General features: G+C 44.0%; 1 protein-coding gene and 1 non-coding gene across 2 annotated transcripts; one reads left to right on the forward strand and one right to left on the reverse strand.

The window, feature by feature from the left end:
• Positions 1-930: 930 nt before the first annotated feature.
• On the reverse strand, positions 931-92,181 carry STT3B (STT3 oligosaccharyltransferase complex catalytic subunit B). The gene is made up of 16 exons (XM_043966272.1): positions 91,850-92,181; positions 54,803-54,911; positions 49,771-50,058; positions 37,678-37,743; positions 34,271-34,370; positions 21,006-21,104; positions 18,622-18,768; positions 16,268-16,316; positions 13,586-13,740; positions 11,395-11,606; positions 10,298-10,485; positions 9,973-10,144; positions 9,221-9,394; positions 7,259-7,372; positions 5,324-5,536; positions 931-2,494 (listed from the first exon to the last, which is right to left on the reverse strand). The coding sequence occupies exons 1-16, from the start codon at positions 92,095-92,097 to the stop codon at positions 2,414-2,416; spliced, it is 2,415 nt and encodes an 804-aa protein (XP_043822207.1). The 5' UTR covers positions 92,098-92,181; the 3' UTR covers positions 931-2,413.
• Positions 92,182-121,080: 28,899 nt separating this feature from the next.
• On the forward strand, positions 121,081-121,187 carry LOC122730233. The gene has a single exon (XR_006353430.1). It is a non-coding gene; the product is annotated as a U6 spliceosomal RNA (small nuclear RNA).
• Positions 121,188-144,179: the final 22,992 nt, after the last annotated feature.

Below are 144,179 nucleotides of genomic sequence, written 5' to 3' on the forward strand. Positions count from 1 at the left end.
TCGCTCCTGCTTCGGAATCCCACTCAAGCTCATTGCTGCCTACATGGGGCTCCCGTCGCAGGACAAGGCAGCCCCAAATGCTGCCCCGATTTGGGGCCTTGCTCAGCATGAAGGCGGCTGTGCTGCCTTACCTGTATGTAGCAGACACCATGATTCCCACTTGGAAAGCTGCCAGGTCAGCAGAGGTGCCTCTGAGCTCCAGGGGCATTTCTGCCTAACTGGCAGCTCCCGAGCAGGGCCTCATGACTGCTCAGAGGTACCCCAGGGGCACCCCTTTGTCCTGAAGAAAGGATCCCAGGACAAACCATTCAGGCCTGGCCTCTTTTGCAGGTAGTGACGGGCTTGGCCACAGCCCAATGAACCGTGACACTGTGGTCCTTCATGAACGCTTCTAGGCCGGCTCAGAACGTTTAGCCACGCACGCTAATAGCACGTGGTAAGAAAGGCAGTCAGAAACAACCAGGTGCAGAGCCTACCTCGGATCCATGTTGGCCGGAGGGCCCTGGGCAGGTTAATTGAGCCTAGATGCCTCCTTTCACTCTCAAAGTCCAGGAGCTAAGTAGCAGGGGGTCACCAAGGGCAGAAGGAGCTTCCCACAATCGACATCAAAGTCCAGGACGTGAGGTACAAAACCAGCCTCCCCCCGGGGAGTGAATCATGGTCACTGCACTAGACAGGCCAGGATTCAAATCCCACTCTTACTGGCTATGTTAGCACAGCCTAGAGTAAAGCTGAGGAAGAAGTAACGATGCACGCTCCTGTGAGCTCATCCCGGGAGGAGGAAGGCCAACTGGAGACACCACAAAGCCTTCAGAACTGGCAAGCTAGAGTGGTCCACCAAGTCTGACTTTCCCTTCCTCTCACAATAGAATTCTGAACATTACTTTAGTTCCTTTTGAGCTTAAAAGAGGTACAGAAAAACACAGACACTTAACACAAAACTTGAATGAACTTTATTTCCCCTCATCACAACGTGTCTGCATTGAGCTTCAAAGTAACCCAGTAAAACCAAATCTCCAAATGACAAAACAAGGTGTCAGAAATCCAGATCTATGTGTTTTATTTTGTGAAAATGTTACAGCCATTCTTGCTGGTCTGTAAAAGAACCATCATCAGGGTCAAAAATTAGTTTTTATAAATCATAAAACAAAACAAAAAAACCAAAACAAACCATTCTACACTTTGGGAAGGAAAATCAGCAGTAACATTCTCACTGAAGGTTGTAAATGGCATTTTTCTTCATAAAAGGTACAGACTATTCCGCGTGTTCCACCAAAAGCAGTGGCGTAAGTTATAATTTCTTTTAATATAGATATGTATAAAACCCCCCCACGGGGGCAGCTTGTGGCAGGAAGCTCTGTCCCACAAGGGCTGCAGAACATTCCCCCTCTTCCTCCTCAAGCTGCCGGGAGCAGGCATGGGTGCGTGTCCCATGCCTGCCAGGTGTGAGCACGTGTCGTTGGACAGACCTGTCACAATTTTTAAATGACATAGGAGCACCTCGCTAACGCCAGAGTGTTTCATCAAATGTTGGGAGCATCCAAGGGAGGGACGTTCACCCTCGGCCAGTCGTGGGGGCAGAGTTGTACGTACAAAGGGAAGACGTGTCCATCGGGCAATTTTTAGAATAGGTTTTCCCTAAGTCGCCTTGCTGAATAAGGTTATTTTGTACAGCGTCCTTGGTGCAGTGTGTAGAACTGACCAAGGATACAAATTTAGCCCTTGAATGAACAGCATGCACAGGAACTGCCTTGTTGGGACCCCACGAAGAAAGCTCTGCCACCAACTGCCTGGACATCCATGTAAAAACACCGCGTGTGGCGGTAACGGCAGCAGCTTCTTTGTGGGCTGTGAAACAGACTGCACATTTGATGAAACATTCTATCGAGAAACATGGAAATAAATATTATTATTCAAGGAAGGGCATTCCAGTTTCTCCTGGCTGTTTCCAGATCTGTGACTCATTTCCTAATTGTTTAAAAAGCTCACCACAATTTACAATTTGCATTTTACATATTGCTGTTCAGGTATCTCAAAGGAAGTGCAGGTCTTGTAAAAGAATTAAAAAAGAAAAACCGACAAATTTGCATGTGCCAGGGACCAGATTCGAGGATTCTTTGGTGCCGTGAAGTCCAAATTCTTGGCGTGGAAAGAGAATATGTACCAATAAAAAAATCAGATCTGCTGCTAGACATTCCCAGCAGTGCTTGCTCTCGGTTCACATTACAAATGGAAAACAGCTGTTCTCAATAAGCCAATATTTGTAAATCAGACATTGCCTGAAAATTTTGTACATGAATCTGGACCAGTGATGGTTCTGTACCCTCATGTTGTGAAACATGACTGGAGCTAAAGGCAAAGACTGGTTCTCTCAAGGACAACTGCTCGCAATCGGCGCTCGCAACAGTCTCATCTAAACAGTCTTCTTGTTGGGCCTCTTGCCTTTCTTTAAAAGGAGTTTGTTTTTAATGTAGCCGCGCTTCCTCTTGGTCGTCTGAAAAGAAACAACAGGGCAATTAGTATGCGCTGCTCACACTCCTCCCGAGAACGCAGCTAATGCTGTCTTCTCCCCCGTTGGAGAGCGCATCAAGGAGCACGCAGATGTTACAATCCTGGGGCTGTTAACCAGGTGGCCTCTTGGGTGACGGGACTCTGCTTTTTCAGAAACCATGATTGGCATGCACACTCACACAACTCATCAAAGCGCCTGAAGCAGGCGGGTAATGCCAAAGCCCGATGCAGGGCTTGTGGAAGCAGCTGCGTTTCTGGGGTGCGCACTGTGTGCCCGGCCCTGTGCTAACCCCCCCCCCCCACCCAAGCTGAGATTCTTCTATGGCCTTGGACACCGGCAGAGCCTCCAGCTCTCATTCTGGTCCCACTCTTTCCCTGCCATGTGAGTAAGTAAGAATCATTCAGGGCTTTGGTGGTGCTTGGTCAGATGGGGATACCCACCAGGCCCAATTAATTATTGGGTGAATGCCCCCCAAAACAAAGGGCTACACCAGCTGTGAACGAGGCAGTTGTTTGTAGAAATGCGGGGGTTGGCCTAGATGACTTCTGAGGCCCGGACCCCCCCCCCCTTAAGTCTTGCCTTGCAAAGTTAGGCCTTGAAAGCCAGTCCTTTCTCTTAGGCGTGCTAGGGGTACCACATTCCCACTGTAGTTATAGCATAAGGAAGCGTGTGCTGCATAGCCCTCCTTGGGGGGCTCCCAGAGACGTGCAGTCCTCTCCCAGGGGTCACTGTCAGGCCTGGGGCTCCCATGAAACACAACCCTCCTCGGGGCACGAATTACACATGCTGCCCTGAAGTCAATGTTGCTTCAAAATTCACACCCCTCAGAACCTCTCTCTACACTGGTGTCCCCCAGAGGACAGGCACAGCACTTCACAGGCCCCGTAGCAGTGGTCAGTCTTAAACTAGCAAACACTCCAGTACTTCAACAGACTTGATGGAACGGACAGGCCATCTTGTGGGGAAGCCGGTTTATCCTTTGTTCCCTTGATGCCACTGACAAACTGGCTTCAGGTGGGATCCCTGAGGTCCCGGGGTCATCAGCCACTGGCTGCCCGGCCCTTCTCTCGGGCAGGAAGGCCCGCCTTTACCTTCTTCCATAGTTGGGGTGGGGGGCACCAGACATCAGCCATTATTGCTGCCCCTGTGGCTGGACCGCAAAGTCATTGGTTCATGAACGGCACCTTTGGTCGTTTGACCCCCTTCTCCTTTAACTGTTAGGAAGATGCCAGAGGAGCCTAGGAAGGGCACTGTTCAATGTCAGCCCCTCAACAAGGCCAAGCCCCACTTGGAATTGTTTTCCATTTTATAAGTAGTTCTGAGTAAAGGGGCTCACTTTTTTTTTTTTAATAGGGAAGGCTTTGGATTATTGACTCTTTATTAAACAAAGGTCATCAGAACCTCTGGTCCTGACAGCTTCTTTCCCTTTGAAAAAGCAGATGAATGAGCTCGAGGTTGGACACTGTGTCTAGACACCTCCCCCCGCCGCCCCCTGCCCCATGGGGTGAGAAGCCGTATCCTCCTCCTCCTCCTCTGTCACAGGCTTTCCAGCTGGGAGGGGCCCAAGGGCAATGGAAGCTTCCAGAGAGGAGGGGTTTATCTGGTTGGTGCTCCCACCCCCAGCATCCAGCACTTAGAAGGTGCTTACTGAATGCCTGCTGATGGACTAATAAGGAGACTGCTAATGCCCAGAGATAGCAAGTGATTTGCACCAGGAGAGCTGGAACACTGAACCTACCGCACCAACTACATGGAAACTTTGAGGAAGACCCGAGTTCAAATCCGGCATAGGACCATGGGCAGGTCACTTAACCCTAAAAGAGGGATACAGGCACCCACCTCCCAGGAGAGGCAGAGGATCAAAGGAGACAGCACTGTTAAGGCGCTCTAGAACAGTGCCTGGCGCACACACTAGGTGCTACATAAACGGTCCCTATAATTGTGAGCCTAAGGATGTTTAAAAACAATTAAGGGGGGCAGCTAGATGGCGCAGTGGATAGAACACCGGCGCTGGAGTCAGGAGGACCTGAGTTCAAATCCGGCCTCAGATACTTACTAGCTATGTGACCCTGGGCAAGTCACTTAACCCCAGTTGCCTCACTAAAAACAAACAAACAAGGACCCACACTAGACCCTGTGGCTCTCCCATCCCAGGAGGCTCAGAGACCGCTCCCCGGGGTCTGGGCTGAGCTGGGGGAGGGCCCACTTGTGAAGGAGCAGGCCTTGGAGTCCTAAGCCTGCGGCTTCTCGGCATGCCTGCCCCACCACCCTGAAATAACTCATCAAGATCATAGAAGGACCCCCCCCCCCCCAACGGGCATGATCTCAGCAATGACATCGCTGCGCTTTATTCATCTCATCGTTCACACCCCTCCCAGGCATAAGGGCGTTTTTCCGTCATGAAGGTTCTAGAAGAAGGTCCAGCCTGATCTTCACGAGGGACAAGACAGGAAGGCCGTGCATCACAAGGAAGTGGAGATTTACGTTTATTTCACAATGGAGGAAGAAGTCCGACACCAAAGGAAAATTCAGGCTGAATTCCCTCTTTCATACAAAATGTCACCTTTTCAATAAACGGTTTGGCATTTTACCTTTAGAACAGATTCTGCAGGAGAGCGCCATGGGGAAGGTGTGGGGCCAACCAGAGCTCCTGACAGGAGACTGCCCCAGGAGGGCCCTCGGGCTGGCACACTCTGGGGAACATGGAGGCTGACACTAAACAGGGATGTGTGGCATGGGGAAAGGGGCCACCTACCAGTGACCAGACAGGCCGAGCTGCCCCCTTGGAGGAGAAGCTCCCTGGGCACCCACCTTCTTTGACAAATACTTCTGTTTGGAGAGAATGTTGGTGACTCGAGGCTTGTGGTCGAGGGTCTCCCTGTTCTCCAACTGCTTCACCTTGTATATCCTCACAAGCCAGTGCTCGGAGGTAAAGGCTTCTTCCAGGTGTTTGAATTTAATGTCCTTGTTGCCAATCTCAGCGTTACGTGTCCGGTCAAAACCCGGGGGTGTCCGAAAATCTAGCTGTAAGACAGGGTGTTCACATCAGTAACTATGGTGGGACAAGTGCGCATGCTGCGCTGGCCTCTATCAACATCAATACATGCTCGTCGACTAGAAGAAAACCAGGGCAAACACCCAGAAGATTGAGCCTCCACAAAACGTCCAACAGGTGACTGCTCTTCCTGGTTCAGACTCCTGCAAAGACAATGATTCTGCTCTGGGTAAAGCAGAAGTAGGTCCAGAAGCCGAAGGAGTCTCCCAGGTGGGGCAGCAACAACAAAACAAGATCTAGGCCAGTCCAGAAGGGGGCGGTGTGTGTGTGTGTGTGTGTGTGTGTGTGTGTGTGTGTGTGTGTGAGAGAGAGAGAGAGGGAGGGGGGGGGGGGCACAGACGCCTGTCGCAGGCTGCAGAAACCCATCTCCCTGCAGTAAAGGTACAGCTAAGAGATGAAATGTTTTCTATATAGAAACCGGTCTGAGGGAATTTAAAGACAACCCCCCAATGATACGACCCCAAGCCAACTGTTTTATTTTGAACCACACCGCAACAAGTAGAAGGCAGGTCTGTGGGCAGAGTGGGCTGACGTGGTCAGTGACGTGCATGGGCTAAGTGTCGCCTCACGAGTGGCCTGGGGCTGGCTCAGGAGAGTTAGAAACTCAAAGATAAAATGATGACTCTCTTTACCTGCTAACTTTAATTGTTCCCCATGAGATCTCAGGAGGAACATCTAAGGGCACCTGAAGAACAGACTTTCAAAGCCAAAAGAATGTGGAGAGCAAAATGCACACCCACCTGAAGGCCCAGGTGTGTTCTAACCTTACCCTAATGACACCATTTTGAAAATGGATGAAATTAGCTTTCCAAGTGAGATGGAAATCACCCCTTTATTCTAACAATAGCACTAAACGAAGGCCTAACATGTTAGTTAAGTCTAATTCCTGATAAAACTAAAACATCCCACAAGAGATCTCTGTAGGGATTCTTCTCATCTTGGCTCAGAGATGTGTGCCCGGGGTATGGGGGGATAGTAGGGGAGGAGCAAACCCCTGCTTGTTTAGAGTCCAAAATGAGCTTGAGAAATGATCTGCTCTCCCTCCCTCCCCTGACAGCTGAAGCAGCGACCAGCCCTGGGTCCTCAAGTGGGCCCGGCCTGCCAGGGTCCCAAGAGTCCTTCGCAGAGGAAGGCCTTGAGCCCGAGCCTTCCTGCTCCCACTCCCTCCCCATGACGGCCCTGTCTGCTGGAGCCGTCTGCAGAAACACACCAGCCAGGCTGGCTTTCCCAGGACAGTTCCTAGTCTAGCCCATTCTGCACCGTCCAGGGCCCCTGGGGGACGGAGATCGGAAACACACCTAGGCCCAAGGTAGGCCGAGCCCCCTCTGCCACGGCAAATGCCAGGTCTCTGCTCCTTTCCAATGGCCTCTAAAAGCCAACACCAACAGGAAGATCCTGGACGACAGGTGTGACTAAGTGAGCTCTGGCTGGCCAGGGAAACGTGCACCACCTGGCAGTCTGCCTTCTGCCATTCCAGAACTCAGACCCAGACCCAGAATTCTAGCGCTGATCTGGGGCATGTCTGCGGCCTCCCAAGAAAACAAAAGTCCCCCCACAGGAGTCTCTGCCAGGGCCCTACAGTGATAGGAAAGCAATGGATCGATGTATTCGGCAGCGGGGCAGAGTTCATCTCACCAACATTCAGTCTTGAAAACAAGGTCCTCCCACAACTGGAGATCGCCCCCACTCACCTGCATTTCTCCAAATCTGTAATACGACATTTTATACATGAGGCAGTTCAGCAAGGTGGGAGACCCTGCCTTGTCTACTCGAAACTCTCCCTGGGGGGTGAAGTAGTCACTTTCCTGTAAGGAAGAATAAAGAGATTTCCTGCTCAGCACAGTTCAAGAAATTAAGAGACCTCTTCATAAGGGTTAGCTTTGAGAGCTATCCACGGATCCCTTTAAATAATGTCTCTTCAAATAACCCAATCCAGCAAGATAACATGTGCAAGACGCTGGGGGGACACAAGTCAGTACGCACATGTGCTCTCTCCCCCCAATCCGAGGAGAGCAGCCACTCCCAAGGATGGATTCAGGACAGGCTGTACCCGAGTGTAGGATGTCTTCCCTCTTCATTTTTGTTATTGGTGCTTCCGGGGGAGTAACTTATTAATCTTGATTTTGGCTGTGGTTTTGTCCCAGTCAATACAAAGCCTTTTTCTCATGTGTCTGATGCTAGAGCTCAAGGCCCAGCTTGACAGATGTTGTACCTTCCCATTTAGGGATAGGGACCCAACCTGCACACTCCCTCTACCAATGAGAAAGACGCTCAAAGGTAAGTGACTTGTCCAGGGTCACACAGGTGCCTGCTCACCAAGTTAGCACTAAAACTTCTCTCACTCTTGGAATAAAGGAGGGGGGTGACACCTTGACGGCTCTGACCAGTCTCCTTCAGGGAGCTTGTGGCTCCTCACTCACAGGCAAGACCCCTGAAGGCGACCACACCACCTCCTTTCTGAAAAGCCGACCCAAATGTCAACTGAGGCTAATTGAGGTGGATGCCTCAAGCATCACTCTCATCCCGCACACTCCAAACCACCCCGCAGCAGGTTTGCTGCCACAGAGAAAGGGGGGAGGAGCACAGGTGTCACAGCTCCTTCACCAGCATTAGCAAGTCTAGAGAAGGTCAGGGAACAGCCCAGAACCAGCCGTTTTGAGCAGGGCTTGGTGTATCTTCATTCCAAAGCCTTATGGGATAGACTTTTTGAATGAGCACCTCACATCTCTCTCCTGTTCTTTATTAATGTAGATGAGAATCAACTGGGCTCCTGACTAACTAAAAAGGAGACCAAGCCTGGGAATATGACAAGACCAAGCCATCCATACAAACAGACTGAAGAGAAATCCTCCCGCCTGCCCAAGGAATGCAGGGCACGGTAAGGGACGGAGAGATGGACAAGACCAGAGCTGCACCTCCACAGCTTACCATGGAGTAGGGAAGGCAGAGACATAGGCACAAGTCACTAGAATGCAGGATCATCAGTCAAGAGAACAGAGAGGATGGTGATGGGGAAGTCAGAGGAAAGATAGACCACTCCCCAGCGAGGGATCAGGAATGGCTTCCTGGAGAAGCCAGGCTCACGGCCAGGGGAGAAATCCTGCCTGCGCCACGGCAGGGAAACAAGGCCTAGTAAGCAGACAGTGAAGAAATCCGTTTGGCCTCTGGAGTAAGAGAACCAGGTTCAGGAAGTCGACACGGCCAGAATTGTGTGGAGCTTAAAGACCCGGCCCAATTCTGTGAGCGATGAGAAGTCAGTCGGGGGTTTTAGTGCAGGAAAGGGGTCTGACTATAACCTGGCAGCCCTATGATGGACAGACGAGAACAGGAAGTGGGAGGAAATGGGGAGACACGAGGGCAAGGGGCCGAAAGGCAGACAAGGCCTTAGAGGACCATCTCGGCGAGGGCCCCCCAATGTTAGAGAAGTCAGAGGACTGAGGCTGCACACCTGGGTACAGGGAACCACATCTTCCCCTCGCTCCCAGGTTTTCTATCTGTTGGGTGGCTACTTACTTTGATGCGCTGCGAGGGCCTGCTTCCTCATTCTGCTCTCAAACGCTGAGCTTTGGCCCAGGGCAGGTGCTTAATGAAAGTTTGCTGACAGATCCACCCGCAGGGGTACCACCCTTTCCTATTTCTAATTGGTTTCTTACCCGAATGTCTTTCGGATGCTCTCCTTCTGCTATCCTGACCATCCAGAGAAACTTATTGATGTCGTCACCAGAATAGCCAATGACTCCTCCAAAAATAATCAAGACGTAATCTACATCCAGGCTCCTCATGATTTCATAGGCTGCCGTTTCGTTTGAAGACATGGCTTTCCCGACCTAGATCATGTGTTTAAAAACAAGACATTTAAATGGTTTCTTTGGGCTCAACCCCTACATGTTAAGTTGGGCAGAAATCAAGGTGCAGGCTGAGAAACCATGCCGCTGTCAACAGACTCAGACGTTCATGTTAGGTGTCCTCATACACCACAGACTGCCCCAGCTCAGACCCTTCTCATTTGGTTTTGAAGATGGGGGAGTGGGGTGGAGGGGTGGGGTTCATGGCCCTCCATGTTCTCTCCCTGCCCGGGCTGAGTGGACCTTGGCCCTAAGGCCACCATACTGGGCACCTGTCCAGAGGTTTGCAGCCCCAGTGTAATGGTGAGTTTCTCTGCTACATTGTGTAGTAAAAACCCAACTTCCTGACTCAGGATAATGCAGCTAGTTCACACACATTCAAATAATTGTCGAAGCTGGTTGTCTAAGGAAAGCAGCTTTCGATGGGATTGTAAACATGTGCGTCCCGTCGGCTCCTGTATAAAGGGTCTGCCCTTCATGGCAATGGGCAGAGAAACATCAGGAGTCAGAGGAGATGAGGGGACTTTCCCCCAGGCTTCCGTGGCATAGAAAACCCTTACCAGTGCAATGTGGCTATTGTTCCACGTGTTGTTGTCGACGAGTGTCGTCCTATTGGCCATCCCGGCGATCTGATAGCCATAATCCCACCAAGACATGACGCGGGCATGTTCGTCAGTGTTCTGCCTTAGCCAATAGTAGGCCTCTCGGAAATCATCCAGTATATTCCTGGTGCTGAAATAAAATGGTCGTGCACTTTCAGACAAAGCAGTCAGAATGGGACAGGCACAACTGCCCCACCAGGGACCAAGGAGCTGGGTACTCCTCAGGACCACAAACCAAGGACCAGTGGGGCACCCGCACCCCCCAGGGGCCTGGTAGCCTCACCCATCATGGTTGTAGGAGGCCAGGACGATGCTGGGGCTGGAGTAGGCGTTGCTCGTTACCCAGGTACAATGAACTGCAAACATCATTAACAACATAAGCATCAGCATGGTAACGATGCTTTTGATGTTGGGCCCCAAGCCTTCTTCGGTTTTCTCCTGCTCAGATACATGTTTCCTCACTTTACCTGCCTGGGGATATAAAAAGGTGCTTATGCCAACGGATTCTTTTGCCTTCTCTTTGGTTCTCTCAGAAACATTATGTCAAAACAAGGTAGCTCATCGCCTCATTTCTACCCAAATCTTTTCTACCCCCTGGCCCCCTACTCACAGGGTTCCACAGAAAAGCAGCTGCCCCAAAGCAACATTTTACCCCGTGCTGTCTCCATGCCCCTGAGCAGCCACCTCACGGGGGGCTCGTTTCAGGAACAAGAGCAGTGCAGTTCATCCTCTTGAGGAAAGAGGCAGCTGTTCAGCATATTAACAGTGACCACCAAGGGGAAGTGGCCCAAGCTTTACACACACAAAAACTGACATGTGGCCTTGGTGTTGATGGGGGATTGTCTACCAAGGAAATGAGGAGCCTGGACTTGGAGGTTCAACCTGAACAGTGCAGCATCAATGACCAAGAAGAGAAATGCTCCTGCCCCAGCCCGTCCCACTTGATACTGATGTGCTATTGGGAAGGGAGGCCCTCACTTGGCAGGAGTGAGGTAATTCACTCCAGTCAACAGATGCCTGTGCTCCATGCGGGTCCCCCAAGACAAACTCCTATAAACCAGGGGGCACTCTCCTTTCCTTCACAAAGATAAAGCCAAGCTGCCAGCCCAGGGGCAATGTGGGTCAGGCTTGAGTTACAATACAGCTGACAACTGTCTTGATGATACATTGGACTGAAAGCAAATAGCAACAATCTTTAATAAAACCCCACTCAGGACATGTTATCATCTATCTATCAAACAGTATCTTTAACACTGAATACAATAACACTTGGTCAATTGCCCTACAAGGGGCTCCCTGTGCCATCCCTGGTGTTCTCTCCACAGATGCCTTACAGACAGGCCCCGTCTATAAGAATCAGCTTCGTTTTAGATGGCTTACCTTGTCATACAAGTTTCCTGGGTTTCTCTTGTCGTCCTCGTCGCTGCTGTCTTCCACAGGTGGGTTTTCCCTTTTGAGGTCATCCCCCAGATAGTGCTCAAAGACATTGGAGAAGGCGATTGCAGAGAGCATGCAGACCACTGGGGTCAAAGTCAACATCAGGCGCACCATCACCCCCGCAAAGTAGACGGCGCTGATGGCGTACAGAGCCACTGGGACGAGACAGGTCCATTTTTAATCATTAGAAAGTAGGAAACTCAGCTTTTAGACATTAACTAAAAGATCAAAAATTTCTCCAAAGAATTATTTGTTTTTTAATTGCCGATCCTAGCTCATACTTAATAGCCATAACTTGTTATAAACTTCAATAATTAATAAGACCAGGCCAGGTTTCAGATTTCAGTGTGGTTACCAGGGAAATGGGGATTCCTTTCATTCACATTTATCAATAGCCATGGATTTTCTAAGGCTGTTAGAGGAAAATGCACTTATGTAAGACATCAGAAGGCCCAGCAAGTAAATGCACAATCCCCTACAAATCCCCCACGGCAAACCTCTGGAGGAAAGCCTTTCTGAGAGCAATAAACCAAGTGGAAACAATGCCATTTGTTAAGTGAAAGATTTGGAGGTTTTAAACACATTCCAGCAGGTCACAAACACCTGGATGCTACATGAAACCACAGAAAAGTGGCTTTCATGGCCCAAGGGAGATGGTCCAGAGATCTGATGCCATCTTCTCCAGAGCCACTAGTGGAACTCCACAAGGGGAGACTTTTTACCCCTTGGTTTAGACTCAGGCATGATCGCAATTCTGAGCTCCAAGAAGCCACCCAAGTCCTATTCCTCCCCTCTCCCCATCAGTGGATGAGGAGACAGGCCTGGGGAATTAAAGTGGCTTAGCCTAAGGTTCCCCACATCTCGGGTTTTCCCCATCACCTTTATTTCCAAATATGTCCCCCTCTCCCCTCCTAGCCAAGGGGAGGCCCAAGGTCCTCTATCTTGTCTTTCTGGTGAGGCCCATTCTCAGCTGGGTCAGCTCTGTGTGCCTTTAGCTTCCTCTTCCGGTCTCGCTACCTTCTAGCATAGGCCCTGATCAAAGGCCTGTGGACAGTGAGCCCCACCTCCACACCCCTCCCCGCCACAGGCTGTGCTATCTTTACAAGGGGCTGCCTAGATTCTGCCGACTTTCTCTGATGCCAATGCCTTGGCTTTCAACATTCTATGCTGTACTCGTTACTCTTGTTGGCTAAACAGGCCTATGTGCCTGTCGCCCCATTTTCTGGTCCTATGACCCACAGAGCGCTTTGCTTTTCTCCAACAAGATATTACAAGGGACGTGCTACAGCCTTGTTTCGCAAAGTGCCTGGTGGTGGCTATTATGGTCATCTTCAAGTGGGTATATTTTAAGTAGTGGACAAAGGCCTGGACATTTACAATCTCAGGCACAGAGCAAAGTCCTCAAATATCTAACACTGTTACGTAATTAAATGAAAATCTGCCATGAGCCAAAAATGAAATAAAAAGCAGGCAAATGAGACAACACTAGAAAAATGGTTAATACGTGAAGCACATGCTGACAAAGCACAGCCATTATCAGTATCATGAAGCTACTTTTAAACCACATTAAAGTCATTCTCAACTGAAGATCATCTGAAATTGGCTTGAATTTTATCACTGAGATGAGAGCAACCTGGCCACTTTATACTTTTAGTACTCACAGGTGGTAATAAATTATTAAGCGCCACCATTTGTTAAAATATTATAGAATTTACTTTGTGCTCTCAAGAAGGGCTGAGTTATGATATTAACTTTCATATCAGTGCTTAGCGATAACATAATTATAAAAATATAACTACTTCTTGTTTTTCATTTTGTTTTTTTAGTGAGGCAATTAGGGTTAAGTGACTTGCCCAGGGTCACACAGCGAGAAAGGGTCAAGTGTCTGAGGCTGGATTTAAACTCGGGTCCTCCTGAATCCAGGGCCGGTGCTCTATCCACTGCACCACCTAGTTGCCCCCAAAACAACTACTTTTGACATTGTATTTTTAATCTAAAATACCAAAAATATAAACTCTAAAACAAAGGAGAATTTTGCCTAACTGCAGGAGATAAGATTTACAAATATGAGCTTCATCAAGAAAAAACCCTGCTGATTATTTCAAATCAAAGTATTTTTGAACATTTCTCTTACCAAATACTCTTTCATCGTTGATGTTTTTGATACAGAACCACAGGCCTGCTGGGAAGGTGCACACAAGAATATGGAGATCAAAGAAGAAGGACACCCATGTTGTAGGCTGATGTTCGGACACTGAGGCAATGATTGGAATGTGTATTTTTGCATACCTAGTTTAAAAAACAAAAACAGCATGGTTTTGAAACACCCCAAATGACTTTCCTTCTAGATTAAAGCATTTCTTTTCATGGTCTTAGTGACTTTTTCTCCCCTAACTTGCAGCTGAAACAATGCTCAATACAATGCCAAGAGCTGGCCTTTGAGCAAGGTCCCCTGTCCCTGCCCCGCTGGCCACCTGACCTTGGCCAAGGTCAGCACCTTGTGCTGCCAACAAGGAGCTAAGCTGCCTCAGCCGAGTGTGTCCCTCCCTGGGAGCTTCTGGAACTCCTGACCTTATGGGTTCTCTTCCCATGATGTACTAGTGAGGGACCTTGCTACAGATGGACCTACTGCGAGCTCAGCCCAAACTCAGGAAAACCATGGAAGGCCATTCAGGAACACCCACAGTGACCAGTCCGAGTTAAGCTACAAATTCTGCTCCCTCTGCCTTTGAAATAAAACCTCTGCCCCTTATTAAGCGCCTGCCAATGGGTTCAGTGACCTTCCTGTACTTTTTAAAGTGGATATTAAAAGGGATGTAACGTAGCCACAGAGAAAAAAAAGATTAAGTAAAGCGGGACTTAAGTTGACAGCACTACCCAAAAAAGATGGTGCAACATGAACTGAACATGAAATGAATTAGAATTATTAGAATAATTTCTCTACAAAAATACTAAACCATGGCCTGATATCTTGTGGATCACTACACAAAACATCAGGTCAACAGTCACATATGTGACACTTCTAGTTCGATAATTCCACTTCAGTTATTAATGGGGAGGAACCATGAGGTTATCATGTCAGATGTAGTTCAGTTAGCTTAAGAAATAGTTACTTAAAAAACCAATTAACCAAAGGTTGCATCATCTCTTACAAGTATGTATCCTATTCCTGTAAGGTTAGCACTGAAAATACAAATGTCATGTGCTATTCCTATTAACTTAATTCTTCATCTAAGGCCCATCTGTTTACAGGCAAAAGAGGAAAGCCATTTTACCCATCACTCAGATAGGAGTTGTCCATTCATGACGGAAAATAACATGCCAAAAAAAGGAAATACCAATTTCATCAGGAAACCAGACCTGACAGCACAGTCTGGTAGAAGAGGCACTGCACATGAAACCTGAGGACTAAGTTTCTAATCTTGGTTCTCGTCCTCACTCCCAACATGTGTTCCAGCATAGGCCATCCCCCTGCCGCTAGGCCTCAGTTTCCTCATTTGTAGAATGAGGTTGAGCCTAATGTCCCTGACACCAGGAGACCCTATGGATCACTGAAAGGGTTCTCCAATGGTTACCAGTCACCAAAGAGGACCAATGACATCATGGGGTAATGGCTTGACTCATTCATGAACTGGATTTAAGCGAGGCAGAGTTAAACAAAGTCAGGACAACTGGCGATGGCCAGGGATGGCTGTGGGCAACCTTGGTCTCCTGGGTGTCTGACCAAGCTCCAAGCGCCCCACAGTGCCTGCTGCAGCTAGCTTCATGGCCAATGGAACAAACTTTTCATCTGCCCATTGTACATGCTTGGGCTAGTCTACACCCCACTAACACCATCCAGGGATGAGGCCAATGGGTCATCCCCAACTTGATTTAGCCCATCTGCTGAGATGGTTTTACTGGGATAAACTGCTGCCCACGTGACAGCTTCTGACAGCCACAGGGGAGAACTGGGTCAGTCAGATGGAAGAGCAGCCCTCGTGCCACTGGTGCTGGTCCTCCATGAACGCTTCATGCACAAGGGTCACTTAGGGACTCTCGGTACACGTCTGAACAGCATCAAAACCTGCGTCTCCCCTGTCCAATAACACTGTGTCACAAGTTCTCTTCTGGAAGGCACTGGGTGGGCAGCAATGAAGGGGCAAGTAGAAAAGGCTGGAGTTGTTCCATCAGGTCTTTTGTTGAGATCAGTATTATTTGGATCAAGAGTTTGGGAAGGACTTGTCTACAAGGTTTCTACTGTATCCAAACCCTGCAAGATGTGCAATCACAGGGCCATGTTATCCAAATTGATGAATAAACCAAAAAAAGGTTTGTTCAACAAACACTAGTAACTGCAACCCCCCGCTACTACTGTCTGTCTTCTGATATAATTTACTTTGCGTTTACAATCCACTTAAAGAAAAGTGGTAGAGAGATGGTCAAGAATGGAAAAATGCCAAGGAATAACTAAGTTCACAAGGAAACTAAAAGCAGGTGTCCTGAGTGGAAGTTTGCTTAGCTTCTTTTTAACTTTCCACACAAGTTTTCACTACTAGAGAATTTTTGAGAGTCTTGGGAACTGCACCAACATTCCCCAAGCTGTGTGGTTGGTGGGTGTCCATGTCAGGCAGGTAGGCCCGGCAGCTCTTCAGAGCACGGCCATGACCTCACATGTTGCCCAGTTACTCAGGGACAATGTTGCCCACCTCCCTGGAGGTGGTGAATGCAGCTAAGATAAATTTTCAGTCCCTCCTTCTCTTGAGATAGTAATAACCTTTTTGAATTTCTTTGTAAATTCAACACTTTAACATAATTTCCCTTCATCTTTACTTACCCAGTGTCCCACAGTGAATAAAACCTGCCACTCCATGGTGCAATATAACCTAGAAAAGTTAAAAAAAAAAAAAAAAAAAGGAAAGTTAGTTTAAAAAAGAAACAAGAACATCAATAATTTTAAAAAACTTAATTATTAATGGCAGCGGGTCTCCTTTCTCAATGAGAACCCAGTGAAGGAGACTGAGGAGAAGTGGTCAGATCGGTTAGAGGAGAACCAGGAGAGAGAAGAGGGGATCATCAGTGTCCAAGACTGTAGAGACGTCAAGGAAAAAGAGGATGGAGAAAAGGCTACTGAAAGCACTGGTACCTGCAGAGCCACCCTGGTGCAGTGTTAATGCTGAAAGGGTCTAAGAAGGAGAGGAGAAGAGAGGCACCTCTTGTGTGCAGAGAAGGGAAGCCACCAAGGGCAGAAGAGACACAGGACCATGGTTCCTGGGGATGGAAGGACGGTCATGGGGGAGAGGCGGGCATGTTTGTAGGCAGGAGGCAAAGAGGTGCTAAGGGGGAAGCGATCTTCTCTAGTCCCAACCACCCTCTGCCAGTTGACAAGATGCTCGAGAATTGCTCGAGTCACACCTTCTAGTTCTCAAGGCCCTTCACACAACGTGGCCCCAAAGGCTCCCTGTCATCCCACCGGCTCTGCCGCTCCTGGCACCTGTCCAGCTCCGTCTCCCGGCTCCTTCCCTCTCAGTAGCCAGAATAGACCTCCTCCACCTCAGCCTCCTACCTGAAGACTTTCCTGCCCTCCCTAGATATCTGTGTCCTCTTTCCAGGAAAAACACTGCACGGAATCCACCATGCCCGTATTCTGTGCATCCCTATTTACGTCCTCATCAGCAGGCACCGACGCATTCAATGATCCAGGGGTAGCGTTCTCTGTCCTATTTCCCTTGAGGTTCAACTCCTGGAAGCCAACTGGCATCCTCTCTTCGATCCTGACAAAGTACAGGTCAAACAAGGGGCGAGGTTCTGTCTTCTCCCCGTGTCCTTCTGTATCCCAGAAGGCCCCCCCCCTGAGCCTGACACGCCTTGAAAATGACATCATATGCCTACATTTGCTAAGAACTGACTCAATTTCAATGAGACTTTTGATCTGAATCCAACTGGATCCTAGAGTTTTCTTCTACCCTTTCACAGAGATAATCTAAGACTCATTCTCTAGCTGCTCACAGGTTAGTGAGGACCACCGAAGCTACAGAGATGTACCCCACAGCGAGAATACACAAAGTGAGGAGATAAATGGGAGAGGGGCGGCACTCCCAATGGGGCCTCCACAGATGGTCAGGACCAAACAGTCAAAGAGAGAGCAAGCCTAGGAGATCTGGACTGGTAACATGAGAAGGTGGGAGAGGATACATGCACCCCAACTTCTGCTGGATCTGCAGGGGGGCTGCACAGCCTAAAAGAGGGAAATGGATCAGCATCGGAGAGCCAGGAGCCCAGCCATGCTTCCCCTCACTCTCTGGCCCTCACCCCCTCTCCCGTCCTGCCTCTTTGGAGGCCTGCCCCCGGGCCCGTCCTTTCCTCATTGGTGTAGAACTAGGACAAGCATCCTAGGAAGCAACCAGCCATGCTTTGCACCTCCCCCTTACTTGTAAACTGCCCCCTCTCCACTCCCCACCCCCCAGATTAGCTTCCCAGCATCCCTGTATGTGTTGTCTTCCCCCATTAAAAAAGCAGCTCTCTGAGGGTAAGGACTGTCTGAATGGCTTCTGTTAGTATGAACAGTCTCTGACACACAGAAAGCACCCAATGTTTCCTTTGACTCTCCCCCATTTCTCCATGGACTCTGAATCATGAGGACTCTACATGTTCATGGAAAATGGGGGGCTCAGACACTCAATGCTCTCTGGAAAAGAAAAGATACATTTCCTGATTAGGAAAGAGCCTGGTTATAAGCAAGCCCTTTCTTAAGTAAAACCTTTTCTACAACCTCCTAGCTCCTCAACACAAAAACTTCTGGGGATAAAGAGGGGCTGGCACTGCTGGAAGTGGCCTGCTGAGACTACACCGGGCAGGGTGTGTTTACTTCTGAGACCCACATTTTAGGAGGGCCCCCAGATGCTGAAGGCCTTCCAGTTTATAGCAAAGGGCAGCTCTTCCAGGATCTAAAGGGACCATCACCTGAACGACAGATTAGAGCTGTTCTGTTCTACTAGTAGTGAATGGGTACAAGTTTCAAAGACTCCAACTGAGGTTTCATGTCAGCTAAACCTTTTCGTACTCGCAGCTGTCCACGAGAGGACAGCAGGGGGCAAGCAGAGGCTGTGCTCATTCACTGAGTGTGCCATATAGATGGGATTCTTTTCCAAGGAAGGTAGGAACACACGGTCCAGCACTGATGCCACTCACCAGTGTAAGTCAAGTAGATCACGCTCAAGAACACAGCACCCGCAGCAAGGGACACTCCCAGGAAAAAAAGGGTCTGAAACTCCTGCTTTGTCAGTCTGTCTCTGAGATACTGGAGGAAGGCATATGCCTGGATCAGTGCAAAGACACCTAAAAAAAAAGGGAAAACGTGTTTAGGTGCTGGGACCATCTCAAAGGCTGAGCAGTTTCCCGGAGCCATTTAAAAATACTTTTCCACTGAGTTTGTGTGTTTTAAAAAATATCAGACACTTATTCTGACCAAAATGAAGAGTGCCTTTGGAACCTGTTAACAACTCCAGCTTTACCAGCTAAAGGTAGCTAAGAGAAGGAGACCTCTCACCTGCTCACTTTGACCCTCTCTCCAGATAATCTGCTAGGAGCCTCGCATGTTCTCTTTGCTCCCAACATTAATCTCAAACTCCTCTCTGAATGTAGAGAGGCTGCCATCATTTGAAAGCCAGTCAAGAGAAATCGTGCTTTGAACGCACCAATCCCACCCCCACATTAAAAAATGCTTTCCCTCTACAACCTTCAGTGAGAGGCTAGTTAAGAAAACGGACATTTCAGAAGGACCTGAGTTCAAATCCGGCCTCAGACACTTGACACTTACTAGCTGTGTGACCCTGGGCAAGTCACTTAACCCTCATTGCCCCGCAAAATAAAATAAAAATAATTAAGAAAACGGACATCAAAAAGCAAAGCCCCTTAGACTCGCTTTGTTTCAGCAGAAAAGATAGACCTTTAACGATATGGAGAATCTAAAGGATTGATATATGGTTAATATTTGTAGAACAAGGGAATAGTATATTTAGATTGATTACTCTTCTTTTTTTTACTGGAAATACCTGCTCTGGAAGCTAAAGCAATAAACAAAGTTGACTAGAATGATTTAAAATAAGGGGCAGGGCAATAAATAGCTATATAAATTCTCTTAAAGAATTAATGTCTCAAATTGCATAAAATAAAAGAGCTGGCATGAAAGCATCTCACCAAATAAAAAATGAACCTTATTGCCCTAGTTATTCTGTATATTTTGTAAAATCTAGGTTGTCAAAGATCTAGAAAAAGGAAAAATTAGAACCAAAGTAAATGCAGCTATGATCACACACAGACAACACTCATTTTACTTGAAATCCTGTTTGTATATTAACAAAAAGTGTCACAAAATCACTATGTGGCCAACTGGTTAGAAGATATTCTTCCCACCAAAGTGATAGTGACCAATTGAATAAATTACTGTGGGGATGGGGGTGGGTACTTGACATATTGTTTACAAGATCACTTAATACTGAAAGAAGAATTCTTTTAATGAGACCAACAAAACTTAAATTACAGTTAAATGCTGGTCAACCCATTAAAAATGGAAATGTTTATCAACACTTAATAAACAGGCTACTGTGTGCAGAATGTGTATTTGTGACCTTGAAGCTGATGCTAGGTATACACTGGGCAAACCTTGGGTGAGGCTTCTTACCATGCTTTGCTGTCTTTTTTTTGAAGGTGGCACACTCATTATTGATCAAGGGTTCACAATGCAATTGGACTTAATTTCCAAGAGGACATCACACTCATTTTAATGCAATGGTAGCTCTATGGGCCAGGCAGGAGTTTCTTGTGTCTCAACGGAATGTTTTTAAGTGAGGAGAGGTACCTTTTTTGTCATTTTAGTGTTTCTGAAAATGTCATGTTTTAAACATCTCAACAACAGTGAGGTTTAGAATTGTAGATGGGTTTAACTGGGAAAGACAGTGGGAACCATACAATGACAAGGGGCTTCACTGTCTGCGATGGGTGGAGATGTTCCCTTCCCTAGGCTAGACTGTCTACATGAGCTTATCACACAGTGTCTCGGGGGTCAATCTGGGGATGGCAGGGGCACTAATCTAGAGAGTGCTCAGAAAATGCCCTATGCTATTTCCACTCTTTCTTCTATAGTATCAACCAACTTCAGCAACAACTGAAAATCAGTCAAAAGCAAGTAAAAAGCCAATTATTAGAATCACCAACTGCCAGCCAACAGTCTTGGGAAATATGTATTTGAAGCTGTTGAGATATTTGGCACAACTATCCCAAAGAACTGTTTCTGTTAAACATCCAGAGATTTGTTTCTGATTATTATATGGGATAGACATGCAATATATATCGCATGAAATTCAAGAAAATGGGTTGGTCTGTCTGGGCTACTGGTGAGGACATGCCAACTGCAGTTCATAGAGAGTTAGATGATACAAAGGTACCTGGTATATGGGAGCTTACCTGCCCTAGAAGCCAGGATGACAAAAGGTGTCAGATAATAATAATTTCCCCATTGACTAATTTTACCCTTTTTTTTAAATTAAGAGGAAAAATGAACCTCCTTTGCATACCTGCGGCAGCCATGTGTTCACTTGTCCTGATTGGCTGGAATCCCACAAAAGGAATCTGCATGGACAGTATCAGACCCACAATGTAGAAAGTGCTATATGCTACAAAGACAAAATGGGAAGCAAATTCAGTTGTGCTTAGTGAGCGCCAGCAGACTTTTATGTAGACAGACACTTGTGTCTTGTCTTGTAATTCTGAGTCGATAGCTTAGTTTGTCAAGAGGACTTGTTTACGATACTATTTTACGTGAGTGGGAGTTGCTAAATAGTTATTCAATACTGGTAGAGTTTTCTTCCCTATACCAATGATGTTACAGGTCTGGTAAGGAAGAAAAATTCTCCTTGACAGATACTTTGTGATTAACGCTATATCCCACACAAGAAGATTCCTTTTCCCAAGCACATTACTTTAGCTCTGAATTCTTTTTTTTTTTTTTAGTGAGGCAATTGGGGTTAAGTGACTTGCCCACGGTCACACAGCTAGTAAGTGTTAAGTGTCTGAGGCCGGATTTGAACTCAGGAACTCCTGACTCCAGGGCAGGTGCTCTATCCACTATGCCATCTAGCTGCCCCAGCTCTGAATTCTTTATAGTATTGTTGGTTGTCCCGAGAGGCTGTGAGACCCAGGTTCAGTCTTAGCTTGTCTGATCTCTCTCTACCTTAATGGTCTGCAGTTCTACCACAAGAAGAGACAGACATTGGCTTTGAGTCACCAACATCTTAGACACTATGGTGTCTGCAGGTAAAGAACATGATTCCTGAGGGGGCACATTATTCTTATCCTTCAGAAGCTTAAAGTGACAGCATTATCAATCCTAAATTGATGTGTTTGACACCAACTGCTCACATCAATATGAAGAGCTGCTCGATTCCTCAAATCCCAGAATACCCTCTATCATTTTAAACAACGAGTTATCAGCACAGCATTATTTCTAAGTAGAGGAATGTCGACAAGATGTTTAACAAAAATCAGGGCAGGACACTTACCAATGGCCCAATTGGTGGCTCCAATCAGCATCTTAATTTGTACACTTAAAACCAAACGAAGGTTACGGGGCAGCTAGGCTGTGCAGCAGATAGGGCACTCCAACCAATGCCTTTTCTCTATCCTCATCCTTCCCAACCTCCCGGCAGCCTTTAGCACTCCTCTCTCTAGGCTTCTTTCTCCACTCTCCTACCTGCTCCTTCTCAGCCTCATTTACTGAATCTTCATTAAGATCATGCCCATCAGTGCCAGGTGGGGCCCAGGACTCCACCCCAAGCCTCCTTCTCTTCACCCTGATCAATTCTATGCAGATGCTTCTCAGATTTATTTGTCCAGTCCCGACCTCTCGCCTGACTCCCAGGGTCACATCACAAACTGGAAGTCCCATAGACACTTTAAACTCGACAAGTCCAACACTGAACCCGCATCTTCCCAAACCCTCCCCTCTAGTGCTGGGATCACCCAGACTCAGACTTTCCAAATCCAATCACTGGCCAAGCCTTGTTTCTCCCTTCCTGACACTGCTCAGACAAGCCTCTTCTCTAACCCCGCTTCTGCCACTGCCGTGCTTCTGGCCCTCACCGAGCCAAGCATGGACTCTGTGAAAGTGCGCTGGTCTCCCCATTGCTGTCCATCACCCAACGCGGCTGTCAGGTGACGATCCTAAAAACGCGAAACTGACCATCCTCCCCTCATCCAATCAACTCCCAGAGCCCCTGTTGCCTCTGTAACCTGGCCTTTTCCTACCCTCCTCCATGTTGTTATAGAGGCGTCCGCCAATAAAAACCATTCATTAATGTCCATTGCATCTAACCATTTCTTTAACACTTCCCTCCCCGATTTCCTAAACTCTGTGTATCCCATCAAGCCAGCCTATACACACTGGATGCCTGTTATGTGGCTAGTAAAGCGAGGGACACAAAGGAACTGAAATATCTCCCAGGCCTGAAGCCTAACGGGCAGCAGGTGCTGAGAGCCATGAAGGAGCAGGAAGAAGTGGGCCATGGGAGATCCCAATGATCTATCGCTTTCCCTTCACCCCACCCCCCCAAACAGGGAGTTAACACTATGACTCTCTCTTGTTGCAAAAGGTCTGACCCCACACCAGCCCATCCAGACTCCTTGTCATCAATACTCCTCCTCTGGGCTCCTTTTCAACAAGAGTTGCTCTTGTTGCTGGACTATCTCTTCTTTTCCTTCAAATCAAAGTAACAGGGGCTTGCTACGAGTTGTGAACTTTATGAAAATTCACTATGACTTTGTTGTAAATCATCCATTCTATCATGAAAATGTTCCAACACTGCCATCCTGTGGAACTAGAGTAATTGGCATTCGTCACTGTATTTCTATTTAGTATTGATTGAATGCATTCTACACAAAGCACCACAAGGAAAATGCCGGGGAGTCACATGCTAGTCTTAAGTTTTGTCTAATTCTTAAACGACATTTCTGCAATTGAGCACAACTAAGTGCTTGCTAGGAAATTGCCACAAATATTTGTAAACACAAACAATAATGATGAAAATAATTAAAAAAATAAACACCCCCCTCCCCAAACAGCAACCCACCCCCTAAACTCCCTTTATTCCTTATCAGGAGAAAAAAGGAAGGGAAAGGGGAAAAGCCCCGCTCGATGGGGCTACCGTGGAACCAGCTATTTACAGCCGCAAGAGAGCTTAACGGTCACCTACTCTGGGAAGGAAGGAGGGATAGAGGGAAGCAAAGACAAAGGAGGAGAGCAGGAGAGGAGAGCCACTGCTCTGGGATGGGATACAATGGCTCCTTCACCAAAGAATGAGGGGGGAGCCGAGGGGGGAGCCCAGAGGTCGCCAACCCAAGTCAAACTCTGTGCTCTTGGTAGCAGAAGAGAAACGGTTTGCCAAGGATCAGAAACTCTTCCGGGATAACGTTCACCTTAATGGCCTCTGGTCCATGAACACGGCTGGGCTAAGAATCCACACAGTGGAGGCCTGGGGCAGACACCACTTCCCATCAAGCCCGAAAAGGGCATCCTGGACCTTCAGGGGCTGCCTCTGCCTCTGCCTCGCTCCTCCCTCTCAGTCTCTCTCTTGCACATTTCAAAATCACAGACAAATTTTAAAAGTAAAATAAACTAATTAAAGAAATTTACCAAATGGTTTGCTACATGTAGGAGGACTGTACTACTGTTATGTACATAAAAATGTTAAGAGCTCATAGTTCCCCAAGGGAATATAAAGCAGCAAGATTCAAATGAATGGTGCACAAAATAAACTGTCTGGGCCCCTGAAGGAGACAGAGAAGGGTTGCACTGATCTGGGCAGCAAAGGGAAAACTCCAATGAAGGGAAGAGCATGAATGGGCGTCATCCGGACAACAAGAACAGCTGAAGTCAACTCAAGGGGAGCCCTTCCGGGAGGAGTAGGGAAGCTGAAGTCACTGCAGAAGGGCTCAAGTATCAGCCTAAAGAGCAGGAATTTGAGCCTGTGAGCGAGAGGAAAACGTGAGGTTTTGGAGGGGAAGGTAATGTGATCAAAGCTGTGTTTTAGGCAGATTAATCTGCCATTGGAGGGGGGGGGGGCAGAGAAGGCAGTGGGAGCAGAGAGAAGACTTCACTAGGTGTACACTCAGGGACTGAGGGACATAAGACTCATCTAAAGTCAACAGAGCCACAGCCTTAACTGGCCTCTGCAGCACAGCTCCCTGAAGGTGGGGAGGTGAGCTTTGTGAGAGCAGAGACAGCCTTCTTATTCTAGCTGCTATTATTATTTGTATCCACAATACTGAGCACAGCACTTGGAATACAGTAAACACCGAAGAAATGCTTTTTCATTTATCCATCATTAACTATGAATGGTACCATACATTATAGGAGGCAGCTAGGTGGCTCAGTGGATAGAGCATTGGGCCTGGAGTCAGGAAGACCTGAGTTCAAATCCAGTCTCATCCACTTACAAGCTTCAACACTTCAGTGTTTGTTTAAGCCCAACAAGACTGAAGCCAGAGATCATGGATTTAAAAAAAAATCACCTTTAAGGAAGTATTCTACCATTATGCATCTGAAGAAGGAGGGGCAATTCAGATCTCTTTAATCTCCATGGGAAAAAAAGCACAAGATTTTGTTAATCTAATGTATTTGTGGGACAACGAGCAGATGGGGCATTCTGCTGTGCTCTGACGGTCCCTAATAGGCAGCAGAGGAGGAAGAGACTCCAAATGTCTCCCCCAAGGCATTAGGCTGTAATGAGAGGCCCCTCCATTAAAACTGCTCAGTCTGAAAAGAGGTGTGGAGTCCTACAATCTGTCTCGGTGAATGCCATTATGATAAGACTGGCAGTTCCTCCATGCTGTTTATTTCCTCAAGTTTTCCTGTAGTTTGCTGTAAATTGTTTTTCCCACTGCAGTTCCTTAAGTACGTGAGGTCACAGTAGTTCTCTGTGTTTTGGGCCTCCTGAAAGTTACCACAGAGAAGAGAAGCCTCTCCTTGCTGGGTAAGCACCCGTTCCCTTTGACTCTTAGTATCTGCTTTCATGACAAATGCCTTCCTTGTGTGTAGTACTCTACAATTAATTAACAGAGGCCTTTCCCCTCCACGGTTCCCTTTGATACAGTAACCCTGTGGGAAAGACTCAGGACATTCTCCAAGAATGAGAGCTAGGAAGGGGATCACCAGGCAAACTGTCAGACGGGTGGGAAGGATCCCAGACAGGAAGAATGAGATTCAGGGAAGCAAAGGAACAGGCAGAGTTGGGCTGGGGCTGGAGACAGCAGGGAGAAAACGGAGGGGGGGTTTGCTTTTAAGTTTTATGGACCCACAAAATACCTGCCAGGCTTGAAGTCAAGCCCCAAGATTCTCTTGTTCTATTATTCCCACTGTACAAATAAGGAAACGTTATTTGTCAATATCACATGGGTGGCAAAGGGAGTGTCAGATCTGACCAGACCATGATCTCACCTTCAGAAAATTCAAAATTCTGAATACCCATTAAAACAATTAAAAAAAAAAAAACGCCAGGTCTGAATCTTATCACTGAATGTCTAAAATTTTCTAAAGAATTCACCAAAATAATGATCAGTCTCCGTTTCCTTGTCTATAAAATGATGGCCAGAATGCTAGCTGGCATTAACACCTGAGTTCAGATTCTGTTTCAGGCCCACTTATTAGCTGTATCAAATGAGATAACACATGTGAAGTGCTCTTCAGATCTGAATGTGCCATGTAAATGCTAGCTATGATTATTATGAAGATGAGTCTAAGCTGCATTGTGGATTTAAAGATTATGAGTAAAAACCACTTGGTAATAAAAAGGGCCATACAACTTTCAGGTAAAGACAAAGTGTTCAGGGCTGCTTCTCTCTCAGAAGATAGAGGGGTGGGATTACTGCTAATCCGGGATGGAAGAAAGGACCATATCCTTTAATAACAATACTGGAGAAAGAAAACCCAAGGCATGTTCTCAAAAAGCTGATTCCAAACAATGGGGAAGCATAAAAGACAAAGCTGCCACAGTTGTTTACTGTCTCCTGAGCACCTGTATTATAAGCGCAGAGTAGCAAACACTACGAATGCCAGCACCTGCACTGGGGAAGTTAGCTTCGATTGTGCATGCTAATTCCCATCTCTGCACTAAAAATGGTCATGTGTTCACAATGGTGACACGTCTGCAAGTGGAAATCTTCAGTCTTAAGTTTTCGCTTTAAAAGGAATCAACGAGTCAGTCAACAAACATTTACTTTGACTAAATCCTTGCTAAGCTGTGGCCCGATGCAGCCGCCCATCAAAGTACTGCAGAAGCAATCTCTGCACTGGGTTACAAGCTTGGAAAGGAGCCATCTGCAGCTTACATGATTCCATATGGAGATACTAAGGTCTGTAGTCTTCATTTCAATTCTACAAAGATGGAAATTTTAGGGGCAGGTCCCTCAGGTGTGTGGCTATTAAAAAAAATCTAAAATACTTAAAAAATCTCGGGCTAAAATGCTTTCTGCCTGTAAGGAAACTATTTAGGGAGGATATTCTGTCAACCATCGACACTTCAAACCTAACTTCTGTTCAGGTTGAGAGAGAAGCAAAGGCTCTCTGTGAAACAAGATTGATGGCACCCATAAAACAACAACAATTATCTATCTAATTGGCTAATGAAGGACACTGAATCTTTATGCAAACAACAGAGCTAAAAATTTCATCTTCATATTTTTAACTGCTGCAAAACGTAAACTCTGCCTTGAAATCCATCAAAAATGTTATGTTGATGACATCTTGTATCAAGGAGGGAGGTATCACATCACTGCACAACAGAGAAGTGGTCAGAGGATTTGATCTAAGAGTAAGAAAAATTGCAAGCTACGAACAAGCCTGTGAAAGAAGGTTCCAAATCAATAACAACATGAGGAGTGCACATCCAAGCCCACAGCCTGCACCTTATCAAAGACAACGAGACAGGAAGAGCCAATGGGGGAGGGCTTGGGCAGGTGGGCACACTGGGCGTCACCGATGGGGCTGGGCACCGGCCCAACCATTTGGGGAAGTGACCTGGAGTTAGGTAGTTCAAGGGACCAAACGCTCCTTATCCTAAGAACCCAACACACCCAAATATCAACAGCAACACTTTCAGGACAGTGAAGAATTACAAACGAGACACCGACTCATGGAGGAAATCATGGATCTAAGCGGAGGATTCCTGTGCTGTGAAACACGGTGACTGGGATTAGGACAGAGACACGAAGAGATGCAGTGACGACAGCCGTGGGCAGCCAGACCACACACCTTAGAAGCAAAGGCTGCACGATCACGGAGCATAAACAAGGTCTGAAACAAGAGGTGGGAAAAGACGCTCTCATCCCAGCCGGGGCAGAGATGGGAGATTGCTTTCTATGTGTGTACTGACCAGTTAGGCTGATTTGTTATTTTGCTATGTGATGGCTCTGGGAGGGGGAGGGATATGGGGAGAAATGATGGTGATATAAAAAAGGTATTAAAAAAAAATAAAATAAAACCCTTTTCTGGGTGTGAGGACAGAGGGCCTGGAATTTCCCCAAAGCCTTTTTGGGGGGCTAAAATTTGGGACAATATCTGCAGATAATGCAGAGTAATTCTTGTTTTTTACTCACAATCCCTTTACAAACCTGGAATAGTTGGAAAGAACACTTGATATGCAGCTGAGAGAGCTAGGGTCAAGTCACTAGGACGATTCCTTACAGAAAAGGACCATGACACATAGATGACCCAGCAGGGAGCTTGGTAAAAGCAGCAGCCCAAAGACCACTATTAAGGATCATCTGCCAAACTCCTAGAACAGTTTAATTCCATAGACATTTTGTACTTGCCTTTCTCCTACAGAATAGTTTCCTTACAGTAATTACAAGTCAACATTACCTATAATTCTTTGTGTGTGTGCACGTGCAGGCAATGAGGGTTAAGTGACTTGCCCAAGGTCACACAGCTAGTCAGTGTCAAATGTCTGAGGCAGCGGCAGCTAGATGGCGCAGTGGATAGAGCACCGGCCCTGGAGTCAGGAGGACCTGAGTTCAAATCTGGCCTCAGACACTTAACACTTACTAGCTGTGTGACCCTGGGCAAGTCACTTAACCCCAATTGCCTTACTAAAAAAACAAAAATAAATGTCTGAGGCAGGATTTGAACTCAAGTCCTCCTGAGTCCTGCACCACCTGGCTGCCCCGTGCCTACAGTTCTTAAATAACAAAAATATGTACTAGCTTATCCTACTGGAACCCTAAGTGGCTCCATGGAGATAATGCTTTCCATAGGAGTCAGAAGACCTGAACCCAAATCCAGCCTCAGAAAGTTACTGGCTGTGTGACCCTGGGCAAGTCATTTAATTTCTGTTTGTCTTAATCCACTGGAGAAGGAAATGACAAACCACTCCAGTATCTCTGCCAGGAAAACCCCATGGACAGTGTGGTCCACAGGGTCACAAAGAGTCTGACATGACTGAATGACCACCACCAACAAAAACTGGCTGGGTCCCTGGCACCTAGCTTTCAGACTTACGCATAATACACACTTAATGTTGATGAAATGGATTACAAACTGGTAAACTCATATGTATTTTAACAATTGTGGAATCATGAATAAAGCTAGCATACTTGTGGGAAGCTTCTAATCTTAATCATCAAAACATAATCCAGGTTACCAGAGTGATCTTACCAAAACACAACTTTTTATTTCTTTTAACCAATAAAATTACATTTCCCCCAATTCTTAGAATGGAGACTGGCAATAAAATCTGACGGGAAAACCGAAGAACTCCCCATGGGCTTGGCTCTACTGTCAATTCTGTAAGGTCTCCACTGGCGGCCATGCGTGAGGCACAAATGTCTTGGCAAGCTCCTCTGCTGGGCTCAGAGACAGAGCCTTCAAAGCCCTCTGTTGGGGGCAGCTAGGTGGCGCAGTGGATAAAGCACCGGCCCTGGATTCAGGAGTACCTGAGTTCAAATCTGGCCTCAGACACTTACTAGCTGTGTGACCCTGGGCAGGTCACTTAGCCCCCATTGCCCCGCAAAAAAACAAAAAAAAACAAAAAACAAAGCCCTCTGTCCCGGTCACACTGTGGCAAAAGCGATACAGGTGAGTCAGGAGATGGCAAGAGAGCACCTGCTCAAGCAAGGGGGGCTGGAAGTCCACTGTCGGGTCCCGATGGTCACAAATGGAAGTAGACGAAGCACAGGAAGACGGGTACGGGGTGGTCAGAGAACATGCCAACGATGAGGCAGTGACTGCAGAGGGAGGTCAGGCCCGGCTCAAGGTGTGGTGAAACTTGTTCATGTCTCTCGGCCTCCCAGGCTTGACTGCTCCTGTCATTCCTGCGCTAGAAAGTCTCTGACACCGCCCAGAGGAATACACAGCGCTCGGCCTTCCAACGATCGGCCGTGCGGAATTGTTAGAGACGCACTCCCTTTCCCTTTGTCATGGTCTAGACCAGTGATTTTTACTGAGCGGAGGGAACTTGGGCGGAGGTCCCCTGTACCGACAGCGAGCAACTTGTCTGAGGCACTGAGGAATCATGAGCCCTGTTCATGGCTGGGGGGGCCCACCTTCTACCCCCTACCCCACCCAATCTCTCTTCTTGATTGCTGTGAGCTCCCACGGACTCACACCGTATACTCTTCTGTGTCTTCCCCAAAGGGCCCAACATACCGCCATGTCCATAATGAATGCCCAACAAACATTTGTTTGAGATGTAAAAAAAATCAAACAAGTAGCATAACTGTGATCCCACCAAGAAAGGCGGGATGAGGACACTGGTCATGGGAGGAAGAGCAGAAACAAATGAAAGGGAGCACGCTGGATCCTTGCAACAATAAAACCTGACTGAACCCTACTCTAGACAAGTTCTTTGAGCCTTAAAATAATCAGCTCCCTAGAACCAAAGAATGTTATGCTGAACATTCAGCTTAGGTTATTTTGCTACATTTCTCCCATAAATAAATTCTGATTTGATGGGGATTCAGAACCTATGTGTGACTTCTTAGTCCCTGATTCTGTCTTAGACAGAACTGCTGCTCCATCTGTAACGTGTCAAATTCATCTCTAGTTTCTTATAATATGCTTTGCAGTTATCTTATTTCATGACAATTTGGCTTAGTAGAATGCAAGACACAGCAAGCTGGAAATAACCCCTCCAAAGAGGAAGCCAGGGGTGGAATGGCAGGGTGTGGAGGGAGGTGGAGAACCCAGCCTGGGTTCATGTCCTGTCTCTGATCTGTTTTGCTGCATGACCCCATACAAGTCCCTTCATCTTAAATCCAAGACCAGATGAGACACGATAGTTATCACATCACACACCAACAGGCAAGCACGACTTCCATATTGCTGACATTTCCTATTCACTCACTAAGGGACTTTTTATAGGCAATATAGCCCAACAAATGTAATCATGATGTATCAGCATGGAGTGAGGGCTGTTCTTTAGGGTGGTGATGATGTCTAACGTTTATATAGTGCTTACAATCTGTAAAGCACTGAGTCCCTTACAAATGTAATCTCATTTGAGCCTCACATCAACCCTGGGAGGTAAATGTTATTATTATCCTCACTTTACAGATGAGAAAACTAAGGCAGAAGTTAAGTGACTTGCCCAGGGTCACACAGCTACTAAGTGTTTGAGGTTAGATTTGAACATAGGTCCTCTTAATTCCAGGCCCAGGACTCTACCCACTGTGTCACCTACCTGCCCCATTAGGAAATGTCATTCTAGACAATAAATAGAATCTATGCTGTAGGGATCTTGGTATTAAAAATCAGTTATTACTGGTGTATTTTTCAGAATTAACAAAATGGAGGAGAAAAATTGAGGCTATCTCACAAAGAATTTCAAGATCCTGGAAATAGCTCCTATGAAGCAAGAATGAACAAATGGGCCTTCAGAAGATTACTATAGTAGGCCTGTGGAGGACACAGTGGAAGCAGAAGACTGATTAGGAAACTATTTCAATAGTTCAGGCAAGAGCTGCTAAGGGCTTCATGGCGAGTGGGGCTTGTTCAAGTGTAGAGGAGAGGTTCTCCCAGGTCCTGGCAGCCAATGTGGAGGGGCACAGGAGCGGAGATGGTCTGGGGCAGGGGTAGGCTGCCATGGGAATGATGAATCAGAGGGAGAGGAGGGGAGGAGCTTCTAATCAGAAGCCATGTAAGCTGACGGAGAACTGGAAGGAAATGACATTCCCTGAGGCTGACTGGGAACTGAAGAGAATGAGAAATGGGGGAGGGAAGGCTAAGGTGTTTGAGGGTCATTAACACACATGATGAGAAGGTAAAAAGGATTCCTGGAGCAGAGGACAGCAAAAGGAGCAGCCTTCAAGGTAGCAGAGGTGATGAGAGGGACCCCCGGAGAAGCGGATGAGTGTGACCAAGGAGGGCCCTCAGAGGGCAGGAGAAGGCGCCTCCCCCGCAGACTGTGGACTCCACCCAGCTCCTGGGCTCGGGCATTCCACGGTTATGGGAGAGTGAAGGGTTGTTGCTGTGCTCTAGCAGCACAGAAGGCAGTAATCAGGAGGTCTCCGGGCTCAGGGATGGAGAGTGTCCTTAGGAATAACAGACTGGGGCAGGCACGGGGTGTAAGCAAGGGCCCCCCAGAGGAACAAACAGATTCTGCCTCTGGCACTCCTGGTGTGCATGGCCTCGGCCACTTCACTTCCACTCCTGCTTGGACTTTACTTTCCCCAATGGAGACCCCCATCCAGCTCGACATCCATGATCACCAGGACCCAGGCACTTGGGATGATGCGGAACTAAGGCCTTGCTGTGTTTGGGGGTTGGTGCCGACATTCCCTCCACTGGTGGTAGTAGGCTCCAGGGTAGGGAGAGCCACGGAGTCACAGCTATGACGAACGGAGGAGAAACAGGTGCGACGCTAGGAGGGTGCTGTGATGCTGGCTGAACAAGTCTGGGGCTCTTCTGCTCTCCCTGCCTCATGACCTAAGAAACCACCGCCAATGCTGTTCTTGCAGGGATTTCCTATGCTGACAAACTCCTTTGAAGAAGCCAGGGTGGAGCACTGATGATTTGGGCCTCTGATGTGACCACAAAAACAGTAGCTTAGGACATCCCCTGTTGAGAGGGTCCACTTCACTTGCTCGTAGTTGAGTGTTTGTCACTTCCAGCACCTTTCAAACTTCTTCATGCCAGCCCTGGCGAGTAGTCTGTAAGCTTCTGGATCCACAGGCACTGGAGATAATGCTGAGATAAGAAGACAGGAAATCCTGACCAAGTCACTACGAGATGAGTGGAGAAGACGATGGGCTTGGTCATGAGATTTTCTCTACTACTTTTCTGTCCCAGTCTTCATGGTGATTATTTGCTAAGACACTTCAATACCACAAGCTGAGCGAACAAAGTAAGCCACGAAATTGTTTCTTGTTGCCACCAGGGCACAGTAAAAGCAACTCTCTGACGGTCACAAGGAGAGAACCTGGAACTTGTCTGTCCAGTGAACCACCATCTCTTCATGTACAAGAAGAATGTCAACATGGAGAGGCTGGCATTTCTCTAGGAGCACAGCGATTCGCTGACAAAAATGGGACGTCAAATCTAGCACCAAGTAAACTACTGTTCACAAAACATTTAAGAACTGCGGGGAAAGCATTGATTCTTTTAAATTCCCTTAAAGCTCAACAGCCAATATATTAACTATTCTGAGGACTGGGGTTCAAGGATGGTCTGCGGGGAGTAGTAAAGAAGCATTTGCTAAACAATTCTCAAGTCAGATATTTAATTTGTTTAAGAAGCAGTGCTTTGAAAAGTGCCTGTATGAACTAATGCAGAATGAAGTAGATCCAAGAAAACAATACAAACAGCAATAATGATATAAACTTAAGGCGTCCCCCCTCACCTCTGGTTGCGGGTGAGGTGTGGACTTATATCAAATGAATACAAAAGGCAGAAACTAAAATGGGAAGAAAGGCACTGAATTATTCTGTCATGGGGTGATATGCACACTGCCAAAGGAAATACACTTCTCAAAACCTGAAGTTTTGCTTAGGCAGGTGAGGGATGTTTGTGTTACTGTTCCCAAACATGATTAGAAATTCAATTTTAGCTCATACCAAGGCAGTGGATTTACGGCACAGGCTTTCTTTCACGTCTAACTAGCCAAAGCCTCATCTGTGTTGTGAAGGACAATCTCCAAGAGTGAATCAGCTTTCAGTGATCACTCAGTTTTGTTACCACATTCTGAAAACGATTCTCTTGGCCAAAACTCTTCTTCACACCATACTATGGCAAGATTCTTTAAGATAAGATGGCACTCAAGATATGGCACCAAAGTGGAGCTTTTCAAAGCACCAAAATCGACTTCATTTTTGAAAATCAACATTGTGTAAAATGAACCCCCTCCAAAAGTAGCGGCAGCTAAAATGAATAATGTTTTAAAGGTTACAAAGTGCTTTCTGTGAAGTAATACTACAACATTTTCTCTATTTAACAGGTAAAGAAACTGAGGCTTTGAGAAACAGCATGCCCTATCTGTGGCCACAAGGCTAATAAAAGGGGTGGGTGGGTGTTTTGGAACAAAGGTCATCATACCACACCACTCCTCATTTAATGAAATAGGAAAATTATAGACAATTGGAAAGATACTCATGATTTTTATACTACATATCCTTTTCAAGGGATAAAAGGAATTTAAAAGGACAGACTGCAAGATTCAAACTCTAACCCCTTCTAAAACAAATTTAATTGTTTGAAAGAGGTGTAACAAATCACCTGGGAGATGCTCGACTTTAGAGGACCTCAGTAAAAAGCATATATATATATGTTCTTAGCTGCAAAAGGCAGATGGTCACTCACCTATGTAGACCCTCTTGCTGTATCTCTGCATCAGCAATAATACAAACACGTGCAGTGGAATAAGGTTTATAATAAACACATAACCGCCCCATGCAGAGACCTAGGAGGAAAAACATGTTAAAATGAGATGACTGTACATTTCACTAAAACACTGGAAAATTCTCCGTTAATTTCCTGATGGTCTAACCAAGTAACAGATTATTTTGAAATACTTGAAATGTGAATATTCCACTGGAAAGGAGGATAAGCAGCTTTTAATCACCTATAAGTTTTGCTGATGGCCCATATAGTCACCCAGAATACAAATCCAAGGAATTTTTCTTTAGTCATTAGAGAACTTAGATTATGATCCATAGGTAATTTGCTTACAGGTACATACTTGAAGGGATAAAAAGAAGGCAATTATTTTCACTTAGGATGAAAGCATATGTAAGCTGCTTAAAAAAAAAACTCACCGAAAAACCTTGATTTGCTTTTCATTTCATGGCAAATAATTGAGAAGAATACAACAGTGTTTTAGAATGCTGTGATCTACCAATCACTTGGTCAAAGAAAGGACTGTTGAGAGCTGCAAAGTGCACCAAGACAGCCCAGAAAAACATCAGAAGGCAAGATCCTAGTTTGAGACTGGTCTTCTCTACCACTTCAACCTTGACTACCAGGGAGACAAACCAGTCTAAATGAACCATGGATGTACTTTCAAACACACAATTTTACTACATTCCTATAGGTACAAGAAAAGGAGCAATGTATGCCAAGCAGAGGTCCAGCCAAAACTCCTTTAATGGAGAGATAAGAAAAACTTGTAACAATCTGAATGAGAATCAAGTGTTCCCCTCATCTTAATTTCACAAATTATGTGGTTAACATATTCTTTGTACACAGATAAAATGGTCAACCTTTCCTCAAGCTGTCAAACTAGAAATGTGTAGTTACAATTTATTACAGGTACCACAGGATGTAAGTACCTCATTATCGGTAAACTGATAATGCCTCAATTAAAACCCCTAAAAACCAAGACAAGGTAGAACTACAGAACACCCAAGTCTGATCTGATCAGGAGGTGAGCATCTTTGTGCCCTGTGAGCTTTTGGTCTTTGGAGGGGCCATCTTGATACCAGACGACCCACTACAAGGATCCATCCTCGCCTCCTCTTCACTCAGCCACCACCCGAGTCTGACCCACCCCCGTCCTCTGCATGGATAACTGCAAATGCTTCCTGACTTCCCAGGCTGCCCCCCAATCCATCCTGCACAGAGCTGTCTAATGGAGATTCTCTGTAACTCCCCTGTTTAAGAGGCTCTGGTGGGCCCTTCTTTTTTGCCTCTGTGGCTTTAAAGTCCCTCACAATTAAGCTCTCCTGGCTAAGCGTACAGTCCTCTCAGCCTTCTTCATGCTCTCACCAAACTGCTGACACATTGGCCCCATGAGTGGCCTTCTTCTGGGTCTATGCATGAGGTAACATACCCTTCACCCCCATGTCAGAATCAACAGGGTCTTTAAACACTTAGCTCAAGTGCTACCACCCACAAGAGGCCTAGACTAGTGCTCCTTGTCGCTGGTGTCCTTTCCCCTTACTCTGCAGAGCCTTTACAGGGACACATTGTGTATTCTGAGCTCCTTGGGGTCCGGAGCTGCTGTCATTTCTGTCTAGCTGATGAATGAGTCCTGATTTTGCTGAGGGTTGAGTTCAGCAAACACAATTAAAGAAAGAAGTGAATGAATGAGTAAATAAACAGGTGGAAGAATAAATAAATAAATGAATAAACAAACAAATAAATGTTAGAACAGGCCTTGGAAACAATTCTTGCAGCTTCCCTTGGCACTGGAGGGACTAGAGGCGCCATGAAGTCCCTTCTATATCTAGGTGGCTCATGTTGCCTGTTGCCTGTACTTTCTGCCCCGGCGTTTTTAAAGTCCTTTTTGGACAGTGAGCATCGCTGTGCTAGCTCTAATTAAGTGAACTTCATTTCTGTTTCTCTGAAGTCACAGTTTGATAATCCAACCATAAGGAAGTGATCTCCCAGACAAGTTATTCATTTCTCCTTTGTCTTCGGAAACCCCTGCTCTTGAACGACAGCTATGATTAAAAAACAAAACAAAAAAGCAATGCCTCTGCCCTATCTTCTTCTGTTCATTGTCTGAGACTCGACAGTGCATAAGAGAGCTTGCTCCATTTCTTCTGCAGTATCATTTGCTTGGATGTTAAGGCCCCCAAGGGGAGTAGCACACACCCTGAGAAGTATCCAGCATTCCAGCCTTGTGCCCCACTAAGATGAAAGACACCCCTCTTTTCCATTTCCATTGCTGGCTGAGTTAACTAGTGTAGAGCTGCCAGGCAGCAGCTTTACCCGATCAAGGGCCCAGGATCCCCTCCCATAGCTGCCCCCTGCCCCAGTGGCCCACGGCTTTCTTTCCTTTTCCACCTCTGCTCCAGTCTTCATCTCCTGCTACAGCCTGGAGTCCCCTTAGGCCTCTTCAGACTCCGGGCACTCTAATTTGACCATTTAATAAACTGTGGGTGGGGGCAGCTAGGTGGCGCAGTGGATAGAGCACCGGCCCTGGAATCAGGAGTACCTGAGTTCAAATCCAGCCTCAGACACTTAACACTTACTAGCTGTGTGACCCTGGGCAAGTCACTTAACCCCAATTGCCTCACTAAAAAAACAAAAAACAAACAAACAAAAAACCAAAACCAAACCAAACCAAACCAAAAAAACATTCATCCCCTTTCACACTCTCTTCTAGAAGGGGAGACCAGTTTAAATTTCTGTGGTCCTGATCAATTACCTGATACTTTACATCCACAAATTCTCCATCTCTGCAGTGAGTTCCCAATAATGCAACCCCTGTGCTTATTCATACTGGGTAGAGAGAGAGCTCCCTTAAATCTTCTTGCTGGAGGTTCTTGGACAAAGGGCAGTGGCCCAAGTCCCACTTGTTTGCCATCAACACTTGGCATTTGCTTTCTTTAGGCTTTACGTGTGCTTTTAGGGATACAAGGAGACCTCCACTTTGTCTCCCCTTGATAGAAGGCAGGAAGTGTTCCCTTTCTTTCTGGGTGCCCCCTGAGCTGAACACTGCATAGCCCATAGTTTATCATAAATGCTCAATGACTGGTTGATTAAGGAAAAACCAAGTACTTATTTGATATGCCACAGTTGTCTACATGTGCTGAGAACAAAACTTTCCCCTTAGAACCTATTTGGGAGAAAATTTCATGTGAATAAAAGAACAGATATAAGAATGATTAAAAAAAACCACAACCCACCTTTAATTCTTAAAAAAACACAAAAAAACCAGTTCATGTCACAAGCAAAATGTCACCAATTCCTCACATAAGAAGATGCCTGTTTCATCTGCTAAAAAGATCAGACTCCATATTTAAATCCAAGTAATGTCTTACCATATAGAAGTAGGATAAGCAGCAGCATATTGTCCAAGAAACTGACCCAGTTTTTACAGATTTCACCTAAAACAAACAAATAACAGTTAATTCAAACTGGAACACAAGAAGAAGGGAATCAATCAATAGCATTTATGAAGGCACAGAAGACACAAATGCAAAGAATGAAGCAATTTCTACACTCGAGTAAAGGAGGGATTAGTAAAAAGTATAGTTGTAAATTTCCCCTATTCCCACAGGTGGGAAAAAGTGTCAGCCTTTCACTGTAGGAGACATGGCTTACCTAACACAACAATGCCGCTGATGCCCTGTGAGCACTGTGGAGGTCACACACTGCAAGGTATAAACCAAGGCAGCGGGATCATCCGATTTCCAAAATGCCACAGAACACTTCTCTTTGACATGTGGATTTTGATATTTCAAACAAGCCTTTCCCCTCCTTTTAGGACTTCACTTCAACCACTACTGTGTTAAATCATTTTGAGATTTTTTTTTTCTGAGGCAATGAGGGGTTAAGTGACTTGCCCAGGGTCACACAGCTTGTAAGGGTCAAGTATCTGAGGCTGGATTTGAACTCAGGTCCTCCTGAATCCAGGGCCGGTGCTTTATCCACTGTGCCACCTAGCTGCCCCTCATTTTGATAAATGAATGTCAGATGAAGCACAAACCTGGGAAGTCAAAGAAACTTGATCACACGGCACAATGTGTGTATTAACAAATGTCCGATGAATATCAAGCAACAAGCACTTAAGCACCTACTGTGAACTAGGCAATGAGCTAGCATGAAACAATCTCTATTTTCAAGGACTCTTCGTGACCCCATTTGGGGTTTTCTTGGCAAAGACACTGGAGGGGTTTGCCATTTCCTTCTCCAGCTCATTTCACAGATGAGGAAACTGACTTGGACAGGGTCACATAGCCAGTGTCGGAGGCAGGACTTGAAATCAGGAACTCCTGGCTCCAGGCCTCACGTTCTATCCATTAGGGACCTTGCTGGCCCTCAAGGACCATACATTACAACATACACAGTCTCTCTTGTACCAATATCATTCTTCAGTTACACAAAGATTATTTTCTATGTTTCAGGAACAAATCTGTTACAGAAGTTTCTCATGTTGTTTGTCCTTCGTTCTTGAAAAGGACCATGACATCAGGAGGTGATGTCATGACTTGCAGAGAATTGGATTTAAGTGAGGGAGGGCTGTGCAAGGTCACCAACCTCACTCTCTCCTCCAGAGCCATCTGGGTCCAGTGGCAAGACAGACATTGGGAAGACTGGATATGGCCCCACATGTTTAAGGCAATTGGGGTTAAGTGACTTGTCCAGGGTCACACAGCTAGTAAGTGTCTGAAATGAGATTTTAACTCAGGTCCTCCCAACTTCAGGGCCAGTGCTTTATCCACTGCACCACCTAGCTGCCCCAAACAGAAGTTGCTATACCACAAGAAAATGACAAACTTTGTAGAGAAAGTAGACTGTCTATACAGTAGATAATTCTGAGTGTGAGAGATAGAACATATGATTAATACTTCTATATTAATGCTAGTTATAAGCAATAACATTTCTTCAGGCTGTTGAAGGAATTTCAGCTAATTTTTTTTTTCTAAGCAAATCCCCTCCCCTCCCCCTCCCCATCAAAGCAATCACATCCAGAGAGAATGCTTACAGTCATCTGTACAAGTCACACTGCAACACTTTTTCTAGAAAAGAGATACGTGAAATCATAGGCTCTCAGTCACTAAGTAACATACATTTGAGGGGGCAGCTAGGTGGCGCAGTGGATAAAACACCAGCCCTGGATTCAGGAAGACCTGAGTTCAAACCCAGTCTCAGACACTTGACACTTACTAGCTGTGTGACCCTGGGCAAGTCACTTAACCCTCATTGCCCCACAAACCAAAACCAAAATACATGTGTAAAGGTTTTCCATTAGGATGATCATAACTAAAAGATACTTCCAGCAAATCTAGAGGTGAAGAAACTAAGGCGGTTTGGCCTGTAAGAGATGGGGAGGGAGTGGGGGTTGGGACACGGACAGGTCCAAGTGGAAAGGGTTCCCATTCAGAAGAGGAAAGACAGTGGCAAGAGAGCTGGACTGGGAGCCAGGCCTCAGCTTCGTGGGCCTAGATGATGTCAGCGCTTCCCTTCAGCTGTGCTCCTATGAGCTTATTCTGCTTGGACACGAAAGGTGCCAGACAAAAGCCACCTGGGCCGCACTGGGCAATGGCGGGTTCCCCTCTCAACAGAGGTCATCTCCAAAAGGCCAAGGGACCACTTGCTGAGGCTCCTGAAGGGCCTGTCAATCAGACTGGATTCGAACTGTGAGATTTAAAATTGGATATTAGATCATAAATCTCCCCTACTTAACCTTTCCCTTAATTTATCTTCCAGACTAGTAAATGGAAGAAGCTTTTGGTTTTCTAGATAGAGCCTTTATTGTATGGTAGTCACAAGGTGATGTTGATTAGAAGGATAGGAAAGTAGAAATACAATACAAATCGTCTTAAGTCTAGGCTTAGTCTATATTCCGTATAAAACTCACCAAAACCCAAGGCCACTTTTGGGGAGAGAGACCGAGTCAAGCGTGTGCTGTTAACCGAGAGCCGGGCCGAGTCAAACTCCAGTCCGCGTCTGTCTGTGCAGCGCAGCCAGGAGACCAGCGGAGCAGGAAAAAGCCCCCATTTCCGTTCTCTCCTTGCCATTTAAGCTCGCACCCCGGAAGTCAGAAGTCTAGTGCTCAGCAGGCAATGCTGTTGGTCTCCTCCCCAAAAGGGTGGTCCTAAAAAAACCCCAAAACTGGCGTCTCTCCATTATCTAACCGAATGTTAAAACTTTTTACCACATTCCCCCCTTTTGTTCCTCAAGAAACAAAATATTTCCTTGACGGAACAGTAAAAAGAATATAATAACTATTGCTAACTAATAATATGTGAACAACAATGTAGAAAAGGAAGAGAGGAAAGTTTTGTCCAGAGGGGCGATTTTTTTTTTTGTCCTCATGAACCGACGCTTTGACATTAGTCTTGCAAAGGGAGAGCCTCTGCAGAGAGTACATGTTACAGATAGTGTATATTATAACAGAAAGGAGATAGTAAAAAACTAACAAAACATATAAAGTCTCTGAGTTCTCTTGTCTTCTTGAAGTGGTAAGATGTCATCAGGAGGAAACTGGATTCTGGTCTGGAAAACTGGATTCTGGACTCTGGTCTGGAAAGCTGGATTCTCTTCTTTAACTGTTTGAATTGCTGTATTTTTACTAAACCTTAGCATAGCATTGTCAATGATCAAATTAATAAATTCCATCACAGTCCCTCCTTTATATCCTTAGACTTCTAATAGAGGGTTGAGGTAGTTATGCAATCTGTAACACTTTTTACCACCATACTGTCTTTGGTGAAATTAATGAGATTTCAGAAGTATGGAAACTTATCATTTCAGAGACTAATTTGCTGTGAACTCTGATGCAGGCCCTGGAGAGAATATATGTGCAACAAAAGGAGAGACAGGTATACGTAAGTCCATGGTTTGCTTATGATGGTGACTATGTAGAGCACAATTACTAGGCACAGTCCAGTATTCATCCTCTCTCCCTCCTAATTTAACTGAACTTATTTATCTTTTTATCTCACTCAGTTGAACTCACCTGTGGCCTAGCACAATCACTGGCTGTCTCAGAACCATGAGATATGGTATGATAACCTTTCCATAACATTTTCAGGTGTCATGAACACATACTAAATTTGACTTTGATCCAGACAGAGCGTCTCTAAGGACTGTCTGTAACACCTCAATTTCTACTAAAGCTCTACTGTCACGACTTGTACCAATGTGGAGAAGATGGAGTCCTTAGAGCTATGTCATCGGAGACCGAGTTTTGGCCAGTCCTACCATGATGGAAAAAGGCTCCCAGGCCAAGAGCTCACAATGGAATGTTACCAATGTGGCTGGTTTTGGAGAAGTTCATCACAAGGCTGGTGTGTGTACTACCCAGGTAGCCAAGTCCCGTCCATGAGGTGGAGATGAGCTGCATCTCTCCCAGGAACGTCAAGAAGGTAGGTGGGTAGCCCTCAGGCTGACCACACCAGGAGTCTGTAAGTGACAAACATCAGACAGGACCAGGTGTCCAGGGGCTCACTAGAAAGCCCTAGGCAACAGAAAAGTGGCTGTACACCGTTTGCTAAGAATTCTCTGTTCTCTACCCATAAATGTTGTCGTTCAGTCCATGGACACAAACTCCTGGGAGTGTATGACAGCAAATAAATTTGTCAAAAACAACTCCCCCCTTACTGAACTGTGAACCCAAAGAGGCAATGACCCACTGCCCATCTGAAGGACAGAAGACAGCTCAGATGCTGTGCCAGCACACAAGCCTGCCCTCCACAACTGGCTGGCCCCTCTAGGGGTCTGGCTAAAGGGGCAACTCAAAGGTTCTAACACTAAGTGCCAATGTAGGGTCCTGCACACTTTGAAAAATGGGTACAATGAGGATTGTTTTCACCATAAAATAATGAACCTATAGAGAGAGCTTTAAAATGTCCAAAGCAATTCCAGTATTTTCCCCATTTTACAAAGGAGGAAATGGCCATGATTTTGAACTCAAAGATGAGGGTTCTTTCTAATACACCAGGACTGATGCTACTGATAAAGAGAAGTGGTTGCTTGGGAGGGGTGGGGGGTCCTGATCTGTAATCACCCTCTTCCCACGTGATCCCAGTGCTGGGATGGCCAGGGGGTTCAGGGCCCAGCTGTAGCCTGTCTTTGGGGGAGGCTGAGGCTGCTGGGTCAGGTCCAAGCAGCACTGAGAGGGGGAGGCAGGAGGCAGGAGGAGAGGAGGGCCCTGCCTCAGGGTGGGAAAACTAGCCCAGTGGTCTGGCTGAAGCCTCTGCACCAAGCATGGCTGGCACTGGGCCTGTGGTGGCCCCTGCATTTTCAGGCAGTAACAGAATAAGGGGAAAGAAAGGAAACAGCAGTCACTGCACACTGCCGGCAACAAGAGCTGGCCTACGATTATTCTTCAACTCTTCATGTTCCTTTCTGCTTCCAAGTCTGGAAGGTGTGTGCTCAAATATCTCCTCGGACATTTATCACCCGTGATGGTGGTCAGAGAGGGGGTGGCAAAGAGCCATTCCTGGAGTTCGGAAGACCTGAGTGCAAAGCTGGAGTCAGACTGTTACAAGCTGTGTGACCCAGGACAAATCAGTTCACCTCTGTCTGCCTCCATTTCCTCATCTGTAAAATGGGGACAATAACAGCACTTTCTATCCTTCTATCTACAGATATACAAATACTTATTCCCTCCTCCTTATGGTCCAGTTATTCCCCTGGGGCAGCCAGGTGGGGTGCTGGACAGGGCACTGGCCTTGGAGTCAGGAGGACCTGAGTTCAAATCTGGCCTCAGACAGTTGAGACTAGCTGTGTGACCCTGGGCAAGTCATTTAACCCCGAGAGCCTCATATCTCTAGGACCGTCATCCTGATGTGTATCTTGCCACTGGCTCTGAAGGATAGAGTGAGGCTGGTGATCCTGCACAGTTCCCCCGCACTTCAATCCAATTCACTGCAAGTCATGACATCACCTCCCCATGTCATGGTCCTCTTTGAGAGAGAAGGACAAACAACAAGAAGTTACTCAACTCCTTAGACTGTTTTCTCCTCCAGAACATGAAGGTGGTGGGACTAGACAGCTTCCAACATCTCTCCCAGCTCATCATCTAGAATCCTGTGGTCTCCTTCTTTCCCTTACTCTATCCTAAGAATTTCTTTTTATTGGAATTGGAGTCACCAAGTATCTAAATATCAGTTGGTCTGATGTGGAGGGAGGGTCTTGTTTTGCACTGAAAGTTTCTAGCTCGCCAGGCTCTGCCACAGTCATTGGTGGTAAGCTACAATCAATTCTTCAGGCTGGTATTTATGCAATTACACAACTTTAAAAAGTTTTCTTTTACACACTGTCCTGATTCTGCTTACTTTATTCTCAGCATCAAACCACGCAAGTCTTTCCAAGGTTCTCTGAATTCTTCATGTTCATAATTTATTACAGCACAGTATTACTGAATTCAATGTATAGGGATGGTTTTTCCCCCCAACAATCTAAGAGAGGCAAAAGTTCTTACTTCTACAGTAAATATTTTTAGTATTTCTTTGAAATTTAATCTAAATTCATATTTTTAGTTAGAACTGAAAAATCAATGGAAAATTTCTGGGTAATGAACACTGATACAGCAAAGAGGAAAAGCTAGAGACTATTGAATTTGAAAAATGAAGTAATCTTCATGCTCCATATTTTGAAGTTAAAAATTATTGAATTAGAGAGGTTTAGAAAAATGACATGTTAATAAGTGTTCCTCTGAGTTTAAAATATAACATTATTACTGAGAGTTTAGTGCCCATGAATTTTCTTAGGAAGCTTCAATTCAAATTTAATTGGAGTTTTGAGAAAGGAGTGATACAATTTTCTAATAGACACATGAAATACTAAATGAAAGTTGGAATTATAGGCAGTTATATCACTTTAAACTCATTTTATTCCTTCTATATTCATCATCCATTCTGACTTAGTAATTTTTACTATTGCTTGTTGGATATTTAAATTACTAGACTTTGTCAATTGATGGAGTTTTAGAAAGTCCACTTGTTTCATGTGTCTGGAGTATTACAATTTGGGGAAGGATAAAATAATGGTAAAAGACCCAGCTACCTTCCACTGGGTAATTTCAAGCCAATCGGGATATTCCCTGTGCCAATTATATCTTATACTATCTAGTACATTTGGAAAGGTCTTCTCTAATAGCATTTGGAGAGATGTTTTCATCAGAAAAACTCAGCTTAATACACTGTCATCAATATTTGGAGAACAGAAATATCCTGAAATCCTTGCTTCTAAAGAAGTTCATCTTCACTAGAAATCTAAAGCACCTAACATTTGCATAGTGGGCTGTATGTAAATGCTAACAGCAGTATAAATAACCAAAACAGAAAAGGATCAAGGAGGAATTTAGTTTATTTTTATCTATTCCCGTTTAAATATAAGCTATATTTACTCATGCATGCTGCCCTTCCTTTCCCCTCCTTGCACACACAGGCTTCAGAGAAGCAAAATCAAAGCAAATGTTTTCCCCGTACCATTTCCTTCAACAATATTAGTTAGGGTACCTTACTGCAAGAAGTGACTGCTCTAATCAGAATTTAATTTGTCCTTGTAAAATAGATAAGGCATTTAAATGATAAAGTAGCATTAGATGCTGTTCAGAAATGTGAACAATAAGAAGAAAAAAATTGGAATCATAAACACTGGCAAAGAGACTTTTACCTGAAGATAATACGATGATGTGTTTAGAAAACCCCAGCGAATCAGCAAAGAAACGGAATAAAACGATCAATAATAAAATAGCTTGATATGTGATAAACCCGAATAATCACTAGCATTTCTATCCAGTACTAACAAAAAGCCCCATTCATTAAAACGAATCAATTATGCGGGTGTTAACCTGCCATGCCTGAACGCATGAGTTATAGGAATACACCTTTTACAACAATAAAGCAAGAATTAGCTACTTTTTGTGATTGGGCCATGTCAACATAATAATACTAACCAAATTTACCGATTTAGGGACATGTCATGAGATTATCAAGGGCACATTTTATTACGTTACATCTTGAAAGAATAAGAAGTCTATGGTCTCAAGGGGATGATGAGAAAAATATGAAAGGGATCTAGCATCACTAGGTTTCAAACTGTACTGTGTGATACAGACATGCAGAAGACACTGCAGCAGTGTATGTGTCTTTGGGGACAAAGAGCAGTTTGATACAGTTTCTCTTTGTGACAGTAATGTCAGGCCTGCACACTGCCTTGAGGTCTGCCTAGGAACATCAGACCCTGACCAGAAGAAAGTGAAGTGGGTTGGTTTGCCCACCATTAGTGCAGGACACCGTGCCACGTGCATGTGTTTCAGATCTGAGGTTTTAAGAACGGAGGATTTCTTGGAAACAAGCTGAAGTTATAGCTCTTAGAAAGACCATTTCAATGAGTATGAAAGTCTGTTGGCACAGGGTGGACAAGTGTTTCCAGGCTTATTCAAAAGCCCACAATAAGAGGATCAAGCATATCAAAGTTTGGAGTTACGTATGATTGAAACGATGAACAAGATCAAGGACTAACTCCTTCAGTAAAGCTGCTGAATGAGGTGCTCAGAAAACGAGCAAAAGCTTTCAGAGGGATCCTGAACCTGGAGGGGTCGAATCTTCTGAAGAAGCTGAAGGAAAATGGATAAGGCCAGCTGCTAACAGTTCCTTATGAAGAAAAAATTCTTGTCATGAGCAAGACAATATAAACCCTGGAAAACGGAAGGTTGGAAAAAGGTGAATTTTTAGTGATGAAATTTGCTTTTTCATTTAAGACCATACTATGGGTCTTTTCCCCAAAGAGATTATGGAAGGGGGAAAGGGACCCACATGTACAAAAATATTTATAGCTGCTCTTTACATGGTGGCAAAAAATTGGAAGTTGAGGGGGTGCCCATCAATTGGGGAATGGCTGGACAAGTTGTGGTATATGAATACAATGGAATACTATTGTGCTATAAGAAACGATGAGCAGGAGGAGTTCAGAGAAACCCAGAGGGTCTTGCATGGGCTGATGATGAGTGAGATGAGCAGAACTAGAAGAACACTGTACACAGTAACATCAACATTGAGTGTTGATCTACTGTTATGGACTATATTCTTCTCACCAATGCAATGGCACAGAAGAGTTCCAGGGAACTCATGATGGAAGAGGATCTCCAAATCCAAGAAAAAAAAAAAAAGAACTGCGGAGTATAGATGCTAAATGAACCATACTATTTCTTTTGTTTTTGATGCTGTTGTTTTTTTTTCTATTTTGAGGTTTTCCATCATTGCTCTGATTTTTTTTCTCTCATAACATGACTAATGCAGAAATAGGATTAATGTTATTATGTGTATGTGTATATATATATAACCTATATCAGATTACCTGCTGTCTACGGGAGGGGGGAGGGAGGGAGAAAAATCTGAAATTGGAAAGCTTGTATAAACAAAGGTTGAGAACTATTTTTAACATGTAACGGAAAAAAAATACTTTATTAATTAAAAAAAAAAAGACCATACTAAAACCATAACATTGTGGCATCTTCAAAGGGTAAAGCATCCCTTTTCCAAAATATGTTTGTCCCCAAGGACAAACTCTGATAAATATATTAATACTGATATACTGAGAAGCTGAATTGTCTAAAATTAGGGGAAGGGAATAAGCATTTACATATACAAATGAGATGCAGGAACTGACAGGCAACAGAGAGTGCAGTTTTCCGAAGTCCTCGTTGTGGCAGGAGCTGTGGCTCCCGTATCGGACTGCACAGCCACACTATGGCCTGTGGCTCTTCAAGGTGCTGATCCATGATCGTCCGTGACTGGTGGAAGCCTACTATATGCCAGAGCTGTTCTAAGAACTGTCAAATATTATTTCATTTGATCCTCACAATAACCCTGTGAGGTAGGCACTGCTATTATGCTCAATTTTCAGTTGAGGAAACTGAGGAAGACAAAGGTTAAGTGACTTGTCTAGGGTCACAGAGGTAGTAAATGTTTGAGGCTAGATTTGAACTCAGGTTTTCCCAACTCCAGGCCCAGTGCTCTGTCTATTGCACCAATGGTCCCCAGTAGAATTAGAGAAATTCCCAAATTGAAATGCAATACTACGACAATCTCACATTATTCCACAGATGAGAAAAGGCTAAGAAATTTATCCCAAAGATCAATAATGCAACGATGGACTGGGAATTCACTTAATTTGAAGCCTGTGGAAAACTTATGGTCTAAATCAAGACAAATCTTGGGAAAATGAACTCTTTGGCACAAATGTGATAAAAGTCTGGTTTCATGATGAAGAATTAAGGAATGTGTCAAAATCTTGTGAACTCACTACTAAATCATGAAAAATGATTATAGCAAAAGTAGTAAATATCTCAAATGAAAAGATGTTAAAGATGTAAAAAGCTGTAAAGGTTTATTAAGTCAATACCTTTAACCATTTGCTTTGTCTTGAATAATCTGTGTTAAAACTGTAGAGAAACAAGAAATGAGAACAAGTAAAAACTAGTAGTCCAGTGTTTGATGACCCAAATCACTAATTACTGGCAGAAGGACTACTACTTCTTTTTCTTCTTTTTTCAAACAAGAACTGGTGGGAAAATGGGAAGGCAATTTGGCACAAATCAGGTTTAGACCAGCATCTTCTACAACTCACAGTAAATGGATGAGCAACCAAAAATCAAAGTTCACATAGAAAAGCAACTATGAAGAAGAGAACAAGAGGGGACAGTGTTCATAGCTATCACTGGGCGGAAGGCTTTGGATGAGTCCAAGCTAAGAAGCAGAATGCCAATGGAAAAAAGCTGGAAAGCTTCCAAAAAGTACTTACAATATTGGTAAGATGTGGCAAGGCCATGAGAAGATTATGAACAAAAGCTTCAGGAAATGAAAGTGTCTATTGGGCAACAATGGTTCAATCCACATGATACTAATGGAGAGCTCACAGAAGGCAAGAGCAAAAGATAAGGCTGAAAAGTTTGATCATCTTGGGTTCACAGAGCATCCTGAATGCCAAATCACAGAGCTCTATTTCTTTGGAAAGGGCAGTGGAAGATTTCTGAGCTGGTAAATCATGTGATCAAAGTGGTCCTTTCACAAGATTAAAACTCATAGAACTGTGCATGATGGAATGGATTAGACTATATGGAAACCAGGTAGGATACTCTCACAATCAGATGTGACACAAGGGCTGGAATTAGTTTGGTGCTGAAGCTAATAGAAAAAAATAATATAAGTGACATTGCAAAAAGGAAAGCGATGGGATATAGTGAAATGATTGGATGTGAATAATAGAGGCAGAAGTCAATAATGATTCCAGAGTAAGGATATCATAGAGAGAAAAGGAAAAGCAGGAGTGGTGCAGGCTTTGGTCCTGAAGATGCACGAGGATCTGATTTATGAATGTCAAGGGGAAAAATTCAGTAGCCACTGAAATGTGCAAAACTGGCACTTGAGCAAGATCAAAGCTACAGCTTCAGAACTGACATCTCCACAGAAGGGACAGCTGAAGCCCTAAGAGTGGATAATGACATATGAAGAGAAAGGGGAGAGGAGACACTTTGGATTCAACAACGTCCAAATGCAGAGCTCTGAGGAGTTCAGAGTAACCAGATCCAGGACCAAGAGAAATGTGAATTTCAGGAAGGGGACACTTTACAGTAGTGGCTCTCAAACTTTACCGTGAGAGGTACCAAGATAGCTGCTGTGCAAACACAAAAGCCAAACAATGTCTGCTCTCAAAGAGCTTATCAGTGGAGGGAGGTATGTGCACAGATTCGGGGCGGGGGTGAGGGAATGGGGGCGGTCAGGGAAAGCTTCCTGAAGAAGGCAGCCCTTGAGCCGAGTCCTGAAGAAAGCCAGGAACTCTGAAACTAAGGTAAGGAGAGAGACGATTCCTAGATTGGCGAACAGCCAGTGCCAAAGCCTGGCAAGCAGAAAGCCCTTAACAAATACTTCCTGATGATCTGCACTGGTTCATTTATACAGCTGTCCGCCCAACACAAACGCCCAATAAGCGAGCACTTTAGGAAGTGCTCACAATAACCCTTCAGCGTGAGCACATGCATATGAGTGCTGAAACCCAGAACTGCCAGTCTTTTCCTGAGACTTCTCTTTCTGAAATAGCATTTTATATGGATCTATGCAGAGCACCTAGAGAAAACAGCTAAATAAACGCCTGGAGAGTAACCACTAAGTAACCCTAACGAGCCGCACTCCTGGCAATGTTAGGAAAGCAAGGCATCAACTTTTCTTAAATAATTGCCGACCCCGGCTAACAGCAAAGCTGGAACCTGCACTCCAGGGGCCTGATTCACTCTAGCCCAGCCGGCTCCAGACGCCTTTGTGAGCTGTCACCCGCTGAGATGCCCATCTACGACAAATACACGAAACCCCACCGCACCGACACGCCACTTCTCTTCCGTGGACAGAATACACAGAGAGGGCTTGTGGGCGTGAAGCAAAGAATCAGGGATTACTTACCCACAAGTAGTATGTGAACTGGAGGGCAAAAATAGCTATGCCTTCATTATCAAAGGATCCAGCTACTGAACGAGAGATGTAGCCTGGCACAATTGCAATGAAGCAGGCCGCTAACAGCCCTGCTCCTTGGTTCCACAGTTCTCTGGTGAGCAGGAAAGTAGAAATAGATGTAAGGCCGCTAAAAATTGGTGCTAGAAACACACACACATCTCTTATGTGAACAGTTATGTTCAGCATATTTAAAATCCAATGTATAAGGCCAGCTGTCACCATCAATCCTGGGTAGACCTAGGAGGAAAAAAAAAGTCCAATTAAACTAATATTTAAGGAACAAAACTGCTAAAAAAGCTAATGGTGAAAACAACAACCAAAAAATGTGAACAATCACATACAAATGTGTTCCTTCCCTATTACTGTATTTTTATTTTATTGTTTTGAACTTTAAAAAATTATTTTCATAGATACAGCAGAACACAAAAAGGACCACATAAGAAATCATGAATCTCCCATCTATACAACTTGCATTTTTATTAATAAAAACTAACATTTCTGTTAACACTTTGAGGTTTACAAAACACTTTATAATGATCTCACTTTATCTTTACAGGGAGGTAGGTGCTATTATAACCTCAACTGAGGCCAACAGAGGTTAAGTGACTTGTACAGGGTCACACAGCTAGGAAGTGTCTGAGGCTGAATTTGAACACAGGAGTTCCCAACTCCAGGTTCAGCATGTGTTGCCCAGATGTCTCAGGGTTTGTTTGGGATTTTTTTTAGTTTTAGTCATTTTAAAGTATGTCAAATCACACAAGTTACTTTTCAAAGCTGTCATGCTTGTCTCTGCTTCCTTCTGAACTGCTTCTGTGCATTAAAAAAAAATGGTTCGGGGGCAGCTAGGTGGTGCAGTGGATAAAGCACTGGCCTTGGATTCAGGAGGACCCGAGTTCAAATCCAGCCTCAGACACTTGACACTAGCTGTGTGACCCTGGGCAAGTCACTTAACCCTCATTGCCCCACAAAAGGAAAAAAAAAAAGGTTCTGGGGAGCCTGGCCTACTGGTAACCCTCCCATTCCTCTCTATTCAAAAGAAACAACCTTCTAAGGAATAAACACACTTGAGCAGAATGAATTCGCAGAGGGGCTACCAAGCCCCAAAAGTCTTTGCCCTCTGCCAGGATGAGGGGAGCCCGCTCCACCAGAGGCACTCTGGAGACAGGATTGGTCCATACTGTTTTTCTTTACATTGTGGCTGCCCCAGCATAAACTACTCCCCAGGATTCTCTGAACTTGTCTTTGATCATTTGTAATGGTGCAAGACTCTCCACGAGGCTCATAGGCAGCAGTTTGTTTAGCTGTTCCCCAGGTTTCTAAGAGACAACTTAAGGTGCCCCCTCAAGGATAATTCTTTGCTTTTCTCTTCCCTACTACTCCCTTCATTTTCCCCTGAGGATCAGGAAGTTTTTTTCTGCTCTTCTTTCTCCATCATCATCCACTCTGGCCTCACTTATTTCCCTACGGAGTTCCACATATTATACCCCAATCTATTATGGATTTCACCTCCTTCCACCCATTTAGAGTCAGATCCATCCAATGCCTGCTCCACCCACAGGTTCTTCCTGTCTGTACACGCTTTATTTGAACCGCAATAATGAGATACAGCAATATCCACTCCCTTCTTCCCTTCTTCATTACTGTATTCCTTTTACCTTCACTTTTTTTCTGTTCTTTAAAACTCAAAAAAATTAGGCCAGAAGTAGTCCACCTCCTAGGAGTTGTATTTTTTTCATTAATCTCCTCATTACCATTTCTTTTCACCCTATTAAAATGGTAGTACTACTATATAATCATATATCCCCTTCCAAATCTACCTTTCTAGGTTTCTTTCAATTCTGGTGTTCTCATTTCAAAGTTAAAAACAAAACAAAACAAAACAAAAAAGGGCAGCTAGGTGGCGCAGTGGATAGAGCACTGGCCCTGGAGTCAGGAGAACCTGAGTTCAAATCCGGCCTCAGACACTTAACACTTACTAGCTGTGTGACCCTGGGCAAGTCATTTAACCCCAATTGCCTCACTAGAAAACAAAAAACAAAACAAAGTTTGTACTCAGCTCTGGTCTTTTCATTTAAAAAATGCTTCAAAGTCCTCTTCCATTAAAGGTCTCTTTCCCGCAGCTTTGTAGGTTAAGATACTAAGCCTTTCTCATTGCATTTTGGAAGACTGAATTCCTAACTCTCCTCTCAAAAGTAGTAGAAGCTGCCATGGCTTATTGTTATCTGCACTGTGGTTCACTGGTATTCTGGGACATTCATCTTTCACACGGAAGTTCTGGGTTTTAGCTATGACATTTCTGGGACTTTTTATTTTGAGGTTTCTTTTAGGATATGATTTCCTTCTATTTTTTCACTCATTTGATTTTAATAGTTCTTGCTACCTTATGAAGTTATTGATTTGTCTGGTCTATTCTAGTTACCAGGGATTCCATTATTTGGTTGAGGTTTTTCACTTTCTTTTCTAAGTGATAGATATCCTTCCAATTCTTTCCTCTAGAGCTTTTATTTCATTTTGTTTTTATCCCATGCTTCATTTTTTCTAGTCCTTGTGGAAAATGCATTTTTCCCTTTGAGTTATTGCTTGCAGAAGTTAAGAGTAGTCCCTGGTGATGTCATTCTATCTCAATGATGAAAGAATTCACAATGAGAAAAAGCTTCAAAGTGAGGTTCTCCTCCTGAGAGTAGGGGTCACACACCCACCCTGACTGAAATGAACTCACACAGGGATCTGTTCCCCATAACAACAAACCACCTATTTTACAGTAAAAGTAAAGGGCTACAGAGACATGACTTTGAGGGGTTCTCATATTTCCAGGGCTTAAAATTTAGGAATAGAACCCTGAAAGATTCTGCCTCTTCTACCTGAAGGTGTCTCAGACTGTGGAACTTCCAGTCCAATAGTGTGTTATTATTATAGTCTGTCCTTAAAGTCAAATCAGATGGTAACTGTCTATTGCTACCCTCAAAAAAAAGACCCAAATGTGTAATTCTGTTAGCAACTTTCTCTGAGGAAATTTAAAAACCTGTTACAAGGCTAGGCAAGAGAGAATACTAATGCTAAGGAACCAGAGAAAATAAAGAAACTATAATCAATGATTTTAGAATTTTAGGAACATACACACACACCATACACACACCACAGACACAAACACACACTCACTCACACTATTAAGCACTGAATTCCATTTCTATGGGAAAAGCCCTCAAATGCTTTCCATGATTTAGTTCTGGTTAGTTAGAGGCAACTGATGTTTTACTGGGCAATCTGGAGTTCTCTGCTGCTAGTGACAGTGCTATCTTGCCCATAAGTTAGGAGTATAATCTGCACCAGTGTGTCTCAGTGGAAAAAGAAAAAGCATCAGCTCCAGAGGAGGGCTGGGTTCGGAATCTTACCTCTCATTTGGTCATTCACTGCTCTGAACCTCAGTCTCCTCCTCTGAAATGCGGAGTGAGTAACAGCTCTAAATCTCTAGCTCTGGACCGTAGCCCCTTTGACAAGAACAGTAATTTAAGCTCTATGTGCCCCAGGTATCCAAATCTGCCTAATATACTCGGGTCCAGAAATGGCAAACTTCTTTACTAATGTTTTAGAAGCCAGTTTTTTCCAAGTTGAACAAACTGCTTTTCTGAATCACAGAAATTATCTAACAAAGTCGACGTCTGCTTTTAAAAAAAATTTCTCCTTAAAAACAAACCAACACTGCTACTCTTGAGATCTGCAGGAGCCATAACACAATTGCAACAGAGCCTCTGGCTTGTTGAGTAGGGCATCAGGAACCAGAAAAACAACAAGCTGCACTCAGCGAGCACTTCCCAGCTTCTGACAATACTCTGCATACACCAACCGTTCCACAGTAGTACCGGGAGCACTTACGATCAGAGATTTAAAGCAGGAAGGAGTCTTAGAAGTTCTGGAGCCCAAACTCCTCGTTTTATAGATCAGAAAACTGGAGCCCAGGAAAGCTGGTTACAGGAATTACCCAGATAACACAGGATGCGAGTCTTGGCAGCCCTCGTCCCAAGCTCAATTAGTTAACAACACACTGCTCTATTCTGAACTCTCACCAGCCACCTTCCCAACTGGTAGAACCGGGCCTCCTAGAACACTTCCATTTCTTTCGGAACTCACTAGTTCTCAGTCAGTTCTTCGCTTTCCCTAGCAGCAAATGCTGACCAGCCCAGGCCACCTCACTGGACAAGGGCTCATTCCCCATTTTCCCTCCGATCCTCTTTGGCACTAGCCCCAGCTGGCTCATGGTGCACTCACAGTCTGAGACCATCCCCAGAAAGTGCTGCAGGGCTACACATTATCCCATCTCTGCAGTTTTTCCCCAAGAAGAACATGAGACACTTTGTTAAAAGATCTGCTCAAATCTAGGTAAGCTAGAGCTAAAACATTTCCCTACTTACTTTTTTTTTTTTTTAGTGAGGCAATTGGGGTTAAGTGACTTGCCCAGGGTCACATAGCTAGTAAGTGTTAAGTGTCTGAGGCCAGATTTGAACTCAGGTACTCCTGACTCCAAGGCTGGTGCTCTATCCACTGCACCACCTAGCTGCCCCACCCTACTTACTCTTACATACTAAATTTGAATACAGACAACTTCTGATCTTGAGTGGCCAATTCTCAATTATAGTAATAAAGAACAGAAATTCAAAAATGGTACATCTGCTTCCTTCCACTTAAGTTTTTCAGGAAAGCTGCTCTCCAAACAAAACCACACATATACACCAAATCCCACTATTTGTATTTTCCTCAACTACATCACACTAGAAATTAATACAGTAACCCAAAAGAAAGCAAGAGAAGGAAATTAAAACAGGAATATAAAGCTAATACAAACAACAAACTATATGACTGAAAAAAATCAATATTTATGATGTAAACAACCTTCAAATACCCATACTCTCCCAAAAGACAGATTTAATAAGATAATTAATTACTTATTTATAAAATTAACAAAAATTTTATCTTATATACTTACAGTGCCACCTACTATTCTTCCTAGTGGATACCATGCTCTTTCATCAAACCAATTTAAAAATTCATAGAACCCATGGGATGCAAGATGATGCGTTGATCTATAATTAAACCTAGAGAAAGAAGGGAGAAAAAAGTACATTATTTTCTTTTCATCACAATACCAACTAGCTGAACATGGACGAAAATCTTTATGCCAAATCTTCAGACTTATTTATTAAAACCTTGTAAGAAAGACTAGTGTTTATTTTGCCCTATCCTCTAATTCTTTAGTAGTCAACAGAGAAAGAAGCATTAACTGCTTTGGCAAGTTATATAGATGGTTGTGAAAGTTACCTGGCTGATATATCAGATAAGAATCAAAGAATTTCAGAACTAAAAAGGATTACAGATCACTAAGTACTCCCACTCCATCATTTTACAGATAAAGAAACTGAAGCAAAGATGAAAATTTAAGCTCCCTCCTTTCTAAGGTAATGTCCTTCATCTTGAATGAGTTCTAAATCATTCAACAACAAATACCTGCTTGTTTTGTTTTGAATGGGCCTGGCCACAGGGCTGAGACCAGAAAGTGCAACAAAGACAAGTACACTCAAGTGGTTAACAATTTAAGAGATTTATTTACTAAGGCAAAACAAGATGAGAAAGTCCTAATACTCTACTGGATAACAAAAAATCCATACAGACCACATCAGTTTAGACCTTGAAAAAAGAATCTGGTCATAGCTTCTTACCCTTCCATAAACATGAGAGGGCAGCTAGGTGGCACAGTGGATAGAGCACCAGCCCTGGAGTCAGGAGGACCTGAGTTCAAATCCAGCCTCAGACACTTAACACTTACTAGCTATGTGACCCTGGGCAAGTCACTTAACCCCAATTGTCTCACTTAAAAAAAAAAAATCTTCATAAACATGAGAGGAAAATGAAGCCTAGAGCCTAGAGAGGTTCAGAAAATTTCACAGCTGAAGGTTCTGTTCAGGATTTGATCCTAGAAAAAGTTCGTCTTGTTCATCTGGCAGCTCCTCACTTACTGCAGGCTGATGCCTCCACGACCCCCCTTTCAGATTCCTTTCTGGCGTTATCTTCCTCCATCCGATTATAAGCTTCTTGAAGACATGGAATGTATCTTTTTCATATTTTTATCCTCAGATGTAGCATGGTACCTGCCACATAGTAGGCTCTCTTAACAAATGCTTATTGGATAGGAAAAACTAGAAAACAATCTCAGCTTCTCTGGAATTTTCTTTCATGAAGTGTCTATATTCCAGGATCAAGAGAGTCTATGGCTAGATATAGACCTGAAATTCATCTGCACAGATATTCCAATCCATGGGATCTGATAACCAGGTGGGAAAGGGCACTGGACAAAGCCTCAGTCAGCAAAGCTGTCTCATGTGACAATCACCTAAGTTGAAAAGAGAATAGCAGAGCTGGGGATTCTCCTCCTAAAGCTACAGAGTATCCCTGCTGGTCACCTAGAAGGAGAACCTTGAGGCCACTGATCTGAGCACTAGGGGGCGGTGCCATCAGTGACAGTGGCAGAAGCCAAGAACGGGCGCTCCACTGTTCCCCCAGATTGGGATTCTCTGTCTCATTTCCACCTCTGGGTGGAAATCTTCCACAAGCAGCCTTTCCTGCCCCTCTTCTTTCATTAGACTGGGAACCCCTGAGGACAGGCCTGCCTTGGGGGCGGGGGTGGGGGGTGGGGGTGTTCCTTTTTCTCCCTAGCACTTAGCATAGCCCCTGGCATGTGGCAGGCACTTGAGGCCTCCTAGAAAGGGAATTATGGGTAGAACATGATCCTGAAGAAGGCCAAGTGAGATTAGCCTGGGAAAGGACATGGGCCGGACTCTCTAAACTTTGTACAGTGAATGCCTGGGGCTTAGCCAAGTGGTCTGTCCACAAAAGACAGGGTTGCTGAAGATGAACCTGAACACCCTGAAATGGGGAGATGGTCCTGTGAGGGAGCCAGGGTGAGAAGAACCAGGGCCGGGAGTGACAGTGGAACGCTAAGATGCCAACGGGCCATGGGGAAGGCAGGCCAATGCATCTCCACACAGCAGTGACAAGCTAAACCGGAAACCTTTCAAGTAATGAAGCCTTTACAACCGTATGGACAAAGAAGCAAAATCGACTGGACTCATTTTATAGCAGAAACACCTATGAAAGATTCTGTCAGCAAGCCTGTACAGACCTTACAAGAAAAAAAACAACATGGAGAAAACTGGAGGAAGAAAGCCAAGGATTTAAGAATGTCACTGGCATGCTTTCTGCTTTGCTGGGCTCAGGGGGCCAGAAGACCAGCTATGCCCCTTCCTTGAAAGTTCTGAGTCCAAGCTGTGGAAGAGCCCTCCAGATTGTCCCAAGACCATTCTCTGGGTTAAGAAGCTTTCATTCACATGCTTTCAGTGCCCCATATCTCTGACTCAATGCTCACTGCAAAGGCAACAGAGTGTGAGGATAAATGCATTTGCTAGGATTTGCTGTAAATAGGAGGGAGTGATGAACGGACAGAGGGCTGGGCTTCATGTCAAGGGACTTGGGTTCCAATCCTATCTAGCCCCACCCAGACTACAGCAAAACAGCACCCCCAAAATTCAGTTTTCTACTGGGGAAAATATTACTAACCACATAAGGTCATAAGCAAAGCACTTTTGCAAACCTCAAATGGCTAAAGAAATTCAAGTTATCTACCTCCCAAGAGGTAGATGAATGAGACTTAGCAGGCTTCCTGAGTATTACAATATCACACATTTACATGTTGTTTTTGAAGCACAAGCTAATACAAGGACAAAGAAATGTTGTCTGACTAGTTCTATCACTTCAATGAAAGATCTTTTTCAGAACTGTTTTCCAAAGGTTTTCCAGCCTAACCAACTGGAAAGTAGTAAAACTCTTCCACTGGTGGACAATTACAGAGCTCATCCATCGTCCACCTCCCCGCAAAGTTACTATTCAGAATTTGAAATGTTATTAGAGAAGAGACATTTAATAATTTTTTGCTGAACGAAGTGCCAAATACGTGCAGCAACACATTGTGTCCAGTGTTTGGGGAAGTACCAATATAAGTAAGGCATGATCCTAGCTCTCAAAGACCTTCGGGACTAACATGAGCAATTTCCAATTTCAAGCTATCAAAAGTTTAGTTTTTCCAAATTGCTTGTGTCTAGAATTATGTTCGAAGTGAACATTAAGAAGGTGGGTTAGGGGGTGGGGTGGCATCCCAACCCCCACAGGGGGAACAGAACCTTTATATCATGGTAAAAGAAAGGTTATCTTCTCTTGATGAAGAACTTGGTCGGTTTTTTATTAAGTCTCCCCAAACACCCTGTGATAGGTTCTAGGAATTAGCTGGGGGCAACCTCCTTCATACCCATAAACAAAAATACAAGTGAGTTAGAAGGATGGGTTTAACCTTACAAGAAAATTCTGCGGTCCACTGTGAAATTATAAAGAAAAATGTGAGCGTTGTTGAACAGTGTTGTTTAATAGTGTTGACAAATCACAGAGGATGGCAAGAGTGAGAATGATTCTCCTGAAGCCCAGAATACCACCTGAAAACAGGCTACAGGCTTTTCTAATGAATATTCTTGGAGAAAATGATCCTAGCTAGATAAGGCTTCATGCTACCTTTCTAAGAGCAAGCAGCAAGTGACAAAGAAGTGTGGCCATACCCTGTTCTCATTCAGGAAAGTGCTCAGGATGCCAGGTTTAGACCCTGGAGTCTAAACCCCTCAGTTTACAAATGAATGAGCAGGTACAATGATGGCACACTGACGGACCCCATGCCCTATACCATTCCTAACTGGAGCGTTGGTTACTTCAACACAAGTATAATTCCCCAAGATTAAGTATTACTTTATGTCCCTTTCAAGAAAGCAGAGGGTAGAGTACATATGGAAAGATTTTCTCTTGTAAAAAGTTACATTAAAAAGCTTTTTGACGATGAAAGTGTTAATCTTCAGCAAGCTGGAAAGCTTAGCTCTCTGGAATGATTCATTCCCAAAGCCTTTGAATTGCTAACATTTTCATGTATTATATGCCTGCAATAATTCAGCTTATTTCACAAAGGACCCAGAATGAAAACGACAGTAGGAAGCTTAGTAAAAAGTTAATAGGAACTCAAACTAAAAGATCTCAAACGAAGGGAGGGAACTTTGGGCCATGTAGGTCCACCCCCTCAGTTTATGGATGAGGTCAAGCACAATCCACTGGGCCACCAGCTGCCTCTAACTAGAAAATCTATTCAGGTTAGTTCTCTCTTGGCCTGAAACTGCTCCCATTTAGGCACGATTTCTAAATGAGTTGATTTCAGAGAGGCACAGGACCTAAGGGCCCTCCATGTATTCTTCTCTTTTCCTCTGCCCCTGAACTTCTGTTTTAGGTCAGTCCAGTCTATTAAATACTGACTAGTCTGGTTCTCTGGTAGGGTCCGAAAGAGGATCAATGTGGCATTGAGCCATATATTCTTATGTAGAAAATCTCTTAATTTTAATCTGAACCCCAAATCCTCAGAAATATTTTTTATTTCCTAAAAGAACAAAGTTTCAAACAAAGCAGCTTTACAAAAAAGACAGAATAAGAGACTGGTTCTTTACAAAACGAATCCTCTCAGGACTTTTCTGTATGGAAAGTTTCCACTGTGCATTTAAAAGAGATTCCATTTATATGGAATTCTTCTAAAGAAAACATCTGAGTAAAGTAAGACTTGCAAATGCTTCACAGTGGAAGCATTTTAGTCCTTATTAATAATGTTGTCCACTACCATTCAGCTCCCTTATTTGCACCTACCAAAAACATTTAGCACAGAACAAGCAAGCAAAATTTATAAAGCAACAACTACATGGCAGGTCCGGTGCTAAGCATTAGGGAAAAAAAAAATCACGAAAAAAATCTCTAAGCATACATTCTATTTTTATTTTATTTTTTTTTGGTGGGGCAATGAGGGTTAAGTGATTTGCCCAGGGTCACACAGCTAGTGTCAAGTGTCTGAGGCCGGAATTTGAACTCAGGTCCTTCTGAATCCAGGGCCGGTGCTTTATGCCCCTAAGCATACATTCTAAAGAAGAAAACAAGAAAGCAGAGAGATGTTTAGTAGATGATAGATCTCTAGACAGATAAACATGTATGTATGTATATCATGTATCCACAGACTATAGTGCTCTGTGTAAAGGCCTGTTTGGTTAGATCTCAGAGCATGTAAATACTAGTATACAACAATGCTGGGAAAATAGGTTGGGATCGGTTGTAAAGGCTTGAAAACTTCCATTTTAGAAGCAATAGAAGTCATTGGAGTTTGCTGAGTAGGGGGTTACATGGTAGATATGTGCTTAGTGAAAATCCCTGTCAGCACTGTGAGGGATGGACTGAAGTGGGATGACACCAGAGGCAGAGGAACCAAGTAGGAAGCCCTTGCAAAAATCCAGGCTACACAAGACAAGGACCTGACAAGGGATCACTTTTAAGTGGAGAAAGGTTTTTAGAAGTAGAAATGAGAAAATGTGACAGCAGACTATGTGGGGTGGGTGAAAATGAGGAGGTGAAGATGACACTGGATGGTGATTGATAGTAAGAGGAAAGTTTGGAAGAGCAGAAGAGTCTGCTTTGCGCGTGTTGAGTTTGAAAAGTCTTTGGAAGATGTCCAAAGGCAGGCAGTGATGTAGGACTGGACGTCAGGAAAAGGATTAAGGCTAAGATATACAGATCTGGGACAGCTAGGTGGCACAGCAGATAGAGCGCCAGGTCAGGAATCAGGAAGATTTGAGTTCAAATCCAGCCTCAGACATTTACTAGCTGGGTGACTCCAGGCAGGTCACTTAACTGTTTGCCTTAGTTTTCATCATCTGCAAAATGAGCTGGAGAAGGAAATGGCAAACCACTCCAGTATTTTTGCCAAGAAAACCCCATGAGGTCACAAAGAGTTGCGCATGACTAAATAATACCATCAATACAGATCTGAGTATCATGTGCATAGATAATTATTGAACACAATGGAGTCGATCAGATTACCAAGAGAATATATAGGGAGGAGAAAAAAGAAGGCCCAAGACAGAACCTTGGAGGGAGGGTAGAAAACACACACCCTCCAAAAGAAAGCTAGTGACAGGGGAAGATCCAGCAAAGGAGGTTAAGGAAGAATGGTCAGACAAGCAGAAGAACCAGGGGAGAACAATATCATGAAAACCTACAGAGATGAAACTATCCAGGAAGAGACAGTGATCAGGGTCAAAGGCTGCAGAGAGAGGTCACAAAAGAATAAAGATTGGGAATTATGAGATCATCAGCCAACCACTCTGTAGAGCAATTTGGAAGTATGCCCAAAGGGCTATAAAACTTTTCATACCCTTTGACCCAGCAGTGGGTCACTGCTAATTCTGTATCTCAAAGAGATCATAAAAAAAGGAAAATGATCCACATGTACAAAATATTTATAGCTGCTCTTTTTGTGGTGGCAATGATTTGGAAATTGAGGGGATGCCTACCAATTAGGGAATGGGTGAACAAGTTGTGGTATATGAATGTAATGAGCAAGAGGATTTCAGAAAAACCTGGAAAGACTTTCACAAACTGACACACTTAGAGAAATGAGCAGAACCAGGAGAACATTGTACACAGTAACAGCAACATTGTGTGATGATCAACAATGATAGACTTAGCTCTTCTCAGCAATACAATGATCCAAGACAATTCCAAAAGACTCATGATAGAAAATGCCATCCACACCCAGAGAAAGAACTATGGAGTCTGAATGCAGATTGAAACATACAATTTTCACTTTTTCCCCCCCTTTCTTGTAGTTTTTCTCTTTTGTTCTGATTCTTCTTTCACAACATGACTATATGTGGAAATATTTTATACATGACTGTACATGTATAACCAATATCAGATTGCTTGCTGCCTTGGTGGGGGGGGGGGGGAAGCAGGAATAAAAAGATGGAACTAAAAGTCTTATAAAAAATGAATGGTGAAAACTATCTTTACACATAATTGGGAAAAAAGCCCAAATACTATTTATACAAAAAAAAAGTGGTTTTTTTTGTTTCTGTTTTTAAAAAGAGATCATCAGTCACTTTAGAAAGAGTGCTTTCCCTCTCCAGCTGATGAGGTCAGAAGCCAGACTGCAGTGTTTAACCAAGAAGCTGAGAAAATATGAAGATAAACAAGGGAAAGGCTACCTCTTCATCGAAGAGGTGAGTGAAGGGGAGAGTGACAAAAGATGACCAAGTGAGGTGAGATGAAGAGTGGAGAAGGAACCCTAGGTAAACAAGCTTAATTTTCAGTGGAATATGAGCTGTAGTCCTCAGCTGAGAGAACAGAGGAAAGTAGTACATGGGGAGACTTGAGGAGGCACATTGGGAAGGGTTAGGAGAACTCTCATGGTGAGTAGGATATTGGAGTGATTAGATAGGAGGATAAGGATTTTCTTACTGCAGTAAGGGCTCATTTGAATGTATAGAATATGAATCTGTATTGGAGCTATTCAAAAAGTTTTGTGATTTTCTCCAGCTCTGCTCAGTAGAATTTTCTCATTAAGCTTTCTATAAATTTGGTCTTCCTTTCACATATATCTGGCTCTTTGATGAAGTAATAATGCTGAAAATAATCTACACTCTTTCTGCACAAGCTTTTAAAGAGCGAGTCAGATAAACACAGCACTCTTTTAGGTTCTTCTGGCCTCCTCATTATGGCAAATGATTCATATCAGTTAAATTTCTATATGAAATTAATATCATTGGCACTAGCATCTTTAATCCATTTCCCATTTTTCAGCACCAATCACTTATTTTTGGTAGGTGTTTAAACAAAGAAAGGTGTTTAAGCTGCACACCATTTTTTTTTTTGGGGGGGGTTGTCTTTTATTCCTTATTTTAACAACTTTCTATTGATACTGATTCTTATTCTATTAAATTGGTGGGTATGCCTGAAGAAAGTGAGGTTGTTCAAAAAATGAGTCCCACAATCAAACCTAAGTCCTCTGAAGTGTTACTGGATACTCTCCATGTCCAGAAAGTTCTGGTTCTTTTTTTTTTTTTTTGGAAGACGGGATTCATGAGATATAGAAGCAAAGAATAACAGAAAGGTCCTTGTGTAGTGAGTGTATCCAAGCCAATTGGCCTCGCCTTCTGAATGATATTTACTAACATATATTTTGCCATCTTTAGCTATTACCACATTTACTTTTAAGTCACCAAGTATCAAAGTATATGTTAATTTAATCTGATAGGTCTTATTGAGTTCATGGGATTTTTCTACTTCATCTTCTTAAACAGATGTTGACACAGAAAACAGAATTATTGTCATGGTGGACTTAAAAACAACCAAATGCTTATTGTGAGCAGCACTGCAATGTAATATGACCAAATATCCAAACAATTCATGGCGCTTGGTGCCTTTGAGTATACAATTAAAAATTCTGCCTGCTCCTTTATATGTACTTTTCCAAGGAGAACCCATAAGCCATCCTTCCAGTTAGCTGCAACAAGAACATAAAAATGGATACAGCTCAGTTCCTCCAAAAGTAAACCCAGTAACTAATAAATTGATGGAAATCTAAAATTTAAGAGTATTAATGACTAACAATGTTTATAAACCATATAAAACTGTGATTCTTAGAACTCAACTTTCTTTCCCACAATCTGGCCACAAGCACTGCAGAAGAAAGACACTACGTGAGACTGAGGACCATTTTTTATTTTTCTATTTCTTGGGATACTATGACCAAAGAATTCATCACAATGAGGTATCGGTGTAAGGCTCTATTAAAAGTATTTGCCCACAACACACACACACACACAAGTATTTGCCATAAGACATTTTAATTACACAAAATATCTGACACTCCCCTGAACAAGATGCCTTTATGGTGATTTGTTCTTAAATTTTTACAGCCCTCCTCAATTTTTAAAATGGTAACTGCCTAAACAAAGCAAAATAAAAATATCACAAGATTTATAGACTATGAAAGTAACTAGGTTGAGGTGCTTTTTTTTTTGGTGAGGCAATTGAGGTTAAGTGACTTGCCCAGGGTCACACAGCTAGTAAGTGTTAGGTATCTGAGACTGGATTTGAACTCAGGTCCTCCTGAATCTAGGACTGCTGTTCAATCCCCTGTGCCACCTAGCTGCCCCAAGTTGAGGTGCTTTTGAAAAAAAATGTTATTTCGGGGACAGCTAGGTGGCCCAGTGGATAGAGCACTGGCCTTGGATTCAGGAGAACCTGAGTTCAAATCCAGCCCCAGACACCTAACACTTACTAGTTGTGTGACCTTGGGCAAGTCACTTAACCCCAACTGCCTCACCCAAAAAAAAAAAAAGTTATTTCTCACATGGATAAACTTAAATGTTAGAAAACTAAAAGTTTAGGCATCTAAAAGCCAATTAAAGTAGCTCATTACCCAAAGATCTGGCTATGTATCCTATTTTTAGCCAACAACTCACCATAAGGTCGAAGAGAATATTGTATACAGTAACAGCAATACTGTTTTAAGAACAACTTTGAGCAAATAAATCATATTGACTATTAAATACCCAAAATAACTACAAAGGACACATGAAAGAAGATGCTATCTACATCCAAAGAAAGAATTGATAAAAAAGAAGTATGCGCATAATGATTTTACACAGACAGACAGACAGACAGACACATATACATGGTAGCCTTGTGGTGGAGGAAGGGAAAAAAAAGAAAATAATTTATGATACCTTTATCACATATCTAAAGCAATAGCAAGTTATACATAATAAACTTGCAATTTCATGTGCAATAATCTTTTAAAAATTGTATCATGTTATGGAAATGCTTGTTTTATTCTATTAATTAAAAAATAAATAAAAGAACAAGACAAATTGAAACTGGAAGGAAAAAAAGGCTGAATTGTTCTCAAACCTGGACAATGTAGTAAAATGGATTTTAAAAAATATGGCAGGATATTTTCAAACTAACCATTTCCTCCTTTTCCTGGTCTTTTCCCAACATGCTCAGTTCTCTCACCTGTAAAAAAAGCTTCACTTACCCCATCATTCACTTGACACCATCATCTCCTCTCCATCCTTTAACAGCCAATTTCTTAGAAAAGGATCTTCCACTATTGCCTCTAGTCCTTCACATCTCACTCCTCGCCTGCCCTCAGTCTGGTTTGGGGACTCCTTCCCTCCACTGAAACTGCCTTCAAGGAAACTCATGTCTCTTTATTGCTAAACTTTTTCAATTTTCCAACCTCTATTCTTCTCTGAAACAGTCAAGTCAACAAGCATTTGTTAAGCTCTTACTAAGTGCCAGGCACTGTTCTAGGTACTAGATAGAAATCTAACACAAGCAAAACTAGTACTTGCTATGAAGGACAATCTAATGGGGGAGCACACAAAAGGAAGCTGAAAAGTGAGACAAGTTAGAGAGAGAGAGAGAGAGAGAGAGAGAGAGAGTGTGTGTGTGTGTGTGTGTGTGTAAAGGCTGCTGGTCTCTGTTGAAAAATAAGCCAAAAAAAAAGCTTCAAGAGGCAAGAAGAGCAGTCAGAGGAAACTGAAAGGGATGGGGCAGGGGTAGAACCAGGAGCACACATAATGACTGGGCCCAGATTTCTGCTCCCGAGTTGAGGAATTGGTTCCTTCAGCCCAGAGTTTACAGATTTCCCCCCATGCTGGTTCTTCCATCTCATAAGATGACATCATCATGAAGGCAAATCAAGGAGCTATTAGTTGCTCAGCTTTTGGGCAGGGAAGGGGGAGCTCCCGCAGTTAACTGGACACTGCATATCATGCAAGGCCAAGTTTGTACTCTGTCCCAGGCCCATCTCTTCCTTCTGTCCACGTTGTCTCTCTACAATGACCAAGTCATTCCTGTTCCTCAGTACAATGACCTCCAACCAAACACTCTCCACTGTGAGTCCTCCCTGTGTGTGGAATTCCTCATGTGAAAAGCAGCCCTTTCCCTTCAGGGCTCAGTTCAGGTGCTGCTTTCTCTAGGGAGCCTTTGCAGACCCTGCCGCCCTTCAACCATCCCTTGCCTGTGTGACCTTTGCACAGTTACTTAGCCTCTCTGGGTTCAGACTGTTCGTCTGCAAAGTGAGGGGCCACTCTCCTGAGCTGGAGCTGCTCTTTCTACCCTCAGATTTTACTAGCGTCCTTTGCCTTGACTGCTCCACTCCTGCCATTACACATTGATCTGCGAAAGATTTCTCCCATCCCAACCCCCCCTCTTAGAACACAAGGCCCTAGGGGCAGGGACAGTCGCATTTTAGTTCTGTACTCTTAGAAGAACGCCATGGACACAGCAGGATGTTTGTTCAATTTGTTAAAATGGAATTCAGCCTCAATGGTAGTAACATTTAGACCAATACCCGAAGTGCTAATGCCCATGTCTGCCACAGGGAAATTTTTAAGGAATGAAGCAAAACAGACATTTCTGAAGCAACTCCTCCATAAGGCATCTTTGGGGGGAATGGCAGGCGAGGGGCTGCTGGAAGTAATAATATTGGTGGAATGCTTTAAATGAAAATGTTCTAAGTAAAAGGCTGTGTCTGGATGGCTTTTTAAGGGAGAGGGGACAGACACAGTTAGGTACGAAACAAGGTGGTTTGGGAAGTATATTTCTGTATGATTTTATTTGGGGCACAAAGTATAACCAAATGTTTCCTCAAAGACAGCCATCAAAACATGCCCAAAGAAGCCCTCTGATGGGGCTGTTTCACTTTCTGATTTAAGTTTTAATAAAGAGAGGATTCACTAAGATAGTGTACTATACCATATTTGGATATTTGGGTGACTAGTTACTACATGGTCCACCCTTTAACCTGATACATATATTAAAGAACTCCCTACTGTATAGTTGCAAGGAAAAGAATTCATTATTGAACGATTTCTATTACTGTGGAACTAGGCACCCTTGTTTTTGTGAGAAAATGAAGTTTTCATCTCAGTCAGATTTTTGCTTTGGACTTAACCGTGCGTGACTGGGGCACACGGCATTTTACTTTTAACCTTCAAAATCCTCATCCATAAATGAGGCTATCTCCTCACCATTTCAGTGTCGTTATGAAGCCCAAAGGAGGTCACTCCTGTATAGCACTTTGCAAGCCTTACAGAAGCACTTTATTGTTAAAAGTATTATTAAAAGCATTGAAAGAATGTCAGAATAATATAATTTTTAGAATTTAAGATGAAAAAAATCAGATTAAAAAAAACCCTTCCAAGATAAAAATGTCTCTAGATTGTAGATATTCCTAACCACTGTCTTGGTGATGATCACATAGGAAGATATAATAACCATCTGAATAAATAGGAGAGATGGGTGCTATGAAACAAGGACTTCATTTTAAAAAAATCACAAGAGGTACCTTCGCTGCTCATAGCAACAATAAACTATGAAGTATTTTGGTTTAATTTGTATATCTGGTATATAATTTGGCATAATTAGTTAAAAATACAAGTATAAAAATCCAACATGGAATCAAGTGCTGTCACCCAGATAGTAAAATCTCTCTCTAAAATAGGTAATAGCTGAATGTGAACTGTGTTTCTGTTTAAGCATTTTCTAAAACTAAAAGCTTGTAAGAATTGAAAACAACACTGCAAGAACTACCAAAGCAGAAGAATTGAGCCACCTGTGGGAATTCCTTTACAAAAGCAAAACTGGATTTTTAACTTGGGGATTTCAAGTTTTCTTAAAGCCAGAAACATTTTAATTAATTTAGAAACAAACTGACAAGCCTAATCAACAATATCATTTTATATTTTAAACCAGGGGTGTCAAACTCCAATAGAACCGGAAGTCACTAAGCTATACAGAAGCCTCATACTGACTTAGAAAACCATCTATTACCATCATCTCTGGCTTACTCATCACAGTTTGATCTAGTTTGGGCCCACTTGGGAGTACTGTAAGCTTTTTGAAAGGGTGTGAGTGCCTACAAGGCAAAGTTAGATATGAGGCAGAATAAGCCATGTGTAAATGATGCCTGGAAACAATGGCAGAAAAGGCCCAGAAAGACAAGTGAAAAACAAGTATAAAGCAGAAGATGGTAACTCTGGTGCTCCCGTCTCTTCCAGTAGGACTACATCCCAATTGTGGCAGAACCCTCTCAAAGACATTTTGCACTTGGAACTATGGTTGAAGTGGTGCTGAGAACTAAGGCAGGTGAGAAACTCACTTGACACTGGCTAAATTACCAATAACTAAAGTATGGGAGACAATTCAGTTAGCTTAAAGAGACACACTCACAAGGTTTTCAGCAATGAACAGAACACACAGAAAGTATTCAGGAAAGGGTGGCCAACAGCACCCAGGGAAGCTAAGGAGGAAGGTGAAAGGGCGTGCGTGGTCACTGAGTAATTGTGGGTGATTTTGAAGACGTTTCAGTGAGAACTTGAGAGCCTGGAAGGATGATGATGCTGTTGGCAGAAGTGGACAAGTCTAGGGGACAGCTAGGTAGTGCAGTGGATAAAGCACCAGACCTGGATTCAGGAGGACCTGAGTTCAAATCCAGCTTCAAACATTTGACCCTTACTAGCTGTGTGACCTGGGCAAGTCACTTACCCCCACCCCCACCCCCACCCCCCGGAAAAAAGAAAGAAGTGGACAAGTCTAAAGGAAGATAATATAATGCACCTAGTGGAAAGGGAGCTGAATTAAGAATCTGAGGCCCTGTGTTTAAAGTCTGCCTCTGAGGCTAGTCTCTTCCAGACTGATATCTGTGATCCTGTGAGACTGGGCCCAGAACACAGACCAACCAAGCCTGCTCACTCCTCCTCAACCCCCCAAGGTTCTGATCCCAACTACAGGGCACCTGCCACAGGCCATAGGTGAAATGGGAGGGACAGGGTGGGTGTAGGCTGCAGACAGAGATGATTTGCCTGGGCTGCTAGAAGGGGAACCTGGTACCAGTGTCAAACACTGACATCAGGTGCAAAAGAGAAGTTGGGGCTTGCACAGACACACAAAAGCCAACTGTGTGTGTGTGTGGGGGGGAGGGTATGTGCACCTACAGAGTGCTATAAGCCAAAGCTTCAAAAACTGTGGGTCACAACCCCATAAATGAATGCAGGGGTTGCAAAAAAAAAAATTGGCCAACAGTAAAAGGTTATGTGCACCTATTTTATATTCCTATATAGCCAGGGTCACGTAAAAATTTCTCAGGCAAAAAGGGGTGATGAATGGAAAAAGTTTAAGATGGCCTGATTTAGACTACTTTTTCCTATGGCTATTGATCTCTTGGATTTCTGCCTCTGAAAACTGCCTTTTCATATCCTTTGACCATCTGTCAATCGGGAATTTGAATCCGTTTCCTACATATCTTAGAAATGAGACATTTATCAAAGAAACTTGTTTCTAAGACCCTTCCCCCCATTCTCTCCCCTTTTAGTTTTAGCTGTATTCGTTTTGTTTGTGCAAAACCTTTTTAATTTTACGTAATCAGAATTATCCATTTTACCTCCTCCGAACATCTTGATTTCTTGTTTGGCCAACAACTCTTTCCCTATCTGATCTGAAAGGCAATTTCATTCCTTGTTCCTCTGATTTATTTATAGCCAAAACAGTGTTTTTTCAGACCATGGGGCTGGGGCAGCACTAAAGGAATTGGAGAGGGCCAATTGTTAGATGCTCTAGTTCCTATGCACCTCCCCAGGCTTCAGTCTTGTCCTCTGTTAATCATATGTGGAGGTGGTCAGACACCACACATGCCCAGAAGGCACTCGCTCCTCACTTTAGCTCTTAGATCTATAGCCTTATTTTCCTTCAGGATTCAGAGCAAAAGCCCAACATCTGCCCCTAGGTGAGGTCTTTCCAATCCTGTTACCTCCTCTTTGGTATATACTTATATTCTTGGGTGTGTGTACACACACACACACACACACACACACACACACACACACACACACACACACACGCGCGCGCGCGCGCATACGTGCTCGCACCGTTTCCCAATGGCTTGGCATATTCTCCCTTCAGCCTCTTTCTTAGGTTCCTCCCAGGCCCAGCTACTATCCATCCTCCTAGAGGAAGCCTCTCCCAATGCCCCTTAAATGCAAGAGCCTTTCTCTGCTGCCCACCTCCACCACTACTGCAAGAACTTTAAGAGTGAAGCAGGCAGAAACAGAGAAACGTGTAGAATGACTACCATAACATCAATGGAAACACTGTATAGACTGAAATAAAGGCAGCAGGTTAGAGTGGAATGGTCTCCAAACATTTCTCCTCATGGATCCCTATTGGTAAAAAAAAAAAGTGAGCATGCCCCCCAATATATTCTTATGACACATACAGCATAAAATGAGAAATTTTTAATGAGATTATATTAATATTGTGTAGTAATTTATTAGTTGTTCAAACACATTCTCCCACTACTACTAAAATATTCACAATCATATTTTTAGCCACAGCAGTGTAACTGAATGTGCTACTTCCGTGTGACAGAATTCCGCTGCACTGGGCTCAAAGTTAATGACCACGGGAGGGGCCCACCATTACTCTGCTGGTGGAATGCCGGGGCCCCTCGGGGCAGCCCAAGAATCATATTTACTCCCTATCAATCTGTAAACATTAGTAAACCTTAACTGAAAAAAATTCCAACCAGTGTTTGTAACACCGATCATACCTCCTTGTTCTTGTCACAGCCTGTCAATCAGCAGCATCTGACCTACTGAAAACAAGTCCTGGGGGCTAAGGCACAAGGTGTGGGGGGCAGAATGCAGGCTATTATGCTTCTAGGCTAGAAAGAACAGGCTGGAATGAGGAGCTTAGTTAATTTCAACCACTGTCTAAAACAGAGGCCCCAACGCCTCAGCGATCCCCGCCCCCCCAGCGATCCCCGCCCCCCCAGCGATCCCCGCCCCCCCCGCGATCCCCGCCCCCCCAGCGATCCCCGCCCCCTCAGCGATCCCCGCCCCCCCAGCGATCCCCGCCCCCCCAGTCCCTCTGCAAGTTCTTTCTCTAACAGCTCTTGTCCAAATCCCAAGCTTTTCCTCTGTCACAGCTCTGAAGGATCATTTTTCACCTGGTCCACATGATCCTCAGATAGCTGAGCTCTTCGTCTTATCTTTCTCTTTGACAGAAGCATCTAAATTTAGAAGCAGATCTACTTCTTTATCCTTATGGTGCACAGCAAGCTGGACTCGGAGGGTAATGTTTTGGGCTCCTCTTTAGCTATGGGCATGATCCAGATCATACAATCCACTATACCAATGTGTGCAAAGAAAAGGGACCAATGGACAAATCACACAAAATGATAAGTCACGGAATTACCCCACATAGGCCTAAATCCCCATGTTACCAAGAACAAAGGGAATGCCGCTGTACCCCAACAAGGGGAGGAGTGTTGCAGAGGAAGGCTACCACCATTTTCTGATTCCATCCCTTCCATGACTGACTGAATTGTGATGAACGACTAAACTCTACCTCTTTTAGAAGCTTTATTAAGCAAATACACAAATACCCTATGGCTAGGCAATGATCCAGACAGAGCCCCTGTCCTCTTGGGTGTTCAATCTGGGTATGTCCTGTAATAACACACACATATAAGGACAAGATGTATATGGAGCACAAACTCCTAAGAGTGTAAGACAAAAATTATGAGTAGAGATGGGAGAAGGAAAGATGATTTTGAAAAGGGGCTCATCAGGAAGACAGCATGGAAGGGGTGTCCCCTGAGCTCTGCCTGGAAGGACAGGTATCATGCCAACCTGAAGGGTGAGGTGAGAGGAGACTACAGCCTGAGGCAGAAGGACAAAAGGAACTTAGTGGCCGAGAACATGAGGGTATTCTCACCACAAGAGGTGGCGTGGGGAGAGCCAAAGGGCTGCCCCGATCTGGCGCACAGCAGATCACTCAGCTAAGATAGTGAGAGGTATTTCTAGAGCTCTTTGTTAATAGCAAGGAAGTTCAGAAGGACCAGAATTGAAAAGACCTCTAAGGATCAAGCTTCATCTATTGATGCAGGGTAATTTTTTATCCATAAAGAAAATGAACATTTTTATTTTAAAGTAAACATCACGGTGTCAATGAATGTACCTGACCTTTCCAGTATTAAACAGGAAAAAATACCTAACTAGAGAAAGGATTGACAAGCTAATCAGAACTCAGGATTTCTACCACTTCACATCTGTGTGTTCATGTTTATGTAAATCCATCCATTCACAAGAACTATTTTTAAGTTCTAACTATAGGGTGACCTCGTGGCAATGCTATTTTCAGTCTCTGCTTAAATCAGGAGCTCGCCCTATAGGTGAGACACCCTTATGACTTCCTGTAACTGATGCTCTCTTGGACAAGGCTTGGTTCCACTACATGGCTATAAGGCTAACACACAATAATACTTTTTACACTGGGAAAAAAAGGAACCAATAAATTTCATGATAAAACACAAGAAATCTTTGGGCTGCATTACTGTGAACTGGTGTTATGTGATTAAAAATCCCACCACCAGAAGGGGAATTAAAACAGGAATCACAGGGGCACAGATTAAAGGTGGCAGGGACCTTGGAGGCCATCCACGTCCATCCTGCCTCTCTCACACCAGAAAGAGCAAGTGCCCACAGCTATGCACTGTCAGAAGTATCCAATGGCCCACCCTGCTTTTTATTCCCACTTGACCTGCCCTCTGCTCTCATCCCTTGCCACAAAGAAAAGGCCAAAAGACAATGACCCTCAAAAGCACAGGGACCCTCCGCAACCACAACTAAGCTGCTTTTCTTCCCAATCCCTGTTTACCAACTCTATTATTCCTTAGGAATAGTATATATTAATACACACATAGATGCAATTATATACGAATATAATAATGGAAAACAATCTCAGTAACTATTCTGTTCAATTAATATTACCACATTTAACCACCGAAAAATTAGTGACCAAAAAATCCATTATATTAATTGTTAATATTTTTAAATACTCTTAACCTCGCCCACATTTATAGGATTTATCTCCAAATAACTACACAATCAACAATGCTTTATAAAAAGTCAATAACGGAAGGTTGAAAAGTCTGAAGGCAAAACCCTGAATTCTATCTCCTGAGACAGAAATGATACAATATTCTGAATAAAAAAATCTTTAGCTTCCTAACAGCTGTTTCTGCGAGTGAAGCTAAAAGGGAATTATTTAAAACAGAAGAACCCAGAGTAAATACAATCAACTCCAAAGTCCTTAATATAGTCTATACTGCTTTAGTTTAAAGGTTCAATGCCAGGCTCTCTATGCCACCACGGTTTTGATTTTTACAAAATGACAAAGGTTAAGTAGGACTAGAAAGTAAAATGACTCATGAAACACTTTCATTACTCCCAGTATTACCACAAATGTTATGCAAACTAAAGTGAATGCACACGTCACTTGAAGCTTTGCTTTTCAGAGAGAGGAATGAATGGCAAAGCTACCTGGAAAGTTCAGAGCCAAGTCATACTCAACTCTTCACCATGAGCAGTATGTAGCACTGTAGGCACAGTGCTAGGCCTGGAGCCAAGAAGACCCAAGTTCAAATCTGGCCTCAGACTCAGCTGTGGGACTGTGGCAAAGGCACTTAATCTGTGTCTGCCTCCATCTCCTCAACTAGGAAATGGGGATGGTCATAGCACCTCCCCCTATCACAAGGTAAAGTACTTGGCTTACTAAGACAAAGGCCTGGCACCCAAGAGGTGCTACCATTGAAATGTTAGCTCTTATCATTGTTAGCTGTACTCCTTCCTTTTACAGGTGAGAAACCTGGGCTCTAGAGGGATTATGAGGTGACTTGTTCAAGGTCACACAGGGAATGCCAGAAGTGGGCACTGGTACATGTCTTGGGCTTTGGGAGAGCTGTTTTCAAAGAGTTCAGAAAAAGGATCATCAGCATCTCACGGCTGGAATAAGTCAGTACTCGTTGGAAGCTCTAAAGAAATAAATACTACTGAAACAAATTGTTCTAATGAGGAAGAAGGGATGATGTCTAAAGATACCAATGTACAGGTGACTCATTGACAAATTCAGGTTTTTAAAGCAGATCGAAACAAAAAATGGCAAGTAACAGAGAGCTGAGACAAAGGAATAAAGCTTTATAAACAGTGTCACAGAGTGGCTGAGGCCACAACACCCTGAATGTTAACATGATGAAAGGTGACAAGACGGGTAGGCCAATCACGAGACATCCCTTACACTTGGACTGCAGCAAAAACACGTTGGGAGTTTCTCATCCTCGCCTTGTGTAAAATATCAAGAGCCATGGCCTAACAGTTAACAGTTGGGTGGATGTGAAACTGGCTGAATGAATGAACCCAAAGAGTAATTAATGCTGAGCAATACAACCTGGTTTCTACAAGGGTGCCCTCTGCCTCATGCATTCAACCTCAGGTAACAATTGGAATGACGCTACCTGCGGGAGATGTACTGTAGCAAAGCTCCACCATGAGGAGAAGGCGTCTGAGGGCAACCCATGCGGTCAGGTCCTTGGCATCAGGAAGTGATGTTTGCTTGTGGGAGGAAGAAGGGGTGATGCTGGCGCTCTCTTGCCAGGACTCTTGTGGAGAGTGGAGCGGGAGAACTGTAGCTCCCTGAGATAGATAGCTGAATCTAGGCCTCTTTCTCTCTCTCTTCACCAAATTCTTATTCTCCTTAATAAATGCTTAAAAGTCTAACTCTTGCTAAAGCTTATAATTTATTGGCGACCACTCATTAGATAATCTGGACAGACTAGCTAGAATTTTAGCCCCTTACAGAGGCAAGGGTGGCCTAATTAGCAATTTTGTACATGATATAAAACAGGGAAAACAGAGCTTTACACTGGAAAGTAATCAGGATCCAAATGGGGACTAAGAAAAGCACCCAACTCCATTGACATAGGCTATTCCCTAGGAATCTCAAGGCCTACATTTGTATTCCCAAAAAATCAACTCTAAATTCAGCTGGAGAAGGTATGGCTGGACAATAGCTTCCTATGAAAAATGTGAAATGACAAGTTAAAAAAAAAGTCTCACCCAATTCTGGGTTATGTTAAGAGGCATGGTATCCCGAACAATTTGGTAAGACTTGACTGTGGGTACCATGTGCACCACATTTGAAGGGTACCAGCAAGCTTAAGAGGGATTCAGAAGGGCAGCCAGTCACCAAGCCATTAGAGGCAACAAAGACCCTGTCTCGACCAATGGATGAAGTGTGGACTTCTGGCCGGATCAAAAGAAGGTTTAGTCACCATCCCCAGAGTCTGCAAGCATCCGAAGAGCTGGCACAGTAGGGGAAAGAGGGCTTCCTTTGTTCTGCTCGGGCCTAGGCAGCTCAATTAGGAATAAAATCACCAAGCAACACAATTAGAATTGATTTAAGTAAGAAGAACTTGGCCACAAGGACCATCTCACACTAGGGAAAGCTTTTTGTACCATCCAGGTGGGGCCAGGGGGCCTCTGAGGTCCCTCCCAGCTCACACTCTATATAAAGTGGTTCTGGGTGGGAGAGTAGAGGAAGAACAAGAGAGAGGGGAACAAAACAACTGGCAGCAAACAGGAATAAAAAATGGCGCCAAGGCGAGAGTGTTGGACTGGAAGGAAAGCAGGCCTGGGGTCACACCACGGTTTCTGCCAGTTAACACTTCACCTTTCTTGCCCGCAGTTTCCTCATCTACAAAATGAAGGGACTAGACGAGACGGCCTGTAAGGTTCCTTTCAGCTCTAAACCAACAATCTCATGAGCTCGCCTGATGGTCCTCAAAGCGTTCAAGGGGCGGAAATTCCAGAGGAATCCTGGGGCTCGGAAAGGGCCAACAGCCTGGAAAACCACAGCACGGACTGAGGTGAGATCCTGGCAAACCCTGGCGAGAGGGAGGGCACTCGCCCGCTAGACTTGTCAAGACCAACTGAGAAAGGAGTAAATGACAGCAATAGGCCTATCGATGCTATCAAGGGACTGGCTAAAGAAACTTGGAATTTTTAGCCTAGAAGGACGGGCGAGAAGAGAAAGATTAGGAGACACAATTATCAAGCACTGTGGTTGTCTGTCAGTCGGTGGGTCCGAAAGACTCAACCTGTTACTTGGCCCTAGAGGAAATGTGATAGAAGTACCCGCCGCCTAATTCAGACAGGCTGAATGATGTTATTTTTTCATGGGAAAGGCTGCCATGGACCAAACTTCTATTTTGGCCAAGGCATTCCCCACCAGAACACTTCCTAATTCTAACAATTCTAACAAAAACATTGTATTGCTCCTCATACATAATCAACTTTGTTTCTCCCCCAAAACCAACCCTCACGGATGGGAGCTTAGTATTTGAACAGCAGTAGGGAAGAGGGTCAATGCCACCCTTTAAAAATCTTCTGCCATCACACCACACCAATTTCCTTTTGGGAATTTCTTTGTAAGGGAGCAGTGCAGGCCCAGGTAGCTCTCTCCAGGATTATTCCCCTTCCTTCACCCAATCACCAGATAACCATCATCCTATCTCAAGGTTGTCTGGAAAAGTCAATGACTCCTCGAAAGAAATGTGATTTGGCACCACATCAGATGAGACACTCCAGCCTATTTTACCTTTTTGCCTACTATAACTGACACAATGAGGATCAATGGAAAGAGGCGATAGTAGCAAGATTTAGTTCAATGTAAGGAAAAAAATCCCCATTGATTAGAGCTACTTAAGGCTGCCTTGGGAAGTAGAAAATTCCTTATCCCTGGAATTCTTCAAACACTTGGCAAAACAACTGCTTGTTGGGGATACTGTTAATGAGGGGTTCTTGATTCAAGTCCAATATTCCAGAAAACCACTGACATCCCCCCTCACTTGAAGATTCTTTGACATTATAACTTCTAAGTTTCAGTGGTTCTCAGCCTAGTTTGCCTCCACAAGCACGTCTGTATAAATGGGTACACCCCTCTAGATGAAGCTGCCCTCTTCCAGAAGTGATGCTTGCAGTTGGGCTTTAACCCATTACACTAGGGCAGGGATTTAACAGGTAGAGGAGAGGAAGGACGTGCTTGGCCTAAAAGGCAGAGAATGCCGAGAGCTGCAGTCGGGATGGAGGGGAGGCCAGAGGACCAGGGTGAGAAAGGCTTCTGAATGTCAGTCTCCGTGAGGAACAGGTAGCAAGGAGTCTTTGTATACAGGCCGTCAGCATCACCCCAATCTATGCATAAGCATGACTACTCTGCCAGAGCATTAAAAATGGAAGCTGTGCTAGGCGGCTACTCAAATTACTTCTGGGTTATATAACCGACAAGAAAGAGGAAGAGACATTTCCTTTATCTCCTCGAACTCTCAAAGCCCCCAAACTAAGGGTAATTATGCATCAGAGGTAGTGCAACTACAACTGTTTCCACAAGACAAGAAATCAAGAAGCCCAAGGAATTCTAACCCTCCAGGCCTTCCCAGGATCCCTCCCTATCCACCAGTTTCCAGCTGGTGCTTTGAGACCCACTCAGGGACTTCCTTCCTGCTGCAGAGATGCTCCAGGGGCACACCACCCATGCTCTTTCCTCACCATCCTGTTTCAACAAGTAGCTGATAGACTCTGCCCAGTCAGGAACGCCAGGAGGAGAAATCAAGCACCCTTTTAAGGCTTTAGAGGTTCCTCCTGGACTATGCATCCTTCATTTCCCCACCTTTACAAACACAGAAGTCAGTGCAGCCCAACCAAGGAGACCTGGAGCCAGCATCTAAGATTGGGCCTGGCCTGAAAGAGAGGGGGGGGCTAGAATCCAGCTGGAGCCAGTTCTATGCCACTAAAAGCTACTTGGGACAGAACAGAAAGTGAACAATGGGAAAATATAAAGCAAGAAAGTGAAATGCACCAAACATTTCAATAACATGTCAACTGGATGGAACTGGCCTCTAACCTGTGAATGGCTGGAGCCAAACAGGTGAGTCAGGAATTAGAAGACTTATTTTCAAAGTGAGGAAAAAGGCTTGCAAGGAAGGAGGATCTACAGCCATAGACACATGTGCCAGAGCCCTGCCCCTCGTGGGGGGACCCCAATACTTAAACTAGTGGCTGCCTGGTGAGTGGTAGCCTTGACAATCAGGGAACAGCAAGCATGTGACAAGTTTGATTCATCGCAGAAGTTTCTGAGTTTGTCCAGGGTTTGTCTTTGATCAGAGAACGCCCGGTGAATTATGTGACTAGCCCAGAGGGCGAGATCATCCAGAGGGTGATCGCAAAGGATTGTCCTCCTGCCAAGCTCAAGGCACAGCTTGCTGGCTGGCTCTTAGCTCTGAAAAACAGGGGGTCTAAGTTTGATTTTGTCAAAGGAAAAAAATCCAATTAAACTTAAAGCATCAACAGATGATACTAAAATGTGAAGTGTAGGTGAATACTAAATTGTACAAGAAATTAAAAACCTCTCTAAATAAAAACAAAAAGTAAGGAGATGCCTGATGCAGAACAGAACCCTGTGAATTTTCAAGAGAACAAGGGATCCCCTTTTCAGGATAGTCCTGAATGGAACAAGAGAGAAATGTATTCTGGGAAGATGAAATTGAATAGAAGAGGAGAAAGAGAGACGTGGAGGAGAAGGTAATGTTTAACGTATCCCAATCACATCTAGCGGTAAACAGTTGAGGGAAGATAACCCATATGGTCTCTCAGAAAGAAAAGGGGTCACAGGAGAAAGGAAGGGGTGGCAAAGGGAGGGAATCAAACAGGTAAAAACAAAGTGGGGCATCTTTACCCAATGGGAGAGAAGATGGGGAAGATGTCAGGTCCTTTAAATGGCAGATGAGGAGCTTATAAATGGGCCTCATGTCCAGAAAGTGGTGGTAAGGGAGGCCATTTCCTCTGAGAGCTCGGCAACATCCTGTCTCCAACAGGAGGAATGGTAACTGAGCTCCCGGGTACAACCTGTACCCAGCTGAGAAGGAATTGACCCAGAGAGGAGACTGCCCAGCAAATGGGAAAGCAATCCCGGGGAGGAAGGAGGGAATAACACACAAAATTGATCATACAGGGACCAATACTTCCTTTCTCATCATTTCCCTGATGGATTGTTACTTCTAAGTGTGAAGAAAAAACACATCAAACAAACAAAAGGAAAGCATGAAGGGGGCAAGATGTACAAGGCAATCATAAAACTGATTAGAACAGGGAATTCAAACTTGGAACTTTAGAACCTTTAATTCAATAAGGAACAACAAAAAAAGGCCAACAATAGATATACAGACCACAAATCAAAGAATACAAGGTCAGAATGGGCAGAGAATTGAGAGTACAAGGTAAAGAAAACCTCTTGGAAAAAGATGCAGGAAAAAAAACCAAACAAACCTAAAAGAAGTTGGAGGGAAGGAGACATTTTAAATTAATTACTTAATGAGAGGGTGAAAAAAGGATTAAATAACTAAGTGAAAGAAAAGAAAAACTTTCAAAGTTAGGTAGGGAAAGAGTTGTCAAATTAAATCAAGCACAACTAATCATAGGGACAAAGTACTGACAAATAAGAAAGGGATACAAAAAAAAATTCAGAAAAATACGAAAGACACAAATGGAAAACAAATTCTCATCACTGAATAGGAATTGATTAAACAATCCAATAAAAGAACCAGATTTAATAAGAAATCAAAAGTGCAATCTGTGGCTTACAAGAAAAACTTGCTAAAAGCAAAAAATAAAAATGAGAGGATGCAACAAAATCTACCATTCATCAGATGAATCCGGAAAAGCAGGATTTACAACTGTGTTCTCAAAGGAAAAATAAGAAATGACAATACGCTCAATGGAACTAGAGAAAACAAACCAACATTGATTTTATTTGTTTTGGGTTTTTTTGTTTGTTTTTTGGTGGGGCAGGGGGTTAAGTGACTTGCCCAGGGTCACACAGCTAGTAATTGTCAAGTGTCTGAGGCCAGATTTGAACTCAGGTACTCCTGAATCCAGGGCCGGTGCTTATCCACTGCGCCACCTAGCCGCCCCCAACATTGATTTTAAAACCTAATATGCTCCAAATGGCATAGCATCTCAGTACTTAAAAGAAAAAAATTAATGAACTGAAAAAAAATTCTGATGATAATCCAACAATGAGACTTTAACTGCCTTTCTCAGAGTTGGATAAACTAAACAAAGGGAAAATACTGAATTGAACAAACTGCTGGAGTAAACGGAGCTTAAAGATTGTTGGCATCTTCTGATGGGAACCACCAAAGACTAAGCGTACTTCTCAGCAGCATCAGGATAAAGAGAAGCTGCAGTCTCCTCATCCTACAAATCCTGTCTCCCTTACCCCACAGATCCAAACATGTACCACACCCTGTAACTTCTTCCTCCATAACATCTCTCCCATCCATTTCCAGTCTCCCTGATAAGCCTCCACTGCTGCCTCAAAGCTTTCCACAATCCATTCATCCTCAGACAGCTGCCAGTGATTTTCCCCAAACAGAGTAACTCCCCAACTCAACCACCTCCAGTTGGCTGTCTACATCTCTTTACTTCTTTTACTACATTCAATACGAGAAAGGATTCAAGATTACTTGGACAGCTGCCTGAACAAGAGAAAGACCACTTCACTCCCTTAGACCAACTATAGCATAGAAAATCAAGAAACCCCGTGAAAAATGACAGAAGGGACCTCTTCCAAACCAGAACTAGAGTCCAGAAAGAAGCTCAAAACCAGCAGGCAAGAAGGCCCTGCTAGCTAGCACGGAGCATCCTCCCAGCATGGCATAGTAATGCCAGAGACACAAAGGCAGCGGAAGAAAGCCCCAAGAGGTCAGAACTTGCCAGGGGAAGGACCTGGGGAGTGGCAATGGGCCAGCCCAGGCGTAGCAGAGGCTTCAAGTTCCCTCGGGGCCCTGTCCTGAGACACCACAGCAAACTCTAAAGAGAAGTCCCAAGTCAGGAACTAAAGCTGGAGAGATGAGTGAGTATAAAAAAGTGTTGCAAACTTAAGGAAACAACAAAAAAGGGCACAATCCATAACAAAAGATGGTTCAGTGGGGGCAGCTAGGTGGCGCAGTGGATAAAGCACAGGCCCTGGATTCAGGAGGGCCTGAGTTCAAATCCAGCTTCAGACACTTGACACTGACTAGCTGTGTGACTCTGGGCAAGTCACTTAACCCCCATAGCCCGCAAAAACAAAAAACAAACCCAAAACCAACCAAACAAACCAAAAAGATGGTTCAGCAAAGACTATGTGCAGACCTAGAAGAAATGAAGCAAGACAGAAAAACATGAAAGAAAAACTCTGGAGAAAGAACTGAGAGGGAAGTGGTAAAGCAAAATAAAAAATGGAAGCTATCTGTGATAAAAAAAAAAATCAATAAACTGGAAAACAGGTCAAGGAAACACAAGTAAAAGTCAACAGACTTCCTAAAAACCACGATGTCAAGAAAGTCTGAATGAAAACCACCCAAATCTACTGGAAACAGAGGACAAAGTCAGTCAATACACATTTGGTGAGAGCCTGGCATTAGGTTACATGCTGGGAATGCAAACAAGGGCAGAAGCCAGTCCTATCTGGAGGAACATACAGTCAAATGGGGAAGACCATGTGCAAACAAGACAAGCTAAACAAGAAGTAATCAGCAGACGCAAGGCACGAGAATTAAGGAGATTGGGAAAGGCTTCCTGTGGAAGGGGATATTTTAGCTGGGGCTCCAGAGAGGCCAGGAGATGGGGAGTAAGAACATCGCAGGGGGCAGCTAGGTGGCACAGTGGATAAAGCACCGGCCCTGGATTCAGGAGGACCTGAGTTCAAATCCAGCCTTAGACACTTGACACTTACTAGCTGTGTGACTCTGGGCAAATCACTTAACTCTCATTGCTCCTCCCCCAAAACAAAACAAAACAAAAAACATGAAAAAAAAAAATCCCAGACATGGGTGACAGCCAGTTAAAATGCCAGGTGGTAGGAGATAGCAAAGTCATCAAGTATGGGAGTGGGGTGCTGATAAGATGTCACAGTTAAAACCCAGAGTTCCTATGTCCAAGAAAAAATAGTGAAAAAAAAAAAAAAGTTCCAGTATGACAAAACAAGTCAGGATTACACAAAATGTGATAGCATCTACTCTAAATTAGAAGAGATCTTGGAATACAATATTCCAAAAGACAAACTCAAGAACAACTTACAAAGCTTGGGAGGAGGGGGGAAGGGAGAGGAAGAGGGATGAACCTTTAATATAAGAGAACTTTCAAGCATTTCTTGATAAAAAAGAATGGAGGTGAGTAGGAATTTTGAAATTTGAACATTAGAGTGGAAAGAAATTAAGAAAGGAAGATTTATTTGGACAATTGGAAAAAGCTTTATGATGAAGCTTTATGGTGCTAATATTCTAATAGGGTGAGGAGAAAAAAGTATTCTTAAGGACCTCAATGTCTTTAAAGGTTATTGTGGGAGTTAAATAGGAAATAGAGGACCTCAGAGAAGACTGGTTCTGTTCTAAGTGTATGAGAAGGGGGAAAGAAAGAGGCCAGGTAAAAGGAATCTATTAGTGTAGAAAGGAAGAAGGGGGTGGAACTTGCTACTTCTCATATGTAGGGTGATCACAGCAAACAAATATGAAGGGCTGGGGAAGCCAGCACCAAAAGATTCTTACTCTTAACTTGAAACAAATTGAAGTGGGGTTAGGTGGGAAAGCAAGGAGTAAAAGACTGGGATGGGAATCAAAATAAACTTTCTGGTCCTGAAGAAGGCATTAAAAGCCAAGAATTAGCCTCCAAGGGGGTATCTCAGGTTCCCTCAGACAACTTTAAAATAGCTGTACAATATATAACTTGTATCAGATTGCTGGCTGTCTTGGGGAGGGGGGAGGGAAGGGAGAAAAATCTGGAACTAAAAATCTTATGAAAACAAAAATACAAAAAACAAACATAAAATGCCCAGAACCCAGAAATGGATGCCCAGAGTCCAGAAATGGAATGTCAGGAGGCCAGTGTCATTGGACTGAAGAAGAAATAGAGAGAACTAAGGAATGAGAACACTGGAAAAGAAAAAATAGACCAAACAGAAAATTTTATATTTGATCCTGGAGACACTCAGCAGCTATTGGAGTTTACTGAATGAATATATAAAGTGTGTATATATGTGTGTATGTACAAATGTTGTGTCCATAGACATATACATATGGGCATATGTATATGTGTGAATATTTCATAACTGGTAAATCAACATCAAGAAATAAAACTTCTACCAACTGCATTACTAAGAAATTACAAAAAGTCTAGATAATAAAAGGTTTTTTTTTTAAATGCAGGGCAATTGGGGTTAAGAGACTTGTCCAGGGTCACACAGCTAGTAAGTGTTAAGTGTCTGAGGCCGAATTTGAATCCAGAGCCGATGCTCTATCCACTGCGCCACCTAGCTGCCCAGATAAAAAAAGTTTTTAACAATAATGGATAAGTAGGATGAATGTCCAGATGAAGTCTCATTGGCAAAGCCTATCGCAAAGACTTTGCATAATAAAACTCTTTTTACATTCCCTGCAATAATCTGTAATAATAGTGCTTTGTTGATTAGATTTTATAATAAACTACTGTATACAAAACAAACAAAAAAAAATAGCTGTACAAATTATGGGGTTGTGGGGGCAGCTAGGTGGCGCAGTGGATAAAGCACTGGCCCTGGATTCAGGAAGACCTGAGTTCAAATCTGACCTCAGACACTTGACACTTACTAGCTATGTGACCCCGGGCAAGTCACTTAACCCTCACTGCCCTGCCAAAAGCAAAAAAATATTAACCAAGAAGTCACAACTGGATATAAACAAATAAAAAAACTAATTTACTCAATTATATTACAACAGAACTGCTAACTTAGATTAAATGGATTAAAGTGGACAGGACCACTATTCCAATGTCCATTCATTCCCCTAACCCTAATCCTAACCCTAACCCTATCTCTAACTCCACCCCCAAAATATCAACAGAAGAAATAAAATCCAGTTATCAGAAAAAAATGAATAGGGCAAACTCTCCTCTAAAAACCAGGTACATTTGCAAGTAGATTATATCAAACATTCAAAGAAAAAAAAGTCTAGTATTATATAAACTTGTTTTCAAAAGTAAGAAATGAAGGGAAACTTCCAAACTGAACAATACAAATCTTGTAGTGATACTAGGGAGAAACAAAATTACAGAACAAGTACCCTGAACACAAACAAGAGGTTAGCAATTATAGGCTATGCCTGGGTTGGATTATAGCAGTAATGCAGGGTTGGATCAATAAGAAAAAATTTTTAACATAATGGACTATAACAAAACTCTAACCCACAATTGGTACACAGACCTCAATAAAGTGTGTGTATATGTATATATGTACTAAAAGTTTTTTTAAAAACAAAATCTAGTATTTGTTTCTATTTAAAAATACTAGAACGTTTAGGAATAAATGGCTGTGGGTCAGTAGTATCCATCTAAAAGCAAGAGCCAACATAAAACACCTTTCCAATAACAGCAGGGTTACAGCAAGGGTGCCCAATGTCACCACTACTGACTCATAGATAGAAATGCTACTGAATAAGACAAGGAAAAAAAACATCATGAAAATAAAGAAAAAGGGGCAGCTAGGTGGCGCAGTGGATAGAGTACCGGCCCTGGAGTCAGGAGGACCTGAGTTCAAATCTGACCTCAGACACTTAACACTTACTAGCTATGTGACCCTGGGCAAGTCGCTTAACCCCAATTGCCTCACCAAACCAAGGCAAACCAAACCAAAACCAAACAAAAACAAAAACAAAAACTATGCCTGCCTTTCTCCAATTGGTGAGTCCCTCTCAGGGCCTCCTAAACTTGGAAAGAGCTTAGGCTAGTGTTCCTTCATTCCCTACCCAGTGATGTTCCTGACTTTCTAGACTTGAAACTCATGCCCATGCTGGATAACTTTGTCCTATGTCTTCTCCCATTAGAATGTAAGCTTCTCAGTGGCAGAAACTATCTTTCTTTTTGCTCGTATTTGTACTCCCAGCACTTAGCACTTGCCTGGCATTTAAGTGCTATCATAAATGCATGTGTATTTCAAAAAAATCAATAAAAATTTTAATTAAAACAATCACTTCAGCCATATTGAAGGATATAAAATCCACATCAATCATTAGCATGTCTATACATTACCAACAAAAATCTAACAGGAAAAGACAGAATGGACAAAACGGTCAAAGGATATGAATAAACAAGTTCTCAAAAGAAGAAATTCAACTTAATAATGACATGAAAAAAGTAACAAATCACTAGTAATTAGAAAACTGCAAATACAAGCAACTTTGAGGTTCCATTTTATACTCATCAAATTGGCTTAGTTAACAAAAAGGAAAACTGCAAATATATTATAGTGGCCATGGGAAAAGACACCTTAATGCAATGTCAGGAAAGCTGTAAACGGGTTTGACCATTCTAGAAAACAATTTGGAACTATAACAAGTCCTTCAATTGTGTATACCCTTTGACCCAGAGATACTACTATAAGGCCTATGCCCCGAATAAGAGGGAAAGGACAAAATATTTACAACAATGGTATCCATCAACTGATGAATAGCTGAACAAATTATAGTACACGAATGCTATTGTGGTATAAGAAAAGAATAGCTTTAGAGAAACTGGGATAAAGTAGGGAGTAAAGTCTGCAGAACTAAGTTTATACAACAATGACATTATAAATAAGAAACTTGGAAATACTTAATTCCTCTCAATACAACAACAACTGGATTCCAGAGAACCAATAAGGAAGCATGCTCCATAGAGGTGATGGACTCAAGATGTGGATAATTACATTTTCAAATACAACCAATGTCAGAATTAGTCTTGGTTGGTTGTTCATATTTGTTCTAAGGGCTCTGGGATTTTGTTTTAGTTTTTTTTTCCCCCCCTACTGAGAGGATGAGCAGAATGGGGGACAAAAATGTGGGGCAGAGGGAATAGAGAAAGGGCAGCTGAGAAGGAAACAAAAGGAAAATGGATCATTAAAGTTTTTTTTAAATGAACAATAGACAACAGTCCAGAAAGAACCAAACAAGTAGACAGGGTTTGAAAGTTACATGTTTAATATATGTATTTTAGAATACACAATATGAGATCTCCAGTTTCATGTGGAAATGAACATTTATTTAGTATTTGTTAAGTTGAGAATACAACAAAAGAACTTTTTAAAAAGAGAGTTTACATCAAGTAAAGAGAACCCACAGCAAAGGAAAGAGAAAGGGTCTTGTGGCAGGAATAGCTTAATCATTCTAAAATAATAAAATTTAAAAATCCAGGAGAGGCAGCGTGATTTAGTGGGCAAAGTAGTGGGTTCAAGTCCAAACTCATGCAAGCTATGTGACCCTCAGCAAGCTACTTGTCAGCTACGGGGCTTAAACAATTCACTGTAAAGACTTGATTTTCTCTGTAAGACTATAAATTGTAATCTGCAGTAGGAAATGGCATCTCCTGATCAAGAGCCATAAAGTAATGAAGTTAAAAAGTGTAGTAAAAAAAATTATTGTTATTAATTCCTCTAGTAGGGAAAATAGCTGAAACAGCAGCAAGAACTGTACCCATCTGCACGCAGTGTGGTTAAGAATACATACTGCAATGGAAAACAGTATGTCAGAAACCAGGTATAGACCAATACCTCACACTGTTTACCAAGATAAAGTCAAAATGGGTACATGATTTAGACAAAAACGGTGAAACCACAAGCAAATTAGAGGACCATGGAATAGTTTACTTGTCAGACTTATGGGTATGGGAAAACATCTGGACCAAACAAGAGAGAGAGAGAGAGAGAGAGATCATTATGAAATGTAAAATACATAATTTTGATTAAACGAAATTTAAAAGATTTTGCACAAATAAAACCAATGCAACATATTAAAAGGAAAGCAGAACACTAGGGAAAACTTTTTTACAGCAAGTTATCTCCTATAAAGGCCTCATTTGTCAAATATAAAGAACTGAGTCAAATTTATAAGAATATAAAACATTCTCTAATTGATAAATGGTTAAAGGATATGAACAGGCAGTTTTCAGAAGGAAAAAAATAAAAGCTATTAGTGATAGGAAAAAATGCTCTAAATCACTATTTATCAGAGAATTGTAAATTAAAACAACTCTGCGGTACCACCTCACACTGATCAGATTGGCTAATATGACAGAAAAGGAAATGTATACATGTCAGAGAGGATGTGGGAAAACTGGGACACCAATGCACCTATTGTTGGAATTGTGAACTGATCCAACCTTTCTGGAGAGCAATTTGGAACTATGCCCAAAGGGCTATAAAATCATGCATACAGTATGACCCAGCAATACCACTATTAAGGTCTGTATCCCAAAGAGATTTTTTTAAAAAGGGGGGGGAGAGGATCTATTTGTTCTTTTTGTGGAAATCAAAAGGATGCTCATTACTTGGGGAATGGCTAAATAAGTTGTAATGGAATACTCTTGTGTGCTATAAGAAATGAGGAGCAGGATGATTTCAGAAAAACTGGGAAAGACTTATCCAAACTGATGCACAGGGAGGTGAGCAGAGCCAGAACAGTGTACATGGTAACAACCATACTGTACATGAACCACTGTGAATGACTTAGCTGTTGCCAGCAATGCAGCGATCCAAGATGAAAAATGTTACCCACCTCCAGAAAAAGAACTGACGGAGTCTGAACACAGATTGAAAAATACTGTCCCTCACCTTTTCTGGTTTTTGGTTTGAGTTTTCTTCCACAGCGTGAGTGATATGGGAATGTTGTACGTGACTGCACATGTATAACCTATATGAAATTGCACATCATCTCAAGGAGGGGGAGGGAAGGAACTGGAGCTCAAAATGAAAAAAAAAAGTGTGAGACTGTTTTTACATGTCATTGGGGGGAAACATTACTAAAAAGCCAAAACCTACAAATGTGAGAAGAAAAAAGTGTACTTTACTGTCCCCAACCGAAGTATCTCTGTCCTTCGTGACATTTTTCATCACCCAGCCCTTCCTGCCTTCCCAGGCTTCTTGCTTGCCACATCTACCACTCAGCTTCCCTGGCCCATTTGCTGTTTCTCCAGTACAACACTCCCTTCCATCTCCCAGCCTTCCTTAGTTGGCTCTCATTCCTGAAAGGTACTACTTGTCTCCCGCCCCCCCCCCCTTAGATTTCCTGGCTTTTTTTCAAGACTCAGCTCAAACCCCATCTTCGAAGGACACCTTTCCTAGTCCCTCCTAACAAGTGGGGCCTTCCCCTATCCTGCTCTATAGCCTGTACATAGCTGGTTATGCATCTTTGTCTTCCCGCACCCCCCCCCCCATGAACTACTTGAGGGCAGGGAGTGTTTCTGTCATAGTCAAATAACTGCCCCAAACCCAATTTTGCTTTCCTGCAGACAAGAGCAAACACTATATAGTCCTAAGTACAAGGGCCTGAAAGCCAGCAAGCCCAAGGTCTAGTCCCAGGCCCACCTGCCATGAATTTCCAGTGTGACCCATAACATGTCAATTAGGCCCAAAGGCAGCTCAATGGACCTTAGTTTCTGCATCTGTAAAAGGAAGTGGTTTGTCTGAGCTCTCTGAGGCCCTCGAAGCCCAACACGCTCCGAGTCTCTAAAAGAAAAACAGAAGCTAATAAAGAAAATGACAATACTTTGAGGGGGAGGGGGGTAGAAGCTAATCAATGCTTCAGAGTTAAGTGTTTCCAGTTTTATAATTCATAATTAGAAATTCATGGATATTTGGAGAATTATAATCTGGTTTTCTACATTAAAAAACTCTAACTTTTTGGGGCATGACATAACACAGCAAACACCAAGTCACACTTCAAACCCTTTCAAAACAAAGCTTAAGCTCCTTGGGGAAATGAGCTTCATTCCTAAATGGCCTTATTTGAAAGGCCTTAAGTAAGATCCAGCAGCTGGGGCGGCCATAGCACTCTCTTTAGCCCAAGTCCTCCATTGTTAGGCCATTCGAAGGGATTGCTTCAGTGCAGGGAAGAAGCCAACTCCCCTTCCCTGGGCAGAGAAAAGTGGCTTCTCTTTCCTCCTACTTCTCTGGATTCTCCAGCTCCCTTCCTTCAAGGCTCAGCTCAGGCAGCTCGCTGCTGCCACCACCTCCTGCTGGAGGCAGCCCTGCCTGAGGCCCAGAGCGGCTGACATGCTCTCCTTTCTCAAAGGATCATTTTTATACTGGTGCATCTCCCAATAGAACAGAAATGGGTTCTCAGTTTGTTTCTGCATCCTCAGAACTGAGCGTCTCGCACACAGTAGGCACTTCATACTTATTCGGAATACTGAAGAATATACAGAAAGGAGTCTAACTTATACAATTAGTCACAACATCTTAATATTTAACTATTTCAATGTGCTATAGCCACGACGGAGATTTTCACATATGTTCAAATCCCAGGAGGCTGACAATACATGACTGTATCCTCTCCTCTATGCCAAGCGAGTTCAGATAACTGCGCCACCCAATCAAAGCACTTGAATAAATTAAAAAAAACAAACAGGATATCTTCACCTTTTGGGTGTCATACACACCCCCTTTGGCAGTCTTGGTGAAGCCAGAATAATGTTCTTAAATGCAAAATATATGCAACATCACAAAGGAAACCAGTTATTGAGTTGTCGAGATGTAAAAAAGGTGGACTCTGATTCTACACCTCCCCTAGGTGGTTTTAGGACCAACAAGAAACATACTCCCAACACCCACGTCCCACCTCAGTGTTCCCAACCCATGCTAGTCTAAAAGTCGGGTGCTTTCCCAGGATTCCCTGTGAGCAACTTGGCACTCAAGTAATAGACAAGTACCAGTAGGAAACTGGGCCCCCTGACGCCATCCCTTTCACTGAGGGGCCCCTTTGGTTTTAGGGCTCCCCAACGAAAAACTTGTTCCAGCAGTGTTTTGGGGGCCAGTGACCTCAATCCCCAATTTCTCCTCCAGCTGTTGAATCTAACAATCTTGTTCTGACAGTTCAGGGTGCCTACAAGCAGGCCAATGGGATACTGGTGCTTCATCTACAAAAGGAAGCCCTTAATGAATTTCAACATTTCTTTTCTCATGTCAAGAAATCAGGTATCACTTTCCCACAGAAATAAGTGTTACATATTGTAACTGGGCTGCCAGGATAATCTACAGAAAGCCTAAAAGACCCTGGAGTGTGGCTCCCAAACAGCTGAAGACTAGCAGTGCAGTGGGGAGGGGACGGGAGGGGAGGATGGGCTATCAGGGGACCCAAAGGAACCCTAGTCCCTCTGTAACCTACAGGATGTTGTGTATCAGTAACTCAGAGAAAATCATAACTACTACCAACTTCACAAAGAAGTTATCAAAATATTTCAAAAGGTGATAATGGGGAGCAGTATGTCATAGCAGTCACAGAAGTTGAGTTGGCATAGAGAAGACTTGGGTTCAAATCCTGCCTCAAAGCACTAGCTATGTGTCCCTGGGCAAATATCTAAACTTCTCTCATCTTGCAAAGTGGAGATGGATAATATCGAATACTTGAGAGGGTCATAGTGAGGCTTTAATGCAATATGCATATATAAAGGCCTTTGCAAAATTTTAATTATATAAATGAAAATGAATTTTTATTGTCAATCATCTCAAAGTAAGTTAAAAAAACATAAAAATCAATATAAAGAAGTGCTGTTAAACTGGTTGGGCAAGTAAATGTAAATGTTTAGAAAGTACTGAAAATATTTTCTGCACAAGCTACTTTCTGTCACTATCAATAATTGAAAACCACAACTCTAAGTCAAATAAAAAAATGGAAAAACAATATCGCACGCTGCATTTAGAATCTATAAACACATGCACTCAACATCAAATACACTAGACACAAACCTCGTCAGCGCTGGTAAGAAAGAAATTTACAAAATGAGCATTTTGACATATTAAAAAAAAACACCCTAGAAAACTGTGGCAACGGATGTCTGCTCATTTTATTCTTCCAAAATTTAAAACCCACATCTTTGTCTAAAATCTAAAGAAAAATGTAAAAAAATTAAGAGGACAAAGGAAATAAATCAACTCAAAAAGACTCCCAATGGTAAACTTATTCTAGCGAGAGGGGGAGAGGGGGAAGGAGAGAAGCCATAGGAGACAATCCGTTGAGAGTCTAGCAAGAAGCACGAAAGATTCTCGGAGAGTCTGAGGTCCCCGCCGGGAGCCAGTCCGAGGCCCACGCGGGGTGCTGGGGAGGAAACCCACGAGTACAAGTCCAAGGGCCGCCTGTCCCCCAAGACTGCTGTCGGCCGGCCGGTTTCGGGGCCACCAGGGCGAGCGGGAGGTGGAGGCAGGAGGGCTCGGACCTTGCCAGGAACTGCACCTTCTGTGCCCGGAGACCCCCCCCCCCCGTCCCGCGGGCCGGGCACCCCCTTGCCCCCTCACCTTCCGAGCGCGGAGCCGGGGTGGAAGCCAAGGCTCGCCCGGGGCCCAACAGGTGCGCCCCCGCCACGGAGCCCCCACGCTCGGGCCGGAGCCGCCGGACAGCCCGGCTCCCCCGGACGCCCGAGGGGCCTCGTGAAGGGGCGTCCGAGTCCCACGGTGGCCCGGCCTTCGCCGGCCGGTCCGGACCCCCCGCCCCCGACTTCAGGAAGCGCCCGGGTGGGGGGCGCGCGGCTGCCCTGCCAGAGGGGAACGGAGCCCGCACGGCCCGGGCCGCTGCGCTCGCTCGCCCCGGGTCCGAGCCGCAGGCTCGGGGGCAGCGCAGGTGCGGAGGGACTTTGGGAAAGGGTCCCTCCCTCGCCCCGCAGCCGAGGTCGGACTCGGTGACCCTGTGTCCGCAGAGGGTATCTCTGCCCGCCCACCCCCCGCGACCCGCGCGGGTCCGGAATCGGGGGTGGGGGCAGTCCGGCCCGTGCCCCCCTACCCCGAGCGCTCCGCACCCCTCCGAGTGCCGGGAGGGGGCCCTGGTCACTTTCAGGGTCGCCACTTTCTCCCCTCCCCTGCAAAGAGGGGACCCGGGCTAAGTGGGGACGGCACGCCCGGAGGCCCCCGCGAGCTGCCCCAGCAAGGGGCCTGACCCCCCCCCCCCGGGGGCCCCGGCCCCCTTCCCCTCCTCCTCCGCCCCTGGGGGGGAGGCAAAGTTGGAGGCGGGGGAGGGGCGGGGGGCCGGGGCTCGCAGGGACTTCTCGGAGCCCGGGGTCGCCCTCCTCTGCGGCAGGCCCGGGTCGGGGGGGTGGCGGCCGCCCCCGGCGCGCCCCCGCCCCCCGCGCGCCCCCCGCCCGCTCACCAGGGGTCGAACTCATGGATGATGCTCTCGAAGCGGATGACGGCGAAGAGCCGCGAGCTGAAGCCGGCCAGCCAGGCCAGGAAGAGGATGGTGAAGGAGAGCAGCGACTGCCAGCCGGCCGGCTGCGACAGCCCGCCCGCCAGCGGCGCGGGGCCCGGCCCCGGCCCGCCCGCCTTGGAGCCGGCCCGCCCGCCGCCGCCGCCCGCCGCCGCCTTGGGCTTGCTCTCCAGCGCCGAGGGCTCCGCCATGTTGTCGCCCGGCGGCGGGTCTCGCTCGCAGCCGCCGCCGGAGCCGCCGCCGCCGCCGCCGCCGCCTGGTGTGTGGGGCGCTCGCTGGGCGGGGCCGCCCGGGAGGAAGGGGAAGGCCGGCAGCGAGGCCGAGGGGGCGGGGCTCCGGCGCGGGGGCGCGCGCGCGGCTCCCGGGAGGCTCCGGGCAGCCGAGCCGAGCCGGAGCCGGAGCGGGAACGAGCGCGGCCGCGCCGCCAGGTCCGGGACGAGGAAGTGGAGGCGCGCTCTCGGTAGGAAGGACAACCCCCCCCCCCCCCCCCCTCCCTTCACACGCACGCGCCAACCCCCTCCGGCCGGGATGGGGGCGGAGCGCGAGCAGCCCAAGCCCCGCCCCTCGGCCCGACGGGAACTTGCCCCTCCGCCTGTCAGAGCGCGACAGGTCCGTCACGGGGCGGACGCTAGCCCGCCGCCGTAACCAATGGGGAAAGGGATCCCGCCGAGGAGGCGAGGGGCGGGGTTGCGGGTTTCTCCCGCCGCCTCCGTCGTCCCGGACTGCGCGGTTACGCTCTCATTGTCACTGGAAAGACGCAGCTTCGCACGTGGGTCCGCCTGTCCAGGCGGAAGCGCGCTCAGCAGCCGCTCTGCCGCGGCCCGAGCGGGGAGCGAAGGCCAGGGGGCGGGGGAGCGCGGAGCCTCCGCAGTAGCAAGGCAGGGGGGAAGGGCCAAACGCGCCCGGCGGCGTGACATTTAACCCACTTCGTGCGGCCCGCCTTCGGCACCACGCGATCGAGAGGGGAGGAGGGAGTAAGAGGAAGCTGCGCAGGCGCGGAGTGCTCGCCGGTAGGGAGCGCGTGGGTCCCGCTAACGGCGGCTTCCCTGCCCACGTGCCGAGGGGGCGGGGCGGCTGTCGGCAGCGCGCGCAGCTTGCCCTTCCCCCCCGTCCCGCGAGCGCGCGCGCGCGCTGCTCCCGACGGTTGCTGGGTTCTGAGTCCCAGCCTGGTCCGGGCGCCTTTGCTCCCTCCAATAGCTTGGAGGGGACCCCACCCGGGGAAGCTCAAGGCGGCAATGACCCCCCCCCAAAAAAAAACCCCAACCCATAGGGCTCGGTTTTCCTGGTCTGTGAAGAGAACTAGCCAGGGGCGTCCTCGGGCGCCGGACTTGGGGAGCTCTGGTTGGAGTCTCAGGAAGGCCCCTCCTGGCGGTCCTCATAACAGCCAGCCTGTATGCGGCTCCTAATCCCGAGGGTCGTCTAGCCCACTCCCTGCCCACTTTACGGACGGAGAAACTGAGGCCCGGAGGGGTGACTACAAGAGTCAAGTTTGGAATCCTGGCCCGCCGTCAACTAGGCCGGCTCGAAGGCAACCTCTGACTCTTTTACAGTTGGGGAAACTGAGTCCCAGGGAACGCGATGTGCCCGTGGAACAGAAGAGGGCTTTGAACCCGAAGCCGGGGATCGGCGGGTGCAGCCCCTCATGGCCCTGTAGCCCCATCCCGAGCCTTCACCCCCAAAACCCGCCAGATGCTGGAGCCCCAGGGCTATTACTAAGGGCGGGGATGGCCGACTTTGCACTCAGTTCCTCATTCCACGCCCATCTATCTGCAGTTCCCTCTTTGGTCATCGCCCTGATGGGAAGGCAGTTGCCCCATCCACCTTCCCCTGGGGACCGTGCTCCACCCCCCCCCACCCCCCACCCCCCGGAAAGGACCGGCCTTAAAGCCAGAGATTATATCCCGGCTCTCATTTGTATGGAGGAGGGAAGCAGGGCCAAAATCGGGCAGTGACTCACCCAAGGTCACAAAGCTGCCCGTTTGACAGCCCACGTTCTGTCTTTCTGATTACTAGGACCGCCTTGTCTTTGTAATGCCATCAGACGCCTGTCCTGGCCAGCATTCGGCCAGGAGGATTCGGCTGGAACTTAATTAGGGTTCGTGGAATTGAATCGGGGCGAGCCCTTCACTCTTAGCTATTGAGGGGCTTCGGGAACAAGGTTTTGGCTCTGAACCCCAAAAGAACAGATCCAATTCATATTAGAGTTTAAGGGGCTTCAGGTCTTAGCCTAAAAGAGCAAAATCTGGTTTTCTTTAAATTAGATGGCATTTTAACATTGATTTTTACTTGGCCATTTTTTGCCTGGCTCCCTTTAAAATGCATATCTATTTTTGCAACCTTTTGGGGGCCTATTTTTCCTAGTCTTGTTTTCGTGTTCTACACATGAGTAAGAATACGCTCTGAAACACCCCCCCCACACACCCGCTCCGTGTGCCTGTATAGGGGGAAAGCCTCGGAAGGAAGCCAGAGAGGACCCCACCACCTCCTTTCAAAAGTGCTTCTGGTTTGAGTACGGGACTACAAAACCTGGGTGGGCCATGGCTGGGGAACTCTGGACGTTTCCTTAACCATTAAGAGCCACAGTGTCTGCATCTGCAAAAAAAAAAAAAAGAAAAGAAAAAAAAAAGTGTGTGATGAGCCTGGTGCTACTTTCCTTACAAGCAAGACCAAGAGAAGGCAAGCTCTTTACAAATCTCCAAGAACTATATCAATGTGAATTGTTGCTGCTTCTTCATACTGAAACCCAAGTTAGGCCGTTAACAGGCTCTATTCTGCGTTCTTATTATTCGTGCCTAATAATAAACATGGAGCCTGCTAGCAAATTGCCAGTCCAAGGAGCCAGAGGTCTCTTCTATGAATTCTGCCACTCTCTCTCCAGAGCTGCTAGAATGCCACTTTCTCCTGGTCCTCCGAACTCTCCTTTCCCATAGTGAAGGTTATTCCCAAGAATGATCCTGGACCCTCTAATCTCCTTCATGCCTTCTGTCCCCAGCTATCACCTCCATGGCAGTGTTTCCCAAATCAATCCCTCCAACCCTAACCTCTTTGAAACTCCATTTCCACATTTCCAGCTGCAGAATTCTGTCTCTGTGTCCCCGGCCATCCCACAAGTACCTCTGTGTCAATACCTCTAAAAATTAATTTCTCTCCCCCCAAACCTGCTCCTCTTTCTGATGTTTAAAATATCCATCAGTGCCAAGGTGGTGCTCCAAACCTGGTTGTCGTTTTAACCTTTCTCTTCACACCTCAAAAACAGCCAGTTCTTACCCATTTTACCTTTTCTGCACTTATCCATACCTCTATCAACTAGTCTGTCCATCCCTTCCACTCCCACTGGGCAGACCCCAATGCAAAGCCTCATTACCACTTCAGGCAGGTGCCTCGCCTCCTAAAGAGGTCTTTTTCTATTCTCTCTCCTCTGATTCATGCTTCACACTCCTGCCAGACACATCTTTATACATTGGTCTGGTCATATTACTCTCAATACCAATCAGTGAGTGAATCACAATTGCCTTTTAACTCAAGTTCAGACTTAACCCCCTCCTTGCCATGAAAGCTTAATTCCACAGCTGAACCTCTAGGAAGCCTTGTAGGTTGCGCAGTCAGTGATGGACTCCCCTCAGGCGTCCCACAGAGCTCTGCTTTCACCTGTCATACTTACCAGTTGGTATTTCATGTGGTAGTTTTATATGCATATGTTTGAGCCCTCATTAGACAATAAACCCTAGGAAGGCAGGAATTATTATCTAAATTTTGAATTTTCCCCCACCCCCTGCCTAACCCCCGTTAGGTGCTGTAGACAGTTGTTTGTCTTTGGTTCTTGAAGAGGACCATGACATCAGGGTGATACAATGAATTGGATTTAAGTGAGGGAGGGCTGTGCAAGGTCACCAACCTCTCTCCTCTAGAGCCATTTTGGTCTAGAGGCATGATATATAACAGAACAACTGGAGATGGCCCTGGAAGTTTAAGGCAATTGGGATTAAGTGACTTGCCTAGGGTAACAGAGCTAGTTAGTGTCTGAGGGGAGATTTGAACTCATTCCTCCTGACTCAAGGGCCAGTGCTTATCCACTGCATCACCTAGCTGTCCTGATGTAGACAGAAGCTTAATGAATGTTTGTTCAATTGCCTGTCTTCTCTTCCACTCAAACTCTTATTCAGTAAGCTTCCCAGGATTCAGTTATCATTTCTAAGAATATTGGATTATGTTGGTCCACTTTCTGTACCTTGAGTACAATGCAAGTATTACCTCTCCCTATCCCCATGTTCTTAATTATTTCTGTGGAAATATAAAGACAGTGAGAAAAAATTTTTACAAAGGTTACTTGGTTACTTTGAAACCATGTTATAAGCAATCTCTTTCCTAAGCAGCCAAAATTCTGTTTAGAAACCCTTAAATTTGGTATTGAGATCCATGAGTACATCATTATTATTGTGATGCTTACTAAGCCTTTTCTGTGCTGAAGACACCCAAAAGTGTTTCTCACGGGGCAGCTGTAGCAAAGGAAGCCTAACCCTATGGAAGATGGGGACAGGGCTGGGTCTATAGTCTCTCCATAATTTCTTACCTTGCTTCTGACTGGCTTCCCCACCTATGTTTTCCATAGATATCCCTCAGTGCTATATTCTGGGCCTTCTTGTCTCTATATTCTTTTTTTTTTTTATAGGCAATGGGGGTTAAGTGACTTGCCCAGGGTCACACAGCTAGTAAGTGTCAAGTGTCTGAGGCCGGATTTGAACTCAGGAACTCCTGAATCCAGGGCCGGTGCTTTAACCACTGCGCCATCTAGCTGCCCCTCTATATTCTTTTGATCAGTTCCTATGAGCTGTCACCTCTATGTATATGATTCCTAGATCTCTACCTCCTACCCTAATTTCTTTCTTCAATTCCAGTCCCAATGGCTAGCTACTTAGCATCTCCACCAGGCTATCCCATCAACACTTAATATCTCGTAATAGAACTTTCCCTTCATCTCCCATCCCTCTTCCATACTTTGTTGTTTTTTGGAGGGCACCACCATCCAGTCACCCAGTCTTGCAACCTCAAAGTCACCCTTGACTCCTTCCTTTCCTTTATCCCCTAAATTCAATAATTTACCAAATCTTGTCAATTTAGCCATATCCATCCTCTCCTTTCCCTAGTTCAGGTACTCATCACCTCTCACCTCCAAATTACTATGTCTACATCTAATCTCTCCCATTTCCCAGCCATCCTCCCCAGAATTGCAAAATTAACATTCCTAAAACTGGTTTCGCTGTGTCACTTCCCCTATCAAAATATTCAGTGGTTCCCTATTGTTGTTGAGTTGTTTTCAGTCATGTCCAACTCTCTGTGATCTCATTTGGGGTTTACTTGGCAAAGATATTGGAGTGGTTTGCCATTTCCTTCTCCAGCTCATTTTAATAGATGTAGAACTGAGGCAAACCAGGGTTAAATGATTTGCCCAGAGTCATAGCAAGTATGTGTCTCTAGGATAAATATCTATCGGCATTTAAAACCCATAAATATCAGCCTGGCATTTAAAGCTTTCACAGCCTGGCTCCCACTTACCTATTTAGACATTTCATAGTGTTCCCCTTCATCTACCTTTATTCCAGTTTACCTGGTGTGATAGATCTTTCTCAAACACAATGTTCCATTTTCTATTGCCATGCATTTGCTTGGCCATCTTGTATTCTTAGAATGTGTTGTCACCATACCTTTGCCTCTCTGAGTCCCTAAGTTCACAGCTCAGGTAGTGTGTCCAAAGTAAGGTCTTTCCTCATTCCCCTTGGAATAAGTTTTTATTAGTTGTCTACCTGTTCTCTCTCCATATTCTTGAGTATGGAGGTTCTTTTGATTCTGATTTTGCATCCCCCAGAGCCTCTCACAGTGCCTATGGATAGGCACCAAATGAATGTTTTTTGAGTCAAATCCTGTGTTAAGGCTGCCCCTCTTTCCACCCCCATCCCCTAGGCCCCCCCCCCAACTTTGCAGTTAAAAACCCATGTCATCATCAGCAGCAGATCTGACATTTACATAGTATTGTGTCATGGAAAGCCTTGGATTTAGAATTAGGACACCTGCATTTGAAATGTGGCACTGTCCTTGTTGTCTCAGACTTCCAAGTAAGTCACTTAGTCTCTTTCCGCTTCAGTTTGTTCATTTATAAAATAGAAATAATACTATCTGCCCTATTTACTTGACAGGTCAATTGTGAAAAAAGCATTTTTAAAACCTTGAAATATTATATTGTGTGTTATTATCATCATTATACCACTTTAAAGTTACAAGGTAATTTGCATACATTATCACATTTGATCATAGTATCTCAAAGCTTTAAGGGGTCTCAGAGATCATTGGGTCCAACCCTCTTATTTTTCAGAGGCAGAACTCAGGGCCAGAGAGATCAAGTGAATTATTGTCCAAGTTCTTAGACTGTTGGGAATGTATTGGGAATAAAAGTGCATTTTCTTTGAAAGTTAACAAATAACCTATAATTTACAGGATGAAACCAGGGCATCAATTCTCAAGCTAGAATTTTAGCCCCTTACAATATTTATTTCTATATTATTCTAAGATAATTATTCTATAATACATTTGTAGAAACTAACCTGCCACAAACATCCAGTCTATGCTTCTACAGCATATAACATTTTCCCATGATCCTTCTATCTACGACAAACACATTCTTGGGGATACAAGGATATGTTCTGTATCCTAGTGTCTTAGAATGAGAGCTTCTTGTCAAGGAATTTAAAATATCTCACTCTAGTTGGGTTTTTAGAGATGTGGGGAGAAGTTTAAAGCTTTTGGGTAAAGTTTTCAGGCTTGGTTTACTAATGCAGTTATTTCTATTTACTTCAAATTTTGGAATAGATATTATTTCTGCATGCTAGTTTATAAAATGAATTTCTGTATGATGAATATTTTCCCCATTGACATTAGAGATTTATTCCCTTTAAAAAAATGCTCCCACTAAGTTGAATTGAAAGCTTTGGGAGAAATCAGGGATAGGTCTTATCTGTTGTTGTTTTTTCCCCTTACTCTGGGATCTAATCTAAATTTGGCTGTCCCAAAACACAGTCTGCCACCACCAATCTTATGTCTTGGGATTGTTGAGTCTACTTTGTAGGATTCTAGGACTTTGCTCCTCCTCATGATAAAACTGAAATCAATATGAATATGTGTTTGTTCACTCTTCCAATGGGTCCACAGGCCTATACTTTATTATTATTATTTTGGTGGGGCAGTGAGGGTTAAGTGACTTGCCCAGGGTCACACAGCTAGTAAGTGTCAAGCGTCTGAAGCTGGATTTGAACTCAGGTCCTCCTGAGTCCAGGGCCAGTGCTTTGTCCACTGCGCTACCTAGCTGCCCCCAGGCCTATACTTTAATTTTTTTATTTGTTTGTTTGTTTTTGCGGGGCAATGGGGGTTAAGTGACTTGCCCAAGGTCACACAGCTAGTAAGTGTCAAGTGTCTGAGGCCGGATTTGAACTCAGGAACTCCTGAATCCAGGGCCGGTGCTTTATCCACTGTGCCACCTAGCCGCCCCCCAGGCCTATACTTTAAAAAATCATTTATGTGATCCTTTATTCCACAAATATCCACCAAATACCTCAAGGTACCTCAAGGGATACTTCCTGCTTTCAAATTCCATCCATATTAACAGACCATTGGCCCATTCTCTGTTTGAAGATCTAACTTATTTTTTTCTTTACTTCACAAAATTCAAGCATTATTGGCATTTTTGAGGGTGGAACTTATTAACATAAATGGTGGGATAAGGACAAGGCATATGTAAATTTCATTGGTATAAGGTGAGAGGTGAATGGTAATCTCTCCCTGGTTATCTCCAAGTTATCCATTCTTTGTCTGGTTTGTACTCAGTTGTTTGCATATTGTCTCTCCCATTAGAATGTGAGCTTCTTGAGAGCCAGGATTGTCTTTTGCCTTTCTTTGAATCTCCAGCACTTAGCACAATGCCTGGTATATAGTAGGTGTTTAATAAATGTTTGTTGACTTGACTTACATGACTTGCCAGGGTCAAAACATCAATGTTTATCAGAGACAGAACCTTGGTTTTGCTGGTTTAAGTCCAGCTCTTTAACTATTACACCCGGCTGCCTCCTGTGTAATTTAAAATTCTAAATGTGGGTTCTAATCTGTCCCCCCCAGTTTTGGGGGAAACTGGATAAAATCACTGATAAATGAGTTTATATTTTTTTAAGGGTTTATTAAAAGATAGTAAAAGAAAGAGAAAGATTGAGAACAGATTTCTTATAGCTTGGGAATCCTAGCTTTCCTAAACTCCCACCTGAAGTCCTTCACCAAGCCGATGATGTCTCCAACCAAAAGAGGAAGAAGCCCTCCACTAGCAGTTGGTTTCTTACTTTGCATCCTCCTCCCAGAAATGGGAGGTTCCTCAAGTTGATTGGCTGGTAGGTTTGATAGACAGTACCCATAAGCAAACGCCACTTCCTGACCCAAGGACCTGACCGCAATGACTTGCCCTCAGACGCCTTCTCTTCATGGCGGAGCTTCCCTACAGTAACTCTCCAGCAGATGGTGTCACTCCAATCGTCACACTCCTTTGGAATGTGATGAAGAAGTACTGTTGGGTGAGTGGCCCTTCCCTACCCTTTGCTTTCCATATTGAGGCCTGATTATCCTTACTCCTTTCCAGCCCATGGCTTGGAGCACAAACACAAACTCTATGCCCAACCATAGTTCTGAAATGTCTGTTTGGGGGAGATATGTTCCCTCCCACGCCTCTGAAGTGTCTCCTATTGTGGAGAAGTGATTTCTCCAGTGTGGATGTACATTTGATTTCCCTTTGAGCTCTGAAACCCAGCCTGTCCCAGCCAACAAGAGAATCAGAGCCACCCTTTGTATACTGTTAGGCCTGGTTTATCTTAAAGTATTTAAATGAATTAAATTTACATTTTGATTTGCTAGTTGTCTTTAAATTAGGCCACATTTATTGAAGTGAAGGAGAATAATTCAGGTGTGTTGTTTTTTTTCAATATTTTGCTGCTAAATGTGGCACATTGTCTATAGCTCTTTTTAGAGCAGGTTGTTTGAAAATGCTATGGGAATTAACGAATTGGTGTTAGGTTGGTTTTTTTCTTAATGCATTAACTAAAGTAGGTGGAAAATTTTTTAAAGATAAAATGGACTTGTTCAAAAAGAATTCCCACTATTAAAGCTTTTATTTTTTTTTATTTCCCATGCTTCAATACTCTTGTACCCTCCAGATTTGTAGTCTAAATGTCTGTCTCTTGTTGGAAGTCTTGATGGAAGAGACATGAAAACTAACATTGGTCTGATAATCAACTATGATAGTCTTAACTCTTCTCAGTAATACAATGATCCAAGATAATTCCAAAGGACTCATGATAGAAAATGCTCTCTACATTCAGAAAAAAACCAAACAAACCACCCACCTGTGGAATCTGGATGCAGATTGAACCATACTGTTTCTACTTTTTTTGTTTTTCTTTTTTGAGGTTTTCCCCTTTTCTGATTCTTCTTTCACAACATGACATGCATAAATATGATTAATGTGATATAGCCAATGTCAGATTGCTTGCAGTCTTGGAGAGGGCGGAGGGAAGGGAGGAAGGAAGAAAAATTTGGAACTAGAAATCTTATAAAAACAAATGTTGGGGCAGCTAGGTGGCACAGTGGATAAAGCACCGGCCCTGGAGTCAGGAGTACCTGAGTTCAAATCCGGCCTCAGACACTTAACACTTACTAGCTGTGTGACCCTGGGCAAGTCACTTAACCCCAATTGCCTCACTAAAAAAAAAAAAAATGTTGAAAACTCTACATGTAACTAGAAAATAATAAAATACTTTTATGATAAAAAAGTACATAGGACCAAGGATTAGATTGAAACTAACCTATGTATTTCACTTATGTTGCAAAAATAGAGATTTCTAAAATAAAACAACAAAAAACACCATAAATCATTTAGTATACAAATGAAAATGTGATTTGCTGATAACCTTTCCAAAACAGCAAATTATAGTATGTGAATGAAATGGAATGTTAGCACAAGAAATGACAAATCTGGAGAATTCATAGAAACATAAGAAGATATATATGAACTGATACAGAGTGAAATAAGGAGATTCAGGAAAAATATACACATAATGATTATAGTAACATAAGTGAAAAGAGAAATAAAGTGAAGCCAGATATTGAATAATTGTAAAGATTTTGGCTCCAGAAAAGAGGAAAATGTCCCACCCCCTTTTCACTGGAATGGTGGTGGACTATGGGTATGAAATATTGCCACATTATAAGGTAGGATTGGAGGGGGGAAGTGAAGTGGGAAATAATGGTGATGTCAAAACAAAAAACATCTGTTAAATTAAAAAAACAAAGAAAGGCTGTAGAGTCATTTTCATACACAATACAAATCTATATATAGAACTTAGCCAGTCACTAGCCAAAGGAATGAATGAAAATCATTCTATCAGTGTTGATCCTTTCACATCAATTCTTTCAATTTGCCTTTCAGAGCAAAGTTCTTGATACCTCTTATTAACTCAGAATAATTTAAACATACTGTGATTTAAGGATCAACCAATTTAGATCATTTGTTCCCATATATAGTTTTAAACGATAGGCAGTGTTCCATTTGGATAACTTAAAAACAAAATCTGAATTTATATGCAGTGGAAACAATTTGAAATGAATATGGGATAATGTAATCACACCCCCAGGAATATACCATGCAAAGAGCCAACATGAATGTAAGTACAAGGTGTGATTTTGAAAGTAACACAATTTACTCTACCAGGCACATGAGAAAATCAGCCTTGTTGCTTTACAAGCTTACCTAATCTGTCATGTATACAATTGGCTATGTAGGATGTGTTAATAAATTATAAAACTTAAACCATAATACAGATTTTTTTCACTTTACCCTATATTCAGTGCAATAAAAAGAAGGATCTCGGGGCAGCTAGGTGGCACAGTGGAGAGAGCACCGGCCCTGGATTCAGGAGGACCTGAGTTCAAATCCGACCTCAGACCGTTGGCGCTTACTAGCTGTGTGACCCTGGGCAAGTCACTTAACCCCAATGGCCTCACCCAAAATAAATAAAGAAATAAAAAAGAAAAACTGTTTAAAAACAAAATAAAAAAAAAAAAGAAGGATCTCCCCATGACTACCCAGGCTCCCATGACATTATTAGCTTCTGCCGCCTCCTCTTTATTCTCTCAGACAAAATCTTTGGATACACTATTTTTTTTCTGGTCCTTCACAGGATTAATAAACAGTCTTAGCCGTAGTTGTCCCCCTCTAGAGCCAAAGGTTGAAAATAAGGAAGTCCAGCACTCCACCATGGCATTCTTCTACCTCCCAGTTCCCACCAAATGCATATATACCTCTCTTGTGAATTCAAATAGTGACTATTGCTACCTGATACATCTGAGACCCAACCAAAATGATAGGATTTAACCTTAATGGTGATTTTGTCAACCTTATCGCTTTAAAATCAGTTTGAGATTTTTAAATTAGATAAAAGTCAAGTGGGCCAAGAGGAGAGACCTTAAGCATTATAGCATTTCTTAACCAAAATTGCTCATGCAATTAGGAGTATATGTAAACAGAGGATGTGGTTGTAAGGTGACATTGATGGGATGGTACCCAAAAAATAAACGGGTAAGAAAGAAATTGCATGGAAGGGGGGAAATTAAATGGGGTAAATTATCCCACAAAAAAGAGGCATGAAAGAACTAATATAATGGAGGAGAAGATGGGGGTGGGGCAAAGATTAAACCTTACTCTCATCAAAGTTGGCTCAAAGAAGGAATAATATACACACTCAGTTGGATATAGAAATCTGTCTTGCCCTATATGGAAGTAAAAAAGGGATGGGATAATAAAAGAGGGGATATTGGGGGAGGTGGTGATCAGAAGTAAAACACTTATGAGGAGGGAAAGGGTGGGGGCTAAGAGTGAGGGGGATAAACATGAAAAATAATAGCATGGAGGGAAATAAGCAGTTATAACTATAAACGTGAATGGGATGAACCTATCCATTAAATGGAAGTAGATAGCAGAATGGACTAAAAACCAAAATCCTATAATATGTTGTTTACAAAAACCACTCTTGGGCTGACCTCGTAAAACCATAACAATGTAAAGGAACTCAAAAGGGATCAAAGGTATTCCACAATGCCCCCTAGCATATATAAAACTTTTCTTTTACTCCACACCACCACCTCGATAACAATCTTTGGTTAGAAAAGTGACACGGGCTGGAGGATGATACAGTCTTTTCTTATGGGATACACAGATCAGTCTGTACGCCTTAGTCCCCTTCTTCCTTGACACTACTGACCACCCGCTCTTTCTAGATGCTCTATGGGCTACTCTTGCTTCTCCTACTTGTTAGACCACTCACTCCTCAGGCACTGTTTTTTTAAATTTAATTTTTTTTTTTTTGTGAGGCAATCGGGGTTAAGTGACTTGCCCAGGGTCACACAGCCAGTAAGTGTTAAGTGTCTGGGGCCGGATCTGAACTCAGGTCCTCCTGACTCCAGGGCCGGTGCTCCATCCACTGCACCACCTAGCTGCCCCTCAGGCATTTTTGCTAGGTTGTAATTCACATATACACTGTCTCCTCCTTGCAAATCTACCTCTGTGCTGAATCTTCTTTCTCTATACACTCTCTCTTGGTGACCCTCTTAGCTCCCATGGGTCTAATTTTATCTATATAGATGATTCCCAAACCTAGATATTTGGTCCTAGTCTTCCTGAGTTCCAGTCCCATGTCACTGTCTATTGGACATTTTTAAATGGATTTCTGGTAGGCAAGCAAACATAACTCTATCTTTTTCCCTCCAATTCCATCCTTTTTTCTGAACTTCCATTTCTGTCAAGGTTACCACTAAAGCTCAGAGGCATCTTTGATTCTTCACTCTCACCCTACGTGTCCAATCAGTTTCCAGTCTCATCATTTTTATCTCCTCCACACCTGTCCCATCCATCCCCTTCTCTCCACTCCCACCGCCACTCCTCTAATTCAGACCCTCATCCCCTTTTGCGTAGTCTACTGCAGCAGGTTCCTAATTAATTTCCTTGCATCATGTCTCTGCCCTCTCCAGTTCATCCTTTGCAGAGTTAGCTGCCAAAATGATTTCTCTAAAGTGCAAATCTGACCCTGGTGCTTCATTGCTTAATAAATTCCCATGGCTTTCTATTACTTCTAGGTTCAACTACAGACACCTCTTTTTGGTATTTAGAATCTCTCACAACCTGGCTCCAACTCCCCTATGTTAGACAACTTCCCTTGTTAGACATTACTCCCCTTCATGTACTTTATGACCCAGGCAAATGGACCTTCTTATTGGTCTTCAGACATGGCTTCTGTGCATCTATACAAATGTCCTGTCTGCAATGTGTGTCTGACACCTTTCCCTTAGAATCAAATTCAAAGCACAATCTGAGTCACCTTTGTGAAGCTACTCCTGTTCCCTTAAGATAATATTGCTTTCTCCCCTAAAATTACCTTTTCCAAAATGTTTATTTACTTATATTTCTTCTATTGCCTCTCCTGATACGTGATCTCCTTGATGGCAGGGATTATTTTTATTTCTGTCTCAGTATTTCCAGTGCTTAGTATAGTACCTGGCCCATAATAGGCAATTAATAAATGGTTGTTGATTGATTGATATGTCAGGTAAATTATTGCTTCTATCACCTTGTGGCTTGATGAGTCCTTCAGAAGTAGAACTGAAAATCAAAACCAGGGAGTTTTAGCACTCATGGGTCTGCAAGATGCAGGAATGCCTTCACAAGTGAGACTCTATACTCTTCCAAGGACATCCATAACTTTGCCCAACACAGGCTGCCCTGACTAGGAACCAATCCATATTCTAGTACCATAGATTTTACCACAGATTAACTCCTTTGAAAAATGATCCAAGAAGACAGGAAGTAAAAAGAACATTGGATTGGGGGTTGAGACCCAGATCTAGCCTTGATGATGCCACTAGATAGCTTTGAAACCTACACCTGAATCTTTCCAAGGTGTAGTTCCTTCTATACATATACTATGTCAATAGTAATTCAGTGGGATGGAATCCTGTTGAAGAAGGAGGAAGTTGTCAAGGTTTGTTGGCCAGTCTGCTCCAAAAACTACTTCCTTAATAGTCTATACCATTTTTCTAGCCAGACCAGTTGCTTGAATGTAGAAGGGTAAAATGAAGACAGCTTGGATAAGGTTCTTTTCTGTAATAAACTCCCTAAACTTAACTAAGCTAAAAGCAGACCCATTGTTAGAAATTTAAGCATCTGGCACCCCAAGTGGCCAACTGTTCGATGATATGTTCATTTGAATTATTAGTGTTATTGACAGCAACAATAAAAATAATAAGTGGTGATGCTGAGTTGTGATTATTACAACAGAGGTTAAGGGATGGGAAGAGAAACTAATTGAAGCTATTTTGAGAAGAAATCAGCTATATAAGCTCCTTTGATTATTGCTGCAAAATCAATGTAGAACCTTGGCTTTTTTTGGTTATTCCCCATAGGAAAATGGATGCTTTTCTTGGGTTATGCTGAGTTACTTGGCAGGTGCTTTTGAATTTTGAGTATTTTCAGTGTTGAAATAAGTTTCAGAACACTAGACAGAGCTTCCAACCATGTTTTCTGGGAAAAGATTCCTGCATGTGATACATGTTGTGTGACTAAGATAAAGAGGTAACTCCCTCTTGGAGTAATGACTTAATTTCTTGGGAACAGGTTAGCTATAAGGATGAAGTAAAGTCAGGAGTCAAAGATCATCTTTAGGTTTTAATCCTGAGTGACTAGGAAAATGGAGGTACCACTGATGAGGGGATAAGGACAGGACCTATGATTTCACTAGTTCAGGGAACTCAAAAAGGAGCAAACCACTTCTACTGATGAAGATCACTCCTTGCTTTCTAATTTTCTTAATCATCCGAGTGAGTGACTTAGAGCACTTAAAGGTTAAGAGACCTATCCAAAGTCACACAACTTTCATGCCCCAGAGGTAGAATTCCAACTGAGGTCTTCCTGACCATAAGGCAGTGTATTGAGAGAAGTTTGAAAAACTGAGAAGGGAGAGGCAGTGGGTTGCCTTTAGAAGGAAAATTCTTCTTTCTCAGACAGAAACTAATTACAGAAAATACTGTCCTGTTTCTTCAAGTTCCCTCTCGCCCCCAGATCTGAAAGATGACCAGCATGTCTTTCTGTCAGTCCATTCTACATTAAGCTGTCTTTAAAAATCTATTTCCTGGGGCAGCGAGGTGGCACAGTGGAGAGAGCACCGGCCCTGGAGTCAGGAGGACCTGAGTTCAAATCCAGCCTCAGACACTTGACACTTACTAGCTGTGTGACCCTGGGCAAGTCACTTAACCCCAATTGCCTCACTTAAAAAAAAAATCTATTTCCTTCTAGCCCAAATATGTGGAGTTTACTCAGGTCATTTAGAACCTTCCTTCTTGAATCTGATGACAAGAAGCTAGTCAGTTTTTTTGTTCTTTTGTTTGTTTGTTTGTTTGTTTGTTTGTTTTGCAGGGCGATGAGGGTTAAGTGACTTGCCCAGGGTCACACAGCTAGTAAGTGTCAAGTGTCTGAGGCCAGATTTGAACTCAGGTACCCCTGAATCCAAGGCTGGTGCTTTACCATTGCGCCATCTAGCTGCCCTCTTTTTTGTTCTTTGCTAAAAATTCATGCGCTAGATTTCTCAGATCTTCTTGGTCAAAGGCTATGATTTCATGTTGAGGAACTATCTTTTGATATTCTTTTGATGTTCAACAGAAAAGTTTAACGTTAAAATAGTTGGAATATGCACACAATCCCTTCTTCCTCAATTATGTCTTTTATAAACGTTAAAAGCATGTTTAGGAATTAGCCCCTTAATGGATTGTTTTCCTGTTGATATGAGAATCCTGTAATAATAACCTCAATTTAAAAGGTTCCAAACAATTGGTCAGCAGTACTGCTTTTTAAAAAAGCAACTTTGCTAATAGTCTCAATTTACTTATTAACCTATTCCTTCTGCATTTTTCTTTTTTTCTATATCTTTCCTTTTAAGTAGAGAATGCAAATCAAAAAGCTGGGCGGTGTTTTCTTTGGTTTTGCTTTCTCTGTTACAAATTGAAAACATGATTTTCATCTCAACTGCTCCTCCCCCTCCTCCTCCTCCTCCTCTTCCTCCTCCCCCTCCTCCTCCTCGTCCCCCTCCTCGTCCCCCTCCTCCTCCTCGTCCCCCTCCTCCCCCTCCTCCCCCTCCTCCTCCTCCTCCTCCTCCCCCTCCTCCTCCTCCTCCTCTTCCTCCTCTTCCTCCCCTTCCTCCTCCTCCTCCTCTTCCTCCTCCTCCTCTTCCTCCTCCCCCTCCTCCTCCTCGTCCCCCTCCTCCTCCTCCCCCTCCTCCTCCCCCTCCTCCTCCTCCCCCTCCTCCCCCTCCTCCTTCCCCTCCTCCTCCCCCTCCTCCTCCCCCTCCTCCTCCCCCTCCTCCTCCTCCCCCCTCCTCCCCCTCCTCCTTCCCCTCCTCCTCCCCCTCCTCCCCCTCCTCCTTCCCCTCCTCCTCCCCCTCCTCCTCCTCCCCCTCCTCCCCCTCCTCCTCCCCCTCCCCCTCCTCCCCCTCCTCCTCCTCCTCCTCTTCTTCCTCCTCCCCCTCCTCGTCCTCCTCCTCCTCTTCCTCCTCCTCCTCCCCCTCCTCCTCCCCCTCCTCCTCTTCCTCCCCTTCCTCCTCCTCCTCCTCTTCCTCCTCCCCCTCCCCCTCCTCCCCCTCCCCGTCCTCCTCCTCCTCTTCCTCCTCCTCCTCCCCTTCCTCCTCCCCCTCCCCCTCCTCCCCTCCTCCCCCTCCTCCTCCCCCTCCTCCTCCCCCTCCTCCTCCTCCCCCTCCTCCCCCTCCTCCTTCCCTCCTCCTCCCCCTCCTCCTCCCCCTCCTCCCCCTCCTCCTCCCCCTCCTCCTCCCCCTCCTCCTCCTCCCCCTCCTCCCCCTCCTCCTTCCCCTCCTCCTCCCCCTCCTCCTCCCCCTCCCCCTCCTCCCCCTCCTCCTCCTCCTCCTCTTCTTCCTCCTCCCCCTCCTCGTCCTCCTCCTCCTCTTCCTCCTCCTCCTCCCCTTCCTCCTCCTCCTCCCCTTCCTCCTCCTCCTCCCCTTCCTCCTCCTCCTCCCCCTCCTCCTCCCCCTCCCCCTCCTCCCCCTCCTCCTCCTCCTCCTCTTCTTCCTCCTCCCCCTCCTCGTCCTCCTCCTCCTCTTCCTCCTCCTCCTCCCCCTCCTCCTCCCCCTCCTCCTCTTCCTCCCCTTCCTCCTCCTCCTCTTCCTCCTCCCCCTCCCCCTCCTCCCCCTCCCCGTCCTCCTCCTCCTCTTCCTCCTCCTCCTCCCCTTCCTCCTCCTCCTCCCCTTCCTCCTCCTCCTCCCCCTCCTCCTTCCCCTCCTCCTCCCCCTCCCCCTCCTCCCCCTCCTCCCCCTCCTCCCCCTCCTCCTTCCCCTCCTCCTCCCCCTCCTCCTCCCCCTCCTCGTCCTCCTCCTCCTCTTCCTCCTCCTCCCCTTCCTCCTCCTCCTCCCCCTCCTCCTCCCCCTCCTCCCCCTCCTCTTCCTCCCCCTCCTCCCCCTCCCCCTCCCCCCTCCTCCCCCTCCTCCTTCTTCTCCTCTTCTTCTTGTCATATATCTAAAGGGGTGAATCAAGTCTAATAGAGACCCTTACAGATTTTCAAAAGAGAACAATGTGGATTCCAGAAACCATAGGCTGGAGAGTTTAACACAGCCCTGACAAAATTCCAGAATAAGTTATTAAGCCAGTTATTTGTGAGCATTCAGAAAGGGCCATGATGGTTGCTGGAGGCCATCCTGGACTCGTTAAGAATGGCGCCAGATTAATCTCATTTCCTTTGTAACAGGTTCATTAAATCAGAACGCTAGACACGGTATATCTGGATTTCAGCAAGGCATCTCCAGCTATTGCCACTGTGGGCAAGACGGAGGGATATGAGCCGTTTGGTGGAGAAGGTAGATGTGGAATTAGCTGAACCACCACACCCAAAGTGTTATTAGGAAATTCTCTAAAGGTTTTCTACAGGACTCTGACCTTTGCCTTATCGGCAGAATAAGGAAAACCCAATTACTTTACGGGCCAATGTGCATTCAGTAAGCATTTACTATGTGCCAGGCACTCATCTAAAAGCTGAGGCTCCAGAGACAAAAAGGAAACAATCCCTTCCCTCCCAAAGGCAGAAAAGAGCAGTGCAATTATACCAGGAAGTAGTGGCGGACTTCAGCTTTTGGGACAGCTGCAATGAATAATATTTAAGCTGCAAAGACGCAGCTCATACAGCTGATGATAAGCCTTTGTTCTTAGACCTAGGCCTTGTTCCAGAGTTATGTGTGTCTGTGAATGGCATGTACATATGTATATACCATGCGCCATATACATATACCATATACCATACACATAAAGCATATACATATATGCCAATATACAAATGTGTACATATGTCGCTTCTGTATATATTTACACCTATGTATCTATGCATCATTGGTGTCCCAGCATCATCATCGTTGTCGTCATTGTTGTCATTCTGTCACTTTTGCCAATAGAGTGCTTTCTTAAGAGTGAGACTAAGGGCAGCTGGGTGGCGCAGTGGATAAGCACCGGCCCTGGATTCAGGAGGACCCAAGTTCAAATTCGGCCTCCGACACTTGATGCTTACTAGCTGTGTGACCCTGGGCAAGTCACTTAACCCCCATTGGCCCACCAAAAAAAAAAAAAAAAAAAGAAGAGTGAGACTAGACCTTGGGTAGGACTCTGATGGATTCAGGTGCAAGCTTGCCCAGACTCAAGCACTCTACTCCTCTCTTTCCCATGGGCATTTCTTTAGGAAGGAACCGGAAGCAACCTCAGCAGACATGACTAAAATAAACAAGTTCCAACCAAATCTAATTTATGGTGGTCCTACAGTAATCGCTTGCTACCATATTGGTATAGACTAAGCAGAGACACTAGAGCAGTCAAAGGATGAAGCTCAACAATGAAGTGCCTATACCCCACATACATCCGGTTGGGGATTCAAGAAGAATGGCAAGCACCCCATTGCCCAGCATCTAGGCCTTCTTCCCTTGATCTTCTCCTGGCAGGTACTGTATCACTTCCCCTTCTCCCTCTAGTCCTTTCCACCCTAAGGCCTGGTCTCATCTTCATTTCCTTTTACCAATCACTGTCCATCTCGTACAAGCATGTCTACCATATTCCTTGGTACAGTAGAATGGGCACTAGGATGTTTCACCTGGAAAAGAGATGAGAGGAAGGGGAGGATGCTGGCTATCTTCAATTATTTGAAAATCTGTCCTTTAGAAGAGCATTAGGGGCAGCTAGGTGGCGTAGTCGATAAAGCACCGGCCCTGGATTCAGAAGTACCTGAGTTCAAATCCGGCCTCAGACACTTACTAGCTGTGTGACCCTGGGCAAGTCACTTAACCCCCATTGCCCTGCCCAAAAAAAAAAAAAAAAAAAAGAAGAGCATTAGACACGTTCTGTTTGGTGTCAAAGGGCAGAACCAGGAGGAAGGGTGGAAATTGCAAAGTAGATTGATGCTGGTATCGAGAAACATTTCCTGCCAATTCCGTTGTCCCAAAGTTGGCTGAGTAGCCTCAGGAGATGCTGAGTTCTTTCTCATTGAAGGTCTTCAAGCAAAAGCTGAATGACTACTGGTTGTATACATTGCTCTAGGAATTTCTTTTGGGGCATGAGGGGGACTAGATATGCACTGAGGCCCCTTTAAGCTCTTAATGTCTTTCCATTCTTTAATTCCTTAGTCCATCACCCTATGGAATTTGTGCCAGGTCACAGTTTGGTGGGGGAGGAAGGAGAGTCTATTTCTCTTAGGGTAGAGAGTTCATCTCCAGAAAGGAGGACTGCTATTCTAGTCTAGGATTCTCCACCCCTCTAAAACTCAGGGCTAAATGCCACCTCCCCAAACGCAGACAGTCAGGATTCCTTAAGCTACAACCAAAGAAAAAAGTGGCTACCAACAATCACAGATGAGAACAGGCCCCTGGTATCCCCTGTCATACAACTAGCTACCATGGTAGCCATGAATACCTGGGCCTGAGGATAAGAGAAGCAGGAATACCTTTCATTTTTATTACTGCTGCTGCTGCTGCTGCTTAAGTTGAGACAGAGCTCTGATATGAAAGTCCAGCCAGCCTCTCCAGAGCATTGTAAGTGCTTGCTGTCAGCATAATACAATTATATTCTGGAGGCACCAATGAGACTCCTAAAACGCCTGACATCCAAGGTCAGTTTGCAGAAGTGTCCAGGCATGCAGGGCAAGAGGATACTAATATATGATTATGGGGACTCTTCTATATTTCTCTCTGTCACAAATGAAAGGAATCCAGGGGCCCACAGATCCTCTTTAGGATTATAAATGGATTCTTGACATTTTAGCTCCTTTGCTACCATAGTGCCTAATTACCCTCTCACTCTTGAAACCAACATTATGTGACACCTTGTCTCTTGATGAGAAAGCAGGCTTCTCCTTGACTCTCCTGAAGTAGATGCCAGGACTGTTCTGAAAGAGTCTGGCTAGGAAGTGTGGATGGATGTGTGTGTGTGGTCGGGAAGAGGGGCTCGGTCTTTCTCATTCCTTTCATGAATCAGGCTTTCTCTTGAGGGTCATGTATTGCAACCTGACATTGACTTGCCTGGCTTCTCTCCTCTCTCTTGATTCTCCAGTATCCTTAGTGGCACAGAGCATCTGAGCATGTGAAAGGGAACCTCAGGCTGTCCCAGGCTCATCATAGACCTGCTCTACCCCATTCAGTCTTTCAAGGTTTCAGTCAAGCCTTGTCTGCAAGACACCAAAACAACCTGCTATAAAGTGTGAAAACACAGTTGGACTGGATATTTGCTACCACACAGACACAGTAAGAGTGATGATTATTAATCTTTTTATTGACTTCACCTCTGAGGGAATAAAAAGGGACAACAGTAGTGAAAAGAGCTTTGGACTTAGAGACAGGAAACATCATTTTAAATACTTGCTTAACTCCCCATTGGCTGTGTGACTCTAGGTGAGTTCCTGAACCTCTTTGAAGCCTCCATTTCCTCAGCTGATGCCAGGGGGCAAGAGCTCAGAGTCTGGAGTGAGAGGACTTGAGTCCAATCTTGACCCTCCAGCTTGATCCCTGCGTGGCCTGAGGCCAGTCATTTTACAACTGTAGACTTCACTTTCCTCATTTGCAGAATGAGGGAGATGGGCAAGATGACCTGTAACGTTCTCCCCAGCTCTGAACCCATTTTTCTGTAATTTGTAAAGTAGGAATAATGGCACAGGCACGATCCAAATCACGCACAGGGTTGCTAGGGGGATTAAATGAGCTAATGGATAGAAATCACTTTGTGAGCATAAAGGGATACATTAATTGGAAGAACTATTTAGTTAATATGAGGGGACTGGACCTGTCATTTCTGGTGGGGTTTTTTGTTTGTTTGTCTGTTTGTTTTTGGGTGCAGGGCAATGAGCGTTAAGTGACTTGCCCAAGGTCACACAGCTAGTGAGTGTCAAGTGTCTAAGGCTGGATTTGAACTTAGGTCCTCCTGAATCCAGGGCCGGCACTTTATCCACTGCGCCACCTAGCTGCCACCTGGACCTGTCATTTCATTGATGGGGACAAATTTTGGTGAGGACATTCCCTCTCCCAGTATGGATAGGCACTTCTCAAAGGTTAATTGACTCATCCAGGGTGTCAGAGGCCATAATTGTACCCAGATCATCCTGAATTATGCTGCCTTTCATTTAAAAAATACTTAAAATTAATTTAATAGCTATTGATAAAATAAAAATCATGACGAGATGGATAAATAAATGACTTTTTCATTGCCTGGGTTATCATCTATCTCTGCCTGTTGATCTCTAATCCAATCCAGCCTTCAGGGCCTTCTCCTTGAAAGCCTTTCCTCCCTCCCTCCCCCAGCTGGAAGTGATTCCTCCCACACCTGGTCTTACAGAACATGCTTTAATTTATATGATCTTTTTCTCTAACACCCTATAGCTCTGCAGTCCCAGGTCAATCGTTTACCTCTCTGTGCCTAGTCAACTCGCTAAAAGTCTAGGTCTGGTACTGGATTTTGCAGAGAACCTCACCTTTGTCCCTTCTGCGGGTGGAACAAGGAGAGCCTGGGATGTCCTTCAGAGCTCTAAGATAAGGTGGATGCTGTCTTTCTGCTGCGTGCACTTTGCCCTTTCTCCTATGGTCTCATAAATGTTGGAGGCCTAGAAGCCTGTCTAGTTCATGTTTAGGATAGAATCTTCATGATGCCAAATCAGCTATCAGGCGGGTAATAAGGATTTAACACCTATTTCTAATAATAATTATACAACTTTGCTCTTTGTTGCTGCCATTAAGACAAAACCAAATGTGGAAGGCTTTTTCAAACTCCCTAAAGGTGACATTCGATTCTCCCCTTGCCGCCCCCAGTAAGCATAGACAGTTCAACTTAGTCACCCTTGCGTATTTAAAACGGGAATGCTGTATTCAGACGAGCCCTGTGAGTGTGCAGTCTGTTCATATGGTCATGAGCAGCGCAACTGAGTTTCCTCAGGAGTGGCCCAACCATTTTTCAAATTTATCTCTTGATGTAAAGAGCCTCAATGGAAACAATGGCCACTCCATTAGACAACGGCCTGACCTTGCCAAAGACCTGTCATCCTGTGTGTTTGCGTGTGGATTTTGCGATGTGGTCGGCAGCCACTGAATCCAGAGACAGAAACCACACACAGCTGTCGGATAGGTCAGTGGCAAGAAGTAGATGGAAACTGAGAGTCTGTGCTTTGCTTCAGTCTCCCATCAGGGTGATTCCAAAATGCAGAACAAAAAAAACTTTAGGGCTTGATTCTGGTGATTAAAATGTATATTTGATGTGAATGTGTTTGTATATATATGTATGTGTACACATATGTACACACTATATGTATACATATATACACTATATATATATACATACATATACACACACACATATATCTATCTGCATCTCTATATATAGATATGCTTAATGGATCAGATCTTACCTCTGATACTCACTAGTAGGTAACGCTGTACAAGTCACTCATTCTCTCCCCAGGACTTATCTGCTATGTCATGGAAGGATCAAGATCTGTGTGGATGGAGGGAGTTTCCCGCTCCTAGGAAAATATAACTATATCGATATCAGATTAAATTTAATATTGTGATGTTTCTGTGACGTTTGAGGTCCTTAACACGTATGCCCTTTGAATTCATGGACTCATAGATCTCGGGCAAGAAGGGACTCCACTGACTATCCAGTTCAGTGCCTGGCACATACTAGGGGCTAAATAGATGTGTATTGATTGTTGATTACAGATGAGGAAACAGGCCCAGAGAAATGGGCCTGGACCAAGGTGACAAAGGCAGTGAGTCAGCAGCAGGATTTGAATACCAGCCCCCTGATGATAATAAGTAACATTAATATATCTCCTGCTATTTTGACAAGAAGCTCACAGCAACCTTGGGAGGTAGGTCCTATTATTATCTCCATTTTACAGTCGAGGAAACCAAATCAGAGGGAAGTGAAATGACCTGCCCAGGGTCACACAGCTAGTAAGGGTCTGAGGTTGCATTTGAACTCTGTTCTTCTTGACTCCAGCACCTGAGCTTTGCCCACTGCCCCGCCCGGCTGCCCCTGTGGCCAAGGCCCCTTACTCTGGAGTGGTCTTCCTATTGCTAGCTGTGTTCTGCAGCGCGTTAGAAGCAAAGGCCTTTAGTCAGGGTGAGGTCCCTGCCTATTTGCCAATATCTGACTCATGATTGTCCTCTAGACTGGACTTCTTTTTCCCAAGGCTCAGGTGAGAATTATGCAGGGGATTTAGGTCTCCAATGCTCCTTCAGCTGCGGGGGCCTCTGTTACAAGGTCGCCACTTTGGGGCTTCCTTGGCTGGGACCTGGATGGCTGGTTCAGCCCTCTCCAGCGATGCCTCTGGGCTGTCCTTGCTGGAGGCGCACGGCGGCCTGAGGCCACATGTCGTGGACATTCAGGTTGTGCTCTCCAGTCTCCCTGTTGTCTGTCACATGTGGGCAAGTAGAGAGATCTTTCCAATAGGGTCGGGCCAGTGCACTCAGCAATAGCTGCAAATTTGCTTAGAAAGAGTGACTTCAGCTAACAACTGTGGAGGGCGGGTCTAAGGCCCTGTCTCCAATTAAGTGGTAAGAGGAAAAAACATCCGTGAAAAGCACTCTTGACTCTTATTCTCAGTGCTTGGCATTCATGGTTCCCATGGTAGCTGGAAGCAACAAGGAACAACAGATAGAAAGAGGGCTGACACCTGAGGGCACCTACTGGGAGCGATAATGGGGGGGAGGTTCTGGGGGGCCGGGGCGGGGGGGGGGGGGACCAAGACAGAAAGACCTGCCTAGTGCCACCTGCTAGGAGTGATGGGGAGCTGAGGAAGGTGCTAGAGAGCAGGAGGTGGGCAGCTCCAAACCACCTCCCTGAAATGATAGAAGGAGAGGAAGCATCATGCAGGGAAATGACAGGAGATTGGGTTTTTTCATAGGTCTCGGGACTCATCTACTGGTTTCACTTTTAGTTTCCTCTTTTTAAACCAAAGATTCCTTCTGCAATATCAGGAACTGCATGTTTGCAAGTGGAGGTTAGGCAACTGGGCTTGAATCCTATCTCTGCCTCTTCTATTGCTTCCCCTCAGGCGCCTCAGTTTCCTCCTTTGTAAAGGAAGGTGTTGGAGGAGGCAGCTAGGTGGTGCACTGGATAAAGCACCGGCCCTGGATTCAGAAGGACCTGAGTTCAAATCTGGCCTCGGACGCTTGACACTTGCTGTGTGACCCTGGACAAGTCAACCCTCATTGCCCGCAAACAAACAAAAGGTGTTGGATGAAATGAATTCTTGTCGCCCTTAGGGCTCTGTTCATCTCCAAATCTCTAACCTACTTCTTAGGACCTGAGGTCTCTGCCCTTCAGGCACCACTTCCCATCACACCTGGAGGCCTTTCTACCCTCCCCTTGGATCCCCACAGTGAAGTTCCAGCAGCCACAAACAATCATGGGCTTTAACAGAAGTGTTATCAACTTGTAAAGTATGGCTTCCAGCCAGCACGGGCCCTCTGAGTCTCTTTAACTGTTGTTTTGATTTTCTCTGTCTGACAACTGCCACTCAGGAAGCATTTCACTAGAATATGCCAGCCAGAGAACAAACTCTTTCTGTCCTTCTGGGACAGTGGTGTTTCTGCTTTCTGTAGGCAGGGGCTCTTACAGGGCATGGGTTCTGAACTGACTTGGGCAGTCTGCTGAAGCCTAGCAACCCCATCTCAGAATGATGTTTTTAAATGCATAAAATATGTAGGATTGCAAAAGAATGAATTGAAATCTCACTATCAAAACATTTTAAAAAACATTCATGGGCTGCTAGGTGGCGCAGTGGATAGAGCACCGGCCCTGGAGTCAGGAGGACCTGAGTTCAATTCCGACCTCAGACACTTAACACTTACTAGCTGTGTGACCCTGGGCAAGTCACTTAACCCCAATTGCCTCACTAAAAAACCCCCAAAAACGAACAAAAAAAAACCATTCATAGAGCCCAGGTTGAAGACTCTAGTTCACGTTAAGGGATCCACTCCAAGGGCAGCTGAAGTATTTGCTCCAGAGCTTGCCTAATGACCCGGCCCCTGGTTGCTGGTAACATGTTCATGTTGGCGCTGGAGAGACTCCCACCCTGGTGATTTTACCATGTTGAGATGCAGTGGGAGCAGAGCCAGATTAGGAACCAGACAGCACGGGTTTGACTCAAGTTTACCAGCCTCCCTGGGGTGGGGGTGGGGGGGCGCTTTGGGCAAGGTGACTGACCTCTCTTTAATCTGTCACTTTCCTCTTCTGTAGCCTAGGGGTTGAACCCGATGACCTCTGGGGTCCCTTCCAGCCCAAAGTCTCTCTCTATGACCTTAGGTCCCCCTCTTCCCTAGGAAGGTAGGGGCAATCCAGAACTCCGTGGCTGAAGGAGGGAGTTTTATGACCATTTGCCATTTGCTTTTGTTCATGAATGTCTCTGTAGGAAATTGTGAAGGCCACAGAGCCTTGGAAAGGAGCCCAGGGAAATATTTGCTTTGAGGGCACTGAGCTGCACAGCAGCTCGAGGGCCAGGTAGGGAATCAGAGAGACTTGAGTATAAATCTTGCCTCAGATACTAACTAGCCATATGACCCTGGGCAAGTCATGCAACTTCTCTGTGGCCTTAGTTTCCTCATGTGCGAAACAGAGATAATAATGGTACCTACCTCACATGGTAGTGAGTGTGAGGTTCAAATGAGTTAATATATGCAAAGCATTTCGCAAGTGTTTACGGACTATGTAGATGCTAGCTATCATCATTATTTTTATCATTTCTGTCCATTTTCCCAAAAAGTTTGCACTGTCTCCAATTCACCTCAACAAGCATAATTTGTGCCTGCTATTTTCCCAGCCCTGTGCTAGAAGCTGTCGATACAAAGGAATGAGCGAGCTTACATTCTGCTGGGGGAGATACAACATTCACACAGAACAGCAAATACAAGAGATATAAAATCAATTAAAAGCAATTTCCTAGGAGAGAACAGTAACAACCAGGGGAATCAGGAACAGCCCTTGGTTGGCAGTGGTCCAGAGTTGAGCTTTTTCTCAGAGAGAGTGAGGGTGAGGAGGGAGGAAGTGCCAAGCAGGGCAGACAGCTTATGCAAAGGCCTGGAGGCTGGAGATGGAAAACAACAAGTAGGCTACTTTGACTGGAACACAGAGGAAGTGAGGGGCAGGAATAACACAGAATTAGCATGGGAAAATAGGCTGAGCTAGATTGTAAAGGATTTTTTAATTGCTGAACTGAGGTCTTGTTTTATTTAAAATAATCTGCAGTATCTTCAGTACTGCCTTCATCATCACAGGTTAGTGGTATTCCCTCAACTAAGGGAATTTTGTGTTGGCCTGCATTCATGCATGGTCCGTTGACAAGAAGGAAAGAAGCCATTTATGTAGCCCATACTCATTAGGACTATGTCTCCCATAGTGCTTGCAAGGGATATGGTTCAACAGTCCCTCTTGTTAACGATCCCAGACAATCGACCAAAATTTCACAGTCATGTCAGAGACTGATGGCACAAAGGTCCTGTGTTGACTTTGGTTTCCCTCACTCATTTCTCTTGGCCTAGATGCCTGGGTCATTCCACTGCAGATATTCTGTAACAATGACATTAAACCATTAATGAGGGGGTGGCTAGGTGGCTCAGTGAATAAAGCACCGGCCGTGGATTCAGGAGTACCTGAGTTCAAATCTGGCCTCAGACACTTGACGCTTACTAGCTGTGTGACCCTGGGCAAGTCACTTAACCCCCATTGCCCTGCAAAAAAACCCCCAAAAAACAAACAAACCAAAAACCATTAATGAAACTCTTTGTGTAGAGCCCATTCAGGCAGTTCTGAATCTAATCGTACTGCTGTTGAATACATATCTCTTTAGATTTTTTTCTGGGGAGATCTTGGTATCCTCTAGCACAGTGAGACCAGCACACCACTTTTATTCAGCTCACATTTGTTTCAGAAGAGTATTAAAATATTATGCCCAAAAAGTTACTGAACTTCCTATACCTTTGACCCAGCAATACTACCATGAGGTCTATTTCCAAAGAAGATTAGGGAAAAGGAAAAGAATCTATATGTTCTAAAATATTTATAGTGACTCTCTTTGTGGTGGCAAAGAACTGGAAATTGTGGATATGCTCGTCAATTGGGGAGTGACTGAATAAGTTTGGTACATGATTGTGATGGAATACTACTATGCTATAAGAAATGATGAGCTCAATGATCTTAGAAAAACATGGATAGACTTGCATGAAATAATGACGAGTGGAATGAGCAGAACCAAATCAATGTTTTATATAGTAACAGTCATATTGTTTTAAAAACAACTTTGAGTGACTGTCATTTTGACTATTATAAATACCCAAATTAACTACAAAGGACCTAACAAGGAAGACACTATCTACATCTAGAGAAAGAACTGATAAATAGAAGTATATATAGAATGATTTTCCATACATGCATATTAGTGTTTAATGGTAGCCATTTCTAGAGTGGGGGTGGAGGGAAGAAAGAAAAAAATTATGTGATAATTTGATTATATATTTAAAAGGAATAGCAAGTTATACACAACAGATTTGCAGTTTCATGGGCAACCATCTTTTATTTGTGTGGGGTTTTTTTGGTGGGGCAATGCGGGTTAAGTGACTTGCCCAGGGTCACACAGCTAGTAAGTGTCAAGTGTCTGAGGCTGGATTTGAACTCAGGTCCTCCTGAATCCAGGGCCAATGTTTTATCCACAGCACCACCTAGCTGCCCCCATAGTACAATTTTTAAGAGATGATTGCTGGGGCAGCTAGGTGGCGCTGTGGATAAAACACCAGCCCTGGAGTCAGGAGGACCTGAGTTCAAATCCAGACCCAGACACTTAACACTTACTAGCTGTGTGACCCTGGGCAAGTCACTTAACCCCAATTGCCTCACTAAAACAAAAACAAAAACAAAAACAATAACAATAACAAAAAATTGTACAAAAACAAAAAATTGTACTATGTTATGGAAATGCTTGTTCTATTTCATAAATTAAAAATAAATAAAGAAAAATTAAAAGAAAAAAAAGGGGAAAAGTGAAACCTATGAATGAGTGACAGTTTGACCCAAAGATTCATGTTCCTCAGAGTTATTCATAGATCTAAGAATAAGGGTCCCTTTTCCACTGTAGTTCCCACAAAATGGCTTTGGGAGTTACTCACATATGGTTTCTGCTTTTTACTCCCACCCCTAATACTTCCTCTATAACTAGATGTTATTTTTATCACTAAGGAGAGAAAACCTCAAGTCCTGTCTTCTGACAGGAACTACATGGCATTTCTTCTATTACTATCACTAGGACTATTATTTAGCCCAGATTTCTCCAAATACTTCCAGAAGAGACTTTAAAAAAACCTTTTTCTAAGATCTGAGCAAACCATGTCAGCAGCTTTGTCCTGGTCTACTGGTTTAGTGACTTTGTCACAGAAGGACATTGAGTTAGTTTGGTGTGACCTGTTCTTAAGGAAGATTGCTGCCTCCTTTGTGAGCTGTTCTGTTCGTTAACCATCCCTTTAGGAACACGTTGTGTACTTTTCACTTCAGCAAAACATATGCTCAGAGTGAAACAATACAGAAAAGAATCACATGGCCCCAACCCAAGGATGATGTGCAAATTCACAAAACTTTCCAGATTTTAACATTATGATACATGAATGCAATGGAATATTATTGCCCTTGGATGAAAGGGATAGATTCAGAAAAACCTGGGAAGACGTCTAAGAATTGATGTTGAGGACAGAACCAAGAGAACCATGTGTCCAATGACTATAGTTCTGCAAAGAAAAAACAACCGTGAAAGCCTTAAGAAGCATGATCAACGTCATGACCAGGGAGGATTTCACCTCTTTAGCACTGAGGGGACAAAGTAGAGGGTGACGAATGCAGACATGGCTAATGTGTGAATTGGTTTTCTGTAACTATACTTATTATTTCTTATAAGGGAGGGCTTTTATTTTTCTGTTAGGGGGAAGAAGAGTAGGGAATAGTGATAGTGATACTAAAATGAAAAAGGAAGAAAAGAAAGAAAAGATCATCAATGAATCATAACAACAATAAGTAGGAGAGAAGAAGGAAGCTCTGAAGGGGCCATAGACAAGTAGGGGCAGTCTGGTTCCTATGATGTCAGTTAGGTAACTCAGTGGATGGATTGCTGAACCTGGAGTCAGGAAGACAGAGTCTAAATCTGGCCTCAGACAGCTGTGTGATGCTGGGCAAGTCATTGAAAGGGTTTGCTTTGGTTTCCTGGTCTGTAAAATGGAAATGATAATAACACCCACCTCACAGGGGTGTTGTGAGGATCAAATACTGTGAGGACCAAATGGGAAAATAATTGTGAAGCACTTAGCACAGACTAAGGGAGAAGCCATTCATTCTCCCCAGCTGGGCACTGGAAGAGGAGAAGGAAGGAATGACCTGATCACCCATGACATTAGAAACCAGAGCCATACTTTCTTACTCCACTCATGCTGTTGGATTCTGGCTTAGCCAGTTGTAAAGAACTTATTTCTCACTAAAATGAACCAAAATAATTTACAGACTAGAACTCAACACAAAAGACCAAAAATGGGTCCTTGCTGTTATTGTAGTAGTATAGAAATCCCACAACTGCTTTTATAGCTATGCCTTTGAAAAGGACATGGAATTATTTGGAAATAACTACATCTCCTATAATGTTGTGAGTCAAAGACTTGAGGCAAGGAAATAAAAGAACCAAGAGGAAAGAGGGATTTTTAAAAAAGCTATTTTCTCCCCTGGAAAATGATGGATGTGGGCATTTTCTGTCTTCGAGGAATCTGTCGAAGTGCCTAAACTTGGACTAGGTAGGAATATGAGTTGGCAGCACTGAGGGAATTTCTGTACCATGACAAGCTCTTGGACCCAGCAGAGTGAGCAGGGCAAGATTCCAGGAACAGCCAGTGGCAGGAGGATTGAGGCTGAGAGAGAATGCCAGCTTGGTCTTTACTGAAGAACTCTACCTTGTTTTCAAGCTCGCTGTACTCCAAATCTGTTGGGAACCGATCTTCTTGGAATCTTCTAGGCACTGGCTACTAGAACACCTAGAAGTAGAACTCCACAAAATAAAGACAGTATTTCATGATCAAGAAAGAGAAATAGAGAGACAGAGACCATGCCAGAAACACAAAGATAGGGAGACACAGATACACAGAGAGATTTAACAGGAGCTATCAGGATGATGGATTTTCAAGTAGAGGAAACTCTTAGCTCATTCACAACCACACAAGCTCAGTAAGCATCATTTGAGATGAATCACATGGAATACCAGGGAAAATTCCTACCTCAGTGGAAATATATTAAAAAATAATTCCAACATAATACAAATAGAACTTCTAGTAATTATTTTAAAATATGAGACTTAAAAAAGAATGGCAACTGATTAATAATCAATCCAGTCTTAGCTCCAGAAGACCTATCATGTGCATATCTGATCTGACTGTAAATGTTGAGGAACTTCCTCAATTCCTCAACCCATCATAGATAGCTAGGTAGCACATTAGATAGACCGCTAGGCCTCAGAGACTTACTAGCTGTGTGACTCTGGGCAAGTCACTTGACTTCTGACTGCTGCAGGTTCTTCAACCTTCAAATGGGAATAATCATGGTATCTACCTCACAGGATTGTTGTGAGGATCAAATGAGATAATATTTGTAAAGTACTTAGCACAGTATTTGACATATAGTAGATGCTTATTTCCTTCCTTCCTTCCAATCAAGAAAGGAGAAAAAACATGATAGAGCTCTGCTCCCTTGATCTGTTAAAAGGGAAGAGAAGCACAAAAATAGATGAGCCCCAAAACTTCGAAACCCTCAACTACCTAGAAGAAGAGGGTAGAGAAGAGCCAAGAGGCTACTGCTTTCCTGGTAAGCCATGAATAAGAGATTGATAGAGAGAGCATGAGAATAATCCAATCTCTGCTCTACTGTTGAACTTTAGGGAGATGAGAATAAGGTTAAAAGAGAGACTCTCAGAAAACCTATACCTTATTCCTCACTTCAGATCATATTATCTGCTCCCAGTCATGTTATCCTGCTTATCAGCTCGTCTTCTAAAGGTGAGGCAGTTTATCTTTTCTGTACTATACCAATTCTGAAGGTCAATGGGGTCCTGCCCCAATGATAAATAGAAAGACTTTTTTTTGGGGGGGGGCAATGAGGGTTAAGTGACTTGCCCAGGGTCACACAGCTAGTGTCAAGTGTCTGAGGCTGGATTTGAACTCAGGTTCTCCTGAATCCAGGTCTGGTGCTTTATCCACTGCGCCACCTAGCTGCCCCCAGTAGAAAGACTTTTTAAACCAGTCCACATGACTCATCATAGTTTTGATTCAAGGCAATACTGCTGAGTTCATAATAGAAAGTTATCCTTTTCCCGCCCCCATACATAACTCATTAGAGAACTACCCTATTCTGAGACCTACTCCACCAGCTGGGATCAAATAAGAGAGCGATGAGTTATTTTATACATCAGCTTCAGCCTACTTCCAACCAGCTAGAGAGTATGATTTTTTTAAGATTTATTAACCGCAAAAACAGATGACTGATCAGACAGATTCATAACAGTTCCCCTCTTTGTGTATTGATGATACCTCTCAACATGTTTACCATAGTGTGAATAAGCAGGCAAGCTCTTAACACAGTAATAGGAAGACCCCAATTTAACCTCTAAGTATCCTGTGTAATTATTACTCCAAGTTGAAGTAAAGGGAGTTCCTTATTCCAATGAAATCACAGGTTCAGTCTAAAATTTTTTTAAATGGTAGAAGAATGTATAAATTTATACTGACCTTTGTGCTTTTAGGAAACTGTATTGCTTAGAGAATGAGAATACATCCAGTGGCATAAGAAAGGTACCAGCACATTATCTGGCTTTCACATTCTCCTGATGTGGATGTGTTTCTGTGTTTCTTTCCCTATGTCCTTAATAGCAGGAAAGCATCTGGGGGGAGGGGATGAGTTTTTTTGTTTTTGTTTTCTTAATTATCTATCCATGGCTACCTTGGCCATTTGGCATCTTTTGGCAGTGCTTAGTACTGTCTCCAGTGGCAAGGGAGCAGTGGTTCAGTAAAGTTTGAGTCTATAATGAGAAGGCCCTTCATCAGCCTTTCCTCTGTTTGTTCAAATGCTCCAACTCATCGCTATAAAAGCATGTTTTGAGAACCAAGGTGTAACCAAGAAGATGATCAGTCAGCATTTTGCTTCATGTTCCATGACAGGAGTTAGCCTTGTTAAATTATTAATGGAGCAATGATTCATTACTTGTCTTTGATCTCTCCAAAGTTATTTGGAGATTTACAAGACAAATGAGGACGTATCCTGGATACTGATCCACCTGGACCTATTCTTTATTCATTCATTTATTTTTAAATTTTATTGTTATCCTTCATTTCAACATGATGGTCATTTCCCCTTAACCACATCCCCTTGAACCTTTCTTTGTAACAATAATGAAACCCAAAGCATTTAAGCAAAACCAAGCAACACAGCAACTGACAGTGCGTACTAAATTTCCTATCCATAGAACCCTCTCTCTAACCGGTCTCATTGGTCATCCTCTAGAACCAAGACTGTGCTTTGCAATGAACATGAGTTCAGCTTCCTTTTTGTGTTGATTTCCACATGATTATAGTCTTGTATATGGTTCTCCTGGTTTTGTAACAATTCATGAAAGTCTCCTTCATGTTCTTCTGAATTCCTCATAATTTCTCATGGTGCAAAAATACTCAATGACATCCATATATCACAGTTTGTTCAACCATTCACCAGTCTCGGGCACCCATTTTGCCACTAGTTTCTTGCTACTGCAGAATGGTGTCATGAACGTTTTGTCATGCATGGGACCGTTCTTTCTCTCACGGACCTCCTTGGGTCATGTGGGCAGCAGTGGAATTACTGTGTCAGATGATACGAACAATTTAATGACTTTTCCTGCAAAATTTCAAATTTGCTTCCAGAGGGTTGGGTCCATTCTTAGCTCCGCCATCAATGAATTAGTGTGGCTGTCTTTCCACAGCTCCTCCAACATCGATGGTTTGTATTGTTCATCACTTTTGCCAGTTTGATGGCTATGAAGTAAAAGTTTTCTATGTTTGAACTTGAATCTCTCTTATTATTAGTGATTTGAAGCAACCTTGATAGGGCTGTAGATCATTTTTATTTCTTCTTCTGAAAACCATTCCTACTCTCTTGCCACTTGTCTGTTAGGGCCCTTCACTCATTTTTCCAAGAATGAATCTTTGCTTGCTCATAATATGGAACTGGATATAGGTTGGTTCTAGACAGTAGAGTTGAATTCACAGGGCCTTGTAATACAAAGGCACATTTGAGGCAGTTAGGCAATTGAGTGAGTGGAGTGCTACAATCAGAATTAGGATGAAGTGAGTTTGAATCCTGTCTCAGACACCTAAGTAGTCTTGGCCAAGTCAAGTAGCCTGTCTCCAACTCATTGTTGTCAACTGTCAAATGGTCACAAGGTTGTTGTGAGAATCAAATGAGATTGTATATGTCAAGTGTTTGGAAAACCTTAGAGTGGATATGCCAGCTGTTATTATGGTTGCTTGTTGTTTGTCCTTTGTTCTCGAAGAGGACCATGACTTGGGGGTGATGTTATGACTTTCACTGAAGTGGATTTAAGTGTGGGGGGGGTGTGCTGTGCAAGGTCACCAGCCTCACTCTTTCCTCCAGAGCCATCTGGGTGAAGTGGCAAGATAGACATCAGAATGGCCCCGGATGTTTGAGGCAATCGGGATGAAGTGACTTGCCCAGGGTCACGCAGCCCCATTATATTATTATGGTACTGCTATGCTAAGGAATGCCACCTTGGATGACCTCAGATAATTGGACCATCCAAAGTCTCTCCTCTACAAGCGTCTGGGGTTGGCTTGAGGCGGCTACACTTCCTGAAAGCTCCACAGGAGCCCAGAGTTATTTTTCTCTGACCTCCCCAAGTGTTGATGTGGAGTCACTTGACATTTCTGTGACTACTAGTATGACACAGATACAGCATTTCAAAAAATATTTTTGGGGGCAGCTAGGTGGCACAGTGGATAAAGCACTGGATTCGAGAGGACCTGAGTTCAAATCCAACCTCAGGCACTTGACACTTACTAGCTGTGTGACCCTGAGCAAGTCACTTAACCCCCATTGCCCAGCAAAAAGTTAACACTTGCCTGGATGATACTCTAATAGTGGCACCCATTCACCCTAATGGTCAGTCCTCCCTACACTAAGAAAAATGGAAAATCATCTTGACATGGGATGGGGAATCTCTATGAGCATTATCACAACTGTTCTTGGGTCAGTTTATTGATTAAGTAGCCCAGAAAGTTGGAAGGGCAGCCAAGAGTCATGACAGTGTTGTAAGTCACAGTGCAGCTATGGTCTCGGAGACATTTGGAAGCCCCCATCCTCCCTGGACCTTCTGCCAGAGGGTTCTTTATTCTGGGTTTAGGTAGAATCTCTTTGATCTAAAAGCTGGTGGGATTCTTCTAGGGTCTCCTAGATGAGTTGTGCTTGATTGAACTCTAGGAGGATACTCACTCATCTGAGTTGGCGTCTTGGCTGAGGTTGCAGTGGATTCCTCAGTTCTTTCTCTTCATCTCCAGATGCTCAGGGCAATTTCTGTGTTGGAGATGTATTTATTGCTTAGTCCTTGTTTTGGTCTATGGGGTTGATGTGATCTTCTAGGAGTGCCTGGCCTGCTTTTACCCTACTACCAGAAGGCCTGGGTTTGAATCCTGGCTCTTTCACATTCTATTGATGTGACTTTGGGCAAGTCACTTAACCATTATGAGATCCTCATCTACAAAGTGAGGAAGTTGTGCTTCTTGGCAGAGAAGCGATGGACTCAGAATAAAATCTTCATTTTCAGACACAAGCCAATATGGGAATCTGTTTTGCTAGACTATGTATATCTGTTACAAGGGTGTTTTTTCTTTTCTTTTCTTTTCCCACTGGTTGGGGAGGACAAAGGGCATAGGGATAGAGTAGAAAAGAAAAAATAAAATGAAAGAAAGGGGGAGTCATTGAAGCATCTTTTTTTTTTTTTTTCATGGAGAGAAAAGGACAGAAGGAAGACCTGCCTAGTAGGATAGCTTTGAAAACTACAGGTCAATCTTAATAGAATCCTAAAAAGAAAAGCAACAGAGTAGGTCCTGTCATTTCATGTACAGTCCTCTTTTTCTGTTCTGTTCTGTAATTACAGATGCAAATACCCATTCTCTTTGATGTGTGATAGTTCCGAATAAAAATAAGAATTAACTTAAAACAGAATAAGGAGGTTGAAGTGTATGACCTCAGGTTCCTTCCAATTCTAAATCCATCATCTATGACCTTCTGCTACTCCTGCCCTGGAACACAGGGCCTTGTCTTAGGCTGCCTCTGCTCTGGGGGTGGGGAGGTTAACTGCCACTGGATGGATCTTTTTCTCAGTTTCCTTTTTTGCATCCCGTGCTGTCTTCATTTCCATACAGTTGCATTCACCATCACAGGGAGCAGGGCTTCGCCTAGCTGCCAAGGAGCACCGCAGTGCAGTCCAGGCATTTTATTCCCTTTTAGGCCCCTTATCATTTTCTTCCTTTGGGTTCTTTTAATGGTCTGCTAAAGAGATTTCTAGAGGAACTTCTGCAACAAGGAAGCTCGGGCATATTGAAGGCTGGGCTCATCACCTGCCTCTTTCCCTCTATTTGATATCATTGCCCTCATCACTGTAGCTAACTAGGAGATGAAGAATGTCAACAGAACAGTCAGGTCTGGAGAACTTTTCCATAAATAACTCAGCAGGGTTTCCGACAGTGGGATGGTCCAATCTAGGATGATGCTGAAGCCTCTCTCAGTCGATGGGATGTTTATGGACCTAATGAAATTGTATAGGTTTGCTCCAACCAATATCAGAAGTCATTATTCACTGTCCCAGACCATACTGCCTTGCATTCAGTTACCCCCACAGATTTGCTACATATTTCTCCAGGAGCAAAGTTACGGAATAAAAAAAATTGTATCTCCTAGGATATGCTCAGCTGAATAAAATCTATCATTGCCAATGACTGAAGGAAGAGGAAATCAGATTTGTTAAATATGAAGAAATAGGACATTTTTAGCCGTAAATGAGGTAGAGTGACATTTCAAATTATAGTAAAATGCATCCTGTTAATATATGTTCTCTATTAATTTTAAAAAATAGAATAAGTATATTTTGGTAAAGCTGGAAAATAAGCTAATGGCGGAGCAGTGAAAATTCTTCAGACAACTACAATTATCTCTTAATTACACACAGCAGGCTTCAAATATGTGTCCCTTCTTATGAACTGACTCAAAGAGAAACAAGACAACTCGAAGACACTAATTCTGGAGCCCATGCAGGTTTCTTGATGAAAATTTAACTTTTGAAATGATATGGGAGTAAAATTCAATAAAGCCTCCTGGGTAGGGGCCTTGACCAGGTCAGGAGAACATCTATTACCAACTATGGGCCCTTTCAGGTGTCCTTTGAATGCATTGGCTCGGATCAGAGATTTGGAGCCACCAGGTTCCTTTGAGCTCACTTGGTCTAATCCCCTCATTTTTCAAAGGAGGAAACTGAAGGCAAAAAAGTGAAAGGTACCAAACAGCTGATCCCACCTATACTAGCCATAGGACTCAGGTCTTTGAACTCCAAGTCTTTTGTTCTTTCCACAATATCAAGAGTTAATTATGAAACAAAGCAATTAAGATCATATCTTTAGGGGGCAGCTAGGTGGCACAGTGGATAGAGTACTGGCCCTGGAGTCAGGAAGACCTGAGTTCAAATCCGGCCTCAGACACTTAGCACTTACTAGCTGTGTGACCCTGGGCAAGTCACTTAACCCCAATTGCCTCACTTAAAAAAAAAAGATCATGTCTTTAATAATTTGTACTTAAGTAAGTAAAGACATTTCAGGTGGGTGTGTCACTTCCTGTTCTGTGGAATGAAGGGGTTGGACTAGATGCCTTATAGGATTCCTTCCATCTTTAAATCTATAACCCTCTCATCCTGTGAACTGAGTTCTTTCTGTTTCCTTTAAGAAAGAATCCACAGCAAGCTAAACTGTTACAGGATTGCCTGGTTAGTTAAGGAAACCCTTTAATACCAGGATTTCATAGGACCAAAGATCTAAAGCTGGAAGGGACCTCAGAGTCTATTGAGTCGAACTCCCTTACAGACGAGGAAACTGAGGCCCAAATTCACACCAGTAATAAGGTCAGATTGATCCCATGTCCTCTGATTCCAGAATGAGTACTTTGTTCAACACACCGTATAGGAAATATGTCAAAAGACTCAATTTTCTTCTCAGTTAAGTTTAATATAATTGAAAAATCTCATCAGCAAATTAATCAAATATTCAATAAATGTCTATTGTGAATCCATCACTCCACTAGGTATTAACAATGATATCTCGAACTGGTATAAGTGCTCTATGTCTTTAAGTATATTCAATGAATTCCATAAGGTGAACTTCCATTGTCAGTAGGGAAAGTGAGAAACTGAAAAACAGCACCATGTTTTCATTTCTAGTTCCCCCTGACAAATTGCCATGGTAACTCAAGTTAGGTCCTTAAAGTACATCAGGTCAAAGGCAGAAGGAAGGAGAGGAAGCTGTGAATGAATCTGGAGTTGTGTTTTCTCACCATCAGCACATCCATCAATTCAGATGTACTTAATTGACTTCTCTGCGCCCAGAACTGTGCTATGGGAGGGGTGTGGCGTGTGTGTGAACATCAATTGATTTGCTTTCTAGCCTTTCAAACAAAAGAATGAGAAGCAAACAGTTTAACACAAGGTCCAGTTTTATCTGAAGGAAGCTGATGATACTAGAAAGATCTTGTAGCCATCTTTTGTGTGTGGGGGGGGAGGGGGCAATGAGGGTTAAGTGACTTGCCCAGGGTCACACGGCTAGTGTCAAGTGTCTGAGGCCGTATTTGAACTCAGGTCCTCCTGAATCCAGGGCCGGTGCTTTATCCACTGTGCCACCTAGCTGCCCTTGTAGCTATCTTTTAAGATTTAAGAGAAGACTCTTACTTTCTCAGATCTTTTTGACAATAAACATCCCATTCTAGAATTCCCTGTAGGGGGAAACAACCTGTTTTGGTTCTCATTGCCTAATCTAGTACCTTCTTATTGGTCTCGGATGTAATTGGGAAGCTGTAATATAGGTGATCTCACATGGTGCTGCCCCATAAGCATTCACATTGAACTCTCAAACACCGACATTTGACTATGTCTAGTGTTATGAAAACTGAAGTTATATATGTCGTGAAGATGTGAACCAGGAAGAAGTGGAAAGCTGCCCTGGCTTCCTCATTCTGTCCTAGCTGGAACAACATGCTGGAGATGCTTAACGTTGTTGAGCACGTAGACAGTGAGTTTTAAGAAAACATCTCCAGAAAAAGTCACCTTAGAGAATATAGAGAAAGAACTACAGGGTTGTATAAATGCCCTAAGGCTGGGAAGGACAGGATAAGGGTTACTGATTTTAATCTTAAAGGAGGGCTCCACCAGGATATTTTGATCAGACTCGTTTGTCCTTCCTTCTCAAAGAGGACTATGACATGATGTCATGACTTGCAGTGAATTGGATTGAAGTGAGGGAGGGCTGTGCAAGGTCACCAACCTCACTTTCTCCTCCACAGCCTTCTGGGTCCAGGGAAAAGATAGACATCAGGAGGACTGGAGATGGCCCTGCATTATAAGAGTAACCTTAGAGAAATGAACTATTTTACTGAAACAAACCTGCTCTTGGGTAAATCCTGAGACCCCAAGGATAACATGTTCCAACAACAACATTAACCAGTTCCAACACTCAGGTGAGCATGTTCTAACACCAAGGTGAGCACGTTCTCCCCAAATCACCTGACATTCCCTCCTCTCCTTATTACTCATTCTCCCAAATAAGGAATGTGGCTGAGGGACCTCACCAGATAACTAACTCCTGCTGCTGGCAATGTCATCCCAAGGCTGTGTAAAAACCCTACATATGTGTGTATCTCCATTTTTTTTGGGGGGGGGGGTTGTGCATTGCTGTCCATCTGGCAATTGGCCATCAGTTGATGCTTATTAAACTTTTCCTTTCCTAGTTTTGCCTCCTGATTTATTGACCTTCAGTCAAATAGACCAAGGTGGGAGGAATTATTCTCCAGGAGGATCTTAGTACTTCTGGATTGAGAAGTACTTTTAGACTGACATAAAGCACATGGCTGAAGTAGACTTTCAGGGTGTGTGGATGTTCAAGGAGGGCTAGCACCCCTGGTGGGAGGGCTTGCTGAGCCCTTTGCAGGGTGCTCATCCACCTTTGATGTCCACCTGGCAGTCAGCTCTCCCCTATGACTTTAAGAAGCTGTAGCTTGTGCACTGGCCACACTCTGGTAAACCATCTCGGCAGACAGACTAAGCTAAGTTGAAGGTAACTGATGGGCCACAAACACATTGGGGAGTCAGGCAGTTGTCTACCCCAAGCGTGTGAAGACTTCCCCTGGCACAGTGGGTGGCTGAGAACAATTTATTCCAATGGCTGTGAAGGCAGCTGAAGCAAGTGCTATGGAGTGCCTAGAGCTTGGTCAGACATGGAAGGTGCCGGGTCCTCCTCTGCATCCCGGGCTATCCCCAGTCGTCCTGACTTTTGTCTCATCGTTTCACTTCAATGACTGTAAGACGAGTGAGACTGATGACTTTGTGCAATTCTACCTCACTTAAATCCAATTCATGAATAAGTCAAGACATCGCCCTGTGACATCATTGGTCCTCTTTGAAAATGAAGGACAACGAACAATGTTTGCTGATTTAGACCTTCCATGATAAAGGAGGATAATTATGCATTTTGATATAAAAAAAACCCTTGTTGATTATTGGGCTTGTAAAACCAAAATACTTCTTATGTCAATTTATTTTTCTCTACCGGTGCAAATGGCCACCGTTTTCCCTCAGTAGATAGTCTTTGGGAGTTGCTATGGATGAAGAAAAAAATGTTATGGAGGAAAAAAAAAGTCACCTTGTGTATAACCAATTGGTGATGAGCTTCTCCAGGGTTAGCTTAGCTGATCCTCAGATATCAGTCCACCACTGGGTTCATCTTTGCAGCTATTGCAGCTGGAGAGGACCAACCAGAATTCCTGTATGTTCCATTAGCTTGACCTTCAAGAAGCAGGGGGTCATTTCCACACTAAGTAAGACCCTGAAGTTTTTCTATCAACAAATTATTTAATTGAATTGAATGGATGATATCAACAATAACTTGGATAATCATGACTTGACTGCAGCTAATTACTTTAAATATAACCTCAATCTATAATCTGTACACATCAAACACCAGTGCAAAGTACAAGTTGTTTCTATGAGACCAGAATGAGAAATCATTATGCCCCCCAGGTAATTAGCAGCAAGAACAAATAGCATTCTTTTCCTGGAGCTTATATTGAGTAGCTTTGAGTTCAAGGGTGGAAAAGGGGAAGGATAGAACACTTCGAGCTTCAAACATGGGAAGTTATTACAGTATTGATTATTTTCAAACAGCTGAACTGCTTACTGTTATTCATGGCTATATTGTCTTTTTCCCTTTTCTTTTGAAGAATAAGTGTTATCACATGTTTGTAACCATCTGTTCTGGTGACTAAGCACCAACTCTGGGCGTAGAATGACAAGAGAGATGTACGATGCATCTTACCACCTCAAGAAAACCTTTTTAAAGCACAGATTAAACCACATTTAGTAAGCACCTGCTTGCTAGGTGTTAGGCAGTGTCCTAGACCTAGGGTGAATCAAAGAGAAAACCTTGTTGTGTCAAGGATCTTATGTTCTATTGGGAAGGAATGAGGAAAGGGAGGAGGCTGTATAGTATGAACATAGATAATAAGTATAATACAGGGTTATTTGAGGAATTGTGAACATGAGTTAGGAAGATAGGAAGGGTTCACAGAAGAAATATTCCCTGAGCTGAACTTTGAAGGGAAGCAGGAATCCCCAAAGGCAGAGACTAGACAGGAGAACATTTCCTATAGGTCTAGAATAGAGCTGGCACGAAATGCTACAATAAGGGGAAGTTGGGGGGTCAGATCACAGAGAGCCTTGAATGTCAAGGTAGGAGGGTTGTGTTTATCCTGAAAGTGGTAGGGATCCATGGAAGGATGTTGAGCAGAGGAGTTGCATGATCATGACTGTGTCTTAGGAAGGTTATTTTGACAGCTGCATGGATGGTGGATTGGAGAGGATGGGCTAGCAGAAGGAGGACTCACTGGAAAGCTATTTATTTCAATGGTCCAAATGAAAAGTAACAAGGCCCTGAATTAGAGGGATGGCCATATGATGGGTATGCTTGTTGAAGAGAATCTTCTGGTACATGAGATCTTGTCTGATTTACACTTCATTAAGTACTTTTTATTAGGAAGTTGATTATTTTCATATTGACTATTGGGTGATACAGTGGTTAATGCTGGACTTGGAGTCAGGAAGCTCTGAGTGTGAATCCTGCCTCAGACAGTTAAGTGCCTCAGTTTCCTCATTTGTCAAATAGAAATAATAAAAAAAGAAGAAGAAGGGGCAGCTAGGTGGCTCAGTGGATAGAGCACCGGCCCTGGAGTCAGGAGTACCTGAGTTCAAATCCGGCCTCAGACACTTAACACTTATTAGCTGTGTGACCCTGGGCAAGTCACTTAACCCCAATTGCCTCACTAAAAAAAAAGCAATCATAATATAGCAGCTACTTCTTGGGGTTATTGGGAGGACCAAAGATAATACAAGACCGTATACAAAAAGTAAAATGCAGATTGACTTGCAATCACAAACTTTAAAGCTACATCAATACAATACAATAGCATTATTATTATTTATTATTACCTGAGCCAGGTGACTGAGATAGAATATACTGCTTTGCTTTAGTGAGTAGAGTGGAGATTGAATTGGTGAGAAAAACATTTCACTGAAAATAATGATGATGTTTTACATCTAGGTTCACAAGTAGTGCGGCCAGGCAATTCACTAGGTATTTGGTTTGTAGACTACCTCTCTTGGTCATATTTTGGGCCACCAGGAATCAGTGGAACTGACTTTTCTCATGAGACATGTTAGAGTCTGGCTCCATTTTTTCATTTGACTTGAGGATTACTTTTCTCCCTAATACACAAAGTCTACTGGCTGCCAATTAGCTCCTGAGGTTAGTAGGGTGCGTGGTGTGGGTTCAACCAGCTCCAGATGGAATTGTGAAGTAGATGAAATCTGTCTGGCTCCCTTCCATCTCAAGGTCTGTCTCTGCCTTCATTGCTTCCCCTCTGGCCCTGCTCTATCCGTGGATACTGTGTGCACCCATTTTATGGGGAACTCCAATCAGGCTGACCTCCCTCTGGCTGTGTTCTGAAATCTAGATCTTTCTTCTTCTACCAGTCAGTGTCCCATCTGCTAACCATGAGCTGGGCAAATGAAAAGCTCATAAATAAAACCTACTGGATGCTTAATGACTGATAATGGCTTCATGTACTGCCCATTAACATGGGGCAATATTCTGGCTCAAAAGGATGTCTCTTGGGTGGTAGATTTTCATTCAGAAGCACCAAGTTGTGGAGATGTTTTTAGAGAGGAAAGCCTGCCTAGTCTGCTATTGGACAGGGAATCATGAAGACCCGGGTCAAAATATTGCTTCTGACACTCACTACCTATATTCCCTTCAGCCTCAGTACTGTACTGCATCACCACCCTCTGTCTGACCCTCTGAATGAAGGGTGGAGCCGCTAACTCTAGAACCTTCCTTTAAGGAAGGAGGTCAGCTCAGAACATCTCTTTCCTCATCTGGCTGCCTATCTTTGGGATTTCTCTGACCCTCTCACCATTCTGAATTGGTACCTCCTTCTTCCCTCCCTCCCTTTCCCCTTTTCCTTTTACACTTCCTTTTGTGTGTTGTCTTCCTTCGTTAGACTATAAACTCCTTGAGGGCAGGGAATGTCTCTTTTTGTATTTGTGTCCTGGGCACTTAACATGGTTCTTGGCACATAGTGGGTGCTTAATAAATGTTTGTTGACTGACTCCCTGTGTGACCCAGAGTAAGACTCTTAACCTCTCTAGGTCTTAGTGTCCTCATCTTTAAAAAGGGAATAAGGATAGCTCCTACTTGTCTGGGTCATCGTGAGGATCAGATGTGATAATAGATGTGAAATGCTTTGTAAACCTTAAAACTAAAGAAAAGTTTGTTAGCATTAGCATCAGCATCACCACCAGGGTTTTATGTCGGGCCTCCTTGAGGTATAGGAATAACAATTGGAACCTTCTGTTACTGCAGTCGTAGGATTTACCTGGACTGGGTGTCCTTCGAGAAGGTGCAGGAATGTCAGACTTGGGACAAAGCCCTTTTCAGGTTTTGACTGGGTACCTAGTAAAGGCCACGCCTCTGGGTAGGCTGTTAGCCATGACCAAGACTTTGCCCTCTGGGCTTAGCTGCTCTCCACACCCATTCTTTGACACCAATTTAGGGTTTGAATGTTGAACCTGATTGTTACTAAGCAAATAATCTTTAGTTGGTTTATAGCCTAACCTTCAGTGATGGAAAATTGGAAAGTATATGGAATAATTGCCATAGATTATCATGTCCTCTCCAACTGAGGAACCTGAACCTCTCACTAGGAAAAGGAATCCAAAGAAAAGACTAATGAGATTAGTGATCTGGATTGGCCTGGTTCTTTTTTTTTTTTTTTTTGGCCCTCTGGGCCTGAGAAACCCTTAACCAGGAGAGAAGCTGAAGTGAAGACCTGAGAGAACAAGACTGGAAAGACTTTTGGCTGATTCTCAGGCAAGGATTTCTCTAATTTCTAATGTAGGCCTCCTGGGAGGACCTGACAGGGTCATAGAGGCTTTGGAGAACCCCAAATGGTAGAAATTTGGTGAGCTGGAATGTGTGAGGACCATACACTTCTCACCAACTTTCCAAGTCCTTTGGTCTTGAAGGAACTTCCACATTGTGCTTGTTGCCTCTGTCGAAGGAGACTGAGAAGAAGGAAGAAGATAGAATCAAGGGTTTCTAGGATCCAAAATAAAATCTTCTGTCTGGCTCCTAAAGGTCTTTATCACCTGGTGCCCTCCTACCTTTCCAGCGTTCTTGTACTTTACTCCCCTCCAAGTGCTCTGCGCTCCCATGATCCCCGTCTCCCTACTCTGCATTCTCACTGGATGTCCCCAGTGGCTAGAATTCTCTCCTTCCTCTTTTCTCCCTCCTGGTCTCTCTGGCCTCCTTCAAGCCTAAACTCAAACCCCACCTTCTACAAGAAAGCCTTCTTGGTCCTCCTTTACTGAGTGCCTTCACTCACTTAGTTATCTCTCATTTATCTTGCAGTATCTTGTTTGTGTGTAGTTGTTTGCATTGGTTCCACCTTTAGATTGTTAACTCCTTGAGGGCAGGGACTAGTTTTTGCCATTCTTTTCATCCCCAGTGCTTTTTGGCACAGTGCCTAGCACATAGGGGTTCTGTCACTTAATAAATGCTTGTTGACTTGACTTCTATTTACTATCCATATCACAGGACAGATGGAACCCCCTGAGAAATTCTTCATTTGATTTATCTCTGGATTATAATTCTCTTGAGCAGATGTAAATTCTCTAAGGACTGGGACTTTTCTCTTTGTCTTGGTTTCCTCAACACCTAGAAAAGTGTCTGTTATATAGTTGGTGTTTAGTATGTGCTAGTTGAAGTCAATAAAACACTGTATAAATGTGAGTTATTTCTATTTGAAAAACATTAACCTACCGTAAGGCAGACCTCCACTTTTCAACCAAAGTTAGGAGAAATGGAATTTTGGATAATCCTCTTTGCTTTATTTATTGATCTTTGGTTTAGCCATTCATCTTTTTCAATATTGGTTTAGGTAAAGAAGCATAGCTATAAGGTAATTTCTACCAAAAAGCTCATTCTAAACATAGAAAGTTAATGACATTTTCCTCCTAGGCAGATTGAGCATAATCCAACCAAGTCTGCTCAGGAATTTCACTACTCATTTATTATAGGACTTGATTGGTATAATTATTATAAAAAATCTCAAGGAGGTTTTAAAGGCTCAAGCTCAGACAGTTTTATTTTCCATCTACATGCAAAGAGATTATCAAAACAAAGACAGTGGCACCCAACTAGAGATCAGTTGGGCTAGGCAAATTTGGAGGTGGCAGGGGGACATAGTTCAATCCAACAGACACATTAAATATTTATTTTATGCCAAGCACAGGAGTAGGTGTGGAAGATGCAAAGAAAAAACAACCAGTTCCTACTTTCAGGAAGCTTGCATTCTCCTAGGAGAGGTCTGTGATATGTACACGTAATAATTACTGCCAAGTAATTTCTGGAGAGTCGAATACTGACCACTAGGGGAAAGAGGAAAGACCTTTTGTAGCATAGCAGGTGAATATTGGAAAACTTTAGGGATTCTGAGGGGTAAGGGAAGATGACAGGGCATCCAGGCATGGTGGACAAAGGCACGGTGAAGGAAGATGCAAGCAAGATGCTTCTGTTAATGCACCATATTGATGGCATGAATAAAAGCTTGGAAGAAAGAGTGGGTAGTTTTCTAATTGTACTGCTTCCTATCGGTGGCCCTCTCAGAAGATAAGAGGAGGTAGTTGAAGGAGTCAATGGAAAAATGAGGAGAGGAATGTCACAGGTTAAGCCAGAGGTTGGCATGCATGATTTAGACTATAGGTTTTAATCACAGCTTCCTGTAATTTAGAATAACATTTGGGATGGAATGAAAAGCCTCAATGACTTTCAAATGAATTACATCTATTCCCCCACCCTTTTTATGTAACACAAATTCTGCCCTAGCCTTTTTATTTTATTTTATTTTTGAGGGACAAGCCTGTGGTGCTGTGTGCTTCATATATGGCTGAAGATGTGACTCCTGATTGGCTGAGAAAATGCTAAGGCATACCACTGAATATTTGCATGAATTAAAAAGGGATTCAGATGGTTCAAGGACTTAAATTAAGGACAGGCAGTTGTGATAGAGAAAAATAGGAATTTTTGGAGAGGTAACAAGAACCACCATAGCCACAAACATGTGAGGAGCCAGCCCCCAATATGTCTCTTGACTTCCAGTGCTTGCAACCTTAGAGACTGCTAAGAGCCAACTTTCCCTAGATGAGATCATTCTCTCTCCTGGTTTGAGCCCAGTTTTTATCTTGCTCCCAACCCAAAAGCCCATTTACTCTTAAATTGATTCTAATCTAGATAAACTTTTCCCAGTTCTGTTTACTGCTTACTTTGAAAAAGAAATGTTCTAGTTATGTTCACAGTGGTCTTTTGGGTAACCATCATTGGGTGTGAGGGAACTATGCTGACAATATTAAGCTACCATCTCCTTGAGAAGGACCAGGATAAGTGGTCCTGATCCCGAAGCCCCAAAATACCTCTGGGCAGGCAGTATTTGAGATTGCAGTGGATATCTCTCTTAGAGACCGGAGAAGGAGAAAGGGCCATAGCGACTCCTCCAACTCTAACAAAGGCAGAAATTTGCTTGAAGGAGGGGAGGGGCAGATCTCAGATTAGATAGCGATCCCTCCCATAAACCAAACCGTGCTTACTTTTTGACAGCTATCAGACACACACACACACACACACACACACACACACACACACACACACACACACACACTATACATATGACTGTAAATCTACACTTACAGACATATATGGCTATATATCTATAGTTGTATATCTCTATATAGATATGTGCCTAAGTGTCTATTTTGATATACAGCTATATGTCTATATCTTTATCTTTCATTTATGTGACATATTTCAAATTCTATCTCCGGGCCACCCCCACTCCCATTCCTTACCAGCAGTATAACCTTGGGCAAGTCACTTGACCACTCCAGCCAAGCTTCAGTTTCCTTATTGTAAAATCTGGGTAGTAACAGCATCTACCTTCCAAGATGAGGTAGAGCCTGAGGTCACACACGTAGAGCACTTGTTACTCTATAAGGTGTATATGTAAGCATGAATTGTTATTTGGCCTCAGTTTCCTCTTCTGTAAAATGAGGAGGCTGGAATATTACCCTTCATAGGTTCATTCTAGCTCCCAAGTCTTGTGACTCTATGACATCGTCCCTCTTTAATGCTCCTGAAAAAGAAGGTGATTCAGATTTTGTCGCTCATGCCTTTCCTCTATGGATCATCTCCAGCTTATCATCTCTATAGCTTTTTTTTTTTTTTTGCCTTTTTTTTGTATCCCTAGCATTAGCAAGCACGGTGTCTCACACATAGTAAACACTTAATAGATGTTTATTGACTGACATCTATGAACTTTCTAAAAGGGAGATTTAAAAAGTTCTCAAAGTTTGATAAGAATCAGGCATATAAACATATAAAAAGACTAACTTGTAAGCTTGTATTAACAGAGCATGTTCAGTAATTTAAGGCTAATGTTACATTTTTACTAAATCTCAGGACAAAAAAAGTGGTTTTTCAGGACTGCTAAATTTGTAATTGGCCATTTTACATTTTACCTTTGCTTGGCTCAGGACAGCTCCTTACAACTCCACTAGTAAGACAAGTAGGTTGGGGACATAGTGGCCTCCTGGACAACCCGTATAACAGAAACTTCTTCCCCCACCAACAGTCTTCAGTTTGATAGGACTCACACTTTCTGGATCTTTCAAACTCACAACATGGCTTCCAATCCTGGACACGTCTACCATGGGTTACTTGTTTGCCCAAGATTGGGAAAGAAGAAATAAAGAAGGGCAAGCCAGGAACTGAGGTGAAAGCTTGCCTAGTTAGGGCATGTGCTCGGGCAGTGTGGTAGCCAGGTGGTAGATTAGGGCGATCATTCCTTTCCCCCCACCCTACTCAGGGAAAAGCTCAAAACCACCCACATGATTCATAGCTGGAAAGAAAGAGAAGATGAAAAGTGATGTCAACCCCGTTTTCTTTGAACATCTACTTCTCTGGCTTAGCAACCAATTAGGAGGTATCATCATTCCAGAGCAGCCCCTCAACTCTGAGTTATATATGGCTGAAGCTGCCCTCCTCCCTCCTAGCTTCCATGTGGTTTCCATAAATGATGACTGAGCATGGTCTGTGAGCAGGAAGGGCCCCTGCTATACTGTGATAAAAGTCTATAAAAGCTTTACAAGAGTTCAGTTCTTTATCTGAAAAATGATAAGGAAGTGGCTTGATGCTCTAGCGCCTTTGGTACAAAGGACGAGCCTTTTCCAGAATTCAGAGCTTAGTTTTAAAGTTTTCCTTCTGTTCTTTGTGTGTGTGAGAATGCGTTCAGGTTTTAGAAGTTCATATTCCAACAAGGAGTGGCCTTTTTTTGTTTGTTTGCTCTGGTGGTCTCATGGCTTCTTCAGTATTTCTCATGCTCTTCATGATCAAATTTACTCATATACTCTGCTACAGTAGGAAGCATGGTGGACTTGAGGGTTTCTGCATTCATTCATTTGTTCAGTCATTAATTCATGGTCAGAGGGTTAGGGTTCCTGTCCTGGATCTGTTAATTGCGACCTGTGTAACCTTTGACCTGTGTCCTCATCTGTAAAAAGAGGGCATTTGAAAGCTTTAAAAAAATTGATGTTAAAATTGTGTTTTTACATACATATTGTTGAAATATTTTTAAATGACTAGCCTAATTTGGGGGGCTAATCTGACTGGAGGACTAATCTGGGGACTGTTGACTATTTGGCTATCTGACCTCGTTTAATTTAATATGGGCCGTTTATAAAGTTCCACCACACGGCTCCCAAACTGATACTAAAGATTAAGAAGCCTCTTAACCAAATAATCCAAGCAGAGTTTATTTATGAGATACTATTTCAAATTAGGAATACAGGGAAATAAAGTACAACCTGACTGCTTTCCTGGGTCTCTTTCCACTGCGTCTCTTTCCCACTTGCTGCACCTTGAACTTCTTGAATACAATAAGGGCCTTAGCCGCCTCCGGCCTCAGGGCACGATACACTTCCCCTGGTTTGTATTAAGGCCTGTAACCTTGTCATACCCGTCTGTCCTTTTCCAAACCGAACTCTCCTCTGTCCTTGTCCGGGCTCCCCTCTAGTCAGCCTCTCTCCTAGTCTGTCCTCGAGTCTCCTCTAGTCTGGCCTCTTCTAGTCAGCCCCCCTTCTTTCTAGTCCGTCCTTGCTCCTTTTCTATCTAGTCTGTCTCTCCTCTAGTCAGCCGCCTCCTTAATCTTGTTTCTCTATCTAGTCCATCCTCGCTCCTTCTTTAGTCCGTCTCCCCGCTCCTGTCTCACTCCCAGGTCTATATATACCTTTTCTTCTCTCCACTCAAATCTCAGGGCTTCCTTCGCCCCCACAGACCAAGCTAATCCGCCAGCGAGAGCTGCAGCTGGTGGGGGGGGGGGTGCGGTGTGCTCTTGAGCCTCATGCCTCAGCACAGGCTATCTTTCAGATAGCTCCGCTCAGGTTGGAGGGAGCTGGGGGCTTCCCCCCCCCCCCAGCTGTCTGACCTGGCGTCTTGTATAGCCCACGGGGCTTTTTCACTCAGCTGAGGGGGAGAGACCCTGAGGGCCTAAGGCTTTCTAATCTCAGCCTAAAGGTAGGGTCCCCAAATCAAAATAAATTTCCACAATATATTTTGGAAAATAAAATTCTATTCAAAGAAAAAAAAGAGGGTATTTGATCTCTTTCACATTTAAATCTAGGATCTCATCATCACTTCTGGGTGGATAGAGCACTGAAACTAGAGTCAGAAAGACCTGAGTTCAAATTTAGCACCAGACACTTATTAGCTGTGTGACCCTGGGCAAGTCATTTAACCCTGTTTGCCTCAGTTTCCTCTGTAAAATGAGCGGCAGAAAGAAATGACAAACAGCCCCAGTATCTTTGCTAAGAAAACCCCAAATGGTGACACGAAAGGTTGGACACAGCTGAACAACCACAACAAACATCACTTCAAAGTGATATTCAGCTTCAAGTGACTGGATCTGGGGGTGGAGTGGGGCAGAAGCAAGGGAGACCACCTGGGACACTGTGAATAAAGTCCTAGCCTGCATATGGCTGGCTTGGCCACCACACCTTCAGCATTCTGGAGAACAAAACTTTACCATCATATGGTTGTTTCCCCATAATGTCTTTTCTATTTTTTTTTAAAGGGTCATTTCCCTGCAAGAATCAACTAACTGGCATAGACAATGAAAAAGGACAGCCCCTCACTGTCCGGGCTCCTGGCTGCCTTCTTAGTGAGGGGGCACAGGGGAGGATTTCCATCACTCTTTGCTCGACAGGACTTTAAAACTCAAAAGTGATTTTCGCTCTTCTTGCAAACTAAAGAAGAGAAGACCGGGGTGGGGGTGGGGGAGCCATAAAAGCTATCTTCAGGCATTGGAAGAAACGATTTGATCTGATCCATTTGGCCCCTAAGGGCCAAACGAGAAGAAATCAGTGGAAGTTTGCAGAGAGACAGATTGAGGCTTGATGTCCAGGTGATTAGAGCTGTCCAAAAGTAGAAAGGGCCTCCCTCAGAAAGGAAAGAGTTCCCCTCCTCCCTAAAAGTCTTTGAGGGAAAGTTGAATAGGGAGGATGTCACAGAGAAATCCTAGAATCATACAATTCATACACAGCCTCTAGAATGGATCTAGAACACTGAGACCTCAGAAGTCTTCTAGTCTAGACCCCTCATTTTACAGATAAGGAATTCGAGCCCCAAGGAAGGGATTCTTTATCACATAATGGTTAAACTCTAACTCTGAAGTCCTTGCCAGATGTAATACTTCAGGTTGTTGTTGGTGGTGGTTTTTTAAAGCACACCATAACTAAACTAGAATAAGGAAGGAAATCATCACCCTATTTGTATGCTCCGGTTGAATATAAATGGAAGAACAAACAAAAAAAGCATTTGTTAAGCATTCACTATGTGCTAGACTGGAGATACAAACAGAAAAGGCTAGACTGTCCTTGCCCTGCAGGAGCTCGTAAACGGGGGAAGCAACATGTAAAAGAAAGTCAGTGAGATCCAGGAGTCTTTAGCTTAATTTGTAACAGGTCTCCTCCTGCTCCATGCTTCAGAGATCTTCTTTCTGCCCCTGAGGGACTGAATAGAAACTTAAGCATGTGCAGAAGTTGTCTGCTTGCTTCTGGCTAAAAATGTCATATTGCTGGGTTGAGTCCTCGTGTCTGGTTGTTGATGGAGCTGGGCACCTTACCTAGGTGGCAGAAGAGGTGGCTTCCAGTCTGTGGCTATCTTGGCTTCTATACTTCAGGCAGCAAAAGGTGATTTCAACTAGGGGTGGAGGACTGCACTTCTCTATGGATGTGTATGTAATAGTTTCAGGGCCTATTGCTTTTTTTTTATTTTAAAAATTTTTTGCAGGGCTATGGAGGTTAAGTGACTTGCCCAGGGTCACACAGCTAGTAAGTGTCAAGTGTCTGAGGCTGGATTTGAACTCAGGTACTCCTGAATCCAGGGCTGGTGCTTTATCCACTGCGCCACCTAGCTGCCCCCTTGGGCCTATTGCTTCTTAAGTGGAACATGCACTCCTAGCTGGGGTGTACGGCTGCCTTTGCCTCTCTTGGATTTTTCTTTTCTTTAGCATCAACTTTATGAGCATCAAAGGTCTTGGAAGCACCAGGAGATCTGGGGAGAAGCAACAGTAGTTCCCAAAGTAACTGCAGGTGCAG

The sequence above is a fragment of the Dromiciops gliroides genome, chromosome 5 (assembly GCF_019393635.1).
Source record: "Dromiciops gliroides isolate mDroGli1 chromosome 5, mDroGli1.pri, whole genome shotgun sequence".
Taxonomy (NCBI): Eukaryota; Metazoa; Chordata; class Mammalia; order Microbiotheria; family Microbiotheriidae; genus Dromiciops; species Dromiciops gliroides.

Coding starts and splice junctions, on each gene's coding strand:
- STT3B (XM_043966272.1), bottom strand. CDS start 92,097: ATGGCGGAGCCCTCGGCGCTGGAGAGCAAGCCCAAGGCGGCGGCGGGC. Junction 13,741..16,267: donor TATTCACTGTGGGACACTGG/GTAAGTAAAGAT, acceptor TTTTTAAACTAG/GTATGCAAAAATACACATTC. Junction 9,395..9,972: donor ACAATAGCCACATTGCACTG/GTAAGGGTTTTC, acceptor CACATGATCTAG/GTCGGGAAAGCCATGTCTTC.